At 43.1% G+C, this 121,896-nt stretch overlaps 1 protein-coding gene across 2 annotated transcripts; it reads left to right on the top strand.

The window, feature by feature from the left end:
- Positions 1 to 573: 573 nt before the first annotated feature.
- On the top strand, positions 574 to 78,088 carry FZR1 (fizzy and cell division cycle 20 related 1). 2 transcript variants are annotated; one of them, XM_083179248.1, is made up of 14 exons: positions 574 to 731; positions 15,201 to 15,353; positions 20,773 to 20,898; positions 39,412 to 39,475; positions 43,693 to 43,820; positions 43,971 to 44,053; positions 44,133 to 44,316; positions 55,933 to 55,998; positions 57,833 to 57,935; positions 58,044 to 58,228; positions 58,320 to 58,553; positions 61,573 to 61,677; positions 69,033 to 69,125; positions 77,210 to 78,088. In XM_083179248.1, the coding sequence occupies exons 2-14, from the start codon at positions 15,285 to 15,287 to the stop codon at positions 77,249 to 77,251; spliced, it is 1,482 nt and encodes a 493-aa protein (XP_083035374.1). In that variant the 5' UTR covers positions 574 to 731; positions 15,201 to 15,284; the 3' UTR covers positions 77,252 to 78,088. The 2 variants fall into 2 exon arrangements, with proteins under 2 accessions (XP_083035374.1, XP_083035375.1); XM_083179249.1 differs by lacking the exon at positions 15,201 to 15,353 and having other exon boundaries at positions 584 to 731.
- Positions 78,089 to 121,896: the final 43,808 nt, after the last annotated feature.

Here is a 121,896-nt window from a genome sequence, read left to right as displayed (position 1 = left end):
AGCAGCTGACAGGGGGGACTCCCAACAGCCCCCCCACACCGCGGGACACTGCCGCCCGCGGGTGGGACATCGGGACAGGCCCTGACAATCGGGACAGGCCCGATAAAATCGGGACTGTTGGGAGGTATGTCCGCGCCCCGAACTCCTGCTTAAAGTCTCCTCTCCGGGCTTCTCCCGAGTCCCGGAGAGAAGATTACAAAAATCGGTGACCCTGATTTATAGTTTGCAGGAGGGTGCCCACACCCTTGCACTGGCCCTGAGAACAAAGTGGGTATTTATAGACAGTCAATTGTTCTTTGTATTGACGAATAAAAACACGTTTGTTTTTTTTGTTTTTGGGTGGGGGGGAGACGAGGGAAGGAAGAGAAAAAAAATCTGAAAACAAATTGTTCTTTCCCCCTACTACCCAATGTGTGTAGTGCGTGACACATTTTGATTGCCAGTATGTTAAACAAACTTGAGGCTAGCCAGATACTTGAGTAGAAGTAGTGAACAGACACCGTTCGCTTCGCTACAGAAATAGCGCAGCAGAGGCGGCGCCGGCACGGTTGCTATGGAGACGCTTGGTGTCGGCTCTTCCTGTATTGATTCGAAAGAAGTGACGTTGCAGGCAGCTCCCGTCATGCAGTGCGAGAACCGAGCGTGAAAGGGGAGGGTGAGCGAGATACAGCAGCGCCGCCATATTGGCTCCACGGAGCAAACCGAAATCTGGGAGATCGGGTATCAGGCAGGTGAGGAATAGAAACGTGGGGTGGGATGCTATGAGTCTATATAGTATGTATGCTCAAGTGTTCTGGGTCCCGATAATTTCAGATGGCTGATGCACCGCTCACGTTCCCCGCCCCCCAGTGCCTGCAACACAAACGCCTCTCTCCCCTCTGCTCTGTCTATGGAGCACCTGAGTTGAAATATAACAAAATCCTTTTTAAGGACAGAGCTATAGCATGTAATTGTACCTGCCCTACCATTGGTATGATCGCTGTACATGTTTCCCATCACAAGTTCAACGATGTATGTCCATGCATTATTGTTGTTACTCCTCCATGCCACATCTGTCCCATTATGTGTAGGTGCTGTATTGTAATCGTATATGTATATGAAATGCTTACTATGGTGTGTCACACCAGACACACCATAGTGAGCATTTCTTATAAGAAAATGTGTGACGGGCAAACCTGTCACGCATTTGGCGTGATTTAAATTGGGAATGAGGCTAGTATGGCCATATACCTGAAGAACATATTCATAAATGAAGCAATGGTCAATGCAAATGTGAGACATGAGTGATATTTCAAGTAAACCTGAGATTCTAAATGCTTTCACCTGTCCTGGTGATGCCACTGCAATGCAATCCTGCTGTACTGAATGTGACAACAATTGTATGCAACCTTACTTCATCTTTACATTGGTTTTTAATAAGGCGTAAACTGGGTTCACACTAGACAATATTTTTAATGATTTTGCACATTCCAACGGGTTCTTCTTGTCCAGTGTATATGCTCTGTGTCGTTGATTATGTGTGTTGTCAGCAACATTCTCCATCATCTGTACATGCATGATGACGGATTATTGTCACAAGCAAGGGCCACAATGCAGCTTGTCCTTGCCTACCATCGGCAAGTGTGTTTGCACTTGTTGATATTGGATCCTCCGCTGAAATGTTTGTTGGGTACACAGCATCATACCCCTTTCACATCGCACTTTTAAAACGGTATATTGCCGTTTTTTTTCCATTTTAAAACGTTTAAGGCTGCAATGTGAAAGTGCCAGAGTTGATTTACCGGTTAAAGTTAACCGGTATTTCAACACGGTTAAAAAGCAGAGTCCTACACGTTTTAAAGCCCTTTTTTTGGCAGTTTGAACAGCTCTATTTCAATGGGGGTTAAACGGGTTGAATGTTTGAATGGTATTAAATGATTTTTAAAACGTTTTTCACCTGCAATGTGAAATGTCTCAAGGCTCAGACCCGTTTTAAAGTCCCATTTAAGAATACCGTGTCATTACCCATTTCTGCAATGTGAAAGCAGTATTAGTCCTCCTATTGTTCACTGCTTATACCCATGTCACAGCATTTTATTAATCTGTTTACATGAAGTTTTATTCTGATTTAATCTGTGCATATTTCATCCTTTTGGATTATATACAGTTTATATTATTTTTAATGTGCGGATATTGCACATCACTGTACAGCAGAGGATAGAAAACAATCCTAAACAGTAAGCTGCTGGTGACCATATTGTATCTGTCCTTCACCTTTTATCATATCTGCTCATCCTTGTTGGCACTTCATTTGTGCTAGATGGGCATTAGAGTAAATATGTAACCTGCACACAAGATTGTTACAATCTAAGAAACAAACAAAGTGGAAAACACGCACATTTCTTTAATACAGAGTTGGTGGTACTTGTTTCCTAGCACGGCGCCCATCGCATCGTATACCATAAGCCATACAATGGTATGCGATGGCAGCCGATGTTATACAATTTTAAATTGTATACCATTGCATTGTATGCCATATACAATGGTAAACGATATAACATTGTATTAGCGCCCTAATGGGTGTTTTCAATGTTAAATGGGCCCCCTATAAGAATTATTAATTGTTTAAGCACCGTCATGGGTGCTTACAATGTTAAAAGCACCCCCACGCCACTCCCACTATCAACGCCAACCCGAAGCGTGGCGAGCGCAGCGGTACGCATCCTCCGGCCTTTTCATACCCCCACCATCCACGTCGGCGTGGAGTTGATTTTAGATAGTGTGGCGAGCGCAGCGCACACGGAATACATGTAAAGTAATACGCGTTCCCTCGCGGGGCTCGCCACGTTTTGGGCTCGCTGTGCCAGCCACACTATATAAAATCAACTCCATGCTGACGTGGATAGTGGGGGCATGAAAAGGTCGGAGGACAACTACCGCCGCCCCTCGCTATGCTCGCCACGCTTCGGGTTGGAGTTGATAGGGGGGGTGCATTGAACATTGTAAGCACCCATTAGGGTGCTTATACAATTAAAAATCGTATAGGGGGGCCATTTAACATAAAAAAAAAACCATTAGGGTGCTTATACAATTTAAAATCGCATGCGAGTATATGGCATGCGATGCGATACAATGCATAAGATGCCATACGACAGAATATTGTGGGCGCTGTGCTAGGAAACAAGTACCGAGTTGGTTCAGCATTTGCTTGCAATATAGCTTGTAGCTTTGGAAGGCATGTCTATGGGCAGTATTCAATGACCCTAATCGCGATGTGCAGCGAATCCTGTTTAGGATTCGCTGCACAATCGCCGTGTTCTGGAGGGCTGGAGCCCTCGCTGCCAGCCCTCCCTTACACACTATTCAATGAGGCAGGGGCTCGCTGCCCCTGACGGCGAATGTGAACCCCTACGGCGGCGGCAGGCAGGGAGATGGAAGTCTCCCTGCCTGCCCCAGAACGTATGTGGCGGGAGGTGGGCTCCCCAGGAGCCAGGCAGCACAAGCTGCCCCCCCCCGGGAGAGCCAGCAGGGGACCGGGTATTCACTGCTCCCGATCGTGCATATGTAATGATCGGGAGCAGTGAATATATGAATATGTAATGAGCGGCTCTCGGCTCCTGGCCCCCTGCTGGCTGCTATGTGTAAAAAATAAAATAAATATATAAATAATAAATAATATAAATATATATATATATATATATATATATATATATATATATATATATATATATATATATATATATATATATATATATATATATATATATATATATATATATATATATATATATATATAGCGCCTTGCTTAGAAGGGGATCATGGGGACAGGTCTCTCAGCGATGGCGGCCGCCATCTTTAAGAGCTTGGCAGCTGAAATCCCCTCAGGGAGTTGAGGCTTCTTACAGGACGTCCAGCGTTTCTGGACACCTCCAAGTGGTCCCTGGAGGAGGAGTTACTGGAGGGGGAGAGACACATTTGGAAGCGCCTGAGAGGGAGAATTGGCGCCAAAAGACGCCAGCTCTTGGCGCCAAAAGACACTGGTCTCTTCCACACTTCACTCTGGCGCCATTTTTGTGCTTGCTGCAGAGCTGAAAGACAGAGATCCAGCTCAGAAGTCTCTCCTGATAAGCGCTTCCCCCGCTGATCGCTGGCAACAGTACACACAGATAAGTACACTGGTGCATTGCCCTGTGACTTTGCCTGAACGTTTTGCACTGTTTTTTTCTCTTGATATAAGAAAAGTGACTTTCGGAAAATGTCTGCACCCATACGAAAGACCGTTTTTTTTAAACAGGTTTTCCTATGGGGCAGCCATTTTCTGAAAGACACTTTTTTTCATGAGCGCTTCCGACCATACTGCACTGCCGGGATCTGCAATAACGGAGGTACCGGCTGCACAGGGGGTGGGGGGGTTTCTTTACACATTGCGAGGGGTGGGTGGGGGTAGTTGACTCACGCGAGGGGGGCGCGGCTCCAGTGCTGTGAATATTTAATGAGCGCTCATTGAATATTCACTGCGCTGAATTTAGGACCAGCTCATTGGCTGGGTCCTAAATACCGTTTCAGACCCGATTTTGATGCCAAAATACCGTGTTTGAAACGGGTAGGACCCTCCATTTTAACCGTTTTACAAAATCGGCTTTTGTAATATGGTAAAATGGTCCAGCACCTTTCAGACAGCACAGATTACCGTTTTAAAATGGTTAAAAATCGGCAAAATACCGGTTTTTAAGTGCGGTCTGAAAGGGGCATATGCATGTGACATGATAGTGGAAGAAGTAGGGAGCCACAGCGCTCCCGTTTTCAGCCCCATTCTAATCGCTGGTCGCACGAGCTTGCTCCTGCGACCAGCTGATTACCTCTGCGGCACCACCAGCAGAGGTTCCCTTTCATCAGCGACCATCTCTGGTCGCTGATGAAAAGGAGAAACTGAGCAATATATTGCTCAGCCATATATTGCTCAGCAATATATGGCTGAGCATTGTATCTCCCCCATGTGTACGGGGCTTAAGTCCCAGTTCTTTATGGCCCATTAAACATAGATCGCTTGTTTGCCGTGAACAATCTTACTGCTCTGCACCTCCTGATAGATATGTTTTGTTCCATGTGAAGCGATGTGAGCTTCATCACACCACCTCCATCTCTCACAGCTAAAACCATGATTATAGGCTTTTGCTACATATTAATCCGGCCAAAATGTACTGACCGATGACTCCTTGGACCATATTATGTGTTTCCAAGTATCAACGTCATAGAATTTGCCGTCCTATAAGAACGATTTGGCCCATCTAGTCTGCCCCTTTTTTAAACATGTTACCTCAAACCATGCTTTAGATTTCTGATACAACTTGTTTATTTATATTTAGTGTTAGTCCATATGCAGATGATTGTCAATCGGAAGACTAGGAGGAGTGTTTTGATGAAAACAGGGGGAGACATTTAATAGGATGCGATTTTATGGCATTTTCCAAAATCACACTTTTTAAAATCGTGCATTTTTAAATGCAATTTGTAGTTGTGAAAATGTGCGAATTTGAGGACATGTGTGATTTTGTGTTAATAAATGAAAAAAATAAATGGTGTGAGGTCCCCTCTCCTGAGCATAACCAGCCCCGGGCTCATTGAGCCGTACCTGGTTCCAACAATACGGGGGACAAAAAGTATTTCTGAAACCAGCCCCGGACTCTTGGACCGGTCCTGGTTCCAAAAATATGGGGGACAAAAAAACTGGGGGTCCCCCGTATTTTGGAACCAGCACCGGGCTCCAACAGCACGCTGTCAGGGGACACTTTTTACATAAGGTCACCCGGCCGTATCATGCTCCCCGTTGCTGGTCAAGTCCTGGACGGGGTACCTGGGGGAGTGGGGACCCCCCCTCCAGGCTTCACCTGTCCAGGGATGAAGCCTGGGTGCTGATACGGTTAAATCACCCATAAAAAAAGCCGGGTTCCTCCATCTATAGCGCTGTCACAGCGCAATACAAGCTGTTAGCGTGGTTGGCTCTGTGTCTCCTTGAAGGCGCTTTCAGCCAATCAGGGCTGAGCTATACGTCTCCTTGAGATGGATAGAGCCAACCACGCTAACAGCTTGTATTGCGCTGTGACAGTGCTATAGAAGCTGTCAGCAGGGACAGCGAAAGCTGGCTCATCCCGCTGGCAGTGCGTGGTGAGCTGGCAGTGGAAAGGACGGATTCAGCTCTGGACCCTGTTTTTGTAAGTAAGCAGGTGTGAAATGAATGTGTGTTTAATAAATTTTTAATTCTCTCTTTTTTTTTTTACATTGTTATTACAGGTGGACTAGAAGTTGAAGGGGGCCCATTAATGCCCCACATACTGGGACTTGTAGTTCACCTGTAAAAACAGGTATCAGGCTGGCGTCCACAGCCCACGGGTGCCGGTGACAGCCCTGGGTACCCTGTCCAGGGCTGATCAGCCATGGTGAGCATGATACGGCTGGGGTACCTTATGTAAAAAGTGTTCCCCGGTTGTGGCATGAGACTGTGGGCTGTTGGAGCCTCGTGCTGGTTCCAAAATACGGAGGACCCCCAGTTTTCTTTGTCCCCTGTATTTTTGGAACCAGGTCCAGCTCAATGAGCCTGGGGCTGGTTACGCTCAGGAGGGGTGACCCCATGTCATTTTCATTTATTTTTTTCTAAGTTTTACACATTTTAACATAGAACCATGCACAGATCTCAATGATCTGTGCATGGTTTTGTCAAATTCGCCCATCACAACCTGGTCTGCTTGTGTGGTGATTTTGAGTAACGTCTCATTAAATATGCAATTTATATACTTTATAATGGGAAAACATCTGGATGCGAGTTCCGGCATTACTAAAAATTGTCACTTCAGAATGTGCAATTTCGCGATTTTTTTTGCCGCATTTCGCATCTCATTAACTTGGTGATTTCGTAAGAAGTGCGAAAACGTCAGTTTTTTTGTGAAAAGATCGCCCAATAAAAAAATCATATCCTACTAAAAGTCACCCAGGGTCTTTAAGTTGAATATTGAGTTTTGCGGTCTGATTTTCTGCAGTAGTTTTATTTTTATTGGGTGAGATAAATGTTTTTCTTTGGTGCTCAAAGTAATGGGCACTCATCGGAGCAATTTAAATTAGGCTCCCAGTTTGCGCCCAAACACACAGGGTTTAGCCATGAATCCTTCCGTATGTGAACCCTGGCTAACTGGCTCATCCCTGGAAATTTCAGCCCACTACTGCCTTGGGGCCTAATTAGATAGTCCTGGGGGGAACAATTAGCCATGGTAGTTTAATGTTGTTTAGATGATGGTCTCATTATTTTGTCCTAACCTTGGATATTGTTGCTGTAGATATATGGAGTAGTGTTCCCGCTAGGCTGTTTTAGCGGAGCACTGCGCCCTGCCACTCTAGCAGTGCCCCGCTAAAACAGCCTGCTGCCTGTCCCGCCGGGGTGCACCAGGGAAGCCCAGCACCGCCGGCAGCTTAGGGACGCGCCCCCTTTAGTTACGCGGCGGCCTGGGCACGCCGCCTTTAGTGACGTGTCGGCCCTGATACGCCCCTTTAGTGATGCGCCAGCCCGGGCACGCCCCTTTTAGTGACGTCGACGTGCCCGATCCGCCCCTCTTATGCTGCCCCAAATATACCATTTAGTCCTTTTCTTAGTCCCCAAACCAGACGGTCTTTCAGACATATTCTAAATTTTTAATCTTTAAATCTTCATCTATGGGTCGATCATTTTCGCATGGAGTCTCTGCGTTCGGTACTCTTAAGCATAGAGCCGGGAGAGTTTCTGGCATCTGTGGATATTCAAGATGCGTACCTCCAGGTACCCATTTACAAGGAATACCAGTCCTTACTCCGGTTTGCAATAGGAGAGAACCATTGGCAGTTTCAAGCTCTGCCGTTTGATCTGGCAACGACTCCGAGGGTATTCACAAAAGTGATGGCGGTCATGGCTGCAGCACTCAGACTGAAAGGTATAGTAATTATACTTTATTTGGACGACCTTTTATTCAAGGCAGAGTCGGCGGAGAAGCTTCAGGAACATCTGAGCACCGCGACACAATTCTTACGAGATCAGGGCAGGGTGCTAAATCTCCCCAAGCCTCATTTGACACCGACGCAGAGTCTGCAATTTCCAAGGGTGATTTTGGACACACAATTTCACAGGGTGTTTCTACCAGAAACCAAGGCAGCGGAGATTCGTCAGATGGTGCTGACAATCTTACAAGCTCCTGCACCAACAGTGTGGCAGGGAGTACGGTTGCTTGGGAAAATGGTGGCAACGTTCGAGACACTTCAGTTTGCCACATCCTGTCGTTCTGGTTGAGAAATGCAAAGACTATGCAGCAGGAAACTTATCGAGAGAATCCCTGAACTGGGGGACAGGATGTAGAGACTCTACAGCTGGGACATTCCCTTTTGCTCCTGGGATTGGCTGGTCATTACGACCGATGCCAGTCTCAGGGGTTGGGGGGTGGTAGTCCTTCACCTAAGGTTACAGGGTCTCTGGTCCATGGAAGAATCCAGGCTCCCTATCAATATCTTGGAACTTCGGGCAGTCTGGAATGCTTTGTTTCAAGCGGAAGAATTTCACAACAGTGGCTTACCTGAACCACCAGGACAGAACTCTCAGCAAGATGGTAAGGAAATATTCCATTTGTCGGCTGTGTTCATTCCGGGGACCTGGAATGTGGAAACAGATTTCCTCAGCAGGGTGGATCTGCTGGAGGGAGAATGGGCACTTCATCAGGAAGTTTTCCAGGAGATTGTGGACCGCTGCGGTCTACCAGAGATAGAGCTTATGGCGTCAAGGAGCAACTGTCAGGTACCGAGGTTTTGAGGTCAAGGGACACGACAGCTTGGGCAGTGGATGCCATGACAATTCCTTGGCATTTCCACCTGGTTTAAGTACTTTCCCCCGTTTCCAATGATGACGAGGTTACTGAAGAGAGTGAAGAGACGGGCGTGCAAACTATTCTGATTGCACCAGATTGGCCCAGGAGGTAGTGGTACTCCGACATACTGAGATTGTCGACTGACTCTTGGCGTCTTCCTCTTCGACCGGATTAGCTAAAACAAGGACCGTTTCTACACCTGGACCTAGCTCATCTAAATTTGACGGTTTGGCTTTTGAAATCTCCTTTATTAAAAAAAAAAAGGGGGGTTTTGATGCGGTGATACAGACCATGCTCAGGGCTCATAATCCTGTGTCAGCAGCCAATTACCATTGGGTCTGGAAGATCTACATCAGGTGGTGTGAAAGTCAGAGAGTTCACACATCTAGGTTCAAAGTTTAGAGACTTTTGGAATTCCTGCAGGATGGTTTCTCTGCCGGACTTAGGGGTGAATTTATGAAGCTTGGAGAAGTGTTATCTATCCCCATAAAGAACGTTATGAGCAAGGTGATAATGGTTCAGCCAATCAGCTCTTACCTGTCAATTTACATATTGTAGCTGATTGGCTGAACCATTATCACCTTGCTCATATTGTTCTTTATGGGGATAGATAACACTTCTCCAAGCTTCATAAATTCACCCCTGAGTCTACAGTCTTTAAAGGTGCAGATATCTGCATTGTCAATTTTCTTTCAAAAGAGGGTAGCTCTGTTACCCGAGGTTCAGACCTTCTTACAGGGCATAACCAGACTTAAACCTCCATACAGACAGCCTGTAGCACCTTGGGATTTGTCTCTAGTTCTGTCTGTATTGCAAAATCCTCCTTTTGAACCATTAAGATTGGCTGATCTCAAATATGTTTCTTGGAAACTGACTTTTTTGTTGGCCATTGCCTCGGCTAGGCGTGTGTCAGAGTTGGGTGCCTTGTCCTGCAAGTCACCATTTTTGATTTTTCATGATGATAGGGCTGTGCTTCGAACAGTACTTAAGTTCCTACCTAAGGTAGTGTCTTCATTTAATTTAAACCAGGACATTGTTCCTCCGGTGTTTTCCCCCCTGAAGGGGTAAGAAATAGGGACAAAATAAAGAAATTGGACGTAGTTCCTGCCTTGCGAATTTACGTGGATAGGGTAAAGGACATTCGCAAATCTGATTTGCTTTTGGTATTGTATGATGTGCATAAGATTGGGTGGCCTGCTTCTAAGCAGACCATTGCCCATTGGTTGAGGTCAACAATTGCCTTTGCCTACTGTAAAGCAGGTAGGCCGATTCCTTCACGGATAAATGCACTTACCACCAGGTCAGTTGCTTCCTCATGGGCAGACGCCGCAGGGAGCTGGGGGACGGCGGCAGGCAGGGAGAAGGAGGTCTCCCTGCCTGCCCCAGAATGTATGTGGGTGGGAGGAGAGCTCCCCCGGAAGAGCTAGCAGGGGACCAGGTAGGAGCCGCTAACACTGCTCCCGATCGTGCATATGTAATGATCGGGAGCAGTGAATATATGAATATGTAATGAGCGGCTCTCGGCTCCCTGCCCTCTGCTGGCTGTTGTGTAAACATTTTTTTTTGTTAAATTAAATATATATTCATGTGCTTACTAGCATGCCCCTTAACAGAATAAAATTCCTGATTTATTTATTTTTTGACACCAAATAAAAAAAAACATTATTTTAAAAGTTCACATTCCACTTCACCATGAAAGGATGGCGATTGCTACATGGTGACATACGGAGAAAATCACTTAGAAAGCAATTCGCCATCTTCTCATTGAATACACTCACGGCGAATCACATTGAAAAACTACAGCGAATTACAGAGACTATCAGAAGGCGAATTGTCTGTCATTCACTGTTCGCAGATGGTGGAAAGTGCACGTTGAATAGAGTGATTCACTTTCTGACACAAAAAATCACCTTCCAAAGTGAAAATAGCACAAAGACATGGCGAATTGGCCTCATTGAATACTGCCCTAAGAGTTTGCATATAAGATGTACAGGCATTGTACTGAGTTTTGTATCCTAGTGTGCTCTTGAAGTTGAACTAAAGCATTGTGGGATGCAGTAGGGAGGAGCCTGTTCACAAAGACTTTCAGCATGGGTGCCGGGCTCCTGCGGACCCCTCCTCCCCCAAGGTTAGCTGTGTCACTAGACTGGACTCAGAGAAAGGGGTTCGAACGGTAAGTTCTTACAAAAATCCCCTTCTAAATTTTGACTCCTCAATCCAGAGCACCTGCTGCCATTTTTCTACATCCCTGTTCCCATGTTTTTATGCATAGTCGCATGACCTTGTTTCTGTTATGATTGCCACCAGATGGTGCTAGCTGGTGCTTTTACACTTTCACAGTGGTCTTCTAGCCTCCTGCTAACTAATCCTTTGACAATAACAGCTGCCTGTCCTCGGTGGAGTAGGTCCACCAATTTCAGGGATGCCACCTAGTCTTGCCACGGACAAGGCTGCTATTGGAGACTGTGAAAGATAAGTAAAGGGGCATACACACGTAGAGATCTGTGCTAAGCAATTTTGCTTGTGCAAAAAAAGTCTGGGTAGTTGTTCAGAATGAGAGATTGCGATCAATTTGCTAAGCAATCTGACTAGATTTTGACTGCATGAACTGACTTAGTTAGCAAGAGATATTTAATCTCTTGGAGCATACACACTGAGAGATCTGTGCTTACTTTCTAAGCAATCTAGTCAGATTGCTTAGAGAATAGCACAAATTTGCTCCATGTGTACACCCCTTAAGGAACTAGAGTCAGACTGACAGGGACACGAGGAATAACCAGACAAACAAAACTTTAGCGCACTACCGTGTGCAACTGGCATGGAACCAATGTGGCAGCTAGTACACACTAGCCCACAGTACTGGAGATTGAAAACCAAGCACTGGGTACTGAACCACAATGGTCAAGGGGTAAGCCGTTCAGTCCCTGGTAGCATCTAAATACAATACAGCTAGACGGAAAACAGGACCAGATTGCACACAATACAGGTACTCACAAATGGACTTGCTGGACCGGACTGCAGAGCAGCGCTGTTACAGGGAGACAAAAGGACAGGACCCGCAACCGGATTATTTGCTAGTAGTGACACCAGAATATACACATAGATATATATTTGAAACTTTGCAAGAGTGGGTACATACAGGATATAGGTAAATGCAAAGGGACATAAACGAGCTCTATCAGAGCAGGTACATACAGGCTATGCACAATGACAGGTACATGCAAGGAAGCAAATTATTCAGAGAATACAGGAGTAATAAGGTATGACCAGCAATAGCACTGGAAACTAGTGGTATAACCAGCACAGAGCTTAGGGCATTCTGTGTAATATAGTGAGCAACTACCAATGAAAACAACCAGAAAGTACAAGCCTCATAATCACCGTTGCTGGCCACTGAAACATGCAGGCAGAGGGGTTAATGTCTAATTATGACAGGTGAGACTGCACATTCAAAATTTAGTAACACAGACTCCCCAGAGGTGGCTTGTAAAAGATAAGGCTTTTTGGCAGCAATTCTTCCATGAAAACCATTTCTGGCCAGGGGCGGATTGGGATGAAAACCAGCCCGGGAAATTTCTGTATACAGTCCTTATGAAGGCGGAGTCTATTGAGAGGAAGGGGTCCCATTTCATAAGGCCTGAGTTGCCTTCTTGTGTCTTCTGCTGTATTTGCATCATTATACTAATGCCACCACAAAGCCCTTATTACGTATATCCATATAAAATTGTGCAAGGACTGATAAATCTACTTTCAGTAATGTATTTCACATTTGCAAAACACTTCCAACAACCATGCCACACAATGTAATTGATATATTTGGTAGGGAAGATGCAGAAGGGACATTACTGATAAAGACATTAGAGAGTAGGATATGCAGAACATAGGAGTTCATACAGGGGGTAGGTGGGATGAAGAAGGAAATACAGAACAGTGAAGCTACTTGGTCAAGATGATTGTCAGGGGTGCCCCGGGTACCCTAGTCTACTGCTTTCCTAAACCAAAGCGTCTGCTGACACCCATCTGCTTGGCTTCCCTCCCACGTGTGTCCACTGTAGCTCCCTCGACGATAGCGCCGGCTGCACCATCTTTTTAGCCCTGCAGAGAGGCTCCTGGAAGATGATTGATTCCTCCTAAGTGAGTGGGGAGTTTCTGGTTTGCTCCACTTTTTAAGATGCAAATCTATGAAGTGTGACAACTGGCGTGGCAGAGAAATGTATCTGCTAGCCCCAACCCTGTAGAGACGAGCATGTCACTGGCCAAGCAGAAACTCACATGGTATCCCAGAGGGGCCAATCTGTCGATGCTTCTGGCTTGACTTACCAAAACAGTACATTGGTGTGCATGCCACTTCCCCCCCCCCCCTGCATTCTGTCTGTTCTGAGCTGATAGCACTGCTTGACATATTCACATTTTTAGCAGAGTTTGCGTTTTTATGTAACTCACCCAGTTTTAAGTATCCTACACAGTCTCCTTCAACCTTGGGAATGATTTGCAAATCGTACACATGATGACCATAATCCTACCAAATCCCTGACTGACTTCTCGAAGACAAAAGGTGGTCACACCAAATATTGATTTGATTTTTAGATTTTTCTTGTCACTTTTCCATTCACATTGTGGTAATTGCCAAGAAAAAAACCTTTGAACACTTTTTAGTGGTGTTCATTCTAGCATTCTGTACCCTGTAAAATACTTGCAGCTTCTCCTTCCTGCCCGCTGTGTCGTTCTCTGCTGTGATGTTTCTGCCACAGTCTAGTTTTGTATTTCAATAAACAGTAATTGGCATCAAATAAACGCTGAAGAGGGCACTCTTCAGAAGCATACTTAGGTATTCAATGCCAGGTCACGACTGTCGGTACGTTCTGACAGACGTGATCCTGGCCCGTTTACGTGTTGCTTGACAGCAAGTTGCCAGGCACAATTCAATGCTTCGCCTGTGATCAGCAAAAAGGGGGCGTGTCTGCGTAAACAGCCGTGGATTGTCGAGATCTGGCCGTGATCGTGGCAATTCACAGCTGTTCTTGGCAAAACGGGCCAAACCGCTTTTAAAGTCAGGCCCATTTTGTCGATCTGCCTCTTCACTGCTGTCAGACGCCCACCGCTATTTCCCGTGTCAGAAATAGCAGCAGGGATTGAATACCCCCTTATAGAGTCAACGCTTCAACCCCGAATGGTCTTTTTCAAGACAGGACCTGCAATACATCAGCACAGCACGTGAAATGTTGGGTCGAAACGTTGATGCAGAGTATACTTCTCAGTGATGGCAAATACATGCTATTTTTACTGTGCTGTGATCTGTAGCATGGCTGAGATGGACGCCTCAGCAGACCCAGTTGCTACAGAGAAGTCTGGGACTCTGTTCTCCTTAGAACGCCTGTACTTCTTGGATGCCAGTAGCCTGGTTGGCAGGTGCTATTAGTTTTGAGCATCAGCCCGCCCCTGCTCTCCTTCTCCCCCGTGCGCCGGCTGCTGCTTTCCTTACCCACGCCAACTGCTCCTCATCGCCGGCCACTGGTGCTTGTACAGTAGAACACAGGCGGCAGGGAACCGCAGAGCCAGGCATCCAGTGGTGGTGAATGAGAGGATGATGCTGGAACGAGGCCTCCCTCCTCTCCCCTCATCTTTTTCCACACCACTTCTCCTAGCCTGTCACTTCTCCCCCTCCCGCCACCTATCACCTCTTCTCACCCCTACCCCCCTTCACCTCATACTCTCGCCTGTCATCACTTTATCCTCCTCATTGTAATCACATATGTTCTTCACTGAGTGCAATCACTGGTTCTGGTTTATTAAAGATGTCTGGTGAGTGCCCTCTGCAGCATTTATTTGAGATATAATAGATGGAGATGGAAATGTTGAATACTGTAAGGAGGCACTTCTTTACAGTAGACCAATGTTGCTGTTCCAGCAAATGACTTTCTTCACTATAAGGAGTAGGCTAGATTGATTAGATCAATTTTTAGTAATTTAACTTTGTTCTAATTAAGTGAAAGCTAAAGGATAACTGAAGTTACAAAAGTGACACTTTTTAGAAGTGTTACCTAATTGTGCCGCGTCAGATACATATTTGTAATATTAGTCAAGTATTATAGTGCATGTGAGAGACTAGATCAGGCATGTCCAACCTTGGCCCTCTAGCTGTTATGAAACTACAAGTCCCATCATGCCTTGCCACAGTTTTGCTATCAGGGACTGCTAAAACTATTGCAAGGCATGCTGGGATGTGTAGTTTTATAACAGCTGGAGGGCCAAGGTTGGACATGCCTGTACTAGATGAAAGCATTTTTGTAGAGGTTTGTCAGTGCGCACCTTCTGTATTTACTTACAGTGTATTTCTTTCCTTAGCTCTCTGTCCTAGGCACCAGCTGAATCTCGAGGTGAACTCTATCCCCTTTTCCCTTCCCCTTCATCCTGCACCTTGCAATCACCATGGACCAAGATTATGAGCGACGCCTCCTGCGGCAAATAAACCTCCAGAATGAAAACACTATGCCTTGCGTAGGTTGCATAATTGTTACTCTTTTGTACCCTGCTTGCAATTGTATCTGTCTCCCAACATAACTTTTATTTTTCACAAATATGCTTTCTCCACTGTTATTACTTACTTTGTAGTTTCAGTAGCCTGGGTTAGGTTCAGTTATAGTTGTGAAATATAAGAAAGACTGGTACTTGTGTACTAGCACGGCGCCCATCGCATAGCAGACCATAAGGCATGCAATGCGATGGCAGCCGATGTTATACAATTTTAAATTGTATACCATCGAATTGTATGCCATTATATCGCATATACAATGGTATGCGATTTAAAATTGTATAAGCACCTTAAAGGGTTTTCCCATGTTAAAAGTGGCCCCTATAAGTTAATTAAATGTGTTGGATGCTTACTATGTTAAAAGCACCCCCAACGGCACCCCCACTATCAACGCCAACCCTAAGCGTGGTGAGCGCAGCGAGCCCGCGAGGGGAGGCGGTACGCATCCTACGACCTTTTCATACCCCCACTATCCACGTCGGCGTGGAGTTGACTTTATATAGTGTGGCGAGCCCAAAGCGTGGCAAGCGCACACGGAATACAGGTAAAGTAATACGCGGGGCTCGCCAAGCTTCAGGCTCGGTGGCTCGCCACACTATATAAAATCAACTCCATGCCAATGTGGATAGTGGGGGTATGAAAAGGTCGTAGGACGCTTACAGCCGCCCCTCGTGGGCTTGCTGCGCTCGCCACGCTTCGGGTTCACGTTCATAGTGGGGGTGCATTTAACATTGTAAGCCCCCATTAGGGTGCTTATACAATTAAACGGTACTTGTGTATTATAACGGCGCCCATCGCATCACATACCATAAGGCATACGATGCGATACAATGTTAGCAGATGTTATACCATTTCAAATCGAATTGTATGGCATATACAATGGTATAAGATTTTAAATTGTATAAGCACCCTAATGGGTGTTTTCAATGTTAAATGTGCCCCCTATAAGATAAATAATTGTATAAGCACCGTCATATATAGGGGGGCTTATACAATTTTAAATCGCAGTGCATCGGGTGTATGCAATGCGATTATATGTCGTGAGACCAAATATCGTGGGCGCAGTGCTAGTACAAAAGTACCAAAAGACTAAATTAAATCTAATAACGCAGATGTGCCAAGTCACCCATGGTAATTCATTTGAAGAACTAGCAAAAAATAAAATAGAGGCTGGGCATTGAATTCGTTAATGAGATTTATGTAGTCTTTCTTTCTCTAGTGGTGTGGATGAAACCTTATGTGTGTGGAGATATAAAAAGGAGCGCTCCATAGTGCTTGTATCTGTTCGAAGCAGATTTATTAACAATGTGTCCACTGAACACAAACTTAATAATCACATACCATAGTAGGGGGTCAAAATCATCACTAATACATTCAGCATAAAATCTGGCATGCTGATGGATCCTTGTCTTTGCACCATTGGCTGGTCAAATGCTAGGCCACATTCCTATGAGTTTCGTTATGTGGACTTTGAATCATCAAAATCACATATATTACCTCCAGTGTGTAAAAAAAAAAAAAAAAAAAAAAATCATTTTCCTAAAAAACCAAAAGGTGCACTCTGTAACGTTAAAGCTGTCTAAACACTACTGGTGTGTATCAGAGCAGTTTATGGCCATTCATTCCCCCTTGAGCCACCCGGGACCTTCCTTTCACATGCGATCCCATTCCCTGTGCCGGGAGAGGGGGGTGGTGACCTCCGAATCTCCTTTGAATCGCACAGGGCCACACATCCATTTTGGGCCAATTTCTTGGCTCGATCTGTCGGAATTGGCTCAAATTGGACTTAAGAGATAAGACTATATGGGAGGGTACAATCGCCAGATGTTCCATAAATATACTCGAAAACTGCTACCCTGCACACATCGACTTCTTTGTTCTATATTTCTAATTTTTACTATTTTGGCAGGTTTTAAAATTACGAGGAACACTAGGATTGGCCATTTTATTTAGAATATTTCTAAAATTTTCAAAAATATGGATCTTTAAGCATCTTTGTCTTCCCCACATACCTTTTCTCAAATTTACAGATAAGTAAATTTACAACATATGTACTACAGGTTGAGTATTCCGTATCCAAAATGCTCGGGACCAGGAGAATTTTGGATAACGTATTATTCCGTGTTTCGGAATATTTTAATATTTCAATGATGTTTTTTTTAAGTATCTTGCATTTATGCTGTATAAACACAGCAAACACATGAAATGCACACCAATATATTTTATTTATTCAAAAAACAAGGTTTCAAAACCTGAAACAAAATTTGTGTACTATCTCAGATATTGAATTTGAATGCCAAGCAATCATTTTCTTGTACATATATAATGGCAGTTGCATATCATTCCCTCAGTAGTGCTGGTACAAATGTCCCCAGTGAGTTTTAGCAAAAAAATATATATATTTTTTCACTTTCTGGAATGTATGGTTTTCGGAATAATTCGAATAACGGGTATTCGGATACGGGATACTCAACCTGTATTACAATTAATAAGACTTTTAATTTAATTGTTAACTCCTTCCCTTTCCCATTTTCTTTTACACATTATGGGCCGGATGCACCATTTCAAAAGTGATAAACAGCCAACCAATCAGCTCCAGACACATTTTTCAAACAGAGCCTAAGACATGGCAGGTAGGAGCTGATTGGCTGGCTGTTTATCACTCTCTCCATTTTATCACTATTGAAGCTAAGTGCATCTGGCCCTTTGTACCTTTAAAACCATGTGTACACATTTTGCACTTCTCACACTTATTAAACCCCTTCAAATTAGAGGCTAGTGGAAAGATTGTCATGGGGGAATTGTCCTTAGAGAAAATTGGTATTTCACTTGGTGATAAATAATTTTTCAAAGTTCTCGCTCCTTTTGAACACCACATCTGGATGATCTGATACAGTTTGAGTATCCCTTATCCAAAATGCACAGGACCAGAAGCATTTTGGATAACGGATTATTCCATATTTCAAATATTTTCAATGAAGTATCTTGAGGATGGAACTTGTAGTATGTTGAGGATGTGTGAACATGAGTATTTATGTTGTACAAAACCTGAAATACACACATATATTTTATTTGTGCATGAAACAAGGTTTCAAAACATAAAACAAAGTCTATGTACTATCTCAGGCACTGAACTGGAATGCCAAGCAATCATTTTCTTGCACATATTTTGTGTCGGTTACATATCCTGTCCCCAGGTAGTGCCGTTTACATATCCTGTCCCCAGGTAGTGCCGTTTATATATCCTGTCCCCAGGTAGTGCCACTTACAGATGTCCCCTGTAGGCTTTTAGCAAAAGAAAAAATACATCCTGGAAACTATGGTTGGTAGAAAGTTCATAGTAAGCCTGTGAGATTTTTAAAACTTTGATAAAGGACAATCATTAACTATGAATATGGGCTTTATTCAGAATTGATCGCAGCACAGATTTGTTCTATAAATGGGTAAAACCATGTCCACTGCAGGTGGGGCAGATGTTACATGTGCAGAGAGAGTTATAGTGTGTACACACGGTAAGATTTGGCTTCCGATGTTCCTGATATAGGGAACGTCGGAAGCCAAATCGCATGCTTTTTTTAGGGCTTGCGAGCCCGATGCGCGCTCCCGTGTGAGCGTATATCGGCAGCCAGATAGAGAGGGCAGGCAAGACTATATAGTGCAGATCTGCACTATATAGTCTAAATTGTGCCCCTCTGGCATGCCGTGAGATGCGAGTCCTGATGTAATCTGATCGCGTCGGGACTCGCATCTCACGGCATATCCTGCTGTGTGTACACACCTTTAGATTTGAGTGAGTTATTTTGTTTCTGTGCAGAGTAAATACTGGCTGTTTTTATTTTTACACTGCAATTTAGATTTCCGTTTGAACACACCCCACCCAAATCTAACTCTGCACATGTTACATTTGCTCCACCTGCAGTGCACATGGTTTTGTCCATTTTGAGAACAAACTTAGCCCCCTATTTCTTATGAGGCATATACACAGGGAGATTTGAGCAAGAGATGTGTTATGAGCAATTTAGTGTGGGAGATTTTCAACATTCTAGATCTCCCATGCACACAGCGATTTTGCACAAGAGATTTGTGCTGAGTGATATAGTAAGGGAGGTATGTGCTAGTAGGGTCAGGGAGGGTTCTGGTGGTGTAGATTGCTCAGATTGCTTCTTAAAACATGGGCGGTTTGCAGTCTCTTGCTAAGCGATCTGACTAGATATATACTGCATGAGGGTCTGCGCACTGCGATCGGTATGGGGCATATACACTGAGCACTATGTGCTTAATCTCTAAGCGATTTAGCCAAATTGCTTAGAAATTAAGCAGAAATCTCCCTGTGTGTATGGCTGCTTATATGTTGCTGCAGATCTTAGCAATTCAAAATGTATTTTTTTTACCCTGGGGCTAGTCCCTTCTGAGTTTTCTCGTATCAACTAATATCTTAACACTACTGGTTAAAAATAAATGTGATTTATGCCTACACGATTGGTATTTGCATATGTGCATAGTTGTTTATTTCAGTGCGAGTTCACCAAATTTATTTTTTTAACTGATCACAATTTCTAGAGAACACCCTCTAATGCTAGGATTTTCACCACACATTAATTTGAGTACATTTTTTGTCATCCTATAGTTATATGGTATGGCGTTCAGGTTTTATTGCTTGATACATTCCTCAAATATGACCTTTCTCCTGTGAATGATATCTGCATAAAAGTAATACATAGAAAATGTGAAGAAGGAATAATCTGTTATGCTTGGGGATGCAGTGCCTAATTGAATTGGTTCGGGGTGTCCGTTAGCCACAGGGTAAACCTCTTGTCTTATTAGATATGTGTCTCTTGGTGTAATTTGTTTTTGATAGAGATAGAGAACACCTACAGTATATAGCTGCAGTAGATCACATTGTCTGATCGATCCGATAATTGCTACATCTGACAGTGTATATTCTTGCATCTCCAGAGGCTGTGAAAAACCATGTGTGTGCTATGGGTAATAAGCATCTGATCGGAGCAACAATTGAATAGTTTCAATGGATGTTCATTACTATAAATGCCCAGTAGAGGGTGCAATAAACAATTGAATCGGCTCCTTTTGTTTGTTTAGCTTCTGCAAAAAAAGGCTTTTTTTTTATCAGATAGGTAGTTGTTTTATATGTTTTTGTTCCAGTAACACATGGCAGAAACTTATAGATGTGATAAGATTCCCTTTATAACACCTATTAGTTCCTGCAAAAGTACAAACCACTGCCTCTGATGAACTAAGTTGTGTGTAATAGATGGTGTGCACTGGCAGCAAAGTAGTAATATCAGGTGTATGAATACTGTCAACTGAACACTAATATGTATCAAAACGCACACATTTTCAAATCACCCATCTCTTTTACTGCAGGTGCCAGAAATGAGGAGGACGTTGACCCCATCAAATTCTCCAATGTCTTCTCCAAGTAAACACGGAGATAGATTTATTCCATCTAGAGCTGGAGCAAACTGGAGTATTAACTTTCACCGGATAAATGTGAGTGACTATTGATGAAATAGAAGTTTTAGTCTTTTTTTAACATTTGTTGTCAGCGCGTATAGTTCGGTTTCAGACTTGCTAGCCTTCTACAGTATATATGACTTGGCAGTGGTAACATAGCCAACTAGTACTAAAGTGGAACAGCCGCTCATTATCCAGTATTCAGTGCTCCCGATTCACCGGTTTTTGTTTTTTTTGACGAGTCGGGCTGTTTTCACTACTTGCAGTGAATCTATTTCACTAAAAATCTGATTCACCCTATTCAATTTTCACTGTTCGCCGCAAGCGAACAGTGAATGCCGGCCAGTTCTCCGGTTTCATGCTCGCTGCAATTCGCTGGTGTATTTCAATGGGGTATTCACTGGGATTCGCCAAGAGTGTATTCAATGCTAGGATGGAGAACTGCTTTCTCCCTGATTTTTTTTTTTTTTTTGCCATGATTCACCGTTTTGCATTCGACCTCTTTTTTAGGTGAACTGGAAAGTGATCAAAAAATCAGAATTTCTTTTTCTGTGAAGGGCATGCTATTTTTATTCATGTGCTTGAAGCACATTAACCACTTAAGTGGTATGCCCACATTTTCCGGGCTCAGCTACGCTGCCGCAGCGGGCTGAACCGGAAATTTCCCGGGCATACCACTATGTAGTAGGTGGTATGGTGCGCTACCTTTAGGGGTCACCCCCCTACCCCTCCTGTTGTTCCCCCTGGGTCCCTCTGCTCCGGTGTACCCTGCAATCCTACGCCAGAGCTCCCTCGCCGCCAATCATCCTTCTTTAGTGACGTAGGCGGCAAGCTCGGGGATGTTCAGGGTGGCTCGGGGGGGACTTGGGAGAGTTCAGTCACCCGAGTCCTCCCGAGCCGCCGCGAAACATCCTCGAGCCTGCCGTCTGTCTGACTGACAAGCGGGCAGGGCAGGTGAGCTCGTCTGACTGACAAGCGAGCAGGGCAGGTGAGCTCCGGCGTACTAAGAGCAAAGGTGAGGGGGCGGCTTCTTATATATAATTTTTTTTTACACATTCGCCAGCAGGGGGTCCGGAATTTGAGAGCCACTCATTAGATATTCATATATTCAATGCTCCCGCTCATTACATGCCAAGCGGGAACAGTGCAGCGGCTCCCTACCCCAGTCCCCTGCCAGCTCTCCCGGGGGGCAGCTTCTGCTGGCTGTGTCCCCGGGAGCCCTGCTTCTGGCCCACAGTGTCTGACGCAGGCAGGGAGGCTTCCATCACTATGCCTGCCGCCGTTCCCCGGCTCAGGGTTAAAATTCGCAGTCAGGGGCAGCGAGCCCCTGCAGCATTGAATACATCGACAGGGAGGGCTGGCAACGAATGCTCCAGCCCTCCGGAACACGGCGACTGCAGCGAATCCTAAGCAGGATTCGCTACACATGCCAAAAATCCTCATAGAATACTGCCCATTGAGTCTTAAAAAAACCCAAAAAACTATACTTTTGATTCATATGCAAGAATTTTTTTTTATGAACACTGCGCTAGTCATTGAAAACAGGTACGTTTGACTGAAAAAATCAACACTCTGATATTTAATTAATAAAATATATAGATATATAATCTTTTATAAAAATACTCTTTTTGGGAGAATACATTTATATATTTTAATTAAATTATCAGTCTGGAGGCCCCATCCACTATGGGGTGTACCAGCAAACCTCTGAAGGCCCCCATCCACTAGGGGGTGTCCCAACAATCTATTGGATCAGTTTTGGTTGCAATGTGTGTGGGACCTTCCCAGAGGACAGGATTGCATGCAATACACTGCATGCAATGTATCTTTCAATCCTAGCAGGGCTGCAACAGATATTCGTGGCAGCCAGTGAAATCTGCAATGCGAGGCTGGCATCGCAATCGCACAAAAAGCACCTGCGATGTGCCTGTTTTCATGAAATCCGTTGCAGAAAAGTGTTGCAGTCGCATGAAAACAGGCCATGTCGCACTAGTGGATGGGGGCCTTGAAGGGTTGACTCTTTCAGTCAAACCCACCTGTTTTTATTGACTAGCGCAGTGTTTATCCAAAAAATTCTTAAGTTGCAATACACACATCTTATGAGTTTTTAATTGCTCCCACAAGCAGGTCTAACACTGCAGCTATATTAATAAAATGATATATGTGTGTGTGTGGACAACAAGGGAGAGAAGGAGCACTTGATAGTGCATTAAACGTTTTAATAGCAGAGTTGTAAAACATCAATTCCAGGTACAAATGACATGAACCCGTACCAAAGTAAAAGACACTGTGGGCTGGTTACCACACAGCATATCCACGGCAAATCAGCTGGGCACCCGGGGATTCCACTGTCTCTCACAGGCTCGATCCTTTCCACACGCTGGCTTGCAGTGCGGCAGAAGCGAGGACGCTGAGAAGCGAGGACGCTGAGAAGCGAGGGGATCACTGGCAACAGCGAGTGAACAGGGTGAACGTCAGCAGGCCACGCTCTAACGAGTTTCATCAGGATGACTTTCAGACACCAAAATTTAAAAAAAAAAACCTTTTAGTTTAAAAGTTCACATTCCAGTTCTCCATGAAAAGATGGAGAATTGCTACACGGAGAGACACGACGAAAATCACTTAAAATGACGGCGAAAATATCACATTGAATAGGGTGGTTCACTTTTGGAGAGCAAAATGCTCCTTCCAACGCGAAAATAGCACAAACTCGCTATAAAACAAGGCAAATTTTTCTCATTGAATACTGGCCTATGTCGCAGCCATTTCCAGGCCACATGAAAATTCTAAGTGGCAATGTTAATGGCGATTAAATATGACCAGAGAGACAATAAGTGAAAAGCGCTGGTTACGTAATAAGTCCGCAACCAACGTACCCTTTATACCTAACTACGTGCGTACAAAGCGTAGCGTACCTTTTATTGTATTATGTATACCAAGAACCAATACCTTAATCAGAGATTCCTTCGCAGTACTTTGTCTCTAATCTGCGAATATACCTTAATGGACAGTGTCCGTAATATACCTAATCGCTATTATGCGAATAAACAGACACGACCACTGTATAGAATTAAGGAGATAAGAACTCCGTAAAAAGGTTGTATTTGAGTCCCTAATGGACAAAAGGGGGTTACAGAAATAAGAATAAACAGGTATAACAAGTAATACAATATACTAACAATGAATGCTAAACAGACTCTGCTAAGGGGAAAGAAAAACAGATACAAGACACAATCAGCCAATCCATACAATAAGGATAAATACCGTTAATGCAACCGATACCGTTCTCATCAAATATGCGAAGTGTAGTCCGGTCAGAGCTCACTATCGTTCAGGGATGAACTATAGTCCGGTGGTCAGGTCAGGGAAAAGTGGATGTGCCGAAGAGACTTTGGCTGCTCTGGGTCGCCTATCTTATAGGGTCAGAAAGGGGAGGTCAAAGGCCGTTCTCATTGGTCAGGGGTCGAATGTCAGGTCAGCTGTGATTGGGGGTTAAGCTGATACACCTGGTTTGGCTAGGTCCAGGGGAGTGAACTTTAAGAGTCCTTTGTTCGGTGGTTTCGGCGTCAGCAGTGATAAGAACTGGTTTCATCTGGATTTCTTTGTTACATTACTTTCAGCAGAAACTGTCCCTGGAATATGGATTATGTCCATCACTGTTGAGCCGTGTATATTGCGGAATATTCGCAATGACCGGAATACTTCGCACAATGAATAGAACGGAACGATACTAAACACGATACAGACAGATGTATGCAGGGCTAACTAAGCTATGTGTGGCGTTCTAAACCTTTAACTATATTTTACTTAGTGTCAGTGTGTATTTATGAATTTATGTGTGATAGTATGGCTACTCTTTTGGTCCACTTTGTCACACATACTCGGGTATGGAAACTTTATTTGCGCAACTCTGCGAACCAAAATGGCGGCCATACTATCCTAAAATGGCGTGTGTGTAACTCGACTTCCATAGTCCACCCTTTAACAGTAAATATAAAACTGTTACAATACAAAACATTTCACACGATAATACAGAAATTCATAATCCTAACAAAGAAATTGGGATACATGAATTAAACATATAAGGGGAGTAAACCATCTGCTCTCGGCCGATCCAGGATCATGGATAAACGATGGGCCGCATTTATCGAACAATCTACTCAGGGTCACGAAGGATAATGTACAATTTTGGGATGAAAATAAAAACAGGGGTGGTTACAACATATACACGTTCACAAAATATGGTTTCTTTAAAGGGAGGTGGTTTCGATTCTAGGGTCATATACCAAACCCTGGTCTTCCTCTGTATCTCTCGTTCTTACACTCATGATTTCGGTACGTTTTGTCTTTCCCCGGGTCACCACTTTTAAACATTTGAACAATAACACAAAGACTATGATGGCACCACCGATACAGAGAAGGAGTTTTCCTATGCTAGCTATGATCCCTTGCGCCCATTCTCCTAAACCAGAGAACCAGTGCATTGGATTCAACCAGGAGGTCCATTCACTAACTTTGTTACCTATTTCTGTCAGGCTGATATTATGTTCCCTTCTAAATTCCCATTTAAGCTGAAGAATCTCATCCATCCGATGATCGATGATTTCTTCTGGGTCTTCAGTATTGTTGGTGATATATGTACAACATTTCACCCCAAACTGTGTAGAGAGGGTGACACAATATCCTCCTGTCATAGCTGTCAGATAGTTCAGCACCATCCGATGTTGGACCAGCTCTCTTTTGTATGCTTGCAACTCTTTCCCAGTGTATCTAAAGGTGTCATCATAAATCTCAGTGATGTTATCTACCAAGCTGGCTAATGCTTGTATATATTTAAAATTTTTGACTCCTCTGGCTGTATGGGTGATATCTAAAGCAATAAGGAGTTGGATACCGAACGACTCGTGTATCATTTCAGATGCTAGGGGTTCCTTCTTGATTGTTAAATCCCTTTTATGGATTTGGTCATAATGGGTATGAGTGTAAGGAGGAGGTATACCTCTGTGTATGCTCACCATCTCATCATGTGTGAGGGTCATCACTTCAGGTAACACTCTGCCTAGGTAACAAATTCCAACGTAGTTCATGGAGAGCCATTTGTACGCCCTCCTACCACAAATATAATAAACATCGTCAGGGAGAAAATAAGGGACAGAGTATTTCATGATCTTGTCACACATTATCCATAAGAACATCCCCGTCCCCTGTTCCCTGACTTGTTCCTCACAGATTTCTGGCTGTAGGGTTACATTACAGTAGCCGGCTGATACTCTGCCGGCCATCATTTTACTTCTCTTCACCGTGTAGACACATTTATAGTGTCTCCCACTGGTTCGGATTTTTAACAACAATTCTTTATCAATAGGCTCTCCATCTGGACGCTGGGAGTAAGTTATTGTCTGGTTATGCCATGTCACTTCCCAAGTACCAATCGCTCTGGAACTCGAGAAGTTCATACATACCAGGGATTTATCCACTTGGTATGGGTGTAATCTAAGACTAGGGGACCTGGTATACAGGTATCTCTTATCCAATGGCCTCCCCTTGTTTAATACGCTTATCTCTGAAATATTAAGCGGGTATGGGACTAGGCCTACACTACTCCTTTTATGTAACACTTGTGAACACACCCAGCATTCTGTTTGGTTTAAGACCTTACCCACTAGTGAGTGGTAATCACTCAAAGGATGTCGGCCTGTAGTTGCCTTACTTGTCGACTGACATCGCTGGATGCATTCTTCTTCCATTTTAGGTTGACAATATCTACAGACACAGTACTCACCAGACAATAACTCATCACATAGCCCTTGAACTACGTTTCCCTCATACCTTTTACCTTCTCCTGTCATGGGCAAAGTTTCAAGCTGGTTTAGGGATTCTACCTCACCCATATCTGGATCCATTATTACACTGTCAGAACTCCGCTCTGATCGCTCTAGAATGTGGCAGCCACCGAGTATCTTGGGATGAAGAAAAGAACACAGAAAGAAGACAAAGAAATATATGCATAACTGTGAACCTGTTGCTTGGAGTCCTTCCATCATCTCTACCCAGGAGACTTTTATTTTTCTCTGCTCTGGGACCTTTGTTCGCTCAGGTTGCTCGACCTTGGCTGCTTCTCAGTGTTCCCGAAACAATGCTTCTAGCGACACTTCTTCTCTCTCGCTCTCTGCACACTGGGACTCTGGGTTACTGGCTTTCTTGCAGTGGGACGAATGTATCCAAGTCTCTCTCTCTGCGACTTTAATTGATGTAGTGCTGGTCAACAAAACTTGGTACGGTCCTTCCCAACGGTCTATCAAACAACCTGAGCGTAAAAAATTTCGGATCATAACAAAGTCTCCTGGTTTGAGATTATGACAATTCTCGGCAGGCATATCAGGGTTCAGTAACTTCAGCTGCTTTTGTTGCTCCCTTAGCTGTTTGTTTAGCTTTAGGATATACTGTACAGTTAGCTCATTGTTACATTTGAGATCATCCTGTGGGTCTATCATGATGTGTGGCTGCCGACCAAACAATATCTCGAAGGGAGACAAGTTGAGCGGAGTCCTGGGAGTGGTCCTAATGCTATACAGCACAATAGGCAGTGCCTCTGGCCATAACAACCCTGTTTCAGCCATAACTTTACCCAATTTGTTCTTAATAGTACCATTCATTCTCTCAACTTTGGCGCTCGCCTGGGGACGATATGGAGTATGAAGTTTACTATTAATCCCCAGGAGTTTACACATGATTTGGAAGACCTCTCCTGTGAAATGAGTGCCTCTGTCACTCTCAATGACCTTTGGGATACCATACCTACAGACAAACTCCTGACATATTTTCTTTGCTGTAAAGGTAGCAGTGTTGGAGGCAGCGGGGAAAGCCTCCACCCAGCTGGAAAACATGTCAACACAAACTAATACATATTTCAAATTTCTACAGGGTGGCAACTGTATGAAGTCGATTTGTATTACCTGGAAAGGGCCTTCTGTAGGAGGGATGTGGGATGGCTCTGTTGGGATGGCTTTTCCAACGTTCTTCCTCAAACAGGTGAGGCATGACATTGCCACTCTACCTGCTTGAGAAGCGAACCCTGGTGCACACCAGTAGGCCTTTACCAGCTTGCACATACCTTCCTTCCCAAGATGTGTCAGCCCATGGGCCGCCTCGGCTAGACTAGGAAGGTATGCCCTGGGGGCCACTGGTTTCCCGTGTGCATCTCTCCAAAGTCCGGTAGACTCTTGGCCACATCCCTTCGACTTCCATACTGCTCTTTCCTGTGGGGAACACAAATTCTGCATGTCTATCAGTTTGGATGTGGATACCATGTTCAGTGTACAAAGGTTGGTGGGATGGGTGAAAATATTTACAGGGCATGCGGCCCTTTTCGCTGCCTCATCAGCGCGGCTGTTACCAAGTGACACCGGGTCCTTCTCTGATGTGTGAGCTTTGCACTTGATAACAGCCACTCTGTCTGGAAGCTGAATAGCTCCCAGAAGTCTCCTAATATATGTCGCATACGCCACTGGTGTGCCAGCCGCCGTCATGAAATTTCGGAGGTGCCATAGGGCTCCAAAATCATGGACTACTCCGAAAGCATATCTGGAGTCGGTATATATGTTGACTGATTTTCCTTGGGCCAGTTCACATGCTCTGGTCAGTGCCACCAGTTCCGCTACTTGTGCTGAGTGAGGTGGTCCCAAGGGTTCAGCTTCCACAATACCTTCTCCATCTACTACTGCGTAGCCTGTGCACAGCTCTCCCGTGTCCGTCTGTCTATGACAGCTACCATCTGTGAATAAGGTTATGTCTACCTCACTTAATGGGCTGTCGCTTATGTCAGGACGTGCTGTGAAGGTCTGATTCAGGTAGGTCATGCAATCATGTTTGTCCTCACCCTCACTAAACTCTGCTTTACCATATTCAGCAACATTCCCATCACCCTCCACCCTTTGTGCCTTGGAGGGCACATGAGGAAGGAATGTGGCTGGGTTTAGTGTGTTGCATCTTTTGATGGTAATATTTACTGGGGCCATCAGCGCCAGTTCCCACTTAGTGAACCGTGCTGAGGACACATGACATGTTTGGGCAGAATTTAGGAGGGCAGAGACAGCATGGGGAGCATGAACAGTTAAATCGTGTCCCAACACTACGTCCTCACTCTTACTTACTAGTTGTGCTATTGCAGCCACACTTCGTAAGCAAGTTGGGAGTGAGCGTGCTACTGTGTCCAGCTGGCCACTGTAGTACGCTATTGGTCGGTTGGCATCACCATGTATTTGTACAAGTACTCCTGCCGCACACCCACCTGATTCAGTTCCGTACAGTTCGAAGGGTTTCCCAGAATCTGGCATTCCCAGTGCTGGGGCCTTTGTTAGGCTCACCTTTAGTTCCTCGAAAGCCAGCTCAGATTCCTCAGTATGAGAGACCCGATCTGGCTTAGTTGAGGAAACCATCTCTTGTAGTGGTAATGCCAGAATAGAGAATCCTGGGATCCAATTGCGACAGTATCCACACATGCCTAGGAACGTACGGATCTGATGCTGGGTCTGTGGCAGTACCATGTTCTGAATCGCTTGGATTCTGTCGTCGGTGAGGTGTCTCAGCCCTTGGGTAAGGCAGTGGCCCAGATACTTAACCCTGGTCTGGCATAATTGCAGCTTATCCTTTGATACTTTATGTCCTGTCTCTGAGAGATGCATCAGTAGCTGTCTAGTGTCATCCACTGATGACTCCAGTGACTCAGAACACAACAATAAGTCATCAACATATTGTATCAGTATCGAACCACTCATGGGTTGAAAGGATTGTAAACAATCATGCAAGGCCTGGGAGAAGATGCTGGGGCTGTCTATGAATCCTTGGGGGAGTCGTGTCCAGGTATACTGTACTCCTCTGTAAGTAAAGGCGAACAGATACTGGCTGTCAGGGTGCAAAGGGACGGAGAAGAACGCTGAACACAAATCAATGACTGTGAAATGAGTACAGTGAGGTGGGATTTGCATTAGGATGACAGCTGGGTTTGGCACTACGGGGAATTGGCTCTCAACTACTTTGTTTACCCCTCTTAAATCCTGCACTAGTCTGTAGCCCCTCCCCCTGCTCTTTTTCACAGGAAAGATGGGACTATTGGCCGTGCTGGAAGTTCTAACTAGGATTTCCTGTTGGAGCAATCGTTGGATCACTGGGAATACACCTAGCTCAACTTCAGGTTTTAAAGGGTACTGCGGTATTTTTGGGGCTATCCTGCCTTCTTTTAAGCGGATTTCTACTGGAGCTACATTTGCCATTAGCCCAGCATCCTGTCCATCTTTAGTCCAAAGGGAACCCGGTATTTGTGCTGTAATTTCAGCTACCCTAGATGGATTTGATTCTACAACAGTGGAACACAACATTAGCCTCTGAGGACTGTCCAGCATATCTTGCACTTCTTGTGTAAGATTTTTAGGAGTGTCCAGGAATACCCCATCGGGGGTGCAATAGATGACACATCCCATTTTGCATAGTAAATCTCTACCCAGAAGGTTAGTCGGGGCCGCTGCAGCCAACAGGAAAGAATGTTTGGTATGCAAAGGCCCGATTGTAACCTCTGCTGGTTTCGTCAGTGGGTAATGTTGTATTTTTCCTGTTACCCCAATTGCCGCTACTGATTGGTTAGTGAAACCCAAGTGAAGAGGAGTGTTGAGAACAGATCTGGCCGCCCCTGTATCAACCAAAAAGGTTTGCCTTACTCCAGCTATATCAACCTTCACCTGAGGTTCCTCTCTAAGGTGTTGAGTTAATCTAACTGGCTGTAGGATACAGGTGTGACCTGTTTCCTATTGTCTGACCTGCGTTGCCCTTAGCACAGTGTCAGCCATCAGATGGGGAGGAGGCATGTTGCGTGACCTGTCTGTCTCCTCCCATTGTCTAGGGGCTGGGTATCTCCGTGTCTCACCTCTGTGAGATTCCCATTCTCGCTTATGTGTTTGGTAACTCCTGGGGTTTCCTGCCCTACAATGAGCTGAGTAATGACCTTCCCTATTGCAGTTGTAACAGATAGTTGGCTTTCTACCTGTGTCCCTGGTGTTTCGTTGTTGGTATGCAGCTTTGTTTGGGGCATTAGAAAGGGCCTGGATGCTAACCATCATCAGTTTGTCAGTTTGCAGTTCCCTGTGCTTCTTAATGTTGCGGTCGTGGTCCACAGCAGATTCCCGTAGGGCATCCACTGTCATTCCACGCCAATTTGGAAAAGAAGTTTGGACTCTGGCTCTCAGGTTTTCCCTAAGCCCTTCCACCAGCACAGAGACAATCATCTTCCTCAGGTGGGGGTCGTCCTTAGGCTCGGAGACACCAGTGTACTTTGATACCTCCAGTAAAGCCTTTGTAAAATAATCAGCAGCAGTTTCGCCATCTTTCTGTTTGATGGTGAAAATCTTGCTATATTCTACTGCTGCAGGAAAATACACTCCTAACTGTAAGTTAATCAGGCGTATATTCTCCTGGTTGATCTCATCATTTATCTCCTTGTCCACTTTCAATCCACTATCCTGAATGAATTTCGGGATGTCAATGTGAGTGGGGAGACAGGCCCTCAACATGATTCTCCAATCCTTGTTGGTGGGCTCATCAGAGTTTCCCAGATCCCTTACAAATTTCCGGCACACTGCCAGATCTTTCCTAGGATCAGGGAAATCTGTAATGATGGACCGCAGCTCTAACCGTGTCCATGGGTTTAGCATGGTCATCTTTCTGGTAGGTATCACACCCTCTCTGTCTGCCTTACCATAGGGAACCTCCAGTGTGCGTACAGGGTATGTTTGTACCACATTCGCATTACTGGGACCTGCTTGGGAGTCAATTGTGTCTGTGCTGTGTGGTGCATCATTACCTGAGTCCAATACTATGCTGTTGGCATCAGCCGTCTCCTCCTCCTGTGCTGGGGCCTCAACAGCGGGTTGAGCTTTTCCCTCAATCATATTAATTGCATGAGAGACGGCCAGTGCCAACAGCTGCTCGTTTTCCTCTCGGGCTTCCTTGTAAGGGGATAAGACAGGGTACAGGTTAGCAACGGATACATTATTACTTATACTTTTCTTATGAGTCATTATCCCCTTCGGCACATATGGGGGTGGGGGAGCTGTTTCTATTGTGGCAGCGGTTGCATTTATATTGTGGCTGATTGCGTCAGGTATTGCCAAACCTCTGCTTCCCCATTGTTCCTGTCCTTCCTTCTGCCACAATTTAAGAATATCTATATGCTTCACTCTCTCCTTACGACTGGAGAGTAGGCATATTTCATCTTTTACTGCCGATAAGATTTCCGGATCGAAGCTACCAACACTGGGAAATTCTAACTTGCTGCCTTGTGTCATTTTTCTCCATTTATTTTGGTAAACAACTGCGAGTTCACCGTGCTTCCTGCACATAATAAAAGCAGCCGATCCTTTTGGCCGGCTTGCTTCCTCCCTAACATGCACGTTATCACAGCGTGACCCGTTATTACCCATAGTTACAGGAATAAACGTTCACAGCTTAATAGATATCGGTGGGTTATTACTTATCTTACACTGCGCTTGAGTCGTGTCGTCACACACCCGTTCGCCTCAGTTATTTTTCACACTGGGCGCTGGTTACACCTTGGTCTTATGCATATATTTGAAATATTTCTGTACAGAAAATCTTCCCAAGTTGGTAGCTTTTCACTGGATACTTATGCAGGTATAAATCCCTTATAACACTCTATAGGAATCTATTAAAATAATGCTTGAGTTGCTTGTTTTTAAAAAAATGAACAAAAAGAAAAAAACTTATTTTCTTTTATTAATCACCGCCTCATTCGCATTATATTGCTATACTGTTTAAATAAAGCTAGTGGTTAAATACTGTTCACCTTTGAGTTCCTATGTGTGCTGCATGTGCAGTACCAATGAACAGCCACGTGTGTACATGCACTGTTCACAGGCCGCCGATGAATCGGCCACCCACGTGTTCTATAGTGTATTTGCAAGGCTGTGCTCGGGTTTCGCTATACGCAGTAATTGCGCCTAAATGTGGAATAAATCCCTTAACTCCGTCCGAAAGTTACGTATCAAGATGCGAAATAAATCCCGCACTTAATCCGTAAATCACGTACAAAGATGCGAAAATTTCCCGATATGGGCCCGTGCGCGCGCACCTTGCGTAATACACAATAGACGCTTTACGTTACTGCAAAAAGGCCCAGGGCTTGTCGCCACGTGGCTGAGTCCCTGGTTTTGCAGTAACTAACAAAAAGTTATAGTTTTGCACAGAGGGGATCCTCTATGTACTATAATAAACACAGACTCCACGTGTGCGAACCTTATCGCACGTGGTACATATACTATAATAAACAAGCAACCCAAGACACTATACCCCGTTAAACTACTTGTGGCAGGCAGAAGTACAGTTTACTAAACACTTAGGTATGATATGCTTTAAAACACGTGGCTTTCACTTATTGTACACCGGGTTCAGCGCTAGCACTTCCCGAACTCCGCACCGCCGCGGACTCGGCCTATCCAGCAATGGAAACAAATAAATACTTCCACCCTTTTGCTGGTATAGGTCGGGTCGCACGCCTGGTACTGAGTTCTGGAATGTGGAGCGGACGGACGTGCCCCCAATTGTTAATGGCGATTAAATATGACCAGAGAGACAATAAGTGAAAAGCGCTGGTTACGTAATAAGTCCGCAACCAACGTACCCTTTATACCTAACTACGTGCGTACAAAGCGTAGCGCAGCGCAGCGTAGCGTACCTTTTATTGTATTATGTATACCAAGAACCAATACCTTAATCAGAGATTCCTTCGCAGTACTTTGTCTCTAATCTGCGAATATACCTTAATGGACAGTGTCCGTAATATACCTAATCGCTATTATGCGAATAAACAGACACGACCACTGTATAGAATTAAGGAGATAAGAACTCCGTAAAAAGGTTGTATTTGAGTCCCTAATGGACAAAAGGGGGTTACAGAAATAAGAATAAACAGGTATAACAAGTAATACAATATACTAACAATGAATGCTAAACAGACTCTGCTAAGGGGAAAGAAAAACAGATACAAGACACAATCAGCCAATCAATACAATAAGGATAAATACCGTTAATGCAACCGATACCGTTCTCATCAAATATGCGAAGTGTAGTCCGGTCAGAGCTCACTATCGTTCAGGGATGAACTATAGTCCGGTGGTCAGGTCAGGGAAAAGTGGATGTGCCGAAGAGACTTTGGCTGCTCTGGGTTGCCTATCTTATAGGGTCAGAAAGGGGAGGTCAAAGGCCGTTCTCATTGGTCAGGGGTCGAATGTCAGGTCAGCTGTGATTGGGGGTTAAGCTGATACACCTGGTTTGGCTAGGTCCAGGGGAGTGAACTGAGTCCTTTGTTCGGTGGTTTCGGCGTCAGCAGTGATAAGAACTGGTTTCATCTGGATTTCTTTGTTACATTACTTTCAGCAGAAACTGTCCCTGGAATATGGATTATGTCCATAACTGTTGAGCCGTGTATATTGCGGAATATTCGCAATGACCGGAATACTTCGCACAATGAATAGAACGGAACGATACTAAACACGATACAGACAGATGTATGCAGGGCTAACTAAGCTATGTGTGGCGTTCTAAACCTTTAACTATATTTTACTTAGTGTCAGTGTGTATTTATGAATTTATGTGTGATAGTATGGCTACTCTTTTGGTCCACTTTGTCACACATACTCGGGTATGGAAACTTTATTTGCGCAACTCTGCGAACCAAAATGGCGGCCATACTATCCTAAAATGGCGTGTGTGTAACTCGACTTCCATAGCAAATATGCAGTATCTTTCCCGCACTCCCCTCCCACTCTTTATCCTGTGACATGAACAGGAAAGATACACTTTGGTGCGCACAAGTAAAAATTTTTTACATATTTGATTTTTTTTTTTTTTTGTTTCGAACAATGGTTACGCCGTTTACAGATGTAACTTTGAGGCTAAAGATGGGCGCTCAACCAAAGGGTTGGTTCCTACCCGTCGAGGGGACCCATTCCAGTGGAAGGTGGACACCTTCAGGCTGAATAGGTCATTACGCCTGAAGGACCACTTTGGAAAACAGCCCCCTAGCAAGGACACAGCCTCACCCATCTCTACTATTCCTCCTAAACTTAAGAAATTAGCTCCCAGGTCGAAATTTGATCCAATCTCAAACAGCCCAACCATTAAAACTTTCACCCGCCTTATGGAACAGCAAGTAGAACATCTACAGACACCAGGGGTCGCAATACATTATAACCTCACCAAAGCAGAGAAGGTGGCCTTGGATGCTCTGTCAGCCCGAAAGGACATAATTATACGTGGGGCAGATAAAGGCGGTGGAGTGGTGGTACTCGATGTGGGGGACTACCGCAGAGAGTGTGACCGCCTATTAAGTGACACCAACACTTATGGGCTTTTGGACAAAGACCCCACTTGGGGGTTTAAAGTTGAACTAGATTCCCTTCTCAATAAAGCAGTACGGGAAGGTGATATTCTTCCGGAACTGAAACAGGCTTTAACAGTGGATTTTCCAGTGACTCCCCTGTTTTACTGTATACCTAAGATCCACAAGGGACTTAGGGATCCGCCTGGTCGGCCTATTGTGTCGGCCAGGGGATCCCTATTTCACCCTATTTCTGTGTTCCTGGACTGCTGGTTGAACCCTTGTGTCCAGGGTCTACCTGGTTACTTAAAGGACACTTCCTCTTTGCTGGTGTTTTTGAGGGACCTGCATTGTATACAAGATCTTTCCCTCATCACTTGTCTGTGTACGGCTGATGTGACTAGCCTCTACACCTGCATCCCACATGGTGCAGGTGTGGAGGCGGTCAGACGGCTGTTAACTAATAACCCTCTCTATAACGGTCCTCCCATAGAGCTGTTTATTGCCTTATTGTCCCTGGTATTGACCAGGAACTATTTTTTATATAATGGGAAATTTTACATCCAGCAGCTGGGCGTGGCCATGGGGTCGGCGGTGGCCCCGGCCTACGCCAATACTTATATGCATGGGATTGAGCTTGACCTATTTTTTGAGGGTAACCGTCACAGAGAAGGAGTGGTATTGTACTATCGTTATATTGACGATCTTTTGATCTTCTGGTCTAAACATCCTTCTGACCTGGAACATCTTCTAAAAAACCATAACAATAGTGGCAGCGTCATCCAATTTACTTCTCATATTGATACTACTAATGTCCAATTTTTGGACGTCGATATTAGCCTTAGAGATGGGCATTTGATCACAGCCCTTTATACTAAGAGCACCGATAGGAACACCATTTTAAGACACAATAGTTCTCATCCATTACCTTTGCGGCGTGGTCTGCCGTACTCGCAACTTCTGCAGGTGCGCCGGATCACGTCGGACGAGTCCCAGGTACCCAGGGCTTTGGACACCATGGTGGATAAATTTGTCCAACGTGGTTATCCAAGACCAGCATTAGTGCCCATTAGACAACGGGTGTTGGAGACACCCAGGGACATTACCCTACGGCCCAAACCATCCACTACTAACACTCAGTTAGGTAACAGGATCCCATGGGTCAATCGCTTCTCCTGTGATAGCAAACATACCACCATGAGAGCCAAACAGTGGTGGCCGATGGTGGCTTCTGATCCTGATCTCCCCCTCCTATACAAATCACATCTCATGCCCAGTTATTCAAGACAGTCCAACTTAAAGGACTGTTTGGTTAAATTGGACATTACTGGGTGGGATAAAAAAGTCCCCTCAAATTTTTTAACTAGGAAAAATGGGTGCTTTAGATGCCTGGGATGCACCACATGTAGAACTATGGACATTGGTGACAAATTTGTGCATCCGCACACTAAAAAAACATTCACCATTAACCATCCTCTCACATGCAGCACAACTTATGTTATTTATTTGCTTACATGCCCTTGTGGGCTGTCCTATGTGGGGAAGACCCAGCGCCAATTCAAAGAGCGCATGGCCCTACATAGGACAGCCATTTATCAGGCTGGTCATACGGGACATAGTGACCAACCCCTTGCCCGACATTGTTTAGCCTTTCATCACACGGTCAATGAGGTACGTTCAATAATTATTGACCATATCCCTAAAAACCTTAGGGGGGGCAATAGAAATAAACAGTTGCTGCAGCGTGAAAGTAGGTGGATTTTCACACTTGGCACTTTGGCCCCTGGTGGCTTAAATGAGACCCTGGGGCTGCAGTGCTTTTTGTGAATGCACACCTGTTTCTTCTATCGGTATTTTCTTTAGGGCCTTATTTCATTTCTTTTCATTTCTTTTCTTTTCTTTAATTGTTTATTTTAATATGTGATGAATTTGTCATGACCTGCCCTTTATTCCTTGGTTGTCTTTTGAAGAAAAGATAAAAAGAAAAAAAGAGCACCTGATCACCCGGAATAAACAGTTCCCTTTCTTTTTCTTTTTATTTTTTATTTTTCATTTCCCTACCCGTTTTGGGTTATTTGAGTTTTTGTGATATGTTTGTCACTTACAATTGTTGGGGTTTTTTGCGATTCTATTTGTTCAGTGCACACTATGTTGTGCGACCTGCATTCATTGTACCCAGTTTGAATATCAGGTGATTATTACAGCTACTAGTTATTCTATCGCTGTAGACAGCAATCGCTAGTTACATCCCCTTTTTTTTACATGAATGTTTTCTTCGTATTTATATGTATTTACATGTTGCCTAGGCAACAAATCAGGCCCAGACCAGCTCATACGTCATTCCCAGCTCCCGCGCGCCATCTTGTGTGTGGCGCTACATGCTGAGCGGATTGTGGTTGGCGGAAATAGGGTGTAGCAACCTAGTTTTCCGTCCGTCCACTTCTGTTTACAGCGGAGCGTTCACTCAGACGCGCGTTGAGGCGGAACTGACTTTCTGAGTGGTCAGCTGGACCGGAGGGACGCCTACTGTCGGGTGGACATTTCCGGTCCTGCCTGACTGTGTAGGACGCTCCCATGTCCAGCAGGTGAGCCTGATTTGTTTTTAATGGGATTGGTGGGCGGGATAGGGTGTGGGATTTGGTGGGTATATAAAGCCTTTCTGGATATATGTTTTTTGTGTGTATGCTGTCCATCCCTGACGACGGGGGGTAACCCCGATACTGTAGGATTAAAGGACTCCATTTATACAAGCCTGTCGAGTGCCGCCTCCTTCCTCCTCCTCTATATATATATATATATATATATATATATATATATATATATATATATATATATATATATATATATATATATATATATATATATATATATATATATATATATATATATATATAAAAATATATATATATATATATATATATATATATATATATACTTACGCTGGAGTGCTGCATCTCCTTTCTTCTACATATGCCTTTCTTCTACATATGCCTTTTGTGCTGTGCGAGCACCCGCGGTGAATTTGCTGGATGTGTGGATGTGCCGGACCTAACTCGTTCTTGTGTGTGTGTGTGTGTGTGTGTGTATATATGTATGTGTGTATGTATGTGTGTATGTGTATGTGTATGTATATATATGTGTATGTGTATATATATATATATATATATATATATATATATATATATATATATATATATATATATATATATACATACATACATACATACATACATACATACATACATACATACATACATACATACATACATACATACATACATACATACATGTTGAGTATCCCGTATCCAAAATGCTCGGGACCAGGAGAATTTTGGATAACGGATTATTCCGTATTTTGGAATATTTTAATATTTCAATGATGTATTTTGAAGTATCTTGCATTTATATACACAGCAAACACATGAAATGCACACCAATATATTTTATTTATTCAAAAAACAAGGTTTCAAAACATGAAACAAAATTTGTGTACTATCTCAGATATTGAATTTGAATGCCAAGCAATCATTTTTTGTACATATATAATGGCAGTTACATATCATTCCCTCAGTAGTGCTGTTACAAATGTCCCCAGTGAGTTTTAGCAAAAAAAATATATATTTTTTTCACTTTCTGGAATGTATGGTTTTCGGAATAATTCGGATAACGGATATTCGGATACGGGATACTCAACCTGTGTGTGTGTGTGTATATATATATATATATATATATATATATATATATATATATATATATATATATATATATATATATATATATATATATATATATATTCTAGAAATTTGAAGACTAATATTAAAAATATGGTCTTCAACAAAACACGGTGGAATTCAACAAAAAAAATTGATTCCTACAGTATGTGACCAATATGTTTTTTCGACCTGCTCATTATTTTTTCAACTGTCATGGCAAATAAATGGTACTTGCACGCCAATTCTGCCCAGTTTCAACAAAGTGTTTCAGATTAGAAAAAGGTTGTTGGGCAATGTTTAGAGCTAAATAACCTTTCTATGTCTGCAAGGGATAATATTTGTCTGTCTTGCTCAAATTATGTACAGTAAAGTATTTCACAGACCAGTACCTACTTTGTATACATTTTTTTTTTTTTATGGTACATTAAATACTTTTTATTTTTATCATAGGAAAATGAGAAATCCCCAAGTCAGAACAGGAAAGCCAAAGATGCCACTTCTGATAGTGGCAAAGGTGAGGTTATCCCTATTATTTTTGTAATAAAGCGCAGAAAATGCAATTTATATATGTTAGCTTCAACCCGTGTGTGCGTAGGGCATGCATTTATTTTCTAAATTGATCAATCAGTATATACATTTTTTTTCTGTTTTTAAAGAAAGGATCCAAATACTGAGCAATACATGAGGAAAATGGAATATATACATGTTTTTCTAAGAACGTGTATCTTTTTTTTCTCTAGCATCCAAATTAGGGGTACTGGATGTCATGGGTATAAAGTATATTGAAAATATGTGTAAAGTGCCATATCTTATGTGGCTTAACTCTGATTCCGATGCATGTTCACGTGTGAATAGGATCTGGAGATCAACATTGCTGTCACAAGGATTTGTCTTATCCCGCAGTCATGAATTGCATCCCATACGATACATCATATGCAAAAGGACCGTATATGGAGGCTCCTCGAAGGGCAATTGCTGAGGTGTCATGTGCGAGGCTGCATGCAATGCTTCGGTGTAGTGTATTGGGGGTGTTTAATTTGGGGAGTAAAATAATTTCAAGCCAGGTGTAAATAATTCCTTTCTTCCTGACAATGCCATAGAACAGGGTTGGCCAAACCGGTCCTCGAGATCTACCAACGGTCCACGTTTTCCAGGTTACCTAGCTGCTGCACAGCTGTAGTCATTACTAACTGTCACATTTTCAAACCTGCTGTATTCATTCCTACTATAGATCCACAGGTTGCCTGGAAAACATGAACTGTTGGTAGATCTTGAGGACAGGTTTGGCCACCCCTGCCATAGACCGTAGAGTCCTAAGTTTCTCTCCTTTCTTTTCCAACTTTTCTTCTTTTCCAACTGGATAGGGTATAGTCAGTCTTTCAGTATTCAGTTTTTTGCTTACCATGGAGGTTTGCATAGAGGTATGCAGGCTTGAGTAGCTAAACATTCAATTTGAGACCCCATCAGAATTGCTGATCATTCCTGTCATTTTCAGTTTTGGTCTTGGCCGTAATGCCAAGAGTATTTGCAAACACCATTACACTTTTGGTGGCTCCTTCTGAGTACTAAAGGTGGGATGGTTCTCCATTACTTAGATGATCTTCTGATCAAAAAAAGTTTTTGGCATTGCTGCAGAATGACTAGAGAACGCACTGACCCAAGGAAATTAAATTCTGGTTCTTTCTCAATTTTCAAAACACAACCAAACACTTTCCCAGCAAAATGACCTTCATGTAACTTCTACTTCAACAGCCTTCAGCATAGGGGCTTTTTTTCTTGAAGACAAGATACTCTAAAGGTCCATACACGACTATGCCCAGTGTGTATGGGAAGCGATGATGACAATCATCGCTGCGGGGAAAGCAGCTCAGTGCATACACACTGAGCGGCTTTTCCCCTACCCGGCGCCGATGGAGGGTGGGGGGGACGGTGTTGCATAGAGTAGCGCTATGCAAAGCCTTCCTGAAAGCCGCTCATCTGCTGGTATAACCAGCAGATGAACGGCTTTCCCGGCGATGTTGCAGGAGCGTGCAGCAGCGCTCACCGCCAGGCCATACACACTGTATGTATGGGCCTTAACTACAGTTACTGATGAAGTCCATTTTAGCATACAGGCAAGTGTATTGGGTGGAGAAAATGTCCCACTTACCCTCCTGCAATACAAGTTGGAGGTGATGCACCGGCCGCCCGCCTGTCCGGCGAGATAAGGGGGAGATCTTTGGAGGTGACGCGACCGCCAGTCACTGCAGGCGGTAGGGACTTAGAAGCTCTCGTGCACTGCATAGTCGGGAGCATTGCGAGAGCAGCAGCCGCCATCACTCTGTCCCCCCTTATCTCGCCGTGCAGGCGGACCAACGCATCAACTCTTCCATCTCCAACAGCCGGGCTGAAACCTTATTTAAGAAATAAAGGTAAATGGGGGACGGCATTAAGGGCCACCTCAGAGGGACGGGGGAAGCTGCATTCTAGGCCATGGGGGCTCCTTTCCCTGCTGCTCCCGGCTCATCATGGTCCCTTGCTGCCTCTTGCGCCGCTCCTCTCACCTGACAGCCCAGTGACCTGCAGCCTCACTCATGCCAACCTCTCTTCCCCAGTGCTGCATAATCCTAACCACGTAAACCTGTTTGAATGTGACACCCCCCCCTTCCTCCACACTGTCACCTTTTATGAATAAATAAATAACCCCTATCTCTCATCAAGATCACCCTCACACTGCTGTGCATTAATTAGCCAGCTCTGTGGTGTCTCTGCAGTGGTGGGCAGAACAGTTATGTGTATGTCCGCATGTATATACTGCTGCATGTATATACCGGTGGCCGTGTGAATAATAATGCCCATATGTTATGCCTTTGCCTGTGTGTATAATGGCCACATGTATATGCCGCTGCCTGTGTGTATAATGCCAAAATGTATATGCCGCTGCCTGTGTGGCCCCCGAAGGATTTTCTGAATATCCAAATGGCCCTTGGTAGAAAAAAGGTTCCCCACCCCTGGTGTAAGCTATCTGGCCCTGGAAATTTCTATCTTGATTTTTGCATAGGCGCTTAACGACGACTTCCTCAATTAATTAAGGATTAACCCCTTCAGTGGCGGGTTTTTATTACCATGTCACCCTTCCCAGGGCGTTTTTTTTAAATGACGAGTTGATCCTGAAAACTCATCTTACAATGAGTGTAATGGTTAGCATTACTGCCTCACAGCACTGAGGTCATGGGTTCGATTCCCACCATGGCCCTATCTGTATTGAGTTTGTATATTCTCCCCGTGTTTGCGTGAGTTTACTCCGGGTACTCCGGTTTCCTCCCACAATCCAAAAACATACTGGTAGGCTAATTGGTTCCAAATTACCCCTAGAATATCTGTGTGTGCGTACATGTGGTAGGCAATATAGAGTGTAAGCTCCACTGGGGCAGGGACTGATGTGAATGTTCAACTACTCTGTGAAGCGCTGCGGAATATGTATGCGCTATATAATAAACTGTTAATTAATAAATTAATATATTACACTGGATACTTTGTATTGCACCGACCTTCTGGCGGTGGTACATGATTACATTTAGCTACTTCATACTGATACTTTCAGCTATAATAATGGTGCATACTGTGTAATACTGTTGAAAGCCACAAGATGGCACAATAAGCTCATTCATGAGGTCTCCTGACAACAAACTCAATCAGGAGATTAGTGCAAAGCAGTCATGTCCAAAGTTTGTCCCTCTAGCTGTTGTGAAACTAGACCTCACAGCATGCCTTGCCATAGTTTTAGCTTTCCCTAATAAGAAAACTGTGGCAAGGCATGATGGGACTTGTAGTTTAACAACAGCTGGAGGGCCGTAGTTTGGATATGTCTGGTGCAGAGTATAGCATTGGAGAACTTCCGGGTTTGCCGACTTGAACATTACTGCTCAGCCCGGAAATTACACATGAGTACCACTGAAGTGGTTAAGTAGAGGGATGTTATCAATTCTATTGTTTTGTTGTGATGCTGCTGTCTGTATTCTGACAGCTATTTGAAAAATATCCTTACAAATAAGATATTTTTATTCCTACAATCCATCCCACTTAAGGTGCCCATACACGGTCCATTTAACAGATCCGTTCAGGACTTAAATAGTACGCATCGCATGCCTTGTGCATGCTGTGTGCATGAGATGCGATGAACAGCTAGTACAAAAAGTATGTGCAGCACATACTTTTTGTACCGTACGATGAGATGCGCGGGAGTGCGCATCACATAGTACAGAACGGACGGTCCGGGAACTGACCGTCTATGCGCACCTTTAATTTTGATACCTTAGTGATTTTTGTTTAGAAACCGCTGTATATACAACTGTATTGTGTTTATTTAATACAAAACAACTTGAAATGGATTTGGGTTTGTGGTGTGGCTGGCTGATATTCATAGTCTTACTTCATATGAGTCTTAAAGCAGCCCATACACGCTGCGATGCCGGGCTGTACATTCTGTGCTTTGAGGTGTGCGCTCCCGTGGCACCTATGTCAATTGAGACTTTGAACAGGAAAATTGGGTCAATTGGGACATTTTAACATTGTTCCTTATGGCAAATCGCGGGCATCGCTTCGGTCGCATCGCATGCGATTTTTTAGTGCATGCGATGCCCGCGATGGGCGCCCTTCTAGGTAAAGAGTACCCTTTTTTCTGTTTTGGTGTCTATTTATCCACATGCAGTAGGTGTTGGAAACCCATCTTATTTCAAATATTTTTTTTAGATGGCTTGGCATATTCCGCTTTGCTCAAGAATGAATTATTAGGGGCTGGAATTGAAAAGGTTCAGGACCCACAAACCGAGGACCGACGCCTTCAACCATCTACACCAGAAAAAAAATCTCTCTTCACGGTAACACACTTTTAAATTGTGAATACAAGAGCATCTTTAATGGACATTACATATCAATTTATAACTGTTCCTAAAATTGTTATAATTGGTAATATCTGTGAAACTTACTTCAATATGGTGTTACCATCTATTTTTTATTTTTTTAAATAGTATTCCTTAAGTTCCAAGCGATCAAGCCCTGATGATGGAAATGAAGTGTCTCCATATTCTTTATCACCTGTCAGTAACAAAAGGTGAGGATCTTTTCTTATTCATATAGGTATTTCAACAAATATGGCATGCTTTAACATTTCTTTCTCTGTTTCCACACAGTCAAAAGCTATTGCGGTCTCCACGAAAGCCCACTCGTAAGATTTCCAAAATCCCATTCAAAGTACTTGATGCTCCAGAGCTGCAAGATGATTTTTACCTAAATTTAGTGGACTGGTCTTCTCTCAATGTACTGAGTGTCGGATTAGGGACCTGTGTGTACCTGTGGAGTGCATGTACCAGCCAGGTCAGTTGGAATAATAAGTTTATATGTCTTGCACAGTCTTACAAGAAAAGGGATAGAAGTGAGCATAAAACAGAAGGTTTGGAAGAGATGTGGTTAAGCTTGCATTGCGGCTGCCTTGAGAGCTGGGTGCCTAGGTTCAGCTGAAGGAAAATTGTCTACCTACAGCCATAACTGTATGTGGCCATCTTTAAGGGGTGTACACAAGCTTCCATTTTGACAGGTTTTTTATTAGATTTTGCTTATGGAAGCAAAATCTAATTAAAATCAAATGGTTTTTAAGACACTTTCGATCCGCATCTGATTCGATGCATACTCCCGTTTTCTCTATATCGAAAACAAAAATAGACTGTGCAGGCAAAGGAAATCTTGAATTGAATGTGTACACTGTGCCTTGAATGCACATCGAAATCGATATTGAATGCAAAAGTGCTTTCCATTCTATTTCACAATTGATCTGCAAAGGCCAAATCGAAAGGGGGTGGAATTGGGGAAATTGAAAGTCTTGTTAGCAGCAAAGTTCTGATTGATTCTTTATTCTTATTTCCAGTGTTCTCCTTGTCATGTAAATGCCCCCAAGTGTCCAACTTGTCTGAAGAGCAAGTGGGGCACAATTTCTTTTTAACTTCCCAGCAGGTACCCGGACATCTGATTTGGCACTTGATGTGCCATTTTTTACATGCAATAAATGCATGTAAAATAACAACTGGGTAGCTGTTAAGGGTATTTCCGGGGAAGTCGGTTGCTAAAAAGCACCCACAATGTACCCCTGATGGCTGCACACATGATTTAACTTATGTGCAGCATGTTAGGACACCGACAGGATGTGCATGGGAACGTGCATCGGGTCACTTTGGATGTGAAATACATGTAATTTAGCCCAATCCGTTGCTAATCGGATGAAATTGACCCAATTCGCACAAGGTTTTGAGGGCCTCAAGACTGCTTTTTATCCGATGGGTTCGTTAATCATGATATCCGGTTGTTTTTATCAGGCTAAGCGGCATTTGGGATATTCTCTCCCCCCCCCTTCCCCCCCAGTATGAGGTGTCCTCTGTATCTAATATTTGAGTCAAATATTTTTACTTGGTGTGAAGTTGAAGCTAGTGTCATTTTCAGGTCACTTAGTTTAAGTATGTATTAATCATTACCCAATTAACTGGCTAATATATTTTTTATCCAAAAACTGCACCTACATTTTTGAGTGTTTTCTTTTTACTTAATTAGATTAAAAACATATATTTAAAACCTATCCAGTACGATTTTATAAAAATAAAATCTAAATACATTTTTTTGTACTAAACATTGTTATGAACATTCATCGTTGAGGGTGCTGTGAGGTTGACCTATTTTCAACAAGGGAGGCACAGAGGGACCATGAGGTCTGTGATAGAGATTCAGCCACACACTGAGCTTTCTGACTGGTTGCATCTGATGTGTTCGGGAAAGCCCAGCCTGGTGTGGTCAAATCTGATGGGACCACACAAGGCGAGTGGTTAATTGTATTACTGTATTCTTTTTTTTTTGGGGGAGGGGGGGGTACTTATGTAGTATCTGGGAGTCCGATTTAGAAATCTGGTCGGATCGGTAGCATCGCATGCGTCCAAATCGTATGCGATGGTCCCGATTTTTCCATAGGATTCAATGTTAAAATGGTCTGAGTCCATTTTAACAGAATTCAATGGGAAAAATGGTTCCTTTTCCTTTCCCCACTATCCAAGTGGGCATGGAGTTGGATATAAACCTGTGGCGAGCGTAGCGAGGCGAGCGGACACAGAATACTTTTTAAGAAATCTGCGTTCGCTCGCCACGCTTCGGGCGCGGTGGCTCGCTGCGCTCACCACGCTTTATAAAATCAACTCTATGCCCACTTGGATAGTGGAGAAATGAACAGGACCTTGTTAACATTGAATCCTATACAAAATCGAATCGCATCGATATCAGATGCGATTCGATGCGATTTTGACGAAAATCGCGTCAAATCGCATCTGATTGTATGCCTTAAGGTAAGGCATACAATCAGAAAATCGGCAGCCCAGATACTACATAAGTACCTTTTATTTGCTTTTCTAGGAGCACATTAATTTTGTGAAGTTAGTGAAGTAATTTTTGTGATCAGTGTTCTTATTTTTAACATCAATATCCATTTTTGTTACATTTTTCAATGTAGAGGTAATTCGTTTTACAATTTACATAATTACATAATTTCAGACATGCCTTTTACTTATTTTGGATATCTTTTTAGTACATTTGGGAATACAGCACGGATGGTGTAATGGTTAGCATTACTGCCTCACAGCGCTGAGGTCATGGGTTCGATCCCCACCATGGCTCTAACTGTGCGGAGTTTGTATATTCTCCCCGTGCTTGCGTGGGTTTACTCCGGGTACTCCGGTTTCCTCCCACAATCCAAAAATATACAAATAGGTTAATTGGCTTCCAACAAAAAAAAAAAAATAACCCTAGAATGTCTTTGTGTGCTTGTACATGTGGTAGGGAATACAGATTATAAACTCCACTGGGGCAGGGACTGATGTGAATGTTCAAATATTCTCTGTAAAGCGCTGCGTAATATGTATGCGCTATATAAGAAACTGTTAATAAATAAATAAATACAGATACCCCTAACATAGTGCCATATAATATGTGAACATTATGGGTGACATTTAATGAAATGCGAAAATGTGATTTGTGCGTTTTTTTTTTATTTTTGGCAAAAAATGTCAGAAATCGCACTTTTTACAGACTTCGCATATTTAATGAGATGCAAAAACTGCATGTTTTTTTTTTCTTTCTGAAAGTGCGATTTTTAGTCGTGCCGGAACTCGCATCCAGATGTTTCCCCATTGAAAAGTATATAATTTGCATATTTAATAAGATGCGAATTCGGGAAAATGTGTCTAAAAATCGCCACACATGCAGACCAGGTTCTGACAGGCGAATTGGCCAGAACCCTAAACAGATCATTGATGTGTAAAAGTTTTTTTTTTTTTTTTTTTTTTTAAATGGTGTGGGGTCCCCCCTCCTGAGCATAACCAGCCCTGGGCTCATTGAGCCGGACCTGGTTCCAAAAATACGGGGGACAAAAAGCGTAGGGGTCCCCCTTATTTCTGAAACCAGCCCTGGACACTTGGACCGGTCCTGGTTCCAAAAATATTGGGGGCAAATTTCTCTTTCGTCCAGTCCGGTGACACAGCTAACCTTGGGATGTATGAGGGTCCGCATGAGCCAAGGCATCTATAGCTGAAGCTTTGATTCTGGCTGCAGGCTCCTCCCCTTCTGCATCCCCAACATGCTCCAGTTCGTTTTAGGTGCCCACAGGAGTGGGTGCTTGGCTGACAGGCTGCTGCTGCAGCCGTCTTTTTTATTCTGTTTTTTTTTCCACTAGTTAGTTAGTCTTTTTTATTTTATTAACTGTAGTGTTAGTGCAGGTTTTTGTCCAGCATGCGGCTTCTGACAGAAGCGCGGCACACTGAGAGCGCAGCAGAGGCTGACAGAAGCGCGTCCTGTCAGCGCTCTGTGTGCAGGCAGGGGTGTCTGTCTGCACCCGCTGCACAGCGCTTGACCCCAGCATTGCTGGGGTTTGCCTGGGCCCTGGGAGTGCTCCGGAACCGGCTCCTTACAGAAGGGGATCGTGGGGGAAGGACCTCCCGCGATGGCGGCTGCCATCTTGGAAGGGATTACGGTCTGAAATCCCTCCAGGGAAGTGAAGGCTGTCACAGGTGTCTGGCGGTGCCGGACGACTCCAAGTAATCTCAGCAGAGGTGAGGAGACTACATTGTGGGAGCGGCTAAAGGGGGAAAAGGGCGCCAATATAGGCTTCCCACCCCGCTGAAGCAGGAACTTGGTTCCTTCCCACCTATGTGCGGGCTCCATTTTCTCTCCATAGTGTGAGCTGAAAGCTGGCTATATCCTATTGCTGCACACAGAATTCAGGTCTTCTGGAAGCGCTGCTCCCGCTGAGGCTGAGAAGTCGCAGAGACAGCAAGCAGACAGATAAGTACTACTGGTTATACTGCCTGGTACTTTGCCACCGTGAGTTAAGCATGACTGACACAGGTGATGCTGCTGCTGTGAGAGGGGGGGGGGGGGGGGGTGGGGGGGTGCAGGACATGTCTTTAAACTGCAGTATTTGCGGGGTTAATTATTCATGTGAACAGATGGACCAAGGGGAACCTTGCCGTGCTTGTAAGACTGGGCCTGACAAAACACAGGCCATGGGGTCTGAGCAGCTGGAACCAGCGTGGGCTGCGGCCTTGGGGAGGTCTATGAATGCCTTGGTTGAGGCACTGAATAGGCAAAGAGACAATTTAACCAGGTCTCCTGGCCCCAGTTCTTCCTCCCAATATTCTATGGGGTCCATTGCTCCTGCGCAAGGGGATCCCATGTTGTTGAAGGTAATTTAGGACACTTCGCAGGGGGTGCATAAAATGAATGCACTTATGGAAAAGTTTGCTAAAACCCATGATAGTCCTTCCTCTAGACGGCCTTCTGTTACACCCCCTCTGTTAGCTGATTCAGATGATGATGGTGTGTGTGCAGATGATTTGGCTGGTGATCAAAGGGAAGAGGCTGATGCATCTGTCCCTGGTATTGAGGATCTTATCCTGGCTGTTATAAAGGCTTTAAAAACACAACAAAAACCGCTAGATTACTAGTGGTGGATTGGGCGCTAGTTAATGAATAAAAAAAGAAATATATATATATATATATATATATATATATATATATATATATATATATATATATATATATATATATATATATATATATATATATATATATATATATATATATATATATATACATATACAGTCGGGCAAAAAAGTATTTAGTCAGCCACCAATTGTGCAAGTTCTCCCACTTAAAAAGATGAGAGAGGCCTGTAATTTTCATCATAGGTATACCTCAACTATGAGAGACAAAATGAGGAAAAAAAATCCAGAAAATGACATTGTCTGATTTTTAAAGAATTTATTTGCAAATTATGGTGGAAAATAAGTATTTGGTCAAAAACAAACAAGCAAGATTTCTTGCTCTCACAGACCTGTAACTTCTTCTGTAAGAGGCTCCTCTGTCCTCCACTCGTTACCTGTATTAATGACACCTGTTTGAACTCTTTATCTATATAAAAGACACCTGTCCAACACTTCAAACAGTCACACTCCAAACTCCACTATGGCCAAGAGCAAAGAGCTGTCAAAGGACACCAGAAACAAAATTGTAGACCTGCACCAGGCTGGGAAGACTGAATCTGCAATAGGTAAGCAGCTTGGTGTGAAGAAATCAACTGTGGGAGCAATTATTAGGAAATGGAAGGCATACAAGACCACTGATAGTCTCCCTCGATCTGGGGCTCCCCGCAAGATCTCACCCCGTGGGGTCAAAATGATCACAAGAACGGTGATCAAAAATCCCAGAACCACACGGGGGGACCTAGTGAATGACCTGCTGAGAGCTGGGACCAAAGTAACAAAGGCTACCATCAGTAACACACTACGCCGCCAGGGACTCAAATCCTGCAGTGCCAGACGTGTCCCCCTGCTAAAGGCAGTACATGTGCAGGCCCGTCTGAAGAGCATTTGGATGATCCAGAAGAGGATTGGGAGAATGTCATATGGTCAGATGAAACCAAAATAGAACTTTTTGGTAACAACTCTACTCGTCGTGTTTGGAGGAGAAAGAATGCTGAGTTGCATCCAAAGAACACCATACCTACTGTAAAGCATGGGGGTGGAAACATCATGCTTTGGGGCTGTTTTTCTGCAAAGGGAACAGGACGACTGCTCCGTGTAAAGGAAAGAATGAATGGGGCCATGTATCGTCAGATTTTGAGTGAAAACCTCCTTCCATCAGCAAGGGCATTGAAGATGAAACGTGGCTGGGTCTTTCAGCATGACAACGATCCCAAACACACTGCCCGGGTAACAAAGGAGTGGCTTCGTAAGAAGCATTTCAAGGTCCTGGAGTGGCCGAGCCAGTCTCCAGATCTCAACCCCATAGAAAATCTTTGGAGGGAGTTGAAAGTCCGTGTTGCCCAGCGACAGCCCCAAAACATCACTGCTCTAGAGGAGATCTGCATGGAGGAATGGGCCAAAATACCAGCAACAGTTTGTGAAAACCTTGTGAAGACTTACAGAAAACGTTTGACCTCTGTCATTGCCAACAAAGGGTATATAACAAAGTACTGAGATGAACTTTTGTTATTGACCAAATACTTATTTTCCACCATAATTTGCAAATAAATTCTTTAAAAATCAGACAATGTCATTTTCTGGATTTTTTTTCCTCATTTTGTCTCTCATAGTTGAGGTATACCTATGATGAAAATTACAGGCCTCTCTCATCTTTTTAAGTGGGAGAACTTGCACAATTGGTGGCTGACTAAATACTTTTTTGCCCGACTATATATATATATATATATATATATATATATATATATATATATATATATATATATATATATATATATATATATATATATATATATATATATATATATATATATATATATATTATGAAAATAGTTTTCAAAATAGGATAAATCTGTATTCTAGCTGTAGTTCTCCCACGTGTACCAGTGCAGGTACCCTCAATCTGTCTATTGCCCGACCCAATAAGGTACAGGCCCCAAACAGATCCAATAGAAAACCAAAAAGACAAAAATTGAGTTTCTGCGCTGTTCTTGGGTATCTAATTTGCACCATGGATGAAGTCACTTCACACACACACATTTTTGTTAGTTTTAGTATTTTTATATATATATATATATATATATATATATATATATATATATATATATATATATATATATATATATATATATATATATATATATATATATATATATATATATATATATATATATATATATATATTTTATATATATATATATATATATATTTTTTCTTATAAAAAATCATAAAAAAAAATACAATTTTATAGGCGGCCACCTACAACTTCACAAAATAGTATAATATAATTACATAACCATTTGTAAAATCATGCAATCAATATGCAAATGTAAAAAAATATATATAATTTTCAGTTAATATATGCCTTGGGATAAAAATAATATATTTCTCAGTCCCTGTACCTAGGATTAGGAAGAGATTAATTATTTTTGAAAAAGTTGTATGGATCTTTTTTTATATAAAAGACGCTAGTAGCCTTTATCTCTTTATTAAAGGTATATTGCAGGGTTTGTAATGTTATAAAGGCTTTAGACTTGTCAGAAGAAGATAGAGTTCAGGCTCAGTGTATATTTAAGAGAGTGCGCAGAAAAGCTGTTAATTTCCCCTCAGACCCAGGTATGGTCTCATTTTTAGAGGAGGCTTGGAAGGTACCTGACAAAAAGGTGTCCAAGAGATATGCTAACATGTATTCCATGCCAAAAGAACATGTCAAAATGTGGGAGAAAGTCCCGTTGGTGGATGCGCCGGTGGTTAGACTATCAAAGTCTACAGCTTTACCAGTTCAGGGTAGTGCAACCTTCAAGGATCCGGTGGATAAGAAAGTGGAAGGATGCCTAAAAGCTGTTTTTGAGGGAGTGGGATTTACACTCCGGCCTATTATTGACTCAACATGGGTAGCGAAGGCTATGATTAAGTGGGCGGAGGCTTTGGCTGATCAGCTGCGACCTGATTCTGAGGCATTCTTTGTAGCAGAAAAGCTCAGGTGTGCTGCAGAATACATCACTGAGGATGGGGAGGAAGGCGCCAAGATGGCGTCCAAGGTTTCCGACACTTCTGTGTCAGCGAGGCGAGCCCTTTGGCTGAAGGCCTGGGATGCTGACCGTGAATCTAAGAAAGCCCTGGAAACTTTGGAGTATAAAGGGGAATAGCTTTTTGCCTCTGAACTAGAAGCCATTATTAAACCGGCCACCACGGGTAAAAGTACCTTCTTGCCTACCACCACTAAGGCCTCAGGTTCTAAGTTTGGGGCATTTAAACCTACTTTTCGCTCTTCCTTTCATGGCGGAGCTTCCAGTAGAGGCTGCCAAATCCAGGTTTGGGCCCTCAGAAGCAAGTGTCAAAAGGAGAGGATAAGTCCTCCGCATGACAAGGTACAAGCTCCACGTTCTGGGCTCAGAGTGGGGGGTCGCTTCCTGCAGTATTGGGACAGATGGAACCTTCCATCAGCCGACCAGTGGGTTCTGTCCATAGTCTCTACATGTTATCCGATAAATCTCAGGGAGAATCCTCCAAAGCGATTTCTGCCAACCCCTTAACCTCGAGAGGCCAGGGTACGCACGGTTCTTTTGGAAGTGGCCTCGTCTCTCATGGAGAAGGGCGTTGTGGTCCCGGTCCCTCAGGAGGAACACAAGAAGGGTTTTTAGTCGATACTCTTTTTGGTGCCAAAACCAGACGGGTCAGTCAGACCCATTCTAAATTTGAAATCCCTGGGTGGATCATTTCCGAATGGAGTCTCTTCGCTTTGGTCTTGCCACAGCGCCAAGGGTATTTACTTGTGAATCTCTGGGGGCTCCCAGAGGCGGACTTAATGGCGTCCAGGAACAACTGTCAGGTTCCGATGTGCTGTTCCAGGACCAGGGACCCAACCGCCTGGGCGGTGGATGCCATGACTGTTCAGTGGCAGTTTCACCTGGTTTATATCTTCCCTCCGTTCCCAAAGATACCGAGGGTGTTGAAGCGAGTGAGGTCTCAGCAAGTGCAAACCATTCTGATAGCACCGAACTGGACCAAGGGGTCATGGTACTCGGACATTCTGAGATTATCAGTGGAGTCTTGGCCTCTTCCTCTTCGTCAGGACCTGCTAAGACAAGGGCCTTTTCTTCACCAGGACCTTGCTCGGCTCAGTTTGACGGCTTGGCTTATGAGACCACCTTATTGAAAAAGAAAGGTCTCTGATGCGGTGATTCAGACTATGCTTAGGGCTTGTAAGACAGTCTCAGCTGCAAATTATCACAGATTCAAGGTATCCAGATTATTGAAGTTCTTACAGGATGGTTTCTCATCAGGACTTGAGTTTACAGTCTTTGAAAGTACAGCTTTCTGCTTTATCTATCTTTTTCCAGAATAGGATAGCTTTTCTGCCTGAGGTTCAGGCCTTTTTACAGGGTGTTACCAGGCTAAAACCACCGTATAGGCAACCGGTGGCACCATGGGACTTATCTTTAGTTCTGTCTGTACTTCAGAGTCCTCCTTTTTGTTAGCCATTGCTTCACCAAGGCGCGTTGTCCTGTAAATCTCCGCATTAAATTTTTCTTCAGGATAGGGCTGTGCTTCGAACAGTACCTAAGTTTTTGCCAAAAGTGGTTTGCTCCTTTGATTTGAACCAGGAGATTGTGCTCCTGGTATTTTCCCCTCTTGAAGGGTCCAAACATAGGGACAAATTAAGAAAGTTGGACGTAGTTCGCTCCTTGCAAATTTACGTGGACACGGTAAAGGATTTCCGCTAAACAGATCTTTTGTTGGTTCTTTATGATGTGCATAAGAGAGGTTGGCCTGCTTCTAAGCAGACCATTGCCAGGTGGCTTAGGTCAGTGGTTGCCTTTGCTTATACCAAGGTGGGTAGACCTGTTCCTTCTAGGATTAATGCACATACCACCAGGTCAGTAGCTTCCTCTTGGGCTGTGCGTCATGGGGCTACAGCGGAGCAGTTGTGCAGGGCTGCCACTTGGTCCTCTGTTCACACCTTTACCAAATTTTACAGGTTCCATGAGTTCGCGTTGGAGGACGCTTCATTCGGACGGGCAGTGATGAGAACTGGCAGTCTGAGCGTACCCTCCCATAGTACCGGCTCATGAACGTCCCAAGGTTAGCTGTGTCACCGGACTGGACGAAAGAGAAAAGGGGATTTTTGTAAGAACTTACCGTTCAAACCCCTTTCTCTGAGTCCAGTCCGGTGATAACAGGGATCCCTCCCCTACGCTCAGTAAGTCATGCCGTGCATGTGTGTCATGTTATGGTAAATTGATTGTGCATATAAGAAGTTGGGCATTGTACTGAGTTGTGTATCCTAATGTGCTTTTTAAGATTGAACTGTAGCATGCTGGGGATGCAGAAGGGGAGGAGCCTGCAGTCAAAGGAAAAGCTTTAGGTATAGGTGCCTTGGCTCCTGCGGACCCTCTTACATCCCAAGGCTATCTGTGTCACCGGACTGGACTCAGAGAAAGGGGTTCGAATGGTAAGTTCTTACAATAATCCCCTTATTCTGGGGGTCCCCCATATTTTGAAACCAGCATCGGGCAATACAGCCCGCGGTGTCGTGCCACAGCCGGGGGACACTTTTTACATAAGGTCCCCCGGCCGAAACATGAGCACCGTGGCTGGTCAGCCTTGGACGAGGTACCTGGAGGAGTGGGGACCCCCCCCGATAAAGGGGTCCCCCCGTCCAGGGCTGAAGCCCGGGGCTGTCACCGGCGTCTGTGGGCTGTGGACACCGGCCTGATAGGGTTAAATCAGTTGTTCCTAACATTGCTTTATGCAGGTGAACTACAAGTGCCAGCCGACCTCCCCCGCATGCTGGGACTCTGAGAACCACAAGTCCCAGCATGCAATGCATTAATGGGCCCGCTGGGACTTGTGGTCCACCTGTAAAAAGAATGTTAAAATAAGAGCCACACATAAAAGTATAACTTTATTACACCCACAAACACACTCCTCACTTTTACACCAACATACTTACCGCACCAGGGTCCAGTGCTGGTCTTCCTTCTCCAGAGCCAGCTCACCCCCGCACTGACAGCGGGGTGAGCCGGCTTTCTCCGGCTGAGATAAGAGACGCATAAGCCATAGACGCTAGCAGCCTCTGGCTCTGGAGAAGGAAGACTAGCGCTGGACCCTGGTGCGGTAAGTATGTTGGTGTAAAAATGAGGAGTGTGTTTGTGGGTGTAATAAAGTTATACTTTCTATAAAGCAATGTTAGGAATGACTGATTTAACCCCATCAGGCCGGCGTCCACAGCCCACAGATGCCGATTTCAGCCCTGGACGAGTGAAGCCTGGGGGGGGGGTCCCCACTCCTCCAGGTACCCTGTCCAAGGCTGACCAGCCAACGGTGCTCATGTTCTGGCCTGGGGACCTTATGTAAAAAGTGTCCCCCGGCTGTGGTATGACACCGCGGGCTGTTGGAGCCCGGTGCTCGTTCCAAAATACGAGGGACCCCCAGAATTTTGTCCCCCATATTTTTGGAACCAGGACCGGTCCAAGAGTTCGGGGCTGGTTTCAGAAATACAGGGGACCCTGACGCTTTTTGTCCCCTGTATTTTTGGAACCAGTTCCGGCTCAATGAGCCCGGGGCTGGTTATGCTCAGGAGAGGGGGCCCCACGCCTTTTTTTTTTCCTAACACAAATTCACACTGTTACATGCCTAAAATTTGCACAAATTCCTGGCTAAAAATCGCACATTATCGCACTTAATCACATTTTTTTGCCTGGAATACACACCTCATTAAATATGCGAATTCGCTGCAAAAAATGCGATTTTAAAAAGTGTGATAAGGTGAGATTTTGAAATGTTACTAAAATTCATTCATTAAATGTCACCCTATACATCTGCTAGATTATCAATTGGCAGTTTGAAGTGAGTGTAAATGTTGTTGCCTGAATATGCGTACTATAATAACATTGTATTTCCTTCTGTTTAATGTTTGCAGGTGACCAGGCTATGTGATTTATCATTGGAGGGGGACTCTGTGACTTCAGTTGGTTGGTCTGAGAGAGTGAGTATACTGCACAAAATGCAAAATGTGTAGTGGAGTACATGAGCCCATTTCTATGGTTTGACAAGTGTTTAATATTGTCATGCAGTGTTCTCCCCAGGGCAATTTTGCCATCCTGGCTTGCAGAAATCAGTAGTACAGAGTAAGCAACATGTGCTCACCGTGCACCAGTCCCCACCAAATTGAGAATCCTGCCACCCCTTCCACATTGTGCCTGCTTACCCTGCATTGGGGAAATATTACATGCTTTGGGCTCCTGACTGATAAATTACAGGCTGGGTTTAAAAAGGGACAGTTCGGAGCTGATAGGCCGGTAATAAAGTACCATTCACTCTCTCACTTCTCCCTTATCACTGCTTCATACATCTACCCCATAGTCTTAATGAGCATTCAGTGCTCACAGATCTTTATGGTCTGTGCTTGCTACCTTCATCTGGAATGCTTTCCCCCTCAGACTCTCCACCTTTCTACAAAATTCCAAGCATGGTCTCAAGACCTACTTCTTTATCAAAGCCATCCAGCTTTCATCCTAACTCTTTGGCCCATGCTTACTCTCCTGTATATGTGTCACCCCTGTTTATTTATATCTGCCCCTCCCTTTAGAATGATAGCTCTCACGAACAGGGCACTCTCCCCTTATGCCATCATCTACTGCAGGGGTTCCCAATCTTTGGCCCCCTAGATTATCAGAATTAGTTTAATGGGTGCCATTAAACTAATTCTGATAATCTAAGGGGCCAAAGATTGGGAACCCCTGCAGTAGATGATGGCATAAGGGGAGAGTGCCCTGTTCGTGAGAGCTATCATTCTAAAGGGAGGGGCAGATATAAATAAACAGGGGTGACACATATACAGGAGAGTAAGCATGGGCCAAAGAGTTAGGATGAAAGCTGGATGGCTTTGATAAAGAAGTAGGTCTTGAGACCATGCTTGGAATTTTGTAGAAAGGTGGAGAGGCAAAAAAGTGTTTTTTTTTTTTTTATGACCAATTTAAATGATTCGGTTTGTCCACATATTTTATAAATGGCAGCCACCAGAACTTATTTGCCTATTCCTTTGAGCATAACTAATTTGGACTGGTTCTTGACCAACTCAAGGCACCCATACAAGTGTCCCAAGGCACACCCCAGGGTGCCACAGCACACGCTGATCTACTGTCTATAACAGAACCTAAACTAGTGTCTTTATTATTTGAGTGTTAAGACCACTGGTGGTGTAATGTTTATAAACCATGTTCATTTCCTAAATTGTTCTAGAAGTCCTTTTTTTATACTTGTGATCATTTTGTCTATATATTGTAGTGTTCACTCTAGGAGTGACAGCGGGCAGGGCACCGGGGGGCGGACTGGGTACGCAGATGTCACAGTTGGGGTTGTGCCCGGGCCGGCGAAGGCATGAAAGGGGCGTGCCCAGGCCACCGCTGTCATGAAAGGGGCGTGCCCGGGCCACCGCCGTCATCAAAGGGGGCAGGCCCGGCCTCTCCGAAGCCACTGTGCTGCCGGGGAAGCGCCGGGCATCGCCGTCTGCGGCGACACTGGGCTTCCCCGTGAGGCTGTTTTTAGCGGGGCGCTGCTGGAGGGGCAGGGCGCATTTTGCCCTTTAAAAATCGGGCAGGGCGCAGTGCCCCGCTAAAACAGCCTAGCGGGAACACTAATATTGTATAAGGTGCTGCAGACTCCTTGTGGCGCTATACAAATAAAGGATGATAATAATAAAGACAGTCTTTAATGTCTTTGCAATATGTGCTTTTATAACATGTAAAGAGAGCCTTGCTTGCCAGCGAAAAGCGATCCCTCTCCAATTCAGTTATTGATTTTTTACTTGTGTTTTATAGGGAAATCTGGTTGCAGTTGGGACTCATAAAGGTTTTGTGCAGATTTGGGATGCATCAGCAGGGAAGAAGCTTTCTACTTTAGAGGGACATACAGCCAGAGTTGGTAAGATCAGCTTTGGCGCACCGTTTCCGGATTCCTCTGTATGATAGTGCTTTCTTTTTGTTTATTTAATCCCACGAGAGTTTCCTTACATAAACCTCTCTATTATAGGGGCTTTGGCTTGGAATGCAGATCAGCTATCCTCTGGTAGTAGAGACCGTATGATCTTACAGAGAGATATCCGGAATCCACCTGTACAATCTGAGAGGAGATTACAAGGTCATAGGCAAGAGGTGTGTGGCCTAAAGTGGTCAACTGATCATCAGCTGCTGGCGTCAGGAGGGAATGATAACAAGGTATATTTCCTTTATATAAACCCTTTAATAAAAATGGTCATACTTTCATGTTACGTAGCGCTTTAACATATATGTATTCTTTTTCCTGCAGCTTCTAGTATGGAATCATTCAAGCTTAACCCCTGTCCAGCAATACACAGAACACCTAGCTGCAGTGAAGGCAATTGCTTGGTCCCCCCACCAGCATGGTCTCCTTGCTTCAGGAGGTGGCACAGCTGACCGATGTATCAGATTCTGGAACACACTCACAGGTCAACCTCTTCAATGTATTGACACTGGATCGCAGGTCTGTAACCTGGCCTGGTCAAAGCATGCTAATGAGCTGGTAAGTGTAACTTCATGTTTGTGTGTCTTGTGTTCGAGGGCCCATTCAAAACTTAGTGGTGTAGGTTTTTGGTGGGTGCTTTGACCTTGTTGGGCTGTTCACTGGAAATGCTGCAGGCTATTGCCTGCTAGTATTTATACAACAAGGTTAGAATTCTGTTGTGCATGTCATCATTGCAGCCTGACTTGTCAATACATAAATTGTCCACAGAAGAACGTACCATTAATGTTGTAAAGAGTATTCAATGTATAATGTTCTACAGATAATTGTAATATAGGCATGCCTAGTTGTTAAATAATGAGTGACTTTGTAGTAAATTCTACACTGATTTCTTAGGTCTTGTAATAAACGCATTCGGTATGTAATGTAATTGTTGAATGTTACACATGACCTTCCTGATTTGGGAGCTATTTCACAATGCAATATTTTTTGTAGGCATAGGTAGGGAAACCTCATAAATTGGCAATTTAGTGAAGTATAAGATTAGAGGAACGTAAAGTTTGTGACCTGCTATACAAGATGGATGACTATGCATATATCAGACGAGTGAAAGCAGCTTGGCTCACCTAGGAAATCTATTTTGGTAAAAGTCCATCCACCAATTGGTCACAGCCATTTGTACATAAACTGCTCAGTGTGTATGTCCTGCTGATGCACGCTCCCATATCACCCCTGTCCGACTACTAGTTTTACCAACTGATTGGATGGCTTTCCATAGCGTCCTGCTATGGAAAGCCATCCACTCCGCATGTGGAGCTAGTGCTTTTCTTCTACATCACTGGCCATACACGATGGGCAAAAACAGCCAGTGTGTATGGACCTTAAGTGATTAGTGTGACCGTATGAATTACAAAAATCTGATGTAGAATACATTTTTAACATTATATATATTATAGTACAGTATAAGCTCAAATCCTGTTTTTGATCTGTGCAGAGCATGGTACTGTTTAATCCTTAAAACTAAAGGCCCCCATACACTATGCGATTTGGGCACGATTTCACCCGATTCGGACGAATCGGGCCGTGAAATCGGCCCAAATCGCACTTGCAGACACCCCATCCGATGCGCAGTCCCGTGCGCATTGGATCGAGGTCGAACGGGCTGCACATAAGATCAATCTTATGTGCAGCCCAGCCCCGGAGCCGTGCGGGGGATGCCGGCTATAGAGAGCCGAGCAGGGGGAGGCTGCATAGGGAGCCAGGCAGGAGGCACTTGAAGCTGTTGCGGTGGGGTGACAGCGGGGGCAGGGCATCGGGCAGGAAGGATGACGCATCGGCGGGAGCCGGTAGGAACACATAACTTTTGAAGGAAAAAAAAAAAAGCCCATACAGATGACTAGCAAGCCATTGATTGGCTGATACCTCTCTCAGCCAATCACTGATTGGCTGAGAGAGGTCTTTGCCAATCAATGGCTTACTAGTCATCTGTATGGGCTTTTTTTTTTTTTTCAAGTTATCTCTGTCCGGCCCGGCGCGGCTCCCGCCGCTGCCCGGCAGCCAGCGTCATCCTCCCTGCACGGGCGCCCTGCTCCCGCTGTCACCCCACCGCAACAGCCTCCTCCTGCCCGGCTCCCTATGCAGCCTCCCCCTGCTTGGCTCTCTTATTAGCCGGCATCCCCTGACTGCTGATGTCCCCGCATGGCTCCCTCTTCCTGCAGCTCCCCGGGGACTGCATATGATAAATCCATGCGATTTATCATATGCAAACCTTGGCACATCAAGTGCCTAATCGTGTGTCCCCCTCCCGGGGAGCTGCAGGGTGAAATCAGGTCCGACTTGTCCCTAGGACAAGTCGGACTAATGTATGGGGGCCTTAACTGCTGTAAAGAGCCTTCCGTTTCTCACATTAGTAGTGACTATTGTACCTTTTAGTTACAAAATGATTGCTATTGCCACACAAATGCCATGAAAGTGAAGCACTGATGACTAGAAATTAGCTTATTTGTTTTGGAGATAGTAGAAATAAAGAATAGATTCCAGTAAAGGTGTGTACACACGGGTGCGATATGGCTTCCGATGTTGCCGATATAGTGCACATCGGAAGCCATATCGCATACCGATTGTGTACTATTGAGGGCTTGCGAACCCGATGCGCTGCCGATGCGCGCTCCCGAGTGAGCGCAAATCGGCAGCGACATAGTGAGGGTAGCCAAGACTATATAGTGCAGATCTGCACTATATAGTCTTTGTGCCTGAATACTCACTCACTATAGCTCCGGCGGCCAGAGGGAGAGGGGCTTCTCCTAGGGCTGCGCTGCAGGGCTGATGACCCGGCCGGAAGAAGTCCGCCTAAAGAGGAGGGCGGGGGGTGTGGCCTGATGTCTGCACGGCGGGGGGGGGGGGGGGAGCTGTTTGATGTGCCGCGGCCCCGGGTGTCGCAGCACGCTGACATCCCGGCACCCAGTGGTGACAGCTATACTATGCTCTCCTTCATGTTCCCACACACGGTCGACATGCTGCCGTGCGATGCAAGTCCCGATGCCATCAGATCGCATTGGGACTCGCATCGCACGGCAGCATGTCGACCGTGTGTACACACCTTAAAAATCCTATGTTTGCGTATTTGATCAAATGATAAATAGCAATGTGAATGACTGCTTACCTATGTATGGCAAAGTATTGATGATCACATCTTTGTCAGACGTTCCAATTCATCCACCTACAGTATGTTCTTAGAACTATTACTATGTACCCTTACAATAGGGTTAAAATATTAATGTGTTTTTTTTTTTATTGAATTTATTACACAGAATAGTACCGATGTTGGCTTTTTACTTTTACTGTTTTGAAATGAAGCATGTTAACACAATGCATCCTTCTATAAATGTTCTCTTTCACACGGACTGCAAAAGCACCACATGGTATTTCTTTCTGTGAAAGTCTATATAGCACTGCTATTACTAACTAATGTACCACCAAGGCATAAACTTACATTTAAAATACATGTTTTGATTTTGTAATCATTTTAAACCTCTCCACTCTCTTTCGTGATAAATATCTCTAATTTCTTTATCTACAGGTGAGCACGCATGGTTATTCTCAGAACCAGATTTTAGTGTGGAAATACCCATCTCTAACACAGGTGGCAAAGTTGACTGGACATTCATACAGAGTTCTATACCTTGTGAGTTAATTGTAATTTATTACCATATCACAAAATACCAACATGTGGCAAGCAGTTCATTCCTTTTGTGGTTTACTATTAAATTGTTTAATACACGTTAAAATACTTTGGCCAGTATTCAATGCTCCCGATTCACCATTCTTTTCGGCGAATCGGGCTGTTTTCATTCCTTGCAGTGAATCTTTTTCACTGAAAATGTGATTCACCCTATTCAATGTTCACTATTCGCCGAAAGCGAACAGTGAATGCCGGCCAGTTCTCCGTTTCATGCTCGCTGCAATTCGCTGGTGTATTTCAATGGGGTTTTCACTGGGATTCGACAAGAATTTATTCAATGCTAGGATGGCGAATTGCTTTCTCCCTGATTTTTGTCATGATTCACCATTTTGCATTCGACATCCTTTTAAGGTGAACTGGAAAGTGATCTTTTAAAATAAAGGTTTTATTTTTTTGGTGTAAAAAAAACTGAATTTTTTTTCTGTGAAGGGGCGTGCTATTTTTATCAATGTGCTTGAAGCATATTAACCCCTTACCGACGCAGCCTGTTTTTGCCTTCCTGACAGAGGCCTTTTTTTCAAATCTGACATGCATCACTTTATGTGGGGATAACTTTTTATTGCTTTTACTTATCCCAGTGATTTTGAGATTGTTTTCTCGTGACACATTGTACTTTAAGTTAGTGGTAAATTTTGGTCGATACAGTCTGTTTTTTTTTTGTGAAAAATACCAAAATGTCGTAAAAAAATTGAAATTTTGCAATTTGCAAAATGTTAAATTTTCTGCTTGTGAGACAAATAATCATACCACTCAAAATAGTTAATAACTAACATAGACCATATGTATACTTTATTATTACATCATTATTTCAACCTGCTTTTAATTTTTTTGGACACTAGGGGGCAGCAGAGTCAAAATTATACACCTAACACAGTAAACGCTGCTTTTGGCTGTTCACGTTTGAACAGCCAATCGCAGCGATCGCTGAGGAGGGGGGCATCAGTGCCCCCCCTGGGCAATGAGGGAAGATGTCTGCTGTCAGTGACAGCAGACATCGTCCCTCTGTCACCGCGTCTATAGACGCGGTGACAGTTTAAAAACATGACGTACATTTATGCCATGTGTCGGGAAGTACATCCCGACCATGACGTAAATGTACGTCAAATGTCGGGAAGGGGTTAATATATATCTAGTTTTTATATTTTATTTTTTTACAATTTTTTTTTTTTTTACACATTTGCCAGCAGGGAGCCGGGAGATGCTCATTAGATATTCATATATTCACTACACAATGGTCCCAGCTTCTTAGGAGTGGGACCAGTGGAGCGGCTCCCTACCCCTGTCCCCTGTCAGCTATCCAGGCGGGCAGCTTATGCTGCCTGTGTCCCCTTAAGCCCTCTTTCTCCCCAACAAAAATTCTGGGGCAGGCAGGGGAGGATTACATCTCCCTGCCTGCCAATGTCACCCTGCGGCGGTTAAAATTCGCCGTCAGGGGCAGCTAGCCCCTGCGGCTTTGAATAGTTTGACAGGGAGGGCTGGCAGCGAATGCTGCAGCCTTTCGGAACCCTGCGATTGTGCAGTGAATCCTAAACAGGATTCGCTGCACATGGAGGAAAAAAATCTTTGAATACTCCCCTTTGTCTTGTCAATATATTTTGAGAGTCCTAATCTAACTCTAGTCCTACTTATTTACTTTTAGTATAGTTTAAAATGTTGGACCGATATAGGGTCAGATACAGCTTTGCAAGCATGTCTATTTAGAGGACAGATCTTGCATGTTTTCACACTTTAGAGAGAGAGGTTGGGAGACCCGCACCATAAATCAAATTTACATAGTGTGTTTGTCTGTGGATGGATATACTTCTACCTGACAGGAATCTTATACAAATACCTTTCCTGACCAGCTAGGGTGCTGTCCCCTGATTTAAAATTAATACAATGTGGGTAAGAGAGAAAAGAGAAATCAGTTTATTTAGGACGCACTCCTCATCCATAAAAACATACCTACAGATAGGTGTGTGTGTATATGTATATATATATATATATATATATATATATATATATATATATATATATATATATATATATATATATATATATATATATATATATATATATATATATATATATATATATATATATATATATATATTTTTTTTTTTTTTTAATTTTTACAATTTTGTTAACTAGCAAGTCATCATTCTATAATAGTGCGGTATAATTTTAATAATTATATGAGACCTTATTGAATATGTCCCTGTGCCAGGGTTTTCAAGTAGCGAAAATATTTAAACAAGATATAGATGTAGAAGGAAAAAGAAATATTAAAGATTAAAATCCCACTCTGTGATCTCGTAGCTTGGTGTTAATCGTCTAGTCCTTGCTTTTATGATGCAGGTACACTTATTGTTAAATTAAGCGCCTGTGTTGATTTTATAGTGATGAATTGTAATATTATCACTGTCTGCTGAATAAATTGTTAGTTGTGTTACTGTCTGTTGTGTTTGGTCTTATTTGTAGTGCTGATTTTTCTCAAAACTTTGTATCTTCCTGTCACAGATACATTGTATGTGCCAGCGTGTGAGATTTTTGCCTTATTTAGTGGTGTACACACTGGGCAATCTAGTGATTGAATCCTCCGAAATTTATTCAATGCACTGTATGTGATATAATGGTACTTTGTACGTATTGACCAACATTTTAAACTATACTAAAGTAAATAAGTTCCAACAAATAAGTAGGACTAGAGTTAGATTAGGACTCTCATTTAAAAAAAAAAAAATATATACACCTATCTGTAGGTATGTTTTTATGAATGTGGATGAGGAGTGCGTCCTAAATAAACTGATTTCTCTTTTCTCTCTTACCCACAATGTTTTCACACTTTACATGATCTGGAGCTCAGTGTTTTCAAGATGGATTGACACAGACCCCAAACTCCTTTATGTTCCAACTGAAGAGAAGGAACTTATGCTGGTCATTTGCACTCACTGTACAGATAGCTGTGGGTCTTAACAATAGACAACTATACCGCCGCTATGATACTACTGTGACATACAGTATATAGCAGCAGCTGCATGTAATTAAGACTAATAAACAATAACAGAAGAGCAAAATAATTATTAAAAATAATATAAAATTAGATGTTTATATAGTATTTAATATGGTAATTCATAAAATAACATTGAAAAACACTCCATAAAAGGAATATATAAACTAATTAGCACCCATAAAATATCCAGTGACCCGCACAGTCTGTTCCTATAGATGCCCCTGACAGTCAAAAAGTATTGAAAATGAATAGTTACCACCCTGGATCGGATCAATGCAGCATCTTCATCCACTAGTATCCATGTGGATGGACCAAAACTGGTATTTTTAGCCATGTATCCACCGGAGAAAATTTGTGGAACATGTTTTAGCAGCTGAGTCCTTAACCCCAACGCATGAGGAATGTACCCAGAGAATTGGTGGTGTGGAGTCCAAAGAGCCGTTAGATGTTATGAAGGCCAGAGGAGTCCCATGGGGTTGGTTCGTTCTACAATCCGGGATTCTCTGTAGATATTTGTGTCCAAATAGCAGCTTCTGATGATTTTGCTACGCTAGGTGGCTTTATCAAAGGTACCTGGAAATGGTTGACATACCATAGGTCAGCATTGGCTGAAGGTCGTCACGAGCTTAAAGTGGACATGCTCAACACTCTTAAGGTTAAAACAACTTTTTCATTTTTTTGGTTGGTTTAGACCAGGCATGTCCAACCTGCGGCCCTCGAGATGTTGTGAAACTACACATCCCAGCATGCCTTGCAATAGTTTTAGCATTCCCTAATAGCAATACTATGGCAAGGCATGCTGGGATGTGTAGTTTCACAACATCTGGAGGGCCGCAGGTTGGACATGCCTGGTTTAGACCGACCTTGGCTCATACTTAAATATCCAAGTGGGCATAGAGTGAGAATATAATAGTGTGCCAAGCGCAGCGAGGCACTGTGAAGCACAGCGAGTGCAGCGTTAAACTTATATGGTAACAAAAAACAAGTATATTTTTAGTGCTGACCATGTTGACATTAAGCTTGTGTTGACCTGGCAATGCCAACATATGGTATGTCAAGCATTTTCAGGTGTTGACCTAGTCACTGTTGACAATTAGTGGTCAGCCTTGTCACTGTTGACCTAGACATTGCGACCCACTATATTGTAACCGCGAATCTCAATCCCCGTGATTCATGATGTGATACGGGTGTTTCCCGGGTTATTTAGGTTCCCAAAACTGATTTGAGGGCACCACAACACGTAACAGGCGATAATGAGGTGCTAACATAAGAAGCCGATGTCAAACACGTAAAGGTTTCTTTCATCCACCTTGCCCTTACAGTAATGTCCTTTTCATGGTCATGCTGAGAATGCCTGTTGTTCGAAGATACATCATCTTTACTTAACCTGAAATCAAACTGCTTATTTTTGTCTGTTACAAAAGTAGCCTTAAAAACCAATTGAAGGCCACGATTATTTACATTATACAACAGCCGCCCCCGGTACTTGCCTAATATGCCATCAATTTTGCCTTAAGTATTATGCCTAAATAAGATCTTGAATGTATCTGATTTGTCTCCTTTAGTGCGGTTTCTTTCCGGATGCAGTACAAGGCTTACCTTAAGTACCGGTATCACACCACGTGAGAAACGCCGTTATCTGCAGGTGGGGCTGCACGCCTGGATGGATGGCATTAAGAATGACATCACTTCTCAGCACGTCATGCTGGTGCACACATCACTTAGCAATAAGTAAACAATGCAATGACATTGTGATATGACACAATGTTAAAAACGCATAGCAATGAGAAACAAATGCAAATATACTTATAATACATTTGCAATATATAGAAAATTGTCACAAATATTTAGGCCATGTTACCTGTATATGAGTCAAATCAATATGTAAGGAATAAATACCATTAGAACAAATACGGATGGCGAAAATTTTGGGGGTCTATGTAATTCAATAGAGTCTAAAAGGAGAGGCTCTATCCTGTATGTGGTGGACAACCACAGCTATCAGACTACTATAATTCTCACATAGGGGTATATTCAATTGCTGTCGGAACAGCCATCTAGTCCAAAAGACATCAGTTTCCAACTTGAATAGTTCGGAAAGGGGTTCCGACCTATTCAATAAGGGCTGTTTTTTTACAAAAGGTTGAAATGCTCCAAGCTGTCGGAAAACAGGTGGATTGGCGGAGTATAGGGAGAAGGGAGTATAGTGCCTGGTCCTGCTGCCGGGCCTGCTGAGCAGCAGCAGCAACTCACATGGCGAAGAGGATGCCGTCGCGCCTCTCCCTCACCAGGGATGTTTGGCATTGTACAAGTGACGCACCCACAGGCTGATCACCGCTATAGTTTGTTATGGCCAATCGTATGGAGGACCGATGGACCGCCCTAGGTTGTCTAAATGTTCTTTCTGTCTTCCCTATGTGTGAATGTCCTCAAGCACAAATAAATTGGTATATTACAAATTTAGATTTACAGGTGAGCCTGTGTTTGATTGTCTTGCCCGTAAGAGGGTGAAAAGTGGATCCCGCTATCATACTTTCAGTTGGTGCATCTGTAGCGAATACAAAGTTAAGAGGTATGACTGGAGATTTAGCTCTTATATCTGTCTTAACTAGGATGTCTTGTGGACTAACCTCTGGTATAACAGGACAACAATTTTGTATGCTGTAATTGGAACTCTGGATCACTCTGTATAATTGGCTAGAGTTTTTTTAGAGATCTGATTTGTTTCCTGGCTGCTATGGTTAGATCCGCAGAATCATGGCCTGATCACTGGCTGACTGTTTAGGTGACAGTGTGTCACCTCTATTGACCTTAAGAGCTTTGGCTTGAGCTTGATTCAGCCATGCTAGGTTATAACCTTTCTGCAAAAATGTGTCAAGCGTTTTATCAATTTCCGATGATTGGATGTAATTCTCATAGCTCTCAAATTTAGAGTATGACCATCCCTGTTTAAGGGACATAAGATGAGTTCTTAAAGTGTAACAATTGAAATTTTAACATCCAAGATAAAAAGATCATGTCTTTACTAATTGAATACATAGGTTTAATAGGGTGCAAGAGCCTGTTACAGTATGTTGTTCCTAAACGGATACTAGTGCTTCCTGCATACCCTTCTACATGACCAGCAGATCATCTATATATCTAGGGTAGAAAAAATAATTTCTGCTCTATGGAAAAAAATGTCTTGCTCAACCCCAAGCATAAAAGTGTTGAAGTAAGATGAGGCCACAGATATAAGAGCTAAATCTCCAGTCATACTGCCTAATTTTCTTAATAGTAATATGAGTTGTATTTGTTGCAGATGCACCATTTGTTAGTATATGATAACAGGATCCACTTTTCAACACCCTCTTACAGGCAAGAACATTAGACACAGGCTCACCTGTAAATCTAAATTTGTAATATACCAACTTATTTGTCCTTGTGGACGTTCATGCATAGGGAAGACGGAACATTTTGAGAACGTATGGCAGTCCATCGGTCCTCCATACAATTGGCCATAACAAACTGTAATAGTAATCAGCCTGTGGAGCGTCACTTCTACAATGCAAAGTATCCTCTACGTACATTAAAATACAGAATGATAAATCAGGCTCTACATGGAGGAAAATAATTGAAACTTGGAACCCAGTGGATATTTAGATTGAGCACATTGGTACCACGAGTGCTCAATGAACATCTAGGGCTAATAACATTTTATCTTAATGGTTACATCATAGGTGCAGTTTTATTATATCTATTAGTTTTGCATTATTTGATGCATGCTTAATTCTAAATACTTACTGTATACTATTTAGGAATTATAGTAGTCTGATAGCTGTGGTTCTCTATCACATATCAGATGGAGGCTCCCTTTTAGGATCTTGAATTATATAGACCCCAAAACTTTTCACCATCTGTATATGTTGTAGTGGTATTTATTTCTTCTTGCAAATGTATTATATTTATGCTATGATGTGCATTTATTTGTTTCTCTGGTAGATAGCTATGCATTTTTAACATTTTGTCCGTATTGCACTGGCTTTTGTTTTTGTGCACGGAGATGTCATTCTTAGCAACGTCCAGCCAGGAGTCCAGTACCGCCTCCAGATCACAGAGTTTCTCACGTGGTGATATACTTGTACTTAAGGTAAGCCTTGTACAATTGTATGTTAAGACCTGACTAAAGTGACACTTACAAAAAATTGGACACTAAAACGTAGCCATATCCAAGCCACTGTGTACGAATTTCTTACAAGAGTGCTGCTTATGTTGGGATTGTGTATGGCTCCATTTTGATGGTTTGTTTATATTTTATGATATATAGGCCATGTCCCCAGATGGTGAAGCTATTGTCACAGGTGCTGGAGATGAAACCTTACGATTCTGGAATGTTTTCAGCAAAACAAGATCTACAAAGGTAAGGTCACCTATCATTAATAATTGTTGTTTTTTATTATATTACATTGACATTTTTCAGCCCATTAGGATGATTTGCCACGTAACTAATAAAGCAAACTATTAAGAAATGAAGCAACCCATTACAATGGCACTATATTTCTGCAAATCTATGCACCAGGACATTTTAATTTGATATGATATGCTGGCATGCTAGAAATATGTTGCTCATAAGTCATGCATATGCATGTGTATATATAGATAATCATTGTAATTATTATATTTTTGTATTAATCCTTCACCTTTTTTTAAATATGGAAAAGCACCCCTTAGGAAACTATAAAATAAAACCATCCCACGCATACTTAAACGCTCTGTTCCTAATTATTACTGTTTATTTATGTGTGGGACTATATTTCTACACAGTGAAGGACAGTCGGAAAAATTAGGCTTTATGCACTTAATAGGGACATATAAAGTGGAAAAAATGCAGACCGGAAAACAAAGGGGGGACCATGCTCACAAGAGAAAAAAGGGTACTTATGTATTATCTCGGCTCCCATGTTGAATGCACCCCATTTTTTCATACCCCTACTATCCAACTACGCACGGAGTTGATTTTATATAGTGTGGCGAGCGCAGCGAGCCACCGTGCCTGAAGCGTGGCGAGCGGACGCGGTCTCATAAGAAAAACGGGAGCCCAGATATTACATAAGTACCGAAAAAAGTTAACAGCGCTATATAGTAAATTTAAGAGGATAATAGATTTGATTGGATACACTTTAAATATATAAATAAAATGATAAAAATATCCCTTTCCAGAAAACAAAAAACAGGAAATATAAATGAACATGTATATCTGACACCATATCATGCATTATTTCACTAACAATTTATAGTAGTGGGGATTGTCCGTTCCTATGAATGCCTCTGGACAGTTCTGACACAATGCTAGCACTTATTGGTGCCTCAAACACACAAAGTATAAGTCTTTCAGAGATCTGATAACACGTGTCCTAAAATTTATCTTAGATGCCATGGTTTTATTTATATATTTAAATATCATCATCATGGTAAGATGTTTACATATTTCGGTACTTGTTTCCTAGCATGACGCCCACGATATTCAGTCGCATGTAAAATTGTATAAGCCCCCTAATGGGTTTATTCAATGTTAAATGTCCCCCAAATACGATTTTAAATTGTATAAGCACCTTAATGGGTGCTTACAATGTTAAATGCACCCCCACTGTGAACGTCAACCCGAAGCGTGGCGAGCGGCGGCGGTACGCGTCCTCCGACCTTTTCATACCCCCACTATCCACGTCGGCGTGGAGTCGATTTTATATAGTGTGGCGAGCCACCGAGCCTGAAGCGTGGCGAGGGGACGCGTATTACATTACATGTATTCCGTGGCCGCTCGCCACGCTTTGAGCTCGGTGGCTCGCTGCGCTCGCCACACTATCTAAAATCAACTCCACGCCGAAGTGGATGGTGGGGGTATGAAAAGGTCGGAGGACGCGTACCGCCTCCGCTCGCCACGCTATGGGTTGGCGTTGATAGTGGGGGTGCTTTAAACATTGTAAGCACCCATTAGGGTGCTTATACAATTTAAAAACGCTTTGCATCGCATTGTATCACATTGTTTGCCATATACAATGGTATACAATATTAAATTGTATACCATCGGGTGCCCATCGCGTCACATCGCATACCATTGTATGGCTTATGGTATGCGATGCGATGGGCGCCGTGCTAGGAAACAAGTACCCATATTTCTCCTTCATCCACTAGGTGGCACTGGAGTTACAGTGGGGAATAGAGGGTGACCACTAGGAGCATGGGCACTTTAAGAAATTTACAAGTTTGGCTGACTCCTCCCCTCTACTTCCCCATCCCAGGCAGTCTTAGAATGTGCTCGGAGGAGCTGGGTGCAGGGTTTTGCTCTCTCAGGGCAAATAGAAATTTTATTTTCGATTTATGTTTATTTTGTACTGATTTTACACCGAGGACAGACAGGCAGCTTCTGCCATTGCCTGTCTGCACCGTGGGAGCTGCTGGGGGGACCCCATCGCCACTGCTTGCGGTTTGCGCCAGGGTCTCTGGCTCCCGAGACCACTGTCCCAGAGTGACCGGACACCGCTGCATGCAGCTTGCGTCGCACTCCCCTCAGCCATACCGCCACCGGCCAGTCTAGGCAGATGTAAGTATGCCCTGACCCCCTGCTAGCAGAGGGGTTCAGATACTATAAAGGCGGTCCTTGGCCACTTTTCTAAAAAGGCGCCATTGTAAGGAGACTGAGCTGGCCGGGTGGGGAGCTTACCGCTGGGTTTGCTTCCATTGACCCAGCTAAAACGCAGCTCTGACTATTTTAATATACTTTAATATACTTGGCGCCCATGCACACTGCTGCAGGCTCTTGACTGCTGCTGCCCTGTGCTTCAGCATGTCCTAGTCTCCCAGTAACTGCATCTATGACTGCAGCTGCTCCCCCAAGTTCTGTGATCAGACAGTGGGGTTTAGAGCATGGTGGGACAGTATTGGGCTGTATGTAACTTAGGTCATAGCACTCCTGTGTTATAACCATGGTGTTTTTGATGGCCTGTGGCAGCTCATCTCTTTATACTATCTCTCCTTTCCAGTGATTCTATCTCTGGCTACCTATACCTACTCTCTCTCTCTCTCTCTCTCTCTCTCTCTCTCTCTCTCTCTCTCTCTCTCTCTCTCTCTCTCTCTCTCTCTCTCTCTCTCTCTCTCTCTCTCTCTCTCTCTCTCTCTCTCTCTCTCTCTCTCTCTCTCTCTCTCTCTCTCTCTCTCTGTGTGTAGTGTAAGTATATATATTGGCAGGTGAAAACTCAGGGGCTCTGCAGAAAGTAACCTGCATGAAATGTACAACTCAGTTTACACTGTCATCTGAGAAAAAGCTGCTTTGTGATAAATAGGCAGCATTTAACCCTGTGTTGTCATCCCAAAGGGAAATCCCTGCCTGGCACCTTTGTCCTCAGAGTCCACAAAGTGAGATCTTATGTAGCCTCTGCTTGTAAGCCTACAAGTGTCTTTTGACTTGTACCCCCTCTTTCTTACTGAAAGACACTGTGTCCCTCACATTATTACAAAGTAAGAGTGGACATGCAGCTTCAGCACAGTTTTGTTACAATGTTGTATCACATGCTATGCTGACATTACCATACCCTCCAACATCTGGAGGGCAAAAATCGGTACACATTTAGAAAGGGGTCGTGGCCTCATGTAAAGGAGGTGTGGCATCACGAAAGGGGCGTGGTATTACACATTATACCACACATTGTAATGCCCATTACACATTTTAGTAAACGCTGTAATGCCAATTACACATAAGGCCACAAACAATAATGACCATTACATACTTGACAACTAAATGCTGCTTACCTACATGCTCATTGCTAGGCAGTTCTTTCTTGATGCCAGGGGTTTCATCATATTCGATGCATCATGTTTCATGTAAAGGGGGCTTCATGCTCGTTGCCGGGGGGGGGGTGGGGGGGGTGGATTGCTCATTTCAAAGGGGTGGGGGGGGTTGCTCGTTGTCAAGGGGGAGCCGTCGGACTCACACAGTTGAACGAAATGACAGCCGGGCAGAGAGTGCACTGCTGTCTGTGCGCTGCCCGGCTGTAGTGGGGTGGGGTTGCACGTTGTCAAGGGGGAGGGAATTGCTCATTTTAAAGGGGTGGGGGTTGCTCCTTGTCAAGGGGAGCTGCCGGACTCACGCAGTTGAACGAAATGACAGCTGGGCAGAGAGTGCACTGCTGTCTGTGCGCTGCCCGGCTGTATAGTAAAGCAGCAGCCGCCCTGGTCCGTCGCTATTTTCAATTCTGCTGCTGCTGGATGGTCACAAGCCAATAGAAGCTCGTGATCCGGCAGCCGCTCCTGATTGGCTGCCGGACCGCGAGCTCCTATTGGCTCGCGGCCATCCAGACTACTAGGAAGAATTGATAATAGCGACAAAGCTGGGCATAGTCACAAGGCTGCTGCTGCCTGCTGAAATGGTACAGAGTACAGACTAGATCCAACTGGGCAGCGCGCACAGACAGCGCTCTCTGCCCGACTGTCAATTCTTTAAAAAAAAAACCGTACATTCGGTACAGGTTGAATTTGCCGGTACAGACCGTTAAAAAGCGGTACTGTACCGGCAAATTCGGTACTGTTGGAGGGTATGCATTACATGTGACATAGAGGTGACTGCCTTACTCTGAGGCCAGGCTACAGTGTACACATACAGAGGCCTACAGCTCTTCTGCTGTTAGTGTTGTATCACGTGCTATTCTGAAGTTACATGTGACACAGAGGTCTCTGCCTCACTCTGAGGCCAAGTAGGGTACACATAAGTACAAGGTTTGTATCTGTACAGTGTACACATACAGAGCTGGTTACCCTTTTAGGTCCACACACCTGTTTGGGTAGCTGTTTTCACTATGGTTTATTAGTATACCCAGTCTGGGGTACAAAGCACATAGCCAAATGACTGTGTCTGGACTATCTTGAAAAACTATTACAGACAAAATAAGAATCAGGATGGTTTAAGAAAATTATGTCTGTTTGTGTGGCCATCACCCAGAATACCATTGCTTATTACCTTTTCCCTGCAAATGGCAGGGCACAAGAAGAGACTCCACAAATCTGTGGACTCTGACGTTGGTACTTTAAACAGGAATAATGTTCAAGGATCCTGCTAAAAGAAAGCTTGTAGCCTTCCACCCAGGGGAGTAGCCTTCTGCGTGAATACAGCTGTTGCAAATTGGTTGGTCAAGTTTGACCATTCTCCTCTAAAATACATTAGCAGGCCTCATATAATGATCAAGGCAACGATTCCACTTTGGTGAGCAAAGGTCTTGTTACTGGTTTTTCTTCTATGGTGATCACCAATGAAGATTGCCGTGTGCGTTTCATCGACATATAGGTTGGAAGCTTTACACTTATATAGTGTCACAAGTTCCATATACAATTTAACAATTTACTGCCTCCTATGTATTGATAGGATGGTGCACATATACAACTTAAATTATAAAATAATATGTATGTATATTTACATATTTCTGCGTTTTTGCATATATAATGCAGTGCCTTCTTACTTTCATACAGTGTTCCCTTATAGGTACCTGTTTGGTGTTATATATATATATATATATATATATTATAGTGTATCTACAGGTAGATAGATACAATATTACCAAGAAGATGGTTTCTTACGTACACTATGCTTATGCTTGGAAGCAAACAATATTTGCTCCAGCCAACACGGTATCTTCCCTCCAGATACCTACAAGAGGACATCTGTCTGTGGGTCCGCTTGTCTGTGGTCCCGTCAGTTTTATCTCCAAAAGCTTACGCTATGATACATGGGAAAGCGGGAGACTCCTTTAAATCTGATTAGCCAGGAGCTATAATGGTGCTTAGTGGCACTGGTCTGAGTCCATCTGCAGAAAACTGTTTAGGCATGTACGCAGTACCTAGGTCGCATGAAGCTCACCCCTCTGTACACAAACAGGACTGCTCATCTTGCTCCTTCGTCCGGGGCCGATTTTGCTGTTAGGGTTGTGAAGTCACGGTGTAAACTAGTGACACTGCCTTTTGGTTTCATTGCCATCGGATATGTCTATATGACGTTATATGGTTATGTGTCCTTCCTGTTCTTGGGAAGAACCTTGGCCTTTGTAAGAGAAAGCTAACTCTGCCTACGGTGATTTTTCTTCCCAGGTTCAGATGACAGGTTACTTCTGGCCCATGTTGTGCCAGTCTCCAAAGGATGGTAGGGCTCCTCGCTCGATATAGTTTGAAAACCTCTGCTCACCAATCCGAGGGCATCGCAGGAGGCTCTTCTCTCTATCAAGTTTTTTGAGTTCACAGCAGTTGCTATGCCTGGCTTCAGACGAAACCTCTCCTTTGAGGCCAGGTCATACGGGTGCAGCCTAACAAAGCCACGGCTTTTAATGGGGATAACTAGCGCAGTCACGCTGCATGGTACAAGTTGCGTGGAATTCTTGAGGCTAGGATCAACCCGCGTTTAGAACAGCGGTATTCCTCACCTTAGCCACTTAAGTGTCTGACTATCTCAGTCGTCTGGCCGTGCATCAAGGAGAATGGTATCTCCATGTCCAGTCTTCCAGAAGCTAATGTCCCGCTAAGGTCGCTCTGAGATCGCATTGCTGGCAGCTTGGCGATATCAATTACCCTTCTGCTACACCTGTACACTATGTCTGATGGAGGTAGGGTGTATACCCTCACAACTCTCTGGTCTTGCCGTTTCATTTATCTTTCTCCTCCCTCCCAGAGGTTGCTTCGGATTCTACGGCATATTTGAAAATACAAGTCACTGTCCTATTGATGGCTTCAGCAGGACCTCGCAGTGCCTAGAACTCCACTCTAATGTCTCTTTTGACGAGTATGGCTTCATCACTACGAAGTGATCTACCCCTCAGGCTTCTCGTCTGAATGGCCTCAAAGTGTTTTAAATTCGCTAACTTGGTTACTAGGCGGTCCTTTTCAGAAATGAGCAGGTGTCACCCAGTGATGATCCCTATGTTATGTGCTAGCACAGAAGTGATGTCTGTGCATTATTGTCGCTTTTGGTGAGCTTAGGTTTCTTGGTGTGAGGGGCAAGGCATTCTCCTGTGCTCAATTTATGAAGATTCAGTTTTTTCTGTTTTTACAGGCCTTGACGGCTCCGGTGTCCGCTCTCTCCTTTTTTTCTTACAGGGAGGTTGTCATTATTAGTAAAGGTGGAGTCTACAAACTCCCTTCCTTATCCGCTACTCCTGGTTATTTAGCCATGGTCCTTGCTTCCTACACTCTCCATCAGTTGGACACTGTGGAGTTGATCTATCGGACGTGGTTTGGTTACAGTTGCTGGCCTTCACATCGACCAGACATGTATTGGCTTAAGCAGCTCTCTCCTGTTGTGTTTCCTTTACTGATATATTCATGAGGACTTCCTGCATTGAAGCATAATTCTGTATAGGTCTGCCCTCCCTTTTATGAGGTTGTGACAACCTTCCATATCAGCAGCTGATGGTCCTCTCCCGGTAGATCTCCAGATATCAGGTATCTGGTTGTAATCCGTACACTCCGGATCTGGGTTCCCGGCAATGCTTCCATCCGTAACTCTGATGCTCTGCTTTGTGTGACTCGGCAAAGCCGGGCTGGCGTCTTCACAGACTGTGGTCAACTGCCTCCTCTTTCTCTCCGGCAAGCTTAATTAACTTTTTTCATGGCCTCCACCTTCTTTCTGTGCATTTAATGCTCACTGTGGGACCTTCTTGGGTGGCTGCCTGTGGATTCTCCATTCAGCTATTCTGTAGGGCTGTCACTTGGCTGGATCCTTCGGACCTTGGGGATGCCTTTGTGGCTCCAGCATCTCAGTTTGGCCGCTTTGATTTAAAGGTTTCTGAACGCTGTCCCGCTCATGTTGGGAGCTTTGGGACCTCCCCACTGTAACTCCAGTGCCACCTAGTGGATGAAGGAGAAAACGGGATTTTGTGCTTACAGTTAAATCCTTTTCTCCGATTTCCACAGGTGGCACTGGACGCCCTCCCGGCGCTGCTCTTCCAGAAAGTTATGGCTAATCGCCTCTTTGGTTAAGTCCCCTACCAAGGTGGATTCCTTTGTTAGTTGGATCTCCCTGGCCGTTGTTGATGTTGCTTGAAATTTCTATTTTCACTTTTCCTGTTCTGTTTGGTAGATTTAGAATGTGTTATGTTTAACCTCCTCTCGGAAGTGTTTTTCTTCCAGCTCCCTCTGGGCACAATACTGCATACTGCCTGGGATGGGGAAGTAGAGGGGAGGAGTCAGCCACAATTGTAAATTTCTTAAAGTGCCCATGCTCCTAGTGGTCGCCCTCTATTCCCCATTGTAACTCCAGTGCCACCTGTGGAATCGGAGAAAAGGATTTAACGGTAAGTACAAAATCCCGTTTTCTTTACTAAATGGTTAAAAAAAAATGTATTGAAGTTGTATACCTTATTTTCAGACAGAAACCTGTCTTGCTATTTTCTGGACTGTACCTGTTTTTATGACCATTTTTGACTGCCCCTGACATTGAAGTTAAATTTATATTTTTCTCTTCCGTTCTAGGAGTCTGTTTCCGTCCTCAACCTCTTCACCAGAATACGATAAAAACAACAATAAATCTCCATTGTTCCTCACTAGGCGTGGATTAAATGACTGCCTTTTTTTTGTTACCCAGCAGAGAGACTGCAAATGCTCTGGACACAGTGCCGTGGTTCTTTAAAAGACACTATAGGGTTGTGTGGCATTAAACAGCAATGCTCTGTCTGTCCTTTTCATCAATGGTAGAAGAGTAAGAAGGAACCACAAAATTTATGTATACTGGCAAGTGGGTATAAGCAACCCTACTGACCATGTTCTATAGCTATGTATGTAAGTGTATGTATATAAATAACTATGTATATCTTATAATTTTTGGGATTAACCCGATGAGCAGTGCAAAGCAGTATTCGCTAACAGCCAGAGCTAGAAAGCCGAGAGACCTCCAAAAGCTATTTTAGACTTTACGGGACCATGGTCTGTTTTATAGAAGTACATATATTCCACATATCAATTAGTCTGGTCTGCATGCAGAGGAGTCCACTATTAAAACTTTACACTCACACACTCATTACAGCTATACTTGCAATGTTTCACCTAACTTTTTATTTGTCAATATAAATGTGCTTAATCTGCGAGTTTGGGGTGGGAGGGGTAATATTAATATGGACTGATATTTTACAAATGTGTGAATGAAAGATTGGTTTTCTCATTGTTGCAAAATGTTTGTTTAATGCTGTGCAGTTTCTTTTTATGAGTGATGTTATGTATTTTTAATGTTAATTTAATCTAATTTTCAAGATCGATCAGCAGTATTGCCTGGTTGTTCCCTTTGATTTTTTGATGCATTGTTTTGCACGAATGATGAATTTAGGGGAAGGAAAAAAGTCTGTTTACTCAAGGAAAGCACTTAATATGTGATTACTACATTGCCCTCTTTACTCACTAGGCATTTCAACCTTAACCTTCGAATTGGTTAGTTTGAGTTATGTGGGGATGTTTTGTTCTATACTGATGCTGGAATCCTTTCTTTGTTCTCCCCAGAGGTGGGGTATGTCATCACTTCTTTTGTTTTTAAAGAAAAAAAATAATCCCATTTTTTTATGTTAAAAAATGACTGGGCCTATTTATTTTTGAGACTGACATTTTACGCTATTTGTAGGGCAGTTTGTATGTACTGATGTCTTATTTGCTCAGTAATCATTGAATGACCCAATAACAGTAATTCTAGCACTATGCTACATAAAGTAGACCATTATCTACATATCTGTAGAAGGGCCTACACAAGGCAACGATGTGTGCTAAACAATGTCAGGGCCAGTGTTCAATGGTGAGAACACTGGCCCTGACTGGCGATTTAAGTAGATTTATCCAGCCTGCTGCATATTAATAGCAAGGTGATAGCGACGCGCAGGGCAGCACATCGCTATGGCCCCCACACATGGCATGATGTAGGGACTAGTGATCTAGTCAGATTGCTTAGAAAATGCCCTGAATGTGTAGGTCCTTTAAGTGTTTCAGAGTTGTTTACTATTAGATGAAGGTGTTTAGGTTTACATAGGCTCTTTAACCCCTTACCGCCGCAGCCTGTTTTTGCCTTCCTGACAGAGCCCTTTTTTTCAAATCTGACATGTATCACTTAAGTGGGGATAACTTTTTTTTGCTTTTACTTATCCCAGTGATTTTGAGATTGTTTGTTTTCTCGTGACACATTGTACTTCAAGTTAGTGGTAAATTTTGGTCGATACAGTCTGTGTTTTTTTGTGAAAAATACCAAAATGTCATAAAAAAATTGAGGCGGCTTAAAATATGAATAGCAAATTCTCAAATTTTCAAGAAAATTTCAAACACTGATTTTTTTTAGGGACCAGTTCAGTTCTGATGTGACTTTGTGAGACACTCCCATAAATGATGCCATTTCAAAAACTGCACCCCTCACAGTATTCCAAACAGCATTTTGGAAGTTTGTTAACCCTTTAGGTGTTTCACAGGAATTAAAACAAAGTGTAGGTGAAATTTGAAAATTTCATTTTTTTTGCAGATTTTCAATTTTAATACATTTTTCTAAGGAACACAGTAGATTTTACTAGAGAAATGTGACTAAAAATTGATTCCCCCAATTCTTTTGTTTTCATAAATATCCTATATGTGGCCCTAGTGTGCACGTTGACCAAACCACAGGCTTCATAATAGAAGGAGCACCTACTTGATTTTGGAGCCTCCTTTTTATGAGATTATTTTTTAGGCACCATGTAGGTTTCTAGGCACCATAAGATGCTAAAAGTTAGGAACCCCCCCACAAGTGACCCCATTTTGCAAACTACACCCCTCAGGAAATTCATCTAGGGGTATAGTGTACATTTCAAACCCCCAGGGGTTTCACCAATTGTGGTACAACTGGGCTGTGAAAATGAAAAATTACATTTTTTTACACAAAAATGCAGTTCTGGCTCAAAATTTTTCATTTTCACAAGGAATGAAGGAGACAAAGCACCCCAAAATCTGTGCCCCAATTTCTCCCGAGTACGGCAATGCCTCATATGTGACCAAAAAATACCATTTGGGTGCATGGCAGGACTCAGAAGGGAAGGAGTGATTTTTGGATTTTGCAGCACAGATTCTGGTGGAATGAATGGTGGGTGCTATGTCGCATTAGCAAGACCCCCGAAGCACGGTGAAATGATGAACCTAATAATCCATAGATGTGTGGTATATTTTAAAGCACTCCTTCATACATAGGCCGGGTTTGTCGGGGCAAGTTTCACAGTGGAAAATAGTTTGCTTTCGTATTCCCTTTTTATAGCAAACTTTGCACCTTTTTTGTGTCCTGCCCTTTTTTCCAGTGGAGGGGATTTCGTTTGGAAAATGCTGCCCTGATACAATATGGGGGCCAGTACTAGAAGTACTGGGGCCAGTACTAGAAGTACTGGGGCCGGTACTAGAAGTACTGGGGCCGGTACTAGAAGTACTGGGGCCAGTACTAGAAGTACTGGGGCCCTCTGCCTGCTGGTTCCCAAATATTAGGCCCTTTATGACTTCCTCTTGAAAGTGCATAAATGTCCCCGTCTGGCTGGTAGAACGGAATAGTACGTAAGCGTTATACAGTGCCATCTGGATGATATACACGGCCAGCTTCTTGTACCATATTTTTGTTTTCCGCAGGGCACTGTATGGCTTCAGTCCCTGATCTGAAAGATCCACTCCGCCCATGTACTTATTGTAATCTAGGATACAAATAGGTTTTGAGGTGTGGGTACTGGTACCTCGTACAGGGACGGAGGTGGTACTGTCTCCGTGAATTGTTGTCAGTATAAGGACATCCCTCTTGTCCTTATATTTGACCAACAACATATTTTCGGTGCATATTCCCCAGCTTTCACCCTTTCTCAGTAATTGGGCAACGTGCGTTTTTGGGAGGCCTCTTTGGTTCTTGCGCACAGTACCGCAAGCTGCTGTACCTCTTGAACCAAGGGCCTTAAACAGGGGGATGCTGGTGTAAAAGTTATCCACATAGAGGTGATAACCTTTATCCAGGAAGGGGTGCACTAAATCCCAGACAATCTTTCCACTAACACCTACGAGGGAGGGGGGGCATTCTGGCGGTTCAATTCTTGTGTCCTTCCCTTCATATACCCTAAACCTGTGGGTGTACCCTGAGGTACTTTTGCACAGCTTATACATTTTTATGCCATACCTTGCCCTCTTATTGGGAAGGTACTGGCGGAATTTAACCCTTCCTTTAAAAGTGACTCGTCCACACAAATTAATTTTTGGGGGATATACATCTCAGCAAATTTGGCGCTGAAATGATCAATGACCGGCCTGACTTTGAATAGCCGCTCAAAGGTGGGATCATCTCTGGGTGGGCACTGTGCATTATCGTTGTAATGCAAAAATTTAAGGATTGTCTCAAAACGAGACCGGGTCATGGCCATACGATGAAGTGGGGTGCTGTACAGAACATCTGTACTCCAATATTGCCTAATTTCTGGCTTTTTAACTATGCCCCTATGTAACACCAGATACCAAAACGTCATCATCTCTACTGCATCTACAGGGGTCCACCTAGCAAATGATGACGTGGGGTTTTGGGCAATAAACTGCTGGGCATATAAATTACTTTGGTCCACCATTAAATTTATAAAATCATCAGAGAAAAAGACTTTGAAAAAGTCAATTTCTTTGAGGCCTGTACTATCAAATTGGATTCCTGGGTTGGCCAAAAACTCAGGAACCTGGGGCTCAAAATTGTCTGGTGGTGGGGTCCATACGAGATCAATCATTGGGGGGGGGGGGGGTCTCAGCTGCTCTACGGGGGCGTCTTTGAGGGGGTCCCTCATCACTAGAGGAGGAAGAGGAGCTTAAGACAAATGCCAATTCATCGCTTACTTCACTGGCTGTGTCAGTGTCAGAGGCAAGAAGGGCATATGCCTCCTCCGCTGAAAACAGTCTTTGCGATGATTGGGACATTTTTATTATTTTTAAGTGTAGTGTTTCAACACGTGTACAGTGTAGGGGGGGGGGGTACAAACTTTATTTCAACACGGGGGGTATGTAGTGTGTATGTAGTGCTTTAACATGTGTAAGTTTAAAAGAAAAAAAAAAAAGGCTCCTGCGCCAAAAATTGAGCACAGATGTTGGTCAGTAACGTCCGTCACTGATCAGCGCTCAGCGGGCACAGGACACCCACAAAAGCAACGTGGGTGTAAAAACAATTTAAAAAAAAAAACCCACAGCACTCTCCAAAAAAAAAAAAAAATAAAAAAAAACTGCAGAAAAAAATTGGTACTTGTTTCCTAGCACGGCCACAACGATTTAGATCGTTGTGGTCGTAAGATAAAAAATCGGATCGATCGCATCGCATGCGATTTGGTCGCATGCGATGCGACCGATCCGACCGACCGATTTTTCACCCGATATTTTTTTTTTTTTCACCTAATTATTTTCAATTGCCCCCCCAAATGTTACTAAGTGGGCTAGACCCCACGATAGACGTCAACCCGAAGCGTGGCGAGCGCAGCGAGCCCGCGAGGGGCGGCGGTGCGCGTCCTCCGACCTTTTCATTCCCCTACTATCCACTAGGGCGTGGAGTGAGAATAGAATAGTGTGGCGAGCGCAGCGAGCCACCGAGCCCGAAGCGTGGCGAGCGCAGCGAGGCCCGCGAGGGGACGCGTATAACTTCACAGGTATACGCGTCCCCTCGCGGGGCTCGCTGCGCTCGCCACGCTTCGGGCTCGGTGGCTCACTGCGCTCGCCACACTATTCTATTCTCACTCCACGCCCTAGTGGATAGTAGGGGAATCAAAAGGTCGGAGGACGCGCACCGCCGCCCCTCGCGGGCTCGCTGCGCTCGCCACGCTTCGGGTTGACGTCTATCGTGGGGTCATGGCGGGCACATAAAAAATGTGAAATGGGTCATATTGGCCCATTTCACCTTTTTTATCATTTTTCACCCTTACACCCGGTGGTGATTGGTGCTGTACTTTACAGCACCAATCACCACCGATCCCTGTGTCACCGGCGAACGTTATTCGCCGGTACACAGAAAACGCTGTAATTGGCTGTTCACATTGAACAGCAATTACAGCGATCGCCGAACGGGGGGGGGGGTATCGCTGCCCCCCCTGGGCAGTGAGGGAAGATGTCTGCTGTCACGGACAGCAGACATCGTCCCTCTGTCACCGCGTCTCTAGACGCGGTGGCACTTTAAAGTCATGATGTACATTTACGCCATGTGTCGGGAAGTACGTCCCGGCCATGATGTAAATGTACGTCAAATGTCGGGAAGGGGTTAAAGAAAAGGAAACCTTTTTATCTTTGTTTATATCTCCCAGTTTATACCACAAAAGACTTAATGAGGCCTACATGTGTCGCAAATTCAGGACATTTTGGGGGAAATTTACTAATGGAAAAAAAAAAAAGTAGGTGTATTTGTATCCAGAAGTACACTTATTTTTGACATTTACTATCCCGAAAATACGGCAATTCGTATTGATGTGCTATCAATACGAATACGAATTGCCGTATTTTCGGGATAGTAAATGACAAAAATAAGTGTATTTCTGGATACAAATACACCTATTTTTTACAAATTTCCTTTAGTAAATTTCCCCCTTTATGACAAGTGACATTAGATCATTTAGAAAATACACACTCTGCGTGTAGGGCCATAGCGATGTGCGGCCCTGCTCGTCGTTTTCGTCCGGCAATTAATGACTACAACAGGTCGCTCATCACACAGCGCTGTGTGATGAGTGGTCTAGCTTGGCAATATCTCCCCATTACACATGACATGGCTCAGTTAAGTTAGGTGTGTCTCAGACTGGATCGCAAAGCATATTTTTTTCTCTAACTGGCGTGTTGCACTGCAGGTGAAGCAAATGTAACCTGCAGAGAGTTGGGTGAGGTGTGTTCAAACTGAAATCTTAATTGTAGTTTAACAATTAAGAATCTAGTGTTTACCCTGCATACAAATAAATTAACTCCCCCAATTCTATCTGCAGATGTTACATTTCACCCACCTGCAGTGCAACATGGTTTGCCCATACGAGAGAAAAATAGAGATTCAGGGGAAGTATTCAATGTGGAATTACGACTGTCTGAACGTCCCGATAGTCAGAATCCCGGGCCAGCATGCCTGCAACTTGACAGGAGTAATTCAATGTTCTGGCTGTCAAGTGGTGGAAAAGTGGGTGTGTCTGCAAAAACGACTGTGAATTGTCAAAAAAAAGGGCCGTGAATTTGACAATCCACCGCTGTTTCCGACAAAGCACATCAGACTTGTTTTAAAGTCGGCTGTTTTGTCGCAATCCACCTTCAATGCTGTCGGAAATAGCGCCTGATATTGAATACTGCCCTCGTTCTGAATTGGGTCCTAAGTGTGGTTATAGCCGTATTGGTTTCGTGCAAAGGAGGCAAATTCCACGGGCAGTATTTCTATGCTGTTGCAATGGTAACTTGCCCCTAATTGAATTGATCACTTAATGTTTTGTGTTCAAAATATGTTAAAGGCTGACGTGTTAGCATTCATAATCTAAGAGCACTCTTGCACATACTGTACACTTACTTTACATCCTGTCTATTCTACAAGTGGTATAATGCTCTCTGTTGGCACAGTACATCATATGGCATGCAGGCTTTATTTGTGCTTTTTTAATTTTAATTTGATTTTTTATTAGTTTTCAAATTGACAAGTGAACATAGACAATTACATAAGCTGCATATTGAGGTACAGGATCAGAATGCAAACAACATAAATATAACAATGTAGACAGACATACACAGACAAACCTTGAGGTGTCACAGCTAAAGTATTCTATCCTATGCATGTTAAAGCAATTGTGTCAGGCAGGAAGGATTACAAAGTAGGCTATGTAATAATATATATGCAAATAATATCACTGCATGGGTGCAACAGTGTGCATGGCCTGAGCAGACAGGCACAACCCATTGCCTAAAATATATAAGAGCAGGGATTAGTTTAACCACGCCAGGGTAATGTTATACTTCATGCATCAAAACTCCTATTATAGTGACTACTAGTCACAGTCGAATAGGCATATTAATCAAGTGCGACCAAACTTGCTACCACTACCTTTATATTAATTTACCCTTAACCTCCCTATATTAATATTTCTCTTACATCCATATGGGATACTGGGAGGAAAGAGGGTATCCGCAGGAGACAGGCACATACTAAATCTTTTACTGGATGTACTCGCTTCCCCTCCCACAAGTCAGTTTAAGAAAATGTGCACTAAGGAGAGATGCAGAATACTGGATCTCCAGAAGTTTTCTTTTTAGTTTTATTATTTTGGGATTGCTGTTTGGGCTCAGCAGCATTCCTGCTTCGTGGGAATCAGGGGGAAGGGTTCAATTTCCGACCTCTTAAGGTACCAAATTGTCCCTGCTGCAGGATCACGGTCCTGTGAGAGTGTTGTACCGCGAGCGTGTAGCTGTCAGCCTAGCGCACTCCCAGCAGGCCATGCACCCCTGGTCTAGCCTGAAGACATCAAGTGTGAGTATGCTGGGACCTTGGCTTTATGACGCAGCAAGATGGTGGCGGCAATTGTGGTGTCTCTGCACAGGGACTGCGCAGCCATGCCATAAAACTGGTACTGTCAGTCAAGCCAGGATAGTTTTACCTCACAAAACAATGTTATCAGCATTCTTCCAGTATAAATCTCGGTACTTGTGGAGTATCACGGCTCCCACGACCTGCATCGTATGCAGATCGTATGCTAAAAATCGCATCGCATGTGGCATACGATGCGATACGATGTTTTACCGATTTTTTACCATTTTTGCTCAAAAATCGTATGCCATCGCATAACATCGTATGCCATATGTAGTGGCATACGATGCGATACGATGTTTTACCGATTTTTGAGCAAAAATGGTGAAAAATCGGTAAAACATCGCATCGCATCATATGCCATATGTAGTGGCATACGATGTCATACGATGCGATACGATGTTTTACCGATTTTTGAGCATTTTAGCTCAAAAATCGTATGCGATCGCATCGGATGCCATACGATGGCATGCGATGCGATGGCACCCGATTTTGGACTGAAATGCATCAGAATGCATTGACATGTGTATTAAAGTAGTGAAATGCCCCCAAATGCCATTTTTCATAGTGCACCACCCCCACTATCAACGTCAACCCGAAGCGTGGTGAGCGCAGCGAGGGGCGGCGGTACGCATCCTACGACCTTTTCATACCCCCACTATCCACGTCGGCGTGGAGTTGAGAATAGAATAGTGTGGCGAGCGCAGCAAGCCACTGAGCCCGGAGCGTGGTGAGCGGACGCGGATACCTTCACAGCTATACGCGTCCCCTCGCGGGCTTCACCGGTATCCGCGTCCCCTCGCGGGGCTCGCCGCGCTTCGGGCTCGGTGGCTCGCTGCGCTCGCCACACTATTCTATTCTCAACTCCACACCGACGTGGATAGTGGGGGTATGAAAAGGTCGTAGGACGCGTACCGCCGCCCCTCAAGGGCTCGCTGCGCTCGCCACGCTTCGGGTTGACGTTGATAGTGGGGGTGGTGCACTATGAAAAATGGCATTTGGGGGCATTTCACTACTTTAATACACATTTCAATGCATTCTGATGCATTTCAGTGCTAAATCGGATGCCATCGCATACGATTTTTGAGCTAAAATGCTCAAAAATCGGTAAAACATCGTATCGCATCGTATGACATCGTATGCCACTACATATGGCATACGAGGCCATGCGATGGCATACGATTTTTGAGCAAAAATGCTCAAAAATCGGTAAAACATTGCGTCGCATCGTATGCCACTACATATGGCATACGATGGGAGCCGTGATACTCCACAAGTACCTAAATCTCTACAAGTAAGTCCAGCAATTTTAGTGGGTGGGGCTAACTCAGAGTGTGACCAGTGCTCCGAGGGCGCCAAAATACAGCTTCCTGCTTCTTCCCTGAGCTCAGTAATCTACATTAATCTGTTTCTGACACTCCTCAGCAGTGAGGGAGAAGAGGGGAGATCTGCAGCAAGACAGCATCAGGTTTTTGGCACTATTACAGCTGTTAAGTGTTACTCTGGTAGAACTTTTTTGAGGAATATATATTATATGTACTGCAGCACCAGCTCTCAAATCTAGGGTGCTGGGTAAGGGTGTACTGGTCCCCTCATTGGGTCTCTGAATCCCTATACCCACAGGCTTGTTAAGCTGTCACAGAACTCCTGTAGTCTAGTCCTGTTACACACTGTGTATAGCACTGTGTACACACTTATTCTTGTGTTTGATGCCAACATGGTGAGGAAAATAATCTATATGATTTGCAGTAACAAGTTCATTCCAGTATCTTCCTCACAGGTTACATGTGAGCCATGTATGGCACCAATACTTAATAGTTTCCCCTCAACCAAATGGGCTCAATCAGCAGTCTGATTCACAGCAGCCTGCATGGGCTAGCCGCATTAAAACCATGCTGCAGAATGTGTCCTCTCAATTGGCTAATACAGCACAAACGCAGAAGGTACAACCAGATTTATCTGTCCTTTTTGCAAGAGTGGATATCCTAACACCCAGTGCAGGGCATTCACAGAAACGTGGTATGTCCATCATTACGCCTGACTTGGATGAGGAGTGGAAGGGGATGATGTAGAAGAGAACTCTCAACCTGCCATTCATGGTATAGGAACCCCTGATTATCCTAATTTGGGAGGTGTTCCTACTTCCTTTAGTAGAGTCTGTGGAAGGTGACCCCTTTTTTGGTTCGCAAACTCACATTGGCAAAGGCTATTTTTTACATGGTCCTCCCAAATTCAAAAAGGTCTGCTGGGAGACATGTCCATGGCTCAGGTATCTGAAAAACTGCGCACATACAGGATAAGTATTATGTGAGGCCCAGAAAGAAATAGGCACCAATAACGCGCGCAATACAGCTATGGCGGTGTCTGGTCATACCTGGCTACGTCAGTGGGTAGCAGATGCTGATTCAAAGATCAGTGTGGAAAATCTCCCTTATTCTGGGGAAATATTATTCAGGAGTGAGTTAGATGATCTATTCTCAAAAACTACAGCAGAAAAATCCACATTCCTTCCATCCACACCTCTTTTCAGGGCCTAGCAACCAGGATTTTGATCAGCCAAATTTCAGCCAAAAGACAGGTGGCTCAAACACACAGAGGGGCTCTTGGACTTGGGGCCTTATTCTAGTTCACTCTTTCTGACAAAATCCTTCTTAGATGGACAAAACCATGTGCAATGCAGGTGGGGCAGATGTAACTTGTGCAGAAAGAATTAGATTTGGGTGGGATTTTACTTCAAAGTGAGATCTATATTGCAGTTTAACCCCTTCCCGACATTTGACGTACATTTACGTCATGGCCGGGATGTACTTCCCGACACATGGTGTAAATGTACGTCATGACTTTAAAGTGCCACCGCGTCTAGAGACGCGGTGACAGAGGGACGATGTCTGCTGTCCGTGACAGCAGACATCTTCCCTCACTGCCCAGGGGGGGCAGCGATACCCCCCCCCCCCCCGTTCGGTGATCGCTGTGATTGGCTGTTCAATGTGAACAGCCAATTACAGTGTTTTCTCTTTCAATGGTCCTGGTGACACAGCTCAACACTGGGATGTAGGAGGGTCCGAAGGAGCCAGGCACCTATCCTAAAGCTTTAGAGGGTAGGCTCCTCCCCTACTGCATCCCTGGACTCTTCAGTTTGTGTTAGGTGCCCACTGGAGTGGGTACTATTCTAAAGGGCTGCGGGAGCAGCCGAAGAATTAGAGTAGTTAGGGAATTTTTTATTGTTTTATTAACTTTCACCCTAGCTAGGTAGGCACAGTGTGAGGATTCTCATAGTGAATCCTCACACTGCTAGCGCAGCAGGAGCTGACAGAATCGCGTCCTGTCAGCTCACTGTGCACAGGGGAGACGCTGTCTGGTCTCCCTGTGCAGCGCTTACAGCCTCTATTAAGGGGCTGCCTGGGCTCCGGAGTACCCTGAAACCGGCTCCACGTTTAGGTGGGGATCATGGGGGACAGGCGCTCCGAGATGGCGGCGGCCATTTTATGCGGAGCTTACACGCTGAGCTCCTATATGAAAGGACAGCAGCGTTGTGACAGGCATGTTCCAAGTGGTCCCCATTTGAAGGGGAGACACTGGAACTAGGAAATCCTACCTAGGGAGCGGCTGACTGGGGGTGGTTGGCGCCAAAAGTCACAGACCCCGCAGCAGCAGGGACTTTTGGTCTCTTCCCTCACTCTGACTTTGGCGCCTTTCAGAACGCTTGCAGCGGAGCTGAGCTGGCTTACTGATCCTGGCAGAGTGACTTGGATTTCCTGGGCATCGTTTCCCCGCAGTTGAAACCAACAGACAGATAAGTGACTGGGTGCATTGACTCTGTATAAACGCTGGTACATTGTTTGCACTATATATATATATTTATATATTTTCACTTGCATCATGTCTGAGCATCAGGCTGTGGTTTTGGGGGAGGGAGCCCTTAGTGCACTGAGCGCGTGCAATGTTTGCACACAAAAGTTTGTCCCTGAGCAGATGGCCAAGGGGGGCTTATGTATTACTTGCGCTGATGTGAGACCCATGGGCAGTGAACCCCATAGGGCTGATCAGATTGAACCCACGTGGGCCAGGGCCCTAGGCAGGTCAGTAAACGCTTTGGTGCAGCTTCTGGACAGGCAGAGTGATGGGTTGTTGGAATCACAGAAACCTATACCATCATCTCAGCAGTCGTCTGGCTCCTTACCTCTTACCCAGGCAGATCCTGCTCTTATTCAGGTGATGCAGGATACTGCTAGGGGAATCAACAGGTTCAGTGAAATACTGGACAAAATAGATGTTGATGTTACAGGGACCCTTAAAAGGTCCTATGCTATGCCTCCTGTGGCAGATGAGGAGGAGGGAGAGTATACTGACCCCCCCCTGGGATCAGGGTGAGGATTTTGAAGAGACCTCTTCTGCTGGTATAGAGGATCTTATTGTGGCTGTGAAACAGGCTTTAAAACTGTCTGTGGAGGATAAGACTCCTGTTAAAGGTGCTTTTAAGCGACAGCGGAAGGAGGCTGTTACCTTTCCTTCAGATGAGGGGTTGCAGGAATTGTTGGAAGGGGCCTGGAAAACCCCGGATAAGAGGCTACAGATGCCTAGAAAATTCCTTAGTCTGTACCCCATGCCAGAGTCTCATGCGGAGCTCTGGGAAAAGGTGCCTGTTGTGGATGCTTCAGTGGCACGTTTATCCAAAGCTACGGTATTGCCAGTACAGGGCGGTGCAGCTTTTAAAGATTCTGTGGATAAAAAGCTGGAGGGAAACCTCAAAGCTATTTTTGAAGGGGTGGGATTTACTCTACGACCCCTTATTGCTTCAGCCTGGGTCTCTAAGGCCATGATAGAATGGGCCGGTGAATTATGCACCATGCTGCAGGCTGACTCTGCTTCTAGCAGAAAAGATTAAAGCGGCTGCAGAGTATGCAGTGGAAGCAGAGGAGGAAGCTCTTAAAATGGCGACCAGTGTCCACAGTCTCCATTAATGCCAGGAGAGTGCTCTGGCTTAAGGCCTGGGAAGCGGACAACGAGTCCAAGAAGGCCCTTGAGATGTTAGCTTTCAAGGGAAAGTTACTTTTTGGTACTGAATTAGAGGAGATTATAAAGCAAGCCACGGGCGGCAAGAGTACATTTCTGCCGGCTTCCTCAGCAAAGCAGACGTCCAGATTCTCTGCGTTTAGGCCGTCCTTTCGGCCCTCCCCTAGAGGTGGTGCGTCCTTTCGAGGACAGTCCTTCAGGGGAAAGTTTCAGTCCTCTAGGGGCAAGACACAAAAGCCCAAGTTTGGCTCCTTTCACAAGAAGCCTACTTCCAAAGGAGAGGACAAACCCTCCGCATGACTGTCAGGGGATGTCCCGACAGGGATAAAGGTGGGGGGGCGTCTCACACACTTTAGGGACGCTTGGGCTTCTCTAGGCCAGGATGCCTGGGTGTTAGATGTTATAACCCAGGGTTACAAAATTCCTTTCAGAGGTCTGCCTCCGAAAAGGTTTATTCACACATCCTTGCCAAAGGAAGCGCGGCTGCGTACAGCTCTTGTGAGAGCAGCTCACTCCCTTTTAGAGAAAGGGGTGGTTTCTCCGGTTCCCAGGGCAGAGTGGAAGAAAGGCTTTTACTCCACGCTGTTCCTAGTGCCCAAACCAGACGGGTCTTTCAGACCAATACTAAATTTGAAGTCTCTAAATGTCCATTTATGGGTAGACCATTTCAAAATGGAGTCTCTACGGTCAGTGCTCCTGAGCCTAGACCAGGGAGAATTTTTGGCGTCCATGGATGTCCCTATACACCCAGAACATCAGGCCTTGTTGAGGTTCGCAATAGGAAACCTGCATTTACAGTTCAAGGCGTTGCCCTTTGGTCTGGCCACCGCGCCAAGGGTATTCACAAAGATAATGTCAGTGATGGCGGCTGTGCTGAGGCTCAGGGGAATCACAGTGATACCTTATTTGGACGACCTGCTGTTCAAAGCGGAGTCAGCAGCCATACTTCAGAGTCATTTGGCAGAAGCCATCAGTTTTTTGCAGGCTCACGGCTGGATTTTAAACTTGCAAAAATCTCAGTTGGTACCATCACAGAGGCTCCAATTCTTGGGAGTTATTCTGGATACCCATCTCCATCGGGTATTTCTCCCGGAGGCAAAGGCCAGGGATCTGGTCACCTTAGTCCTGGAGGTGCCTCAAGCTGCTGGGGAAAATGGTGGCGTCATTCGAGACGCTGCAATTTGCCAGGTTCCACTCTCGGGTGTTCCAATGGAACATTTTGACAGCTTGGTCAGGAAACACACAGACTATGAAGTCGGAGCTGATAGTGCTGTCTTCGGACACTCGAGACTCTTTGAAATGGTGGACAGTAGTGGACTCCCTTCAATGGGGTCGGTCTTTGCAGGCCTGGAACTGGCTAGTGGTTACTACCGACGCCAGCCTCAGGGGCTGGGGGGCAGTGGTCTTGGACCTCAGGCTGCAGGGCTTGTGGACTGCAGAGGAGTCAGCTCTACCGATCAACATCTTGGAGCTGAGAGCCGTCTGGAAAGTGATTTCCTTGGCGGGAAACAGGTTACGGAACTTCCCTTTGAGGATTCAGACAGACAATGCCACGGCTGTGGCGTATCTGAATCACCAAGGAGGTACACTCAGCAAATTGGCCATGTGGGAGGTGTCCAGAATCTTCCTATGGGCGGAACAAAATGTTCCAGCTGTATCGGCTATATTCATTCCAGGAGTAGAGAATATAGAAGCCGACTTCCTGAGCAGGGAGGAGCTCAAGGAAGGGGAATGGAGTCTACACTCTCAGGTGTTTCGACAGATCACGTTGAAGTGGGGAACTCCGGATGTGGACCTGATGGCATCCAGGTTCAATTGTCAAGTCCCCAGGTTCTATTCCAGAACGAGGATCCACTAGCGGAGGCAGTGGATGCCATGACTACTCAATGGCAGGGAGTTCTTCTTTATGCATTTCCTCCAGTACCAATGTTAGCGAGACTGTTGAAGAGAATACAGGACCAGAAGGTTCCGGTGATCCTTGTGGCCCCAGATTGGCCAAGGAGGTCATGGTACTCGAGGCTTCAGAGGTTGTCTGTGGACTCATGGCGACTACCTCTGAGACCAGACCTGCTAAGACAGGGCCCATTCAATCACCTGGATTCCGATCGATTGATTTTGACGGCCTGGCTATTGAAGCCGCCATTTTGAAAAGGAATGGATTTTCCGAGGCAGTAGTGCAGACTATGATAAAAGCCAGGAAAGCTGTATCATCAGCAAATTATTATAGAGTCTGGAAGACTTACATTAGATGGTGTGAGAGGCGAAAGACTCACACTCATCATTTCAAGTTAGCAAGAATGTTGGAATTCTTACAAGATGGTTTTTCATCAGGCCTAAGCCTTCAGTCATTGAAGGTGCAGATTTCGGCCTTGTCCATCTACTTTCAAAAAAGGATAGCCATTTTGCCGGAGATTCAGACCTTTTTGCAAGGGGTATCCAGGTTGAAACCCCCATACAAGCAACCAGTAGCGCCTTGGGATCTGTCACTGGTTTTGGATTGCCTTCAGAAGGCACCATTTGAGCCTTTAAGATCAGCGGACTTTAAGTTTCTAACGTGGAAGTTAGTGTTTTTGTTGGCAGTAGCATCTGCTAAAAGAGTGTCAGAGTTGGGAGCTTTGTCATGCAAATCTCCCTTCTTAATTTTTCATGATGACAGGGCTGTTCTGAGAACAGTGCCTCTTTTTTTACCGAAGGTAGTCTCTGCCTTCCATTTAAATCAGGAGATAATTCTACCTGTGTTTCAACCCCCAGAGGGTTCTAAGAAAAGGGACAAGTTGAAGACTTTGGATGTTGTGCGTGCTTTACGCATCTATGTGGACAGAGTAAAGCGTGTCAGAAAGACTGACACATTATTGGTATTGTATGACATACACAAAATTGGTTGGCCTGCGTCTAAGCAGACTATTGCTAGGTGGTTGCGTTCTGTGATAGCCTTTGCATACACCAAAGCGGGTAGGCCTGTACCGGCCAGAATTAATGCGCATGCCACCAGGTCAGTTGCCACCTCTTGGGCGGTTCGACATGGGGCCACAGCTGAGCAGGTTTGCAGAGCTGCCACTTGGTCATCTGTTCACACCTTTGCCAAATTCTATAGATTCCATGAGTTCGCGTCGGAGGACGCATCATTCGGGCGAGCAGTGCTGAGAGCTGCAGACCTGAGCGTACCCTCCCAAAGGACCGGCTCTGGAACGTTCCAGTGTTGAGCTGTGTCACCAGGACCATTGAAATAGAAAAAGGGATTTTTGTAAGAACTTACCGTTCGAATCCCTTTCTCTGATATGGTCCTGGTGACACAGCGATCCCTCCCTTACGCTCAGTAAGTATGCCAGAAGTTCATGATGTTCATGTTAAAATGGTTAAAGTTAACAGTTTCTGTTATAAGATGTGCATATAATATGTGCAGGCGTTTGTACTGAGTTAATGTATTCCAGTGGCTTTGAAAGATTGAACTGAAGAGTCCAGGGATGCAGTAGGGGAGGAGCCTACCCTCTAAAGCTTTAGGATAGGTGCCTGGCTCCTTCGGACCCTCCTACATCCCAGTGTTGAGCTGTGTCACCAGGACCATATCAGAGAAAGGGATTCGAACGGTAAGTTCTTACAAAAATCCCTTTTTCTGTGTACCGGCGAATAACGTTCGCCAGTGACACAGGGATCGGTGGTGATTGGTGCTGTAAAGTACAGCACCAATCACCACCGGGTGTAAGGGTGACACTGGTGTCACCCCACCTGCCCCCCAAAGACTGTGATTGGTCCGTCGGACCGACGGACCAATCACAGCCATTTCACCTCAGATGAAATAACGGAGACAGCCCTGCAGCCGCCATTCCGGTCAGGAACAGCGTGCAGAGCGGTCTCCGTGCCCATCTGTGCCCTATGCTGACCTGATCGTTGCTGCCAGCTCCTGGTGTGACTTCCTTGTGACTTCCTTGTGTTGCTGCTGCAGCAGCAGCGTCATTGTGGCAGAGATTTAAATTGTGTGCTATTATTTTGTGCTATAATTTTGTATCTGCTCCCCCCTGCTGCCCCCCTTTTGTGCTGATCACTATAAACTAAGTGATCAGCACCTTTTTTTGGGGTGCAGGTTTTTTTTTTTATATATATATATATATATATATATATATACCCTGTCAGGTTGCACCCACAGTTGTGTGCCTGCTGCCCCTCACTGCTAATCAGTGTTTCATCACTGTGTTGCATCACAGTGTTGCATCACTGATCAGCAGTTGTTTTTATTTTGGAGAGTGCTGTGGGGTTTTTACACCCACGTTGCTTTTGTGGGTGTCCTGTGGCCGCTGAGCGCTGATCAGTGACGTACATCACTGAACAGCATTTTTGGCACAGGGTTGATATAATTTTTTTTCTGCAGTTTTTTTTAATTGTTTTTTTTTGGAGAGTGCTGTGTTTTTTTTTTATTGTTTTTACACCCATGTTGCTTTTGTGGGTGTCCTGTGCCCGCTGAGTGCTGATCAGTGACGGACGTTACTGACCAACATCTGTGCTCAATTTTTGGCGCAGGAGCTTTTTTTTTTTTTCTTTTAAACTTACACGTGTTAAAGCACTACATACACACTACATACCCCCCCTACACTATACACGTGTTGAAACACTACACTTAAAAATAATAAAAATGTCCCGATCATCGCAAAGACTGTTTTCAGCGGAGGAGGCATATGCCCTTCTTGCCTCTGACACTGACACAGCCAGTGAAGTAAGCGATGAATTGGCATTTGTCTTAAGCTCCTCTTCCTCCTCTAGTGATGAGGGACCCCCTCAAAGACGCCCCCGTAGAGCAGCTGAGACCCCCCCCCCCCCCCCCCAATGATTGATCTCGTATGGACCCCACCACCAGACAATTTTGAGCCCCAGGTTCCTGAGTTTTTGGCCAGCCCAGGAATCCTATTTGATAGTACAGGCCTCAAAGAAATTGACTTTTTCAAAGTCTTTTTCTCTGATGATTTTATAAATTTAATGGTGGACCAAAGTAATTTATATGCCCAGCAGTTTATTGCCCAAAACCCCACGTCATCATTTGCTAGGTGGACCCCTGTAGATGCAGTAGAGATGATGACGTTTTGGGGTCTGGCGTTACATATGGGCATAGTTAAAAAGCCAGAAATTAGGCAATATTGGAGTACAGATGTTCTGTACAGCACCCCACTTCATCGTATGGCCATGACCCGGTCTTGTTTTGAGACGATCCTTAAATTTTTGCATTACAACGATAATGCACAGTGCCCACCCAGAAATGATCCTACCTTTGACCGTCTATTCAAAGTCAGGCCGGTCATTGATCATTTCAGCGCCAAATTTGCTGAGATGTACATCCCCCAAAAATTAATTTGTGTGGACGAGTCACTTATACATTTTAAAGGAAGGGTTAAATTCCGCCAGTACCTTCCCAATAAGAGGGCAAGGTATGGCATAAAAATGTATAAGCTGTGCGAAAGTACCTCAGGGTACACCCACAGGTTTAGGGTATATGAAGGGAAGGACACAAGAATTGAACTGCCAGAATGTCCCCCCTCCCTCGTAGGTGTTAGTGGAAAGATTGTCTGGGATTTAGTGCACCCCTTCCTGGATAAAGGTTATCACCTCTATGTGGATAACTTTTACACCAGCATCCCCCTGTTTAAGGCCCTTGGTTCAAGAGGTACAGCAGCTTGCGGTACTGTGCGCAAGAACCAAAGAGGCCTCCCAAAAACGCACGTTGCCCAATTACTGAGAGAGGGTGAAAGCAGGGGAATATGCACCGAAAATATGTTGTTGGTCAAATATAAGGACAAGAGGGATGTCCTTATACTGACAACAATTCACGGAGACAGTACCACCTCCGTCCGTGTACGAGGTACCAGTACCCACACCTCAAAACCTATTTGTATCCTAGATTACAATAAGTACATGGGCGGAGTGGATCTTTCAGATCAGGTACTGAAGCCATACAGTGCCCTGCGGAAAACAAAAATATGGTACAAGAAGCTGGCCGTGTATATCATCCAGATGGCACTGTATAACGCTTACGTACTATTCCGTTCTACCAGCCAGACGGGGACATTTATGCACTTTCAAGAGGAAGTCATAAAGGGCCTAATATTTGGGAACCAGCAGGCAGAGGGCCCCAGTACTTCTAGTACTGGCCCCCGTATTGTATCAGGGCAGCATTTTCCTAACAAAATCCCCTCCACTGGAAAAAAGGGCAGGACACAAAAAAGGTGCCAAGTTTGCTATAAAAAGGGAATACGAAAGCAAACTATTTTCCACTGTGAAACTTGCCCCGACAAACCCGGCCTATGTATGAAGGAGTGCTTTAAAATATACCACACATCTATGGATTATTAGGTTCATCATTTCACCGTGTTTCGGGGGTCTTGCTAATGCGACATAGCACCCACCATTCATTCCACCAGAATCTATGCTGCAAAATCCAAATATCACTCCTTCCCTTCTGAGTCCTGCCATGCACCCAAATGGTATTTTTTGGTCACATATGAGGCATTGCCGTACTCGGGAGAAATTGGGGCACAGATTTTGGGGTGCTTTGTGTCCTTCATTCCTTGTGAAAATGAAAAATTTTGAGCCAGAACTGCATTTTTGTGTAAAAAATTTAATTTTTCATTTTCACAGCCCAGTTGTACCACAATTGGTGAAACCCCTGGGGGTTTGAAATGTACACTATACCCCTAGATGAATTCCCTGAGGGGTGTAGTTTGCAAAATGGGGTCACTTGTGGGGGGTTCCACTGTATTGGTGCTTCGGGGGTCTTGCTAATGCGACATAGCACCCACCATTCATTCCACCAGAATCTGTGCTGCAAAATCCAAAAATCACTCCTTCCCTTCTGAGTCCTGTCATGCACCCAAATGGTATTTTTTGGTCACATATGAGGCATTGCCGTACTCGGGAGAAATTGGGGCACAGATTTTGGGGTGCTTTGTCTCCTTCATTCCTTGTGAAAATGAAAAATTTTGAGCCAGAACTGCATTTTTGTGTAAAAAATGTAATTTTTCATTTTCACAGCCCAGTTGTACAACAATTGGTGAAACCCCTGGGGGTTTGAAATGTACACTATACCCCTAGATGAATTCCCTGAGGGGTATAGTTTGCAAAATGGGGTCACTTGTGGGGGGTTCCACTGTATTGGTGCTTCGGGGGTCTTGCTAATGCGACATAGCACCCACCATTCATTCCACCAGAATCTGTGCTGCAAAATCCAAAAATCACTCCTTCCCTTCTGAGTCCTGCCATGCACCCAAATGGTATTTTTTGGTCACATATGAGGCATTGCCGTACTCGGGAGAAATTGGGGCACAGATTTTGGGGTGCTTTGTCTCCTTCATTCCTTGTGAAAATGAAAAATTTTGAGCCAGAACTGCATTTTTGTGTAAAAAAATGTAATTTTTCATTTTCACAGCCCAGTTGTACCACAATTGGTGAAACCCCTGGGGGTTTGAAATGTACACTATACCCCTAGATGAATTTCCTGAGGGGTGTAGTTTGCAAAATGGGGTCACTTGTGGGGGGGTTCCTTACTTTTAGCATCTTATGGTGCCTAAAAAATAATCTCATAAAAAGGAGGCTCCAAAATCAAGTAGGTGCTCCTTCTCTTATGAAGCCTGTGGTTTGGTCAATGTGCACACTAGGGCCACATATAGGATATTTATGAAAACAAAAGAATTGGGGGAATCAATTTTTAGTCACATTTCTCTAGTAAAATCTACTGTGATCCTTAGAAAAATGTATTAAAATTGAAAATCTGCAAAAAAAATGAAATTTTGAAATTTCACCTACACTTTGTTTTAATTCCTGTGAAACACCTAAAGGGTTAACAAACTTCCAAAATGCTGTTTTGAATACTGTGAGGGGTGCAGTTTTTGAAATGGCATCATTTATGGGGGTGTCTCACATACAAGTCCCTCAAAGTCACATCAGAACTGAACTGGTCCCTAAAAAAAATCAGTGTTTGAAATTTTCTTGAAAATTTGAGAATTTGCTATTCATATTTTAAGCCTCCTAGTGTCCAAAAAAATTAAAAGGAGGTTGAAATAATGATGGCAACATAAAGTAGACATATGGTCTGTTAGTTATTAACTATTTTGAGTGGTATGATTATTTGTCTCACAAGCAGAAAATTTAACATTTTGCAAATTGCTAAATTTTCAATTTTTTTACGACATTTTGGTATTTTTCACAAAAAAACACAGACTGTATCGACCAAAATTTACCACTAACTTGAAGTACAATGTGTCACGAGAAAACAATCTCAAAATCACTGGGATAAGTAAAAGCAAAAAAAAGTTATCCCCACTTAAGTGATACATGTCAGATTTGAAAAAAAGGGCTCTGTCAGGAAGGCAAAAACAGGCTGCGGCGGTAAGGGGTTAAAAAAAAAAAAAAAACAGTCCGTATTTTCCCTGCACAGAAACAAAATAACTCACCCAAATCTAATTTTCTCTACACATTTTACATCTGCCCCCCTGCAGTGCACATGGTTTTGTCCATCTAAGAAGGATTTTGTCATCGTGAACTAGAATAAGGCCCTAAGTTCGTAAGGCTTCTGCTTTGGCAGCACAGGAGTGTTCAACCGATGCTGCCGCGTCAAAATCCTCCACATGACTGCCCAACCCCACAACGACGCGATGGCAGCTCACCTGAAACACTTTGCCCATGTGTGGGAGGTCTCCTTTCCCAATACTTTGGTGCCGGATCTTATTTCATATGACTACAAGCTGGAGTTTGCAAAGCAGCCCCCCACACAGGATTTTCATGTCAAACCTGGCTTTGGTGGAGGATCAGGCGAGCCTACTTCAAGCAGTTCACAAGACTAGTTCAAGCGCAGGTGATCATATCAGTTCCCGCTCAGGAATGGTGCCGAGGTTTTTACTCCAGCCTCTTTGAAGTACCAAAACTGGGCGGTACAGTACGTCCTATACTCCACTTAGTCACTAATTCATTCCATTTCTGAAAGTAATAAAATTCAGAATGGAGTCGTTGAGGGCATCATTGCGGGTCTGGAGGAAGGCAAATTTTTAGCTTACCCTCACAACCCAATTTGGCCCTCACACCAGGCTTTCTTGAGGTCTCTTCAGGGGGAGCTTTACCAGTCCAGGCTCTTCCATTTGGTCTGGCAACTGCCCACGCATATTTACGAAGGTGATGACAGACATTATGGCATACATTATGGCATTACTCAGATCAAAGGGAATAAACATTCCCTACCTGGACGACTTGCCAATTAAATCACAGTCAGAATTTTTCCGGAAGTCCATAAAGATCTCCATGCAGGTGCTCTTGATTCTCGGTTGGCTCCTAAATCTTCCTAAGTCCTCAATGGTCCCTTCCCAATGGTTGTTGCTTCTGGGTATGATTCTGGACACAGTTGAGTAGCGAATTTACCTGCCAGAGGACAAAATGTCAGCAATTCAATTTGTTTATTGTGGATCTCCTGGCGCCAGTACAAGTCTATATACACCAGTGTATTCGTCAACTGGGTAAAATAGTTTTTTTTCGACGCGGTCCACTTTGGGAGGTTCCACTTCAGGGTCTTCCAGTTGGACCTTCTGAACAAATGGCAGCTCAGACCAGACTATCATTTCAGTGGAGGCTCCACGCCCCAATCTTTTGGCAGGTCGGAGATTCGGGATCCAAGATTGGATTTTGGTCACTATGTGTTGGGAAGCGGTAACAGAAGGAGTGACCTTCCAGGGCACGTGGACTTCCTGGGAAACCAAGCTCCACATAAACAATCTGGAGTTACGAGCGGTATATTATGCCCTTCCATGGGGACCTTGTTACAAGGTCAAGCGATAAGAGTCAAGTCGGAAAATGCGATGCCAGTGGCCTTTATAAATAGTCAGGGTGGTACAAGGAGGAAATCCTTCATGAGAGAGGTGAGCAAGATTCTTGCATGGGCGGAGCTCTCAGCGATCTCTGCCATATTCATACTGGGAGGCGGCCTTTCTCTGTCACCATGAGATTCATCCAGGGGAATGGAGCCTAAAGAAGGCCTAGTTTGCAAACATAATGGATCGGTGGGGAATCCCACAAATAATCTAATGGCATCCAGATTGAACACAAAGGTGACCAGATACTGCACGAGAACCAGGGATCCTCATGCGGAGGCAGTGGATGCACGAAAACCTTGGGTTTTTGATATGTCTTCCCTCAGATTCCGTTGCTGGCAAAGATTCTAAAAAAAATACGAAGCGAAAGGGTGGAGGCTATTCTTGTGGCTCCAGACTGGCCTCGCAGAGCGTGGTGCGCAAACCTTCAAGCCATGCTAGCAGATGACCCGTGGCATCTTCCTCAAATAGAGGACTTACTCAAGGGCTGTGGTAGTCCAGGCCTTACAGCAGCTATGTTTGACGGCTTGGAGATTGAGCAGCAGATATTAGCCAGCAAGGGACTGCATTTGAACTATGACACAGGTCAGGAAGCCGGTGACCTCAACACACTACCATCATATTTGGAGGAAATATGTGGGGTGGGGTGAGAAACTGGATGTTTCCCGAGCGGAATTCAAATTAAATCGATTCCTACAAGCCAGATTTGATTTGGGCCTACGACTGGGCTTTTTGAAGGTCCAGGTTTCGGCGCTGGGTTTTTCAGAGAAAATTGGCAAATTTACCAAAAGTGCAGGTTTTCTGCAGTGAGTGTTACAAAATCAACCTCCTTTTGTGCCACCAACGGCACCATGTGATTTGGACAGAGTACTATCTTTCTTACAGTCTTCTTGGTTTGAACCGCTTTCTTTGGTAGAATTAAAATTCTTCACGTGGAAGACGGTGGTACTACTGGCTTTGGCCTGGGCTAGACGGGTGTTGGAACTTGGTGCTCTGTCACGCAAGAGTCCTTATCTGACTTTCCATGAAGATAGGGCAGAATTATGGACAAATCCAAGATTTCTCCCTAAGGTTGTTTCACACTTTCATCTGAACCAGCCTATTGTGCCTACTCGTGAATCTCAGTCTAACATCCCTGAATCTTTGGATGTCATTAGGGCTCTCTGGGTTTATGTCAAGAGAACTGCACTGATTTGTAAAACTGATGATCCTTTTGTTCTGTACGATGTTCAAAAAAGGTTGCCAACTATTGCTCACTGGATTTGCGTGACTATCAAGCAGGCTTAGGGAGTGTTGGGCCTACCGGGTCCTACTTCTGTAAAAGCCCATTCCTGGACATCCTGGGAGGCTGCTCGAGGAGTCTCAGCACTGCAATTATGTATGGTTGGGACAACATATGTTTGTCAGATTCTATAAATTTGATGCTTTGGCCAAAGAGGACACCCAGTTTGGAAAGGTGGTACTACAACAGTCTCTACAGAGTCCCGCCCTTAAGTCTTTAGTATATCCTCTTTGTTCTGAATGAATCCCAGTATCCCATTAGGATGTAAGGGAAAATAGGATTTAATCCTTTTCTCAGAGTCCATATGGGATACTGGGCGCCCACCTCAGCGACGGGTACTTACTGTTCTTTTGTCCTGAGAGCTCTTTTGGTTCTGTTGTTACTTAGTGACATTACAGTGAACTTGTTATCAAAAACGTTCATGTTTGTTTTTATTGTTGGGTGTGCTGGTGTACATCTCACCACACATATTTATACATATTCATACATATGTTTTTTTTTTCTCACATACATTCCTACTCCTTCGACACAGTTTTCCATTAAATAACTTGTGGGAGGGGAAGTAGAGGGGAGGAGCCAGTACACCCAGTGAAAGATTTAGTATGTGCCCGTCTCCTGTGGATAGCCTCTTTTCCCCTTCATTCTGAATGAATTCCAGTATCCCATATGGGCCCTTATTCTGATTGAGTTGGATGGCTGAGTGTGCGGTCGGACGGCCAATGTTTGATGTTCGCAAACTCACGCCGTGTCCGAGCAGAAAACGATCGGTTGGAACCATCCGAGCAGGGGGTGGAGAGGGAGTGAAGGGATGTATGGGCTCATTACCATATGCATACCCCCCGCGTTTCATGGGTGTTCCAATGAAAATGCTGGGAGTACGTATGGTAATCCGTCCATGATGCACATGTGGGGGGCGGACATCGGACATCGGACATAGCCGGGTGTCATCTGCCCGCCCATATCCCTGCTTTCATACGGGAAAAATATCCGAGTGGTCTGGAGCACTCGGTGCTGCCAGACTGCTTGGTCCAACATTCGATGGTCGGTGACCATCGGAGAATGGGCGAGGTTCCCACAGATGGGGGAGATGTTCGCATGAAACATTCACTCATGGTCCAGTTGCTCTGCGTTTTACCGCATTTGGACGGTGTGAGCGATCCGTACGGTAGGTGGGGCTAAGAACATAAAAATACTCATCCGTCCGAGTCAACTAGAATAAGGGCCATGGAAAAGGATTTACCGGAAGGTATTAAAATCATATTTTTAGCAAAGACCGTTTCTAACATTGAGTTACTGTTAAGGTGCATACACACAGCACAAAATCGCTGGCAATATTGCCAGCGATTGGAGTGTGCAACAGCGATAAATTGCCGAGTGCATGCTCCCGTTTTCAGCCCCTTAATGGTCGCTGGTCGGAGGAGCATACCTGTGAAAATGACATGTTCTCCCATGCGGGCGTCTCTGTGAGAAACATTGTCTGAATGTTTATTTTTTATGGTGTGTTTCCTCGCCTTGTTCTGAGGGAGACTGAGAGGGAGGTGGCTCTCCTCAGAGCGGACCGGGACTGTGCTCTTTTTTTCTTTTAATAACTAATTCTTCTGAGGAGGAACTGTCCTCAGACTCCTGTTGCCTCATTTTCATTTTGGGCCACTTCCTGACAGGGACTGGTAAAAGGTGTCTGTTGCAGAGACAGACACAGAGTCTTCCATCCTGTCAGTGCTGTAGAAAGAAACTAAAGCTAGGGATCCGGCTCTTAATGCCCACAGCTGGCTAAGATACACTACCTTTGAACGGCAGTAGTTGCTTATCCATTCCCATAAGGGTTCCAACACACCGCACTTGCTGCCTAACCCTCAAGATTATAGTGACCCAGTAACCCCTCCGGTAGACTGGGAGTCATGGGAGGTTACTAGAACATCTGAATCATCTGAATCATCTAAAAGAGGTGAGTACAGCGACCTGCAGATGGCTTGGGTAGAATGCCACCTAATAAATTATTCTCATTGAGCACTTAACGAACGTTTAGAGATTTACAATTTTTCCCAATTAGCATTTAGAACCGCACTGGTGGAAGAGGATGAGATGGTTCTAAGAAGCCATACCGGCATACCCAATATACCAGCCCTAATTGAACCAGCACTTAGCTCACTGATCGGGGAAAGAACCCAAAGTGATGTTACCAATAAACTTCTAAGGAAGATGCAGCTGAAAGTGTCAGATGCAGCTGGTCCCCTCCTTTTAGTCCTAGAAAAAGCTGAAAAGGAAGGGGAGTGCAGCAGTTCTTTAGATTCCTTAATAGCATCTAAGAACACGAGGACATGCACTGAAACTAGAGGGAGGAAGATTCAGGGGAAATGTGAGGAAGAATTACTTCACAGAAAGAGTAGTTGATAAGTGGAATAGCCTACCATCTGAGGTGGTAGACGCAAATACAGTAGTACAATTTAAACATGCTTGGGATAAGCATATTGATATCCTTACAAAAAATAAGGATATGTATAAAAAAGGGGCAGACTAGATGGGCCAAGTCGTTCTTATCTGCCATCAAATTCTATGAGTACGCTAGCTTGCAAAAGCAGGTTTAACTAACCTTGCTCCTAAGCCTATAGAGGTACCTATTCTTGTAGATGCAGACCTGTTTGGCCCCGAATTCATCAACTATGTTAAGATACAATATAAGGCCCATAGATCCTTCTCCATTCTCAAGGGCCCTCAATACTCCAGAAGACCCTTTTCCCCAAGAGGGTCAAGCTGCAACAGTCAGTGGTTTGGCCCAAGACTACAGTGGCGCCACTAGAGGATCAAAAGGAGGTTCCTACAGGACACAGGTTATGGTAAGTCTATTACACATAACCCCCCACCTTGGCCTCTCTCAAGCCATAGCAGTTTGGAAAAAATCTCCACAGACAGGTGGATTTTAAAGATTATAGAGAAAGGGCTATCCCTACCACTTATCCATTTTCTATGCCAAACATTTCCTTGTACAAAACATTGCTGCCCACTGCTAGACAAAGTGTTGTCCATAGCACTGGAAAGATAGAATTAGCAGACAAAACAAAAAAAGGTTGGATCAGTCATCTTTTCCCAATACGGAAAACAGATGGCTCTTACAGACCTGTCGTGAACGTCAGAGCCCTAAACTGGTTCTTAAAAAGATGCACAATCAGATGATCTCAATTCTGAACTAATTTGCATAAGGGCTTTATTTGCTCTTCATAACTTACTGAGGTCCTTCCTTACCCTAGTCTAATAGAACACCTGCAGAACCAGCCACAGATAGTTGATTACAAGAACATTCTTGACCAATTGTCTTGCTGGTTGAAGGCTATTGCGTGATGGTGCCAGCAAAAGTTGTAAAATAGAAAACTGTTGACTGACAGCACATAAACCAATCAGAATGGCTTATTTTGAATGACAATTGCATCAACCAATCAGATGGTCTCAATTCTAAACTAATTTGCATAAGTGCTTTATTTGCTCTCCATAACTTACTGAAGTCCTTCCTAACCCTAGTTTAATTGAAAACCTACAAAACCAGCCACAGATAGTTGATAACAAGAAAATTCTTGACCAATTGTCTTGATGTTTGAATTTGATTGCATGATAGTCCCAGCAAACAATGTAAAATAGGAAACTGTTGACTGAGTATACATAAACCAATCAGAATGGCTTATTTTGAATGACAATTGCATCAACCAATTAGATGGTCTCAATTCTGAACTAATTTGCATAAGGGCTTTATTTGCTCTCAATAGCTTACTGAGGTCCTTTCTAACCCTTGTTTAATTGAAAACCTACAAAACAAGCCACAGATAGTTGATAACAAGAACATTCTTGACCGATTGTCTTGCTGGTTGAAGACTAATGCATGATAGTCCCAGCAAAAGTTGTAAAATAGGAAACTGTTGAATGATGGTACATAAACCAATCAGAATGGCTTATTTTGAATGACAGTTGCATCAACCAATAAGATGGTCTCAATTCTGAACTAATTTCCATAAGGGCTTTATTTGCTCTTCATAACTTACTGAGGTCTTTCCTCACCCTATTCTAATTGAACACCTGCAGAACCAGCCACAGATAGTTAATAACAAGAACAATATTGACCAATTGTCTTGCTGGTTGAAGACTATTGCATGATGGTCCCAGCAAACGTTGTAAAATAGTAAACTGTTGACTGATGGTACATAAACCAATCAGAATGGCTTATTTTGAATGACAGTTGCATCAACCAATCAGATGGTCTCAATTCTGAACTAATTTGCATAATGGCTTTATTTGCTCTTTATAACTTACTGAGGTCCTTCCTCACCCTAGTCTAATTGAACACCTGCATAACCAGCCACAGATAGTTGATAACAAAAGCATTCTTGACCAATTGTCTTGCTGGTTGAAGACTAATGCATGATAGTCCCAGCAAAAGTTGTAAAATAGAAAACTGTTGACTGACAGTATATAAACCAATCAGAATGTCTTATTTTGAATGACAGTTGCATCAACCAATCAGATTATCTCAATTCTGAACTAATTTGCATAAGGGCTTTATTTGCTCTCCATAACTTACTGAGGTCCTTCCTAACCCTAGTTTAATTGAAAACCTACAAAACCAGCCACAGATAGTTGATAACAAGAGCATTCTTGACCAAATGTCTTGCTGGTTGAAGACTAATGTATGATAGTCCCAGCAAAAGTTGTAAAATAGAGAACTGTTGACTGACAGTACATAAACCAATCAGAATGGCTTATTTTGAATGACAATTGCATCAACCAATCAGATGGTCTTAATTCTAAACTAATTTGCATAAGGGCTTTATTTGCTCTCCATAACTTACTGAGGTCCTTCCTAACCCTAGTTTAATTGAAAACATACAAAACCAGCCACAGATAGTTGATAACAAAAGCATTCTTGACCAATTGTCTTGCTGGTTGAAGACTAATGCATGATAGTCCCAGCAAAAGTTGTAAAATAGAGAACTGTTGACTGACAGTACATAAACCAATCAGAATGGTGTAATTTGAATGACAATTGCATCAACCAATCAGATGGTCTCAATTCTGAACAAATTTGCATAATGGCTTTATTTGCTCTTCATAACTTACTGAGGTCCTTCCTCACCCTAGTCTAATTGAACACCTGCAGAACCAGCCACAGATAGTTGATAACAAGAACATTCTTGACCAATTGTCTTGCTGGTTGAAGGCTATTGCGTGATGGTGCCAGCAAAAGTTGTAAAATAGAAAACTGTTGACTGACAGTATATAAACCAATCAGAATGGCTTATTTTGAATGACAGTTGCATCAACCAATCAGATGATCTAAATTCTGAACTAATTTGCATAAGGGCTTTATTTGCTCTCCATAACATACTGAGGTCTTTCCTAACCCTAGTTTAATTGAAAACCTGCAGAACCAGCCACAGATAGTTGATAACAAGAGCATTCTTGACCAAATGTCTTGCTGGTTGAAGACTAATGTATGATAGTCCCAGCAAAAGTTGTAAAATAGAGAACTGTTGACTGACAGTACATAAACCAATCAGAATGGCTTATTTTGAATGACAATTGCATCAACCAATCAGATGGTCTTAATTCTAAACTAATTTGCATAAGGGCTTTATTTGCTCTCCATAACTTACTGAGGTCCTTCCTCACCCTAGTCTAATAGAACACCTGCAGAACCAGCCACAGATAGTTGATAACAAGAACATTCTAGACCAATTGTCTTGCTGGTTGAAGGCTATTGCGTGATGGTGCCAGCAAAAGTTGTAAAATAGAAAACTGTTGACTACATTCTTGACCAATTGTCTTGCTGGTTGAAGACTATTGCATGATGGTCCCAGCAAAAGTTATAAAATAGAAAACTGTTGACTGACAGTATATAAACCAATCAGAATGGCTTATTTTGAATGACAGTTGCATCAACCAATCAGATGATCTCAATTCTGAACTAATTTGCATAAGGGCCTTATTTGCTCTACATAACATACTGAGGTCCTTCCTAACCCTAGTTTAATTGAAAACCTACAAAACCAGCCACAGATAGTTGATAACAAGAGCATTCTTGACCAATTGTCTTGCTGGTTGAAGACTAATGCATGATAGTCCCAGCAAAAGTTGTAAAATAGGAAACTGTTGACTGATGGTACATAAACCAATCAGAATGGCTTATTTTGAATGACAGTTGCATCAACCAATCAGATGGTCTCAATTCTGAACTAATTTGCATAATGGCTTTATTTACTCTTCATAACTTACTGAGGTCCTTCCTCACCCTAGTCTAATTGAACACCTGCAGAACCAGCCACAGATAGTTGATAACAAGAACATTCTTGACCAATTGTCTTGCTGGTTGAAGGCTATTGCGTGATGGTGCCAGCAAAAGTTGTAAAATAGAAAACTGTTGACTGACAGTATATAAACCAATCAGAATGGCTTATTTTGAATGACAGTTGCATCAACCAATCAGATGATCTAAATTCTGAACTAATTTGCATAAGGGCTTTATTTGCTCTCCATAACATACTGAGGTCCTTCCTAACCCTAGTTTAATTGAAAACCTACAAAACCAGCCACAGATAGTTGGTAACAAGAGCATTCTTGACCAATTGTCTTGCTGGTTGAAGACTAATGCATGATAGTCCCAGCAAAAGTTGTAAAATAAAGAACTGTTTACTGACAGTACATAAACCAATCAGAATGGCTTATTTTGAATGACAATTGCATCAACTAATCAGATGGTCTCAATTCTAAACTAATTTGCATAAGGGCTTTATTTGTTCTCCATAACTTACTGAGGTCTTTCCTTACCCTAGTTTAATTGAAAACCTACAAAACCAGCCACAGATAGTTGATAACAAGAGCATTCTTGACCAATTGTCTTGCTGGTTGAAGACAAATGCATGATAGTCCCAGCAAAAGTTGTAAACTAGAAAACTGTTGACTGACAGTACATAAACCAATCAGAATGGCTTATTTTGAATGACAGTTGCATCAACCAATCATATGATCTCAATTCTGAACTAATTTGCATAAGGGCTTTATTTGCTCTTCATAACTTACTGATGTCCTTTCTCACCCTAGTCTAATTGAACACCTGCAGAACCAGCCACAGATAGTTGATAACAAGAGCATTCTTGACCAATTGTCTTGCTGGTTGAAGGCTATTGCGTGATGGTGCCAGCAAAAGTTGTAAAATAGAGAACTGTTGACTGACAGTACATAAACCAATCAGAATGGTTTTTTTTGAATGACAATTGCATCAACCAATCAGATGGTCTTAATTCTAAACTAATTTGCATAAGGGCTTTATTTGCTCTCCATAACTTACTGAGGTCCTTCCTAACCCTAGTTTAATTGAAAACCTACAAAACCAGCCACAGATAGTTGATAACAAGAGCATTCTTGACCAATTGTCTTGCTGATTGAAGACTAATGCATGATAGTCCCAGCAAAAGTTGTAAAATAGAGAACTGTTGACTGACAGTACATAAACCAATCAGAATGGCTTATTTTGAATGACAGTTGCATCAACCAATCAGATGGTCTCAATTCTGAACTAATTTGCATAATGGCTTTATTTGCTCTTCATAACTTACTGAGGTCCTTCCTCACCCTAGTCTAATAGAACACCTGCAGAACCAGCCACAGATAGTTGATAACAAGAACATTCTAGACCAATTGTCTTGCTGGTTGAAGGCTATTGCGTGATGGTGCCAGCAAAAGTTGTAAAATAGAAAACTGTTGACTACATTCTTGACCAATTGTCTTGCTGGTTGAAGATTATTGCATGATGGTCCCAGCAAAAGTTATAAAATAGAAAACTGTTGACTGACAGCACATAAACCAATCAGAATGGCTCATTTTGAATGAGAATTGCATCAACCAATCAGATAGTCTCAATTCTGAACTAATTTGCATAAGGGATTTATTTGCTCTCCATAACTTACTGAGGTCCTTCCTAATCCTAGTTTAATTGAAAACCTACAAAACCAGCCACAGGTAGTTGATAACAAGAGCATTCTTGACCAATTGTCTTGCTGGTTGAAGACTAATGCATGATAGTCCCAGCAAAAGTTGTAAACTAGAAAACAGTTGACTGACGGTACATAAACCAATCAGAATGGCTTATTTTGAATGACAATTGCATCAACCAATCAGATGGTCTTAATTCTAAACTAATTTGCATAAGGGCTTTATTTGCTCTCCATAACTTACTGAGGTCCTTCCTAACCCTAGTTTAATTGAAAACCTACAAAACCAGCCACAGATAGTTGATAACAAGAGCATTCTTGACCAATTGTCTTGCTGGTTGAAGACTAATGCATGATAGTCCCAGCAAAAGTTGTAAAATAGAGAACTGTTGACTGACAGTACATAAACCAATCAGAATGGCTTATTTTGAATGACAGTTGCATCAACCAATCAGATGGTCTCAATTCTGAACTAATTTGCATAATGGCTTTATTTGCTCTTCATAACTTACTGAGGTCCTTCCTCACCCTAGTCTAATAGAACACCTGCAGAACCAGCCACAGATAGTTGATAACAAGAACATTCTAGACCAATTGTCTTGCTGGTTGAAGGCTATTGCGTGATGGTGCCAGCAAAAGTTGTAAAATAGAAAACTGTTGACTACATTCTTGACCAATTGTCTTGCTGGTTGAAGACTATTGCATGATGGTCCCAGCAAAAGTTATAAAATAGAAAACTGTTGACTGACAGCACATAAACCAATCAGAATGGCTTATTTTGAATGACAATTGCATCAACCAATCAGATGGTCTCAATTCTAAACTAATTTGCATAAGGGCTTTATTTGCTCTCCATAACTTACTGAGGTCTTTCCTAACCCTAGTTTAATTTTAAACCTACAAAACCAGCCACAGATAGTTGATAACAAGAGCATTCTTGACCAATTGTCTTGCTGGTTGAAGACTAATGCATGATAGACCCATCAAAAGTTGTAAAATAGAAAACTGTTGACTGACAGTACATAAACCAATCAGAATGGCTTATTTTGAATGACAGTTGCATCAACCAATCAGATGATCTAAATTCTGAACTAATTTGCATAAGGGCTTTATTTGCTCTCCATAACATACTGAGGTCCTTCCTAACCCTAGTTTAATTGAAAACCTGCAGAACCAGCCACAGATAGTTGATAACAAGAGCATTCTTGACCAAATGTCTTGCTGGTTGAAGACTAATGTATGATAGTCCCAGCAAAAGTTGTAAAATAGAGAACTGTTGACTGACAGTACATAAACCAATCAGAATGGCTTATTTTGAATGACAATTGCATCAACCAATCAGATGGTCTTAATTCTAAACTAATTTGCATAAGGGCTTTATTTGCTCTCCATAACTTACTGAGGTCCTTCCTCACCCTAGTCTAATAGAACACCTGCAGAACCAGCCACAGATAGTTGATAACAAGAACATTCTAGACCAATTGTCTTGCTGGTTGAAGGCTATTGCGTGATGGTGCCAGCAAAAGTTGTAAAATAGAAAACTGTTGACTACATTCTTGACCAATTGTCTTGCTGGTTGAAGACTATTGCATGATGGTCCCAGCAAAAGTTATAAAATAGAAAACTGTTGACTGACAGTATATAAACCAATCAGAATGGCTTATTTTGAATGACAGTTGCATCAACCAATCAGATGATCTCAATTCTGAACTAATTTGCATAAGGGCCTTATTTGCTCTCCATAACATACTGAGGTCCTTCCTAACCCTAGTTTAATTGAAAACCTACAAAACCAGCCACAGATAGTTGATAACAAGAGCATTCTTGACCAATTGTCTTGCTGGTTGAAGACTAATGCATGATAGTCCCAGCAAAAGTTGTAAAATAGGAAACTGTTGACTGATGGTACATAAACCAATCAGAATGGCTTATTTTGAATGACAGTTGCATCAACCAATCAGATGGTCTCAATTCTGAACTAATTTGCATAATGGCTTTATTTACTCTTCATAACTTACTGAGGTCCTTCCTCACCCTAGTCTAATTGAACACCTGCAGAACCAGCCACAGATAGTTGATAACAAGAACATTCTTGACCAATTGTCTTGCTGGTTGAAGGCTATTGCGTGATGGTGCCAGCAAAAGTTGTAAAATAGAAAACTGTTGACTGACAGTATATAAACCAATCAGAATGGCTTATTTTGAATGACAGTTGCATCAACCAATCAGATGATCTAAATTCTGAACTAATTTGCATAAGGGCTTTATTTGCTCTCCATAACATACTGAGGTCCTTCCTAACCCTAGTTTAATTGAAAACCTACAAAACCAGCCACAGATAGTTGGTAACAAGAGCATTCTTGACCAATTGTCTTGCTGGTTGAAGACTAATGCATGATAGTCCCAGCAAAAGTTGTAAAATAAAGAACTGTTTACTGACAGTACATAAACCAATCAGAATGGCTTATTTTGAATGACAATTGCATCAACTAATCAGATGGTCTCAATTCTAAACTAATTTGCATAAGGGCTTTATTTGTTCTCCATAACTTACTGAGGTCTTTCCTAACCCTAGTTTAATTGAAAACCTACAAAACCAGCCACAGATAGTTGATAACAAGAGCATTCTTGACCAATTGTCTTGCTGGTTGAAGACAAATGCATGATAGTCCCAGCAAAAGTTGTAAACTAGAAAACTGTTGACTGACAGTACATAAACCAATCAGAATGGCTTATTTTGAATGACAGTTGCATCAACCAATCATATGATCTCAATTCTGAACTAATTTGCATAAGGGCTTTATTTGCTCTTCATAACTTACTGATGTCCTTCCTCACCCTAGTCTAATTGAACACCTGCAGAACCAGCCACAGATAGTTGATAACAAGAGCATTCTTGACCAATTGTCTTGCTGGTTGAAGACTAATGCATGATAGTCCCAGCAAAAGTTGTAAAATAGAGAACTGTTGACTGACAGTACATAAACCAATCAGAATGGCTTATTTTGAATGACAGTTGCATCAACCAATCAGATGGTCTCAATTCTGAACTAATTTGCATAATGGCTTTATTTGCTCTTCATAACTTACTGAGGTCCTTCCTCACCCTAGTCTAATAGAACACCTGCAGAACCAGCCACAGATAGTTGATAACAAGAACATTCTAGACCAATTGTCTTGCTGGTTGAAGGCTATTGCGTGATGGTGCCAGCAAAAGTTGTAAAATAGAAAACTGTTGACTACATTCTTGACCAATTGTCTTGCTGGTTGAAGATTATTGCATGATGGTCCCAGCAAAAGTTATAAAATAGAAAACTGTTGACTGACAGCACATAAACCAATCAGAATGGCTCATTTTGAATGAGAATTGCATCAACCAATCAGATAGTCTCAATTCTGAACTAATTTGCATAAGGGATTTATTTGCTCTCCATAACTTACTGAGGTCCTTCCTAATCCTAGTTTAATTGAAAACCTACAAAACCAGCCACAGGTAGTTGATAACAAGAGCATTCTTGACCAATTGTCTTGCTGGTTGAAGACTAATGCATGATAGTCCCAGCAAAAGTTGTAAACTAGAAAACAGTTGACTGACGGTACATAAACCAATCAGAATGGCTTATTTTGAATGACAATTGCATCAACCAATCAGATGGTCTTAATTCTAAACTAATTGGCATAAGGGCTTTATTTGCTCTCCATAACTTACTGAGGTCCTTCCTAACCCTAGTTTAATTGAAAACCTACAAAACCAGCCACAGATAGTTGATAACAAGAGCATTCTTGACCAATTGTCTTGCTGGTTGAAGACTAATGCATGATAGTCCCAGCAAAAGTTGTAAAATAGAGAACTGTTGACTGACAGTACATAAACCAATCAGAATGGCTTATTTTGAATGACAGTTGCATCAACCAATCAGATGGTCTCAATTCTGAACTAATTTGCATAAGGGCTTTATTTGCTCTTTATAACTTACTGAGGTCCTTCCTCACCCTATTCTAATTGAACACCTGCAGAACCAGCCACAGATAGTTGATAACAAGAACATTAATGACCAATTGTCTTGCTAGTTGAAGACTATTGCATGATGGTCCCAGCAAACGTTGTAAAATAGGAAACTGTTGACTGATGGTACATAAACCAATCAGAATGGCTTATTTTGAATGACAGTTGCATCAACCAATCAGATGGTCTCAATTCTGAACTAATTTGCATAATGGCTTTATTTGCTCTTCATAACTTACTGAGGTCCTTCCTCACCCTAGTCTAATAGAACACCTGCAGAACCAGCCACAGATAGTTGATAACAAGAACATTCTAGACCAATTGTCTTGCTGGTTGAAGGCTATTGCGTGATGGTGCCAGCAAAAGTTGTAAAATAGAAAACTGTTGACTACATTCTTGACCAATTGTCTTGCTGGTTGAAGACTATTGCATGATGGTCCCAGCAAAAGTTATAAAATAGAAAACTGTTGACTGACAGCACATAAACCAATCAGAATGGCTTATTTTGAATGACAATTGCATCAACCAATCAGATGGTCTCAATTCTAAACTAATTTGCATAAGGGCTTTATTTGCTCTCCATAACATACTGAGGTCCTTCCTAACCCTAGTTTAATTGAAAACCTGCAGAACCAGCCACAGATAGTTGATAACAAGAGCATTCTTGACCAAATGTCTTGCTGGTTGAAGACTAATGTATGATAGTCCCAGCAAAAGTTGTAAAATAGAGAACTGTTGACTGACAGTACATAAACCAATCAGAATGGCTTATTTTGAATGACAATTGCATCAACCAATCAGATGGTCTTAATTCTAAACTAATTTGCATAAGGGCTTTATTTGCTCTCCATAACTTACTGAGGTCCTTCCTCACCCTAGTCTAATAGAACACCTGCAGAACCAGCCACAGATAGTTGATAACAAGAACATTCTAGACCAATTGTCTTGCTGGTTGAAGGCTATTGCGTGATGGTGCCAGCAAAAGTTGTAAAATAGAAAACTGTTGACTACATTCTTGACCAATTGTCTTGCTGGTTGAAGACTATTGCATGATGGTCCCAGCAAAAGTTATAAAATAGGAAACTGTTGACTGACAGCACATAAACCAATCAGAATGGCTTATTTTGAATGACAGTTGCATCAACCAATCAGATGATCTCAATTCTGAACTAATTTGCATAAGGGCCTTATTTGCTCTCCATAACATACTGAGGTCCTTCCTAACCCTAGTTTAATTGAAAACCTACAAAACCAGCCACAGATAGTTGATAACAAGAGCATTCTTGACCAATTGTCTTGCTGGTTGAAGACTAATGCATGATAGTCCCAGCAAAAGTTGTAAAATAGGAAACTGTTGACTGATGGTACATAAACCAATCAGAATGGCTTATTTTGAATGACAGTTGCATCAACCAATCAGATGGTCTCAATTCTGAACTAATTTGCATAATGGCTTTATTTACTCTTCATAACTTACTGAGGTCCTTCCTCACCCTAGTCTAATTGAACACCTGCAGAACCAGCCACAGATAGTTGATAACAAGAACATTCTTGACCAATTGTCTTGCTGGTTGAAGGCTATTGCGTGATGGTGCCAGCAAAAGTTGTAAAATAGAAAACTGTTGACTGACAGTATATAAACCAATCAGAATGGCTTATTTTGAATGACAGTTGCATCAACCAATCAGATGATCTAAATTCTGAACTAATTTGCATAAGGGCTTTATTTGCTCTCTATAACTTACTGAGGTCTTTCCTAACCCTAGTTTAATTGAAAACCTACAAAACCAGCCACAGATAGTTGATAACAAGAGCATTCTTGACCAATTGTCTTGCTGGTTGAAGACAAATGCATGATAGTCCCAGCAAAAGTTGTAAACTAGAAAACTGTTGACTGACAGTACATAAACCAATCAGAATGGCTTATTTTGAATGACAGTTGCATCAACCAATCATATGATCTCAATTCTGAACTAATTTGCATAAGGGCTTTATTTGCTCTTCATAACTTACTGATGTCCTTCCTCACCCTAGTCTAATTGAACACCTGCAGAACCAGCCACAGATAGTTGATAACAAGAGCATTCTTGACCAATTGTCTTGCTGGTTGAAGGCTATTGCGTGATGGTGCCAGCAAAAGTTGTAAAATAGAGAACTGTTGACTGACAGTACATAAACCAATCAGAATGGCTTATTTTGAATGACAATTGCATCAACCAATCAGATGGTCTTAATTCTAAACTAATTTGCATAAGGGCTTTATTTGCTCTCCATAACTTACTGAGGTCCTTCCTAACCCTAGTTTAATTGAAAACCTACAAAACCAGCCACAGATAGTTGATAACAAGAGCATTCTTGACCAATTGTCTTGCTGATTGAAGACTAATGCATGATAGTCCCAGCAAAAGTTGTAAAATAGAGAACTGTTGACTGACAGTACATAAACCAATCAGAATGGCTTATTTTGAATGACAGTTGCATCAACCAATCAGATGGTCTCAATTCTGAACTAATTTGCATAATGGCTTTATTTGCTCTTCATAACTTACTGAGGTCCTTCCTCACCCTAGTCTAATAGAACACCTGCAGAACCAGCCACAGATAGTTGATAACAAGAACATTCTAGACCAATTGTCTTGCTGGTTGAAGGCTATTGCGTGATGGTGCCAGCAAAAGTTGTAAAATAGAAAACTGTTGACTACATTCTTGACCAATTGTCTTGCTGGTTGAAGATTATTGCATGATGGTCCCAGCAAAAGTTATAAAATAGAAAACTGTTGACTGACAGCACATAAACCAATCAGAATGGCTCATTTTGAATGAGAATTGCATCAACCAATCAGATAGTCTCAATTCTGAACTAATTTGCATAAGGGATTTATTTGCTCTCCATAACTTACTGAGGTCCTTCCTAATCCTAGTTTAATTGAAAACCTACAAAACCAGCCACAGGTAGTTGATAACAAGAGCATTCTTGACCAATTGTCTTGCTGGTTGAAGACTAATGCATGATAGTCCCAGCAAAAGTTGTAAACTAGAAAACAGTTGACTGACGGTACATAAACCAATCAGAATGGCTTATTTTGAATGACAATTGCATCAACCAATCAGATGGTCTCAATTCTAAACTAATTTGCATAAGGGCTTTATTTGCTCTCCATAACTTACTGAGGTCCTTCCTAACCCTAGTTTAATTGAAAACCTACAAAACCAGCCACAGATAGTTGATAACAAGAGCATTCTTGACCAATTGTCTTGCTGGTTGAAGACTAATGCATGATAGTCCCAGCAAAAGTTGTAAAATAGAGAACTGTTGACTGACAGTACATAAACCAATCAGAATGGCTTATTTTGAATGACAGTTGCATCAACCAATCAGATGGTCTCAATTCTGAACTAATTTGCATAAGGGCTTTATTTGCTCTTTATAACTTACTGAGGTCCTTCCTCACCCTGTTCTAATTGAACACCTGCAGAACCAGCCACAGATAGTTGATAACAAGAACATTAATGACCAATTGTCTTGCTAGTTGAAGACTATTGCATGATGGTCCCAGCAAACGTTGTAAAATAGGAAACTGTTGACTGATGGTACATAAACCAATCAGAATGGCTTATTTTGAATGACAGTTGCATCAACCAATCAGATGGTCTCAATTCTGAACTAATTTGCATAATGGCTTTATTTGCTCTTCATAACTTACTGAGGTCCTTCCTCACCCTAGTCTAATAGAACACCTGCAGAACCAGCCACAGATAGTTGATAACAAGAACATTCTAGACCAATTGTCTTGCTGGTTGAAGGCTATTGCGTGATGGTGGCAGCAAAAGTTGTAAAATAGAAAACTGTTGACTACATTCTTGACCAATTGTCTTGCTGGTTGAAGACTATTGCATGATGGTCCCAGCAAAAGTTATAAAATAGAAAACTGTTGACTGACAGCACATAAACCAATCAGAATGGCTTATTTTGAATGACAATTGCATCAACCAATCAGATGGTCTCAATTCTAAACTAATTTGCATAAGGGCTTTATTTGCTCTCCATAACTTACTGAGGTCTTTCCTAACCCTAGTTTAATTTTAAACCTACAAAACCAGCCACAGATAGTTGATAACAAGAGCATTCTTGACCAATTGTCTTGCTGGTTGAAGACTAATGCATGATAGACCCATCAAAAGTTGTAAAATAGAAAACTGTTGACTGACAGTACATAAACCAATCAGAATGGCTTATTTTGAATGACAGTTGCATCAACCAATCATATGATCTCAATTCTGAACTAATTTGCATAAGGGCTTTATTTGTTCTTCATAACTTACTGAGGTCCTTCCTCACACTAGTCTAATAGAACACCTGCAGAACCAGCCACAGATAATTGATAACAAGAGCATTCTTGACCAATTGTCTTGCTAGTTGAAGACTAATGCATGATAGTCCCAGCAAAAGTTGTAAAATAGAAAACTGTTGACTGACAGTATATAAACCAATCAGAATGGCTTATTTTGAATGACAGTTGCATCAACCAATCAGATGATCTCAATTCTGAACTAATTTGCATAAGGGCTTTTTTTGCTCTCCATAACATACTGAGGTCCTTCCTAACCCTAGTTTAATTGAAAACCTACAAAACCAGCCACAGATAGTTGGTAACAAGAGCATTCTTGACCAATTGTCTTGCTGGTTGAAGACTAATGCATGATAGTCCCAGCAAAAGTTGTAAAATAGAGAACTGTTGACTGACAGTACATAAACCAATCAGAATGGCTTATTTTGAATGACAGTTGCATCAACCAATCAGATGGTCTTAATTCATAATTGAATTTGCATAAGGGCTTTATTTGCTCTCCATAACTTACTGAGGTCCTTCCTAACCCTAGTTTAATTAAAAACCTACAAAACCAGCCACAGATAGTTGATAACAAGAGCATTCTTGACCAATTGTCTTGCTGGTTGAAGACTAATGCATGATAGTCCCAGCAAAAGTTGTAAAATAGAGAACTGTTGACTGACAGTACATAAACCAATCAGAATGGCTTATTTTGAATGACAATTGCATCAACCAATCAGATGGTCTCAATTCTAAACTAATTTGCATAAGGGCTTTATTTGCTCTCCATAACTTACAGAGATCTTTCCTAACCCTAGTTTAATTGAAAACCTTCAAAACCAGCCACAGATAGTTGATAACAAGAGCATTCTTGACCAATTGTCTTGCTGGTTGAAGACTAATGCATGATAGACCCAGCAAAAGTTGTAAAATAGAAAACTGTTGACTGACAGTACATAAACCAATCAGAATGGCTTATTTTGAATGACAGTTGCATCAACCAATCATATGATCTCAATTCTGAACTAATTTGCATAAGGGCTTTATTTGCTCTTCATAACTTACTGAGGTCCTTCCTCACCCTAGTCTAATAGAACACCTGCAGAACCAGCCACAGATAATTGATAACAAGAGCATTCTTGACCAATTGTCTTGCTAGTTGAAGACTAATGCATGATAGTCCCAGCAAAAGTTGTAAAATAGAAAACTGTTGACTGACAGTATATAAACCAATCAGAATGGCTTATTTTGAATGACAGTTGCATCAACCAATCAGATGATCTCAATTCTGAACTAATTTGCATAAGGGCTTTATTTGCTCTCCATAACATACTGAGGTCCTTCCTAACCCTAGTTTAATTGAAAACCTACAAAACCAGCCACAGATAGTTGGTAACAAGAGCATTCTTGACCAATTGTCTTGCTGGTTGAAGACTAATGCATGATAGTCCCAGCAAAAGTTGTAAAATAGAGAACTGTTGACTGACAGTACATAAACCAATCAGAATGGCTTAATTTGAATGACAGTTGCATCAACCAATCAGATGGTCTTAATTCTAAATGAATTTGCATAAGGGCTTTATTTGCTCTCCATAACTTACTGAGGTCCTTCCTAACCCTAGTTTAATTGAAAACCTACAAAACCAGCCACAGATAGTTGATAACAAGAGCATTCTTGACCAATTGTCTTGCTGGTTGAAGACTAATGCATGATAGTCCCAGCAAAAGTTGTAAAATAGAGAACTGTTGACTGACAGTACATAAACCAATCAGAATGGCTTATTTTGAATGACAGTTGCATCAACCAATCAGATGGTCTCAATTCTGAACTAATTTGCATAAGGGCTTTATTTGCTCTTCATAACTTACTGAGGTCCTTCCTCACCCTATTCTAATTGAACACCTGCAGAACCAGCCACAGATAGTTGATAACAAGAACATTATTGACCAATTGTCTTGCTGGTTGAAGACTATTGCATGATGGTCACAGCAAACGTTGTAAAATAGGAAACTGTTGACTGACAGTACATAAACCAATCAGAACGGCTTATTTTGAATGACAGTTGCATCAACCAATCAGATGGTCTCAATTCTGAACTAATTTGCATAAGGGCTTTATTTGCTCTCCATACCTTACTGAGGTCCTTCCTAACCCTAGTTTAATTGAAAACCTACAAAACCAGCCACAGATAGTTGATAACAAGAACATTAATGACCAATTGTCTTGTTAGTTGAAGACTATTGCATGATGGTCCCAGCAAACGTTGTAAAATAGGAAACTGTTGACTGATGGTACATAAACCAATCAGAATGGCTTATTTTGAATGACAGTTGCATCAACCAATCAGATGGTCTCAATTCTGAACTAATTTGCATAATGGCTTTATTTGCTCTTCATAACTTACTGAGGTCCTTCCTCACCCTAGTCTAATAGAACACCTGCAGAACCAGCCACAGATAGTTGATAACAAGAACATTCTAGACCAATTGTCTTGCTGGTTGAAGGCTATTGCGTGATGGTGCCAGCAAAAGTTGTAAAATAGAAAACTGTTGACTACATTCTTGACCAATTGTCTTGCTGGTTGAAGACTATTGCATGATGGTCCCAGCAAAAGTTATAAAATAGAAAACTGTTGACTGACAGCACATAAACCAATCAGAATGGCTTATTTTGAATGACAATTGCATCAACCAATCAGATGGTCTCAATTCTGAACTAATTTGCATAATGGCTTTATTTGCTCTTCATAACTTACTGAGGTCCTTCCTCACCCTAGTCTAATAGAACACCTGCAGAACCAGCCACAGATAATTGATAACAAGAGCATTCTTGACCAATTGTCTTGCTGGTTGAAGACTAATGCATGATAGTCCCAGCAAAAGTTGTAAAATAGAAAACTGTTGACTGACAGTATATAAACCAATGAGAATGGCTTATTTTGAATGACAGTTGCATCAACCAATCAGATGATCTCAATTCTGAACTAATTTGCATAAGGGCTTTATTTGCTCTCCATAACATACTGAGGTCCTTCCTAACCCTAGTTTAATAGAACACCTGCAGAACCAGCCACATATAGTTGGTAACAAGAGCATTCTTGACCAATTGTCTTGCTGGTTGAAGACTAATGCATGATAGTCCCAGCAAAAGTTGTAAAATAGAGAACTGTTGACTGACAGTACATAAACCAATCAGAATGGCTTATTTTGAATGACAATTGCATCAACCAATCAGATGGTCTTAATTCTAAACTAATTTGCATAAGGGCTTTATTTGCTCTCCATAACTTACTGAGGTCCTTCCTCACCCTAGTCTAATAGAACACCTGCAGAACCAGCCACAGATAATTGATAACAAGAGCATTCTTGACCAATTGTCTTGCTGGTTGAAGACTAATGCATGATAGTCCCAGCAAAAGTTGTAAAATAGAGAACTGTTGACTGACAGTACAGAAACCAATCAGAATGGCTTATTTTGATTGACAATTGCATCAACCAATCAGATGGTCTTAATTCTAAACTAATTTGCATAAGGGCTTTATTTGCTCTCCATAACTTACTGAGGTCCATCCTAACCCTAGTTTAATTGAAAACCTACAAAACCAGCCACAGATAGTTGATAACAAGAACATTCTTGACCAATTGTCTTGTTAGTTGAAGGCTATTGTGTGATGGTGCCAGCAAAAGTTGTAAAATAGAAAACTGTTGACTACATTCTTGACCAATTGTCTTGCTGGTAGAAGACTATTGCATGATGGTCCCAGCAAAAGTTATAAAATAGAAAACTGTTGACTGACAGCACATAAACCAATCAGAATGGCTTATTTTGAATGACAATTGCATCAACCAATCATATGATCTCAATTCTGAACTAATTTGCATAAGGGCGTTTATTTGCTCTTCATAACTTACTGAGGTCCTTCCTCACCCTAGTCTAATTGAACACCTGCAGAACCAGCCACAGATAGTTGATAACAAGAGCATTCTTGACCAATTGTCTTGCTGGTTGAAGACTAATGCATGATAGTCCCAGCAAAAGTTGTAAAATAGAGAACTGTTGACTGACAGTACATAAACTAATCAGAATGGCTTATTTTGAATGACAATTGCATCAACCAATCAGATGGTCTTAATTCTAAACTAATTTGCATAAGGGCTTTATTTGCTCTCCATAACTTACTGAGGTCCTTCCTAACCCTAGT

Source organism: Crinia signifera, chromosome 1 (assembly GCF_055691185.1).
Source record: "Crinia signifera chromosome 1, ASM5569118v1, whole genome shotgun sequence".
NCBI classification, from domain to species: domain Eukaryota; kingdom Metazoa; phylum Chordata; class Amphibia; order Anura; family Myobatrachidae; genus Crinia; species Crinia signifera.
The sequence above is the reverse complement of the archived record's forward strand: the minus strand, read 5'-3'. Positions and strand labels throughout refer to the sequence as shown.

Coding starts and splice junctions, on each gene's coding strand:
- FZR1 (XM_083179248.1), top strand. CDS start 15,285: ATGGACCAAGATTATGAGCGACGCCTCCTGCGGCAAATAAACCTCCAG. Junction 15,354..20,772: donor ATGAAAACACTATGCCTTGC/GTAGGTTGCATA, acceptor CTTTTACTGCAG/GTGCCAGAAATGAGGAGGAC. Junction 69,126..77,209: donor GCAAAACAAGATCTACAAAG/GTAAGGTCACCT, acceptor CTTCCGTTCTAG/GAGTCTGTTTCCGTCCTCAA.